This window comes from Phyllobates terribilis, unplaced genomic scaffold, assembly GCF_046119375.1.
Source record: "Phyllobates terribilis strain yellow unplaced genomic scaffold, ASM4611937v1 Scaffold_11__3_contigs__length_659146591, whole genome shotgun sequence".
NCBI classification, from domain to species: domain Eukaryota; kingdom Metazoa; phylum Chordata; class Amphibia; order Anura; family Dendrobatidae; genus Phyllobates; species Phyllobates terribilis.
In genome coordinates, this window is record NW_027362771.1 from 350263922 (window position 1) to 350408100 (window position 144179).

Sequence of the window (144179 nt, forward strand, 5' to 3'; positions counted from 1 at the left end):
CAAATTTTTTTACTGCACCTAGTGAAGTAAAACCTTTTGGCCATTGCATCATTCTATTAGTCCATCTATACTAACCTCCACCAGGTTGCAAATTCAAAATAATTTTTATCTGCATCTAGATCTGAAAAAATATTTGGGCTTCGGCTTGTATCAGTGTGTGGGACTTGTTCTATTAGTCCATCTATACTAACCTCCAGCAGGTTGCAAATTCAAAATAATTTTTATCTGCATCTAGCTCTGAAAAAATATTTGGGCTTTGGCTTGTAGCAGTGTGTGGGACTTGTTTTATTAGTCCATCTATACTAACCTCCAGCAGGTTGCAAATTCAATATAATTTTTTTCTGCATCTAGCTCTGAAAAAATATTTCTGCTTGTAGCAGTGTGTGGGACTTGTTCTATTAGTCCATCTATACTAACCTCCAGCAGGTTGCAAATTCAAAATAATTTTTATCTGCATCTAGCTCTGAAAAAATATTTGGGCTTCGGCTTGTAGCAGTGTGTGGGACTTGTTCTATTAGTCCATCTATACTAACCTCCAGCAGGTTGCAAATTCAAAATAATTTTTATCTGCATCTAGATCTGAAAAAATATTTGGGCTTCGGCTTGTATCAGTGTGTGGGACTTGTTCTATTAGTCCATCTATACTAACCTCCAGCAGGTTGCAAATTCAAAATAATTTTTATCTGCATCTAGCTTTGAAAAAATATTTGGGCTTTGGCTTGTAGCAGTGTGTGGGACTTGTTTTATTAGTCCATCTATACTAACCTCCAGCAGGTTGCAAATTCAATATAATTTTTTTCTGCATCTAGCTCTGAAAAAATATTTCTGCTTGTAGCAGTGTGTGGGACTTGTTCTATTAGTCCATCTATACTAACCTCCAGCAGGTTGCAAATTCAAAATAATTTTTATCTGCATCTAGCTCTGAAAAAATATTTGGGCTTCGGCTTGTAGCAGTGTGTGGGACTTGTTCTATTAGTCCATCTATACTAACCTCCAGCAGGTTGCAAATTCAAAATAATTTTTATCTGCATCTAGCTCTGAAAAAATATTTGGGCTTCGGCTTGTAGCAGTGTGTGGGACTTGTTCTATTAGTCCATCTATACTAACCTCCAGCAGGTTGCAAATTCAATATCATTTTTTTCTGCATCTAGCTCTGAAAAAATATTTCGGCTTGTAGCAGTGTGTGGGACTTGTTCTATTAGTCCATCTATACTAACCTCCAGCAGGTTGCAAATTCAAAATAATTTTTATCTGCATCTAGCTCTGAAATAATATTTGGGCTTCGGCTTGTAGCAGTCTGTGGGACTTGTTCTATTAGTCCATCTATACTAACCTCCAGCAGGTTGCAAATTCAAAATAATTTTTATCTGCATCTAGCTCTGAAAAAATATTTGGGCTTCGGCTTGTAGCAGTGTGTGGGACTTGTTCTATTAGTCCATCTATACTAACCTCCAGCAGGTTGCAAATTCAATATAATTTTTTTCTGTATCTAGCTCTGAAAAAATATTTCGGCTTGTAGCAGTGTGTGGGACTTGTTCTATTAGTCCATCTATATTAACCTCCACCAGGCTGCAAATTCAAAATAATTTTTATCTACATCTAGCTCTGAAAGAATATTTCGGCTTGTAGCAGTGTGTGGGACTTGCTCTATTAGTCCATCTATACTAACCTCCAGCAGGTTGCAAATTCAAAATAATTTTTATCTGCATCTAGCTCTGAAAAAATATTTGGGCTTCGGCTTGTAGCAGTGTGTGGGACTTGTTCTATTAGTCCATCTATACTAACCTCCAGCAGGTTGCAAATTCAATATCATTTTTTTCTGCATCTAGCTCTGAAAAAATATTTCGGCTTGTAGCAGTGTGTGGGACTTGTTCTATTAGTCCATCTATACTAACCTCCAGCAGGTTGCAAATTCAAAATAATTTTTATCTGCATCCAGCTCTGAAAAAATATTTGGGCTTCGGCTTGTAGCAGTCTGTGGGACTTGTTCTATTAGTCCATCTATACTAACCTCCAGCAGGTTGCAAATTCAAAATAATTTTTATCTGCATCTAGCTCTGAAAAAATATTTGGGCTTCGGCTTGTAGCTGTGTGTGGGACTTGTTCTATTAGTCCATCTATACTAACCTCCAGCAGGTTGCAAATTCAATATAATTTTTTTCTGCATCTAGCTCTGAAAAAATATTTCGGCTTGTAGCAGTGTGTGGGACTTGTTCTATTAGTCCATCTATACTAACCTCCACCAGGTTGCAAATTCAAAATAATTTTTATTTGCATCTAGCTCTGAAAAAATATTTGGGCTTCGGCTTGTAGCAGTGTGTGGGACTTGTTCTATTAGTCCATCTATACTAACCTCCAGCAGGTTGCAAATTCAATATAATTTTTATCTGCATCTAGCTCTATAAAAATATTTTGGCTTGTAGCAGTGTGTGGGACTTGTTCTATTAGTCCATCTATACTAACCTCCACCAGGTTGCAAATTCAAAATAATTTTTATCTGCATCTAGCTCTGAAAAAATATTTGGGCTTCGGCTTGTAGCAGTGTGTGAGACTTGTTCTATTAGTCCATCTATACTAACCTCAAGCAGGTTGCAAATTCAAAATAATTTTTATCTGCATCTAGCTCTGAAAAAATATTTGGGCTTCGGCTTGTAGCAGTCTGTGGGACTTGTTCTATTAGTTCATCTATACTAACCTCCAGCAGGTTGCAAATTCCATATAATTTTTTTCTGCATCTAGCTCTGAAAAAATATTTCGGCTTGTAGCAGTGTGTGGGACTTGTTCTATTAGTCCATCTATACTAACCTCCAGCAGGATGCAAATTCAAAATAATTTTTATCTGCACCTAGCTCTGAAAAAATATTTGGGCTTCGGCTTGTAGCAGTCTGTGGGACTTGTTCTATTAGTCCATCTATACTAACCTCCAGCAGGTTGCAAATTCAATATAATTTTTTTCTGCATCTAGCTCTGAAAAAATATTTCGGCTTGTAGCAGTGTGTGGGACTTGTTCTATTAGTCCATCTATACTAACCTCCAGCAGGTTGCAAATTCAATATAATTTTTATCTGCATCTAACCCAGCCAATACTTTTGGGCTAATACCACAGTTTGGCCACTCAGCTCTGTTCGGTTCCCATCCATTGTTTTTTGTGCAAACAACTACAGAGTTGTGAATTAACCACCAAAATGAGTGGAAAAAGGCCTGCTGCTGGTGGAAAGGGGAATAGGCGTGTTGGGAAGGGAAAAAAAGGTTGTGTCCGTGGGGTAGGTGTTAAAGCAACAGTAACATCTGCAGAAGAAAGACCATCTTCCAGCCAAACTAAGATGTCTACTTCTTTTAGCGGACAATGTGATAAGATCCCTTTCTTACGGCCACGCCAATCGCTACAAATTCCAGATGAGGCACAAAAACAGAAGGTGCTTCAACGGATATCAAGTGCTCCTTTAAGTGGGCTCTCCTCCACCTCAACTTCAACATCACAAATACTCCAGTCCTCAGAGGTGTCACCCCAATCGCACTTGCTTCCTCACAGCTCCAAAGTCTCCAGCTGCCCATCTGAGTATGGGGTAGAACAGATGGTTGAGTCTGCAGAACTGTTTACTCATACTATAGCCTGGGAATCGGAGGTCGGCTCCAGAGCTTCTGTGAATCCAGATGAGGAAATGATCTGCACTTATGCCCAGAATCTTTATGAGTCGGATCCAAGACCAGATGCAGAAGGTTCTGACCATAATGTAGACCCTCGTTTCCAAACTGTAACTCCTGTTGGTGGAGGCAATGAGGAAGATGATGATGAGACTCAAATACCTGATTGGCGCGACAACTTTAGTTTTTAGTCAGGGCAGGAAGAGGTTGGCTCTGAGGATGACGGGTGTGATAACACACAGGGTGATGATGACGAGGTTGGAGATCCCACTTACTGTCAACCCACAGTCAGCCAAGAGATGAGGTCAGCAGAGGAGGTGGAGGAGGATGCTAGTGACGACGAGGTCAGGTTGCGCCTTCCTGGACAGAGACGTAGTACTGGAAGCACGTCAACAACTGCATCCTCAAACACAACTCTGCCTCTGACCACAAGTCGTGGTGGCTCTTCAGGTCGCATGGGTGCTAAGCCTTGCATAGCCTGGGCATTTTTTCAGATCGATAAAGATGACCCAACTCGTGTTATCTGTAACATTTGTCAGCAAAATCTAAGTAGAGGCCAAAAAAAACATAGTTTGAGTACTTCATGCATGAACCGGCACATGGATATTAAGCATAAGTTGCAGTGGGAAGCTCACTATGCTACAATGCGGCCTAGCCGGCCGGGCCAACCACCGTCTGCCACATCTTGTGCATCCGCGGCCTCTTCATCCTCTGTGACTGGGGGGACAGCAGTCACACCTGTTTTGGGACGCAGACCTGCCACCTCTTTACCAGCAACAACCAGCGTGATTGGCAGGTCATCATTTTCTTTGGAGGTGGAAACTCCAGCTGGTGTTCAGCGCTCTCCGACATCGATAGCGCGACCTTTGAATAAAGGCAACCTAACATGTCCGCCTGCATCTTCCTCACAGACCAGCAGTTTGCCGGGGACACCCTTCTCAACCCAGTCTAAGCACAACAGCCAGCCCTCGGTCCTTCAGATGTGGACAAGTAAAAGACCATTTCCTCATAGCCATGAGAAAGCTAAGAGGTTGAATTTCACCATCTGCAAGCTCTTGGCTACAGATATGCTTCCTTTCCGCCTGGTGGAAACAGAGGATTTTCGAGACCTTATGTCCGTCGCAGTGCCCCAGTACCAGATGCCCAGTCGGCACTACTTCTCAAAGAAAGGTGTGCCTGCGCTCCACCAGCATGTCGCACACAAGATCACCGCTTCTTTGAGAAACTGTGTGTGACAGGGTGCATTTCACCACAGACACTTGGACGAGTAGGCATGGACAGGGGCGTTACAGGTCGCTGACTGGGCACTGGGTAACTATGGTGACAGCAGGACAAGGGGCTGCTGTCCAAGTCTTGCCGTCCCCACGAGTTGTGCGTCAATCCTCTTTATCTCGATGTTCCTCCACTGCTTCTGCCTCCTCAACCTCCTCTCAGTCCTCCACCTGCACCCAAAGCCTGTCTGGTCATGCCACAAGCTTTCTAACTGCGCAGAAGGGATCCTGCACACCTCCTTTCTATGCTGGCAGCAGGGCTCAACGTCATCAGGCGGTTTTTACTTTGAAATGTCTGGGAAATGTGAGTCACACAGCTGAGGAGTTGTGGTCAGCTCTGGAGAACCAGTTTCATGAATGGTTGTCTCCACTGGACCTGAAACCAGGGAAGGCTGTGTGCGACAATACTGCAAACCTCGGTGCGGCCCTTCGCCGGGGCAATGTCACACACGTGCCTTGTATGGCTCACGTGTTGAGCCTGGTTGTCCAGCAATTTTTTGCCCAGTATCCCGGACTAGATGGCCTTCTGCAGAGGGCATGGTCGCTGTGTGCTCACTTCCGCCGTTCGCATCCCGCAGCTCAGTGACTTACATCTCTACAGAAGTCGTTGGGCCTGCCACTTCACCGGCTAAAATGCGATGTGCCAACACGGTGGAATTCAACTCTGCACATGTTGCAGTGACTGTGGCAGCACCGACAAGCCCTGGTGCAATACGTTCTGACTTATAGCCTGGGCCAACGAGATCCAGAGGTGGGGCAAATCACACTGGAGGAGTGGTCTCAGATCAGGGACCTATGCACCCTTCTGCACAGTTTTGAAATGGCGACGAAGATGTTTAGTGCTGACGATGCCATTATCAGCATGACTATGCCGGTGATTTACATGCTGGAGCACATGTTAAGCAGAATTCGGAGTCAGGTGGTGGCACAAGAGGAGGTGGAGGAAGTAGAGGAGGAGGAGTTGTATGCGGAAGGGCTAACATCTGCAAGGTCCAGACGGTCGGCAGCACCAAGGCGGCAGGCATGTGAGGGTGGGGTAGATGGTTTTACCAGGGCGCATGGTAGCAGCCAAACTAGTGAGGAAGGTGCAGGAGCCCAGGAAGAAGTGGAGGACGAACTGATGGAAGACTCATCAGATGAGGGAGACCTTGATCACATTTCTGTTGTGCGAGGTTGGGGTGAGAGGGCAGAGGAAGGAAGCATGATTGTTACCTCGCCACTAACACAACAGGAACTTGGTGCTCCTGGATGCGCAAGACACATGAGTGCAATCTTGCTGCACTACCTGCAACATGACCCTCGAATTGTGAGAATTAGAAATAATCCTGACTACTGGGTTGCCACACTGTTAGATCCCCGGTACAAAAGTAAATTTGCAGAAATTATTCCTGCCATAGAAAGAGATGCACGCATGCAGGAGTATCAGCAGAGACTGTTGCAGAATCTTACATGTGCTTTTCCCCAAAACACTAGTGGTGCACGTAGTGAATCTCACAGTTCCAACTTGCCAACCGTGGGACTGTCGAGTGTTCAGCACTCAAAACGTAACAGAAACACAGTATCTGCTGGTAACATCAATTTTGCGGAATCATTTCACCACTTTTTGAGCCCATCCTTTGCAAGGCTACAGGAGACAAGAAGTCTGACACATAGTCAACGCCTAGAGACGATGGTACAGGAGTATCTCCAAGTAAACATTGAAGCCATGACTGTGTCACTGGACCCTTGCTCTTTTTGGACTTCCAATCTGGATAAATGGCTGGAGCTCGCCACTTACGCCTTGGAGATCTTGTCATGCCCCGCAGCCAGCGTTCTGTCTGAACGTGTGTTCAGCGCTGCTGGTGGTGTGCTGACAGATAAGCGCATGCGGCTCTCCACTGATAATGTAGACAGACTCACGTTCATAAAGATGAACAAATCATGGATCCGAAACAACTTTTCTACCCCTGTGTCATCCTGGGGAGAGTAAAAGCTTGATGATTTGTTAAAATCACCTCACCAACCATTTTAAGCTTTCAAATTACTAATCATGTTTATCTGTATCTTGGCTGGAAAATAATTTGGGCCTTGTAGCAGTGTGCAGTACTGATTCTATTAGGCCATCTATACTAAACTCCACCAGATTTAAAAGTACTAATCATGTTTATCTGTATCTTGGCTGGAAAATAATTTGGGCTTTGTAGCAGTTTGCAGTACTGATTCTATTAGGCCATCTATACTATGCTCCACCAGCTTTCAAATTAATAATAATTTTTAGCTGCATCTAGCTGGAAAATAATTTTGGGGCTCCTAGATGCGCAAGACACATGAGTGCCTTCTTGCTGCACTACCTGCAACATGACCCTCAGATTGTCAGAATTCGAAATAATCCTGACTACTGGGTTGCCACACTCTTAGATCCCCCACACTCTTCGATCAACCTTTTCATTTTAATAAAGAACAAAAAAATGGTCATTTTTGAAATTATAAGCATTAGCAGGTTATTAGAAACTGAAATCAAACAGTTTTCAACTCAAAACTTTATTCTAGGTGATGTTACATTTGCACATAGGACCCCTTGTTCGAAAGGAGCTTCTGAACTCTCTCGTCCATTGAATTTGTCAGGTTTTGGATGGATTCTGCTTCAATTGTTTTGCATGAGGACAGAATACCCTCCCAGAGCTGTTGCTTAGATGTGAACTGCCTCCCGCCATCATAGACACTCCTTTTGATGATGCTCCAGAGGTTCTGAATGGGGTTGAGGTCAGGGGAGCATGGGGGTCACACCATAAGTTTGTCCCCTTTTATGCCCATATCAGCCAGAGATGCAGATGTGTTATGTGCAGCATGAGACGGTGCATTATCATGCATGAAAATGATCTTGCTGCGGAATACACGGTTCTTCTTCTTGAACCATGGCAGGAAGTGCTGTTTGAGAAACTCCACATACATTATGGAGTTCATCTTTACCCCTTCAGGGATCCTAAAGGGGCCGACAATCTATCTCCCCTTGATTCCAGCCCAAAACATTACTCCACCTCCTCCTTGTTGGCGCCGTAGCCGTGTTTGCATGGGGTGTCCATCATCCAGCCATCCTCCACTCCATCCACCTGGACCATCGATCGTTGCACGGCACTCATCGGTGAAAAAAACAGTTTTGAAGTCAGTCTTCATGTATTGTTTGGCCCACTGGAGCCGTTTCTGCTTGTGCGCAGTGGATAGAGGAGGTCGACAGGATGGCTTACGCACAGCTGCAAACCTCTGAAGGACTCTGCATCTTGTTGTTCGGGGGACATTGGAGGCACCAGCAGCTTCAAAAACTTGTCTGCTGCTATGACAAGGCTTTTTTGCCGCTGCTCTTTTAACCTGACATAATTGCCTGTAGGAAAGAGTCCTCAATTTTCCCTTATCAGCATGCACACGTGTGTACTGTGAATAAGGTACATACTTCTTGATTGTGCGATGATCAGGATGAAGTGTCTTGGCAATTTTGATTGCAGTCATGCCTTGACCTAAACACTCCACAATTTGTTGCTTCTCAGCAGCCGACACATCCTTTTTCTTTCCCATTTTGGCAGAAAATGTAGGCTGCTTAATAATGTGGGACAGCCTTCTTAAGTAGTCTTGCCTTTCATTGGACACACCTGCCAAACTAATTAGCACAGGTGTCTGCAATTGCTTACAGTGATATAAAGAGCCCTGACACACATCACCATTAATGAGTTTAACTGACAAACAAAAAAAATCTTACCTTATCACTCCTAAACACTTTTTGCATAATAATTTGGAACACAGTGTACATGTGCTTTTCCACAAAACACCAGTGGTTCACGTAGTGAATCTTACAGTTCTAACTTGCGAACCGTGGTCTGTATGGAGTTGTTCAATAAAGGGCCCAAAATTAAGATAACATAGATGGGAGAGGTCTCTATGAATATGAATTCCTAAGTATTTGATACCCTGTGAGGGCCAGGCAAAGGGAAAGTTGGACTGGATGGAATCCTGTATGGATTTGGGGAGGGAGACATCGAGGGCCTCAGACTTCGCTGCATTGATTTTAAAATTTGACCATGTAACAAAGTGATCTATTTCAGCCATAACAGCAGGGATGGATATATGTGATTGAGTGATATATACTAGGACATCAATAGGAAATGCAGAGCACTTGTACTCGGTGCCTCCCACCTCAATCCACCTAATATTGGGGTTATGGCGAATTGATGAGAGCAGGTGCTCCATCACTAGGATGTATAAGAGAGGGGACAGAGGACATCCCTGCCTTGTCCCAATGGTGATTATGAAAGGTGATGAAAATGTTCCATTTATCTTCAGCCTAGGTGGCGTATTGCGATACAGGGCCGTGATTTTGGCTATAAAAGGGTTCCCTAGACCCCTACCCCAAGCTTTTTAAGAGAATAATATATGGCATGCCAGGAGACTCTATGGAATGCTTTCTCAGCATCCAATGAGAGTATCTAATTACAAATTTTTAACTGCGTCTAGCCCAGGAAATACTTTGTGCCTAGTAGCAGTGTCTGCTAGTCAGCGGATTATCCCAGCTGTTAAGCAAGCTACACCACCTGTAGTTTGGACACTTAATTTTTTCAAAGGAAATGGTTCGGGCCCCCGGGACACTCAGTGAAGAGCATCGGGGAGGCACCCCAAGGCATAGGGGCTGGGACTGGCGGTAGGACGCCTTGCGGTGGACCGCCGAGCTCGATCCTTATAAAAGCTTTTTAACTGCAGCAGCTTTAGTGGACGCTACTGGAGCTGGAACTACGGGGCTGCTGGCATGAGACTTTCCCTCCGATAGATCCTTGTAAAAGGATTTAAAGTGTACTCATTCAAATTAGAGAGACAATTTAAATTAAAAAGATTAGACCTGCCTCCACCGCAGGGGGGCTCGCTCGACCCACCAGCGGACAGGCACCAGTATTGGGAGAGGGGGGCTGGCCATCAGGGTCCACCGCGGCTCTGGCACAAACCCGACGACACGGAGGTCGCACTGGCAGGAACGGACTGGCCGTGTCAGCTTCGCACTTTTTTGGTTTTAGAAGGGCAAGACATGCCTATATCTGTGTCTCCCCCTCCTTTTACTCCTCCACCTCTTTTCTTTTTGCATGACTATATGTACTTGTCACTTTTCCATGTGTTAGTTGTGTCTTCTGAGCAGTTTGTCAGCTTTTGGACACCTTTGAAGGTGTTTTCTATGTGTTTCTATGTGTTTTTGTTTGCCTGCCATTGGTTTTAACGGTGTTCGAAGGTGTTCGACGAACAGTTCGGCGAACATACGGGTGTTCGACGAACCGAACCGAACTCGAACACTACGGGGGTGGCTCAACAGTAATTAAGACAAGTCAAAATGAGGCTCAGTATTGTGTGTGGCCTCTATGTGCCTGTATGACCTGCCTACAACACCTGGGGATGATCCTAATGAGGTTGCGGATGGTCTCCTGTGGAATCTCCTCCCAGACTTGGACTAAAGCATCCACCAACTCCTGGACAGTCTGTGGTGCAACGTGATGTTGGTGGATGGAGCGAGACATGATGTCCCAGATGTGCTCAATCGGATTTAGGTCTGGGGAATGTGCAGGCCAGTCCATAGCTTCAATGCCTTCATCTTACAGGAACTGCTGACACACTCCAGCCACAGGAGGTCTGGCATTGTCCTGCATTAGGAGGAACCCAAGGCCAACCACACCAGCATATGGTCTCAAAAGGGGTCTGAGGATCTCATCTCGGTTCCTAATGGCAGTCAGGCTACCTCTGGCGAGCACATGGAGGGCTTTACGGCCCTCCAAAGAAATGCCACCCCACACCATTACTGACCCACTGCCAAACCGGTCATGCTGAAGGATGTTGCAGGCAGCAGATCGCTCTCCATGGCATCTCCAGACTCTGTCCCATCTGTCACATGTGCTCAGTGTGAACCTGCTTTCATCTGTGAAGAGCACAGGGCGCCAGTGGCGACTTTGCCAATCCTGATGTTCTGTGGCAAATGCCCAGCATCTTGCACGGTGTTGGGCTGTGAGCACAACCCCCATCTGTGGATGTCAGGCTCTCATACCACCCTCATGGAGTCAGTTTCTAACCATTTGTGCAGACACATGCACATTTGTGGCCTGCTGGAGGTCATTTTGCAGTGCTCCTCCTGTTCCTCCTTGCACAAAGGCAGAGGTAGCGGTCCTGCTGCTGGGTCATTGCCCTCCTACGGCCCCCTCCACATCTCCTGGTGTACTGGCCTGTTTCCTGGTAGCGCCTCCAGCCTCTGGACACTATGCTGACAGACACAGCAAACCTTCTTGTCACAGCTCGCATTGATGTGCTATCCCGGATGAGCTGCACTACCTGAGCAACTTCTGTGGGTTGTAGAGTCCGTCTCATGCTACCACGAGTGTGAAAGCACAACCAACATTCAAAAGTGACCAAAACATCAGCCAGAAAGCATTGGTACTGAGATGTGGTCTGTGGTCCCCACCAGCAGAACCACTCCTTTATTGAGGGTGTCTTGATAATTGCCAATAATCTATTGTCTATTGTCTATTCCATTTGCACAACAGCATGTGAAATTGATTGTCAATCAGTGTTGCTTCCTAAGTGGACAGTTTGATTTCACAGAAGTTTGATTTACTTGGAGTTATATTCTGTTGTTAAAGTGTTCCCTTTATTTTTTGAGCAGTGTATTTCTCCTAAGCATTACAAAGAAAGGAAAGGAAAAGTATGATGTGCGAAAGAGGGTAACTTCACTTCATATGTGTAACACTTTGAATGATCAGATCTAGTATTTTAATGTATAACTAAGAATATAATTAATGTATAACTGATGTATAACTAAAGAGGAATATTTGTATAATAATTCAAAAAGGGATTTTTTCAGTCTTTAGGTTGTAGAAAGGGTTAACACAATCTTCTTAATGAGTTACCTAGATAGCAATGCCCAAATACAAGTTGTAAAAACATGTTTTATTCGATTATTCACTGAAAAGGTGTCCTTCAGGTATATTTAGTAGTTAAAGAAGCACTCTCATCAAAGTTTTTATCCTCTTAATATATTGCATTCATCATATTATATAGCACTGTGTACTTACAATTGCTCATTTTGCCCTTTTACCCAGTTACTTTTTCTCTTTTCCATTAGGTCTATGACATCACATGATTGATTAAAAACTGACTAGCTGAATCCTTCTAAGCTCTATGTAGAGTCAGGAAGTCAATTTTCCCTGCATGAGTCATGAGTCATTGCAAAAGTCTTTGGCAGGGGGGAGTCAGGTGTTGAAGAGGGGAGTGATAAATGCAGGGACAAGAGACTTCCTGTTTCTACTTAGAGCAGAGAAAAGAGAAGAATTAACTGGTTAGAAAGGCAAAATGAGCAATCGTAGGTACACAGTGCTATATAATATGATGATTGCAATATATTAAGAGGATAAAAACTTTAATGGGAGTGCTTCTTTAATATTTGTCAATATGAAATCCCTTTGGATTGAGAGGTTGGAGAAAAGTCTTGCATATAGAAATATTGTGATGCAAAAAAAAAAAAAATCACTACCATGAGAATTAGTTAGTTCAGCGAGGCTGTTCCTAGCAGCATCTCACCCAGCTAATAAATATCCTACACTGTACTCACAATGCCAAGGCCAAACTGAATACAGATTAATGCGTCTGGTTTGGCCGATAACCTGAATTTTAATGTTCTATGTCTTGCTGAACCTCTTTACATTCAGTGAGCCTTATGGACAATCAATTGTTCTACCAGAACTGCTGTGATGATAAATAGCAAGAGGGTAAAACATAACCTTTATTCAGTATTATATTAAAAAAAGGTTCAAAAAGGTACAAAGTGCATGCATAAGTACAAGAAGTACCAAAGTACAATATTAAAAAGACACAATAGGAAACTTAACCTTATCCTGATGGTGTTCCTATATAAGAAATAGGTCACATAAGACCTTTGAAGAAATGATTTCTCAGGTAAATGATGAATACTAACAAAGATAATCTCACTGGTATAGTTCACCAAACAACTGTGTCCTCTCTAGCTATTTCCCATCCATAATTCAGCCAAATAAGATAAGGTATTGATGTAGATACAATACACAGCGTATGGGAAAGGTATATGCTAGTCAGTGTATAAAGCAACTCAGCCAACCATATAGAACAACAACAACAGCAAAAATGTATTCATTATATCCACAACTGAATAAACTATTTTGTGGCATTAAACATTATTATATAATCATAGAGGAAATTTTTCAACTTATCTGATCCTCCTTTAATGATGGGTATGCAGTCTCAACGCAGGCAGGCTCCCGACGCGTTTCCCTTTGATCATCAGGGGAGTAAAATGCCTATAATCATGCCCCCATTCGTTGGATATGCTTTAGTGGCTGGTTAGTAGTACCCATTGCTGCAGTGCCTCTTATACATGTGCTGCATGCTGAAAACAGAGTTTACTTCTGGGTATGACGTCATATCCTGTGCGCAGACCATACAGGACATCAAAAAATTACAACTTCCGGTCTGTGGAACGCATATGGATCGCACTAGAGTCACGCATGCGCAGTAGCGATCTCAAAAATCAATCACAGTAGTGATCTCAAAATCGATCGCAGTAGCGATTTCAAAATCGCTTCCTAGATACAGAATGCTAATAGGGAGCGTGTATCTAACAAACATGCTCACAATGATCTAGTGCCAGATGCTAAATTATAAGCAATATGAAAGCGTCAAAATGTGATCAAATAAGCCCAAATATAAGGAATAAGAGCCACAACAGACCACATACCACAAAGTATGTACAGTACCTAGTCACAGATCTACACAAGCGTCCACAAATGAACGTAGAATTACCAAAGCCAATTGCGATAAAGGAAAAATATGGTAGTATAGAGGTAAACAAAATTGGAAAAAATAGCCAGGGGTCACTGAGCTCACATACCGACACAAACATGTGTATGGCAAGGTGGGAAAAAGGGGGAGAAAGAAGAGGATCTAGCATGTCCCTATGGTAGCTAGACTCAACTAGCACTACCTACCGCGGAGGTTGGCACCCTAAGGGAAACGAGAATAGCGCCCCCACTCGTCGACGGCTGACCCTCTCTAGGATAACCCTGATTGGCCCTCTCACTATAAAAAGGAGTTGAAGGATAGTTGTTCATTTAGACCTGAGGGTTGTGTTGTCCTGAGCCAGAAAATCCACTTGCATTCTTTTTGTAGGATTTTCTGGTCCCAATTACCACCTCTGACTGAGGGTGCAATCCTGTCAATTCCCATAAACTTAATGAAGTTAACATCACCCCCATGATTGACATTAATGTGATTCGATATCGGGGTGTCACGTTTGTTTACAATATCACGGACATGTTCTCTTATCCTTCTTCTAAATTCCCGTCTAGTCTTGCCCACATATTCTATTCCACAACGGCATGTAGCTTTATAAATCACTCCTGTTGTGCGACAGTTGATAAAATGACTTATAACATACTCTTTCCCAGTCACATTTCCTACAAAGGATCTGCCCTTTAACACGGATTTACATGCGCAGCAATTGCCACAACTGTAGCAACCCTTCGTCTGGTTACCCAACCATGATGGATCTGATGTCACTTTGAAAAAACTATAAACCAACCTGTCCTTGAGCGATCTGCCTTTACGAAAGCTAATGTGTGGAAAGGGACCTACCGTTTCTTTGATGTCTGCATCCACAAGTAAGATCGGCCAGTGGCGTTTCAAAATCTCTCTGACTCCCTTGGCCCCACTGGAGAAGGTAGTAATGAACCTTGAGATCCCCTCCTTTTCTTTAATAACTTTTGGGGTCAACAAAGTCTTTCGATCTCTAGATAGTGAGTCATTATAGGCCTCAGCAAGTACGTATTCAGGATAGCCTCTCTCAACAAAACGTCCACGTAAGTCATGGGCTTGTTTCTTAAAAGTACCAAGATCAGAGCAATTCCTGCGTATCCTTAAATATTGTTCTTTCAGAATTCCTCTCTTAAGAGGGCCAGGATGACTACTCTCCCATCTCAAGAGAGTTTGTAGCCATTGGTTTCCTATAGTTACTAGTGCTCAATTCACCAGTGTTATTTCTCTGATCACAGACATCAAGAAACGGTAGTTTGTTATAATTACACTCATGTGTGAATCTTAGACCAATGTTGTTCACATTAAGTTGTTTAACGAAATCACCAAAACGAAGATTCCGATCCCCCCCAGATAACAAAAATGTCGTCAATGTAGCATAGCCAAACAATGACGTTGTCACTCAGAGGGATAGCTGGTTCACAAAAGAACATAGTTTCCTCCCACCAGCTCTTGAAAAGGTTAGCATACGAGGGGGCACAAGGGCTCTCCATCACGGTACCCCTGAGCTGGTGGAAGTACTTCCTGTCAAAAAGAAAAAAATTATTTTGAGACAAAATTCCAGAGCACGCAAGACAAAGGTATTGTGTCTATGAAACTGACGACCTCTAGTGCTCAAATAGTGGTCAACTGCTTGTAATCCCAATGCATGAGGAATGGAGGTATAAAGTGCTTCCACATCAATGCTGCACAACAACATATCAAAGCTATCAAAACTATATCAGAATTGCTGAGAACATAACACGCAGTGCTGTTCATTAACAACAGTAACAAAATAAGGAATATATGCAATTTAAAAATAGAATTAGGCAAGGATACAGATCCCTTGTCTTAATTAATGTGAGGATCTGGCCTTGTTCTAAAGACTATCAGACTTTTTCCAGCACAGAGCACCGGTGCCATCAATCTTCTTGTTGTGTTTTATTAGTGATTTCTAGCGGTGTTTTATTGTTCTACTTGCTAGTCAGTATGTGCACTAATTTCACTTGTAAAGTGTCCAGCATTCCAGTAATCTCATTAGTATCTCAGTAGCCTCTAACCATTGTTCAAACAGCAACTAGGCCCATTGTCTGAGTGTTGAAAGTGGATTCAGTGGAGTGTCACATGCAGACAAAGGTAATGGGTTGGACCTGAAAAAAAATACCTCCACTAATGCACACTTAGCTTTGAGGGGGAGGGGGAGATCAGTTCTGCCCATTCAGGGGTTTGGTTCCAGTGAAGGAGAAAAGAAGCCACATGTTTAGTGAGGAGTTGGTGGAGTGATGTCGAAGGGGTAGATTCTAATTGGAGGACCTGGACCATGGATGGATTGATGGCTTATGGAGTCCTGAAGATCAGTACCGACTGGGCTGGATGAACGTGCTACAGTTGTGGGATATGTCATTGGGATTTAAACTTTCTTAAAGGTTGCTCCTGGATACCTGTGCTTCCATCATTTTATCTGTCATCTGGAGGATCGTGGACTGTCGCTACAGAATATACTGGCTGATAGTCTGTAATATGAAATCTGTGGGCCAACCAAAAGTTGGGAGACTGTGAGTATTGCCTGATACAAAGTCAGTGGAACTATTGATCCCAGGTTGGGAACTTGAGGACTGAGAGAACTGTATTTTGGCAATTTACCTGGCGTTGTTGTATTACCATGGATGTGAGGAATAAAATATTGTGCATCGTTAACCTAACTAGGTGATTATTTACAACTCACAATTAATAATATTATTTTTCATATTTTTTTAAAAACATTATTAATATTATTTATTAGCATTTAATCTTATTATATTTTAAAATAGATTAGAGAAATATATATCTGGGACAATAATTTCCACATAAAATTTGAATCTCTCAGTTGAGAAAAACACAGTATAAATGAGAATGCCACGTTAGTGTTATGTGTGTAATGAATGGCCAGAGCTACTGTAATGTTATCATCAAACAACAGACTGTTCCTTCCAGTTAATACAATAAAAAAGAAACAGAAGTCATTTCAGGACATTTTTTTTCAACCCATACTGAATTTATACAGTTCCTATTAACTTCTAAACACAAATTCCAAGCATGCCAAGACTTCAGACCAAGGGGGGCACTGTTTCACCTAATGAAGACTGCCAAGCAGGCACAAGGAGGCACACCAGCCTGACAATACTCTCTGGTAAAAAGGTATGAAATTTAGCTCTACTCCAAGAGGAAAAAAAAATCTGTCTATTTAAATGCCACTCACTAAAAACGATTAAAGGGAATCTGTCAGCAGGTTTTTGCTACCTAATCTGAGAGCAGCATAATATAGAGACAGAGACCCTGAATCCAACGACGTATCACTTAGATTACTGGGTGCAGCCGTTCTCACACAATCAGAGCTTTTAGATTTAGAGTGATGCAGAACTGAGAAAGCTAACCAACCCACACCAGGCTTGGTATATACAATGTCCATAGACAGGGAGCTGCTTATCACAGCAGGGCTCTTATAACCAGCTATTCAAAGCAATGATAAGCTACTGTTGCTACTGCTAATACAATTATTGTAAGCAAACAAACTTCAGAGATTGATAAGAGAGGCATCACTGAAATCTGTGTTTTAACCCTTACCGCATGCTGTCTTCAGATTACATAGCAAAAAACTGCTGACAGATTCCATTTAATTTAATCAAATAAAAAAATATCACAGAATAAAGCAGCCATACTTACCAACAGCAGGTCACAATGCTAATGCAATACAGGATGCACCCTGAGGCAGCACAGGTACAAAATACTGTTGAAAAAAACACTCACACACTGACCAATTCATGGAGGGATTTTTGCCTAGTATTATAATTCCACACACATACGGCTTGAATAGGGTACCAGCCACACAGAAAAAAACATGTCAGGGGAGAATCAGGAGGCGCCTTATACATATCAGATGGTTATCTGGTTTATTTAACTCACTTCTACAGTGCCATTAATTGCATCATATAATACCATTAATTGATGTCTGCATCTGACATACATCATCACTGTTCCCACAATTTAAATTTCCCATCAGTATGTCTTTGGAGTGTGGGGGGAAACCAAAATACCCGGAGGAAACCCACATAAACAATACAAACTCCTTTCAGATATTGTCCTTGGTGGGATTTGAACCCAGGACCCCAGCACTGCAAAGCTACAGTGCTAACCACTGAGCCAGGTTGAGCTTGTGCTGAATTTAATTTAATGTGCATGGGGTCTTATGTGGCTCCCATGCAATGAGCTGCATTGTCCCAATACCCTGCCATACAGGCTTTGTGCCCATTATACTTCTTTTTTCCTCCAGTAACTGTAGTCACAGGTGTCACCCTAAAGTTCAATGTGGGTTTGTTACAGCAATGAGGTCTTCTGCATAAATGAAAAACCACATTGTGGAGCGAGAAACCATTGTGATTTTTCCCACCGGAGGTACCATATTATTAGTGAACATTAGTGGCACCCCAAAGCCTATAGGTAAAAAAGTAGTCACTTATGGTTGTAGTGACTCCAACTGACATTTGCACAGACGGCCATCAAAGTTCACATGGAAGGACAGCAAACAGAGTTCTTGAAAGCAGTGAGGAGTTAATAGACAAAAAATATTATAACTAACTTTTCATACCATCTCAAAGTTAACCATTATCTAAATGTATGAAAGTTGCTCTTAAATGAAACAGATATTTACAAAATAGTTGCAACAAAATTTTAATAGTTTTTATTTTTTTATTTAAATATTCAGGCTATCGAAATAAAAATATCTTCTTTCAAAGCATTCATTTTCAAAATATACAATACAGCAGCAAATATAATATATGCATTCAATATCTTCAGATTTTTGCAATAAAATAGTCTATGTAGTCCTGTCCCCATGCATGTTCCCAATATGTATAGGCACAATAATATTTGCCCACTTGTGTATAACAGGGATAAATAGAAATATAGACCCAATAACTGAAACAAGAAGAAATGTCCATAAAAACATCCGGTCCAGTACCTGAGCAACAAACTTCCAGTCTTCAACAACCTGCAAAATTAACAAAATCACTTGATGTGTTAAGCCGCTACATTATGAATATTACCAATATAGAACAGGGCAGAATGCTGTTTGAATTTGTAATATGAGTATATACATTTATTGGGATGTTTCCAGTTTGTTCTCTGCCATTTAAAGCTTAAGGCCATGCCCCACTATCAGTATTTGGTCAGTATTCAATCAGTATGTTTTCTTAGAAGTGGGAACCAAAACCAGGAGTGGGTGATAAATACAGAAGAGGTGACATGTTTCTATTATACCTTTTCTCTGATTGTTCCACTCCTGGTTTGGGCTTCCACTCCTGAGAAAGCATACTGACCGAATACTGATAGTGGGGCCGTGGCCTAAAAGGTTTTTTCCATCTCCAAGATCCTATCCCAAAAAGTAGTAGATGTAATAATAACAATAATAGCAAATACATCCAATTAAAAATGTAGTATAGTTCTTCGGATTTGCTATGCCGCTTAACTCATGTGTTGGGCACTGCAGTAACTTAGGTAGCTATTGTTAAGACCACTCATATAGTGACAATTAGTTCATTGTTAGTGGTCGTAACCATGGATACCTAATATTCTGCAATGCCCTGCTCATAGGGTAAGTGACATAGCTAATCAGAAGAACGATACTACATTTCTAATTGGAGGTATTTGTTAATATTGTTACACCTACTACATACTGTGATAGGATCTTGGAGATGGGAATAACCCTTTAAGTCATATATGGGTACATTATTAGCCTACCACAATCTATAAACTGGAATATGCAGCATTACATGTCATGTTACAAGGGTATTCTCCGAATGGCATATACAGTATCTAAGACAGAAGGCAAAACATAAAGGAAATATCCTCACTTTGTTAAAGGGGTTGTCCAGGAATGAGTATTTGAGGATCTATGTGCATTGTAGGTCCAACACCTTCCTCTCCCACCGATCAGCTGTTTTTGTTCCGGTAACAGCCGGATGTAAACACTTTAAATGAAGCTGTTGATCGCAGTTCATTTCAAAGTGTAGCAGTCGCTGCAGCTACTGCAGTACAGTTTCTATTCAAAAGAACAAGAGCTGTGCTGAAGAAGCTGGTAATGACCGGCAGTGGCTGCTACACTTTGAACGGAACTGCGCTCAATAGCTTCATTTAAAGTGTTTACATCTAGTCGTTGCCAGAGGAAAAAACAGCTGATCACTTGGTGCCGAACCCACAACGATCTTCTATTGATAACGTATCCTGTAGATAGGTCATCAGATTCCTATACCCAGACAGCCCATTTAAGTCATGTGAAGTATGCCTATGTGCATCTACGGGGATTATGGAGAGACCCAGCTTAAGTAGGTCAAAACCGCCTTTAACATAGTGGTAAACTGTAACTATTTCTCAACACTCCCTCAGTTAGAAAATATGAGGAGGGGAAACTAGAATAAAAGAAACTTTGATAGACTCCTCAGTCTCAGAAGAAAATGACAAAAGCTTGAGAAAAATGAGAAGAAAGACCAAGCAAAACAAACATAAGATAGGACTTCATAAGGTTGTAGACAAATAGGGAGGTTATAGGGGATATCCAGGACTTCGTGAAAAACAAAAAACATGCCTAAGCTCTAACAGGTAGATAGTTGCTTCCTACCTGCCTGTTATGCCCAACGCCGTTCATTTCCAGCACAGAGCGATCACAGACCGCTCCTGCCGGAAATTCAGCTGCCTCTGCTGACGTCACATCGACAGAATGGCAGATTCTTTTCCGCTCCGCTCTGTTGACCGGCCGGGACTTCAACGTCATTCTGTTTGACAGCCGGATTCCCGCTGCCTAACTGGGGGAGCCGACTGTTTATCAGAATGATGTCGGAAGCCACACTGTGTTGACAGAGCAGGGTGGAAAAGAAGCCGTCGCTCTGTCGAAGTGATGTCAGCACGTCTGACCGCTCTGTTCTGGGGAAGAACGCCGCCGGGCAAAACAGGCAGGCAAGTAACAACCACCTGCCTGTTAGTGCTTAGGCAATTTTATTTATTTTTTTTCACAAAGTTCCAGATATCCCCTTTAAATAAACTGTATGATGAATGTATTATAAGACGTACAAATTCAAGGCTAATCTCTATATGTTTTATTATAGATTTTTCAATTAATATTTGTTTCTCCCTAAGTGAGAATTTGTGTCTATAGATGGCCTTGGGGGAAGGTTGCTTGGTAAACATAAAGGAAAATGTACTGTACATATGAATACCCTGAACTGTAAGTATTCATACTGAGCTTTTATGCATTTATATGACAGTGAGTGATTACAGCTAAGAAGGGACAAGGGGAAATCAGCAGAGGGTATTCTAAAGCCATACATGAGTGCAGGAGGGGTCTGGTCTGTGTCTACGGGCGTCTCACATCATAAGTCAGTACTTCTAAAAGAAATGCACTGCAGAATATTGTATGACATAGTAATGTAATGTATAGATACAGTAACGCGGAGAGATCAGGGAGCTGTTAAGGAGAACAGACAAAGGAAACAAAAATGCACTCTTATATGGTGAAGGAAGGGCCATTGCTTGAGAATCAGACTGTTCACACATTTGTGGTGAATATCTAGACTATATGACATAATAGAGAGGATCTCAGTTTTATAAATTAACCAGAATGCGTTATAATGTATTAAAATGTAAGAAGTGTTTACCTTTTATGTTAAATAAAAAGGTAAGATTTAGTGCGTTTTCTATTTTCCTCTAGTTAATAAGTGGCTTTCATTGTAGCAAGTCTACAGAGTGACCATGTGCTGTATATTGTGCAAAATCTAAATATTCAAAAAACAGAGCAGAAAAAAGGCAGTCATATTTATCAACACAAGTCAGAAAAATAACGCGCTTACAGGATGCAGTAGCCCCAATCATAAAGGCGGGGGCAGCACAGGTGCAAAATACTGATGAAACAACCACTCACAATCTACCAATTCTTAGAGGGGGTGGTCGCCTAGTATTAGAAATTCTCATGGATAAGGCTTGTACAGATTTAGTGCACAGTGTCTTACAGCCTATTAGTGGAGCACATACTATTAGATCAGGTGGCCTGCCCAGCAATATATAAGTGCACCCCTTAGGGACAGGTACCCTAGTTTACAAGGCCAACAATGAAGGGCCTGGCTGCATCATGCATAGAAATGAAAAACGTGCAGTAAAATATATATCGAAATCTTGCTCTCTTTGAATGGCTCCTGTGTTCAGTGTGGTAGTCCTGCTGCTCCCATACTTCTCCTTGTAATAGGTACTCTACAGCATGGTTCCATCAATAAACTATTTTAAAGAGGTTGTCTCTCAATCTCTTCATGACAACCCCTGTAAATACAGTAGGTCCCCTGCTTGGGAGCTCTATGTGGTAGAATGGTGAGCTTACATTTATTTTCAAACATTGTTCCGTGCTAACAGAAATGAAGAGGTGGCCTCTTGTGTCTGGTTCTCTCAATTCATTTGTATGGGAAATACAAAATCTGCTTAGCAAGCACCCTTGAAAAACTTTGGAGCTCCCTTTCGAATGAATGGGAGACAGCCTTACACAAGCTTCCACCTCTACACTTCTAGTTGCATCTTCCAGGCTCCTATGATGTAGATACATGTTAGTTGCAGAGGTAGGTCCAACATCTGTCAGACATTTATGGCATATCTACAAAGTATGCCATATATTGTCCCACATGGGACAAACTGCTTATGAGCAAAATCTAAGGCCCAGAATTTAATTGTTAGCTCAAGATGTAACGTATTTCATTGAAAAGAAAATTTGTTTGGGGTTTTCCTCAAAGATAATGGCTCATCACTGGGTGAAACGGTTCCATTAGGCTCATTCAGGAATGCTATGTTTGCTCACATTTATTCTGGTTTTATTTTTATATTTTCATTTATATTATCTGAACCCATCATCATGGTATAGCAATGTTGAATACATTGTTAACTTGATGTAAACTACTATTCATACCATAAAATCAAGGGAAAGTAGCCATGCCCAGCTATGTGAGAAGCACATCGTTTCGTTAAGGCACATTGTTATGTAACCTTTTCTCCCAGATCGAAATACGCTTGAAATGTAAAGTTTGATGACTTTGTGTATCTACATGTGTAATAATATGCATCTCTTGGTTTGTAGTGTGTACTGCGTGAGATGTATGGAGCAGGGAAGGTTGGAATGAGACGTGGGAATTGTGATTTTCATTTATTACATTGCTCTTATAAATGAAAAAAAGTGTATCTGATTAAAAAGAGGGTTGTCTTCATGAAACATTTCCTTCAACTATTTGTCAATTATAGTCTTCAAAGTACTTGTAAACTACTGACAAAGTTTAACGTAAGCTATATAACTTCATATAATTTTATAGAAAGTATACATACCTCACGCACTTCATGCTCCTTTACCACATGCCGTGTTATATAACGAATAGAATCCAAAGCTGCTTCCAACGTGTTCCTAGACTTTCCTGGTCCATTTACTATACCAGTGTCTTCATTTCGTGTAAAGTACCTGTCCACATGGCTCCTCATACATAGCAGTTTAGGAAGTTTGTGAAGAAAGATTTTTCGGACCCAAGGGGCCATTGCATTATGTGTTGAAGAAGAGCGATTGTGAATGTTTATGGCAAATACTGTTATAACAATAGATAAAGTCACAAATATCATGGTAAACACTAAGTATTCTCCAATTAGTGGGATAACTTTGGAGGATGATGGAATTATTTCTTCAATCACTAAGAGAAAAACAGTCAGAGACACAAGCACAGAGGTGCAAAGAGAGACCTTTTCTCCTCCATTAGAAGGAAGATAAAAAACAAGAATTGTTAAAAAGGAAAGTCCAATGCAAGGAATAATGAGGAAAAGAGTATAAAATAGAGGCAAACGTTTGATAATAAAAGAGTAGGTGATGAAGGGGTACCAACAGCAGCCATCTGTTCGGTTCCCCTTGTTTCCTGTAGCAGTTACTATTTCCCATTCTCCATTATCAAAGAAGTCTCTCTTGTCCACATCAAAGTCTTCAATGATGATATCAACTTGTGATCCATCATAAGTCCAAGAACCAAACTTCATGGAACAGTTTTGAAGGTCAAATGGGAAAAATGTTACATCAATTGTACAAGAACTTTTATAATTTGCAGGTGGGGTCCAGTTGATTGTGCCATCATATCTCACTACAGCTTTTGTCACAGAGCCTTCAAAACGGCCATCAGCACTAAAATAGAAGACAATGATCAACATTTTATTTTTATGCACATCAGTTTTCACTTGTTATTTACTTTACAATTTTAGTTAGTTTTTATCATTTCTTTTGGCTCTGTATGAAGTGTTCTTAAAGGGGTCATCTGGTAGAAAAGCTATTTTAAATTATCCCATTGGGACATTCTGTGATAACAAATTTTGTCTTTTACCTGGGACTCTATGAATCTCGCAATAAATATATATACCTTCCTGTTGTAGTTTTGACATTTTTGTGGCCTAAATTATGAGGAATTTGTTGGCCACACCTGTCCATGCTCTCTCCGGGCTTCGCTCTGTCCACATTTCAAAAAGTTGGTGGAGTGGTCTGGAACTGACAGAATAACCTCCGAAGTCAAAACAATTTTGCGCAACTACCACTTGTGCAAAGGTTTTGTGATTTTTGAAGCAGTTTGCCGAATTCACCATGTTCATAAATGATCGCTGATGCATCCAGCAGTAGGACATTCGCTGATCGGGTAAATTATGGCATACACTTCTAACAAGAATGCAATTGGCATTTATGCATTACTTTATGCCCATTTTCAGGATTTTTTAAGTCACTTTTTTCTTTTTCGACTCGTGGTTTTCTCTGTTTTTTGTGCAACAATTCATCAAAATGGCAGACACAATTAATGAATATTGCGCGGCGCCCAATTTTGTCTCCTTTTTCTGTCTTTTACTGGTTCCACCACCTTCAAGCAGGAAAAGGCAAACGTTTCGCAAAATGTGCCAAAAAATGTGCCAATGTAACTGGTGTCTATAAAATCACTCCTTGGGGGACTGTAGTAGAGTTTAGCCAAATTTTTTTACTTTCTTTCTTGTGTATAATAGGAGGATATTATATTTAACATTTGTATTTGTTTTATTGGTTATAGCAGCTAATATCCTACCTGTGATATGGTAATGCTATCAACAAAACTAAAGAGCTGCCATTGTCATTTTCTTTGTTTAGTGCTGTATTTAGCACTGTATGTTATGCACTTACTTATCATAAAGAACAATATCGGGAATCCAGATAGAATCTGATGGCACACGTATTGAAGTTATCCCAGCAAACTCATTTGGAGCCCATCTTAGTTTGACATCTACCCACTCCTGAAGAGAAAAAAAGGTTTAAATATAGAAATCACTTTTATGATTTTATTGAGACATTTCATATTTTCTGGTTCCCAGTCCCTCCTTCACATGTTACAATTAGGTATATTTGGGCTGCTGTAATCAATTATCACTGTTGCGACTTGTAGCACTGAAGGTTTTTAAAATACCATTCATTCAAAGCTGTACAGTCATGGCCAAAAGTTTTGAGAATGACACCAAAATTATATTTTCACATGATCTGCTGGCCTCTGGTTTTTATTAGGGTTTGTCTGATGTTTATATCACATATAGAAATATAATTGCAATCATATTATGAGTACCAATAGGTTATATTGACAGTTAGAATGAGTTAATGCAGCAAGTCAATATTTGCAGTGTTGCCCCTTCTTCTTCAAGACCTCTGTAATTCTCCCTGGCATGCTCTCAATCAACTTTTGGACCAAATCCTGACTGATAGCAGTCCATTCTTGCATAATCAATGCTTGCAATTTGCCAGAATTTGTTGGTTTTTGTTTGTCCACCCATCTCTTGATGATTGACCACAAGTTCTCAATGGGATTAAGATCTGGGGAGTTTCCAGGCCATGGACCCAAAATCTCTATGTTTTGTTCCATGAGCCATTTAGTTATCACCTTTGCTTTATGGCAAGGTGCTCCATCATGCTGGAAAAGGCATTGTTGGGCGCCAAACTGCTCTTGGACAGTTGGGAGAAGTTGCTCTTGGAGGACATTCTGGTACCATTCTTTATTCATGGCTGTGTTTTTAGGCAAGACTGTGAGTGAGCCGATTCCCTTGGCTGAGAAGCAACCCTACACATGAATGGTTTCAGGATACTTTACAGTTGGCATGAGACAAGACTGGTGGTAGCGCTCACCTCTTCTTCTCCGAATAAGCTGTTTTCCAGATGTCCCAAACAATCGAAAAGGGGATTCATCAGAGAAAATGACTTTGCCCCAGTCCTCAGCAGTCCACTCCCTGTACCTTTTGCAGAATATCAGTCGGTCCCTGATGTTTTTTCTGGAGAGAAGTTGCTTCTTTGCTGCCCTCCTTGAAACCAGCCCTTGCTCAAAGAGTCTCCGCCTCACAGTGCGTGCAGAAGCACTCACACCAGCCTGCTGCCAGTCCTGAGCAAGCTCGGCACTACTGGTAGTCCGATCCCGCAGCTGAAACAGTTTTAAGATACGGTCCTGGCGCTTGCTGGTCTTTCTTGGGCGCCCTGGAGCCTTTTTGACAACAATGGAAGCTCTCTCCTTGAAGTTCTTGATGATGCGATAGATTGTTGACTGAGGTGCAATCTTTGTAGCTGCGATACTCTTCCCTGTTAGGCCATTTTTGTGCAGTGCAATGATGGCTGCACGTGTTTCTTTAGAGATAACCATGGTTAACTGAAGAGAAACAATGATACCAAGAGCCAGCCTCCTTTTAAAGTGTCCAGTGATGTCATTCTTACTTAATCATGACTGATTGATCGCCAGCCCTGTCCTCATCAACACCCACACCTGTGTTAATGGATCAATCACTAAAACGATGTTAGCTGCTCCTTTTAAGGCAGGACTGCAATGATGTTGAAATGTGTTTTGGTGGTTAAAGTTCATTTTCTGGGCAAATATTGACTTTGCAAGTACAGTAATTGCTGTTAAGCTGAGCACTCTTTGACATTCAGGAGTATATGCAAATTGCCATTACAAAAAATGAAGCAGTAAACTTTGGAAAAATTACTATTTGTCTCATTCTCAATACTTTTGGCCATGACTGTAGTATTTTCAGGGAATGAGACTTTTTTGTAAAAACAAAAAACAAAACAAAAACCCAAGCAAAAAAGCAAAAAGCACACACAATAACACACCATACCTTTTTGTTGTGGATTAACCACAGTTTTGCTTATTCACATCAATGAAGAAAACCGCAGCATTAAAGGGAATCTGCCACCACATTTGACCTATCTAAACTATTATTAAGGGCGTATAGATTATAGACTGCTGAAAAAAGTCACCCCTGTATGTCTCATATCAGATGCCTTGTTGTGGATAAATTATCTTTTATTACTTTATGTAAATTACCTCTTCCATGCTATGGGAGGGATGTTGTCTGGAAGATAACTCTGCCTCCAGAGATTATTATACATGAAGGGGGAGTTACCAGTGTGATGTGTGATGGCCGCTCTCTGCTCTCCTGATCTCACTGCAGAGCTGTGTGTGATTATACCTGAAACATCTGCAGGTTCCTCTCAGCTTCAGCTTCCATCTCACAAGCAGACAGGGTTGTAATATTGTTGCAATAAAGCGGAGCTCAAGAGCTGCAAAAAATGTGTTTGCAAGAAGACATATTTTATTTCTCCTGTTCTGTGTTAGTTACTTGTCTCACACTGGTAACTCCTCCTTCATGTAAAATAAGCTGTAGAGGCAGTCTTATCTTCCAGGCAACATCCTTTCCAGAACCTGGAAGAGGTCATTTACACATAAGAAAAACGTGGATTCATCAGGAATAAGACATCAGATCGCAGATATCAATGTATCATTTTTTTCAGCTTCCTATGACCTGTGTGCCAATATTGACGGGTTAGGAGGGTTGATCCTACTGACAGATTCCCTTTAAAAAATGAATGAAACGGTAGAACAAAAATATCTTAGAGTGTTTGTTAAACTGCCTGATCACTGAAAAAAAAAAAAAAGAAAAGAAAATACAGCTTTACATTCTATAAGAACATTAGTGAAGCAATTATTTGTACATGTGTTGTGGAAGCAAAGAGGCAGATAGTCTATGGAAGCTGATATATTTCAGGAGATACGGTACTCCTTGGGTATGCAGATGCATCCTGTAAATGGCAATATAACTGTCTCTGGTAGATATGCACCCTTTGTGACAGCTGTTGCTTTTGCCCAACTTCTTGCCTTTACATAGCTCATGCTGCTCCATCTAAATACCTGTGTATGTTTTATAAAAGTCTTTAGGGACTGAAACCTCATCTTGTACACTATACTCCTATACTTTGGATGATACAAATAAATATTCCCTAAGCATGGCAGATGCATTCTATATAGTCTATGGAGGCTCCTACACATACTTTCTTTCACATTAGAACATTACCCCACATCTCTAGAATACTGACACATTTTTGACACATCTGTTTTGACAGCGTTTCTTATGGATTAATAGTGCTATTTGCTGCATTATTGATCGTCATACAAATTCATTTAAAATCTGTCCAAAACTGTCCAAAGTGATCCCCCGTGCTCTACAATGTGACACGTTGCTATATTTTTCCTTGCTTTACTTTGAGAATAAAGTGAATTTACAAATGGGTTGGACTTCTGGGATACGACTAGCTCAGCTACACACCATTGGTTGGGAGGTAAAAGCATATTGACTATTGTGAAAACTTCCTCTCATCCACATCAGATTTTCTTTTCGTCCTCAAACTAAATGGACTGATTCTTATCAGTGGGCTAGATCCGGTTTTCCTTTGTTTTTGGACTTCGCGTCCATTGCTACCACCCATTTGTCTCATATGAGTAAATTAGCCTGATGAAGGTTTCAAAAAGTTCTTCTAGTAACTGGTGGTGAAGCTGGGGCAGGATGTGGCATGTCCATACCTTCCTGTCCAATTCATTAAAACTGATGGCTTAACAAGAGTAGCATTCTTGTTGCGGCGCACACCACTTATAAGATGTGCCTCTTATATGGTGCGCACCTCTTAATGATTTGGTGCCTTGCACTCCATGCAGACTAGCATAGCGTGACTGTGTGCCATGTCAGTCTTAAACAATTGGCCCCATAGACTACAATGGGTAAATTTTAAAAACGCAAAACTCAGATGTGTGAATGAGGTCTTTGATAAATATAAGAAGACCTAGATTTTTTTTTTGCTAAGGCTTCAGATATGTCTGTAGTGCACTAACATGCTCACTTAGCCCCACACACCACAATAAATGTAACCAGATACATCACATTTCAGTGCCAAGATTACTACATACTTGTTTTAGCCAAACGTTAGTGGTCATCAGTTGATTTTTCTCATCCTGTGAAAGAAAAGAAACATTATATTCATTATCGGAAATTAACATTTTACAAACAATAATGTTTTATTAATACATTAAGTGTTTGTGTATGTGAAAAATAAAAACATTTGGCTATGCAGTGGGGAAAATAAGTACTTGATACACTGACGATTTTGCAAATTTCCCCCCTTTCAAAGAATGGAAAGGTCTGTAAATTTTATCATAGGTACACTTCAACTGTGAGAGACAGAATCTAAAAATAAAACCCAGAAAAATCACCTTGTATGATTTTTACATAATTAAATTGCATTTTAATGCATGAAATATGTATTTGATAACCTACCACCCAGCAAGGATTCTGGCTCTCACAGACCTGTTAGTTTTTCTTTAAGAAGCCCTCCTACTCTGCACTCATTACCTGTATTAATTGCACCTGGTTGAACTCGTTACCTGTATAAAATACACTTGTCCACACACTCAATCACACTCCAACCTCTCCACCATGGTCAATACCAAAGAGCTGTCTATAAATACTTATTTTCCCCACTTTAATTTAGGTACACCAGAAAGTGTTGACTTATTTCTAGACTAATGAATGTAGTCTTGGTATAAATTCACTCAGTAAAATGTCATTTTAACAAAGATAATAAACATCATCAAAGTAAATGGGAGCGATCTATAAATTATTAATGCGGCACGTGAGGCTTTGAAGTGTAAAATACTCCTGTGATAAATTATTTAAACTAAATTACGTGTAAGATCTTTAATACAAAGTCAGTGAAGGTGTCAGCTATATTTTTATATAATCCTCTGTTTCATACCCAGATGATCAAATATTTCAGGTACATAATTGCAATTGATTAAAATATAGAAAAAGAAGAAGAGGGAGATAACCGACATGTAATTTTTCAAAGCAGCAGTAATAAAAAAATATTACTATACATACTACATCCACGAGTTGTGTAATTGCAAGGCCAAACTTTACTTTCACAGTGTCATTTAACTGTTCAACAGGACGGACCCACTTCTGGTAATCTTGCTGTTGAAATAAATATTTGAATAATCTGTCTTCACTTTTTGCTATGAACGATGGCTCGGATATTCCTATAAAAAAAAGAAAAAAAAAAGAATGAAAATATTATATGAAAGTGAGATGATAAGTGTTGAATTGTAGTACTGCTATGGCTGCATGCTTGCATTAGACTCAGGTATACAGCCGTCACAATATTATGGATGACTCTCTGACTGGCACAATGATGGCTGATTATCTGCTGGTATTCTAGCAGTATTGTATGATGTACACTTCTTCGTTGGCATACGTGCAGTAATAGCTGTAATTGTGTAATACTATGGGAGTTTATTGTGCAGTCAGTCTGCTGAGAGCTCTGCAGTTTAGAACAATTCGGGGGCATCATTCATATCATTTGTTCTGGGCACTCAGCCTGAGGATTGTCTCAAGGTTATTACATTGGATGGTTCTGAAGTTGTAAGCGGAATAAAGAGAGGCTGTTCTATGCACTTTTACCTTTCCATGGTTGAGGCTCCCTAGGGCTCTTTCAGATGTCCCTGATCGTCGGTCCGATCTCTGATCGCAATGCACGGACAGGCCACCCATCTCTGGACTTGAGAATGACAGCTTCATATATTGCAATGAGGTTGTCATGCTCAATTCGGGAGACGTGTGGTCAGTCTGTGCATTACAATTCGAGATCAGAAAGATGATCACGGAGATCTGAAAGAGCCCTTACTTCAAGCTAAAGTACTGACATTGCATGACAGCAATATATGTACTAAAATGAGTAGTCAAGTGGCTAATTCTACAAGATCACCAAAACAGATATCAAAATAAGGAAAATTGCAGATGCCTTCTAAAAACTGTTCCTTGAAGAAACCCTTCCCCAGGAGTTTTCTGCTTGGTAAAAGAAGACGGACAGATTTACTATTTCTGTCTAAGGGTATGTTCACACTAGACGTTTTTTCAGCGTTTTTTTATGCATTTTTTATTCAAATTTTCAGCTGTGTTTTACACTACCAGCAAAGTCTATCAGATTTCAGAAATCTCATGCACACACATTGGCTTTTGTATCATCAGTATTTTGTGCTTTGTGTGTTTTTTGGCACAATAGAGCATATCACTTCTTTCAGCATTTTTTTTCAGCGTTTTTCACCCATTGAAAGTAATGGGTGGTGAAAAAACGCTGAAAAAATGCCTACTGTGAACATAGCTATCAGATTTTGCTGCGTTTGTAGTGAAAAAAATCAAGTGCAGCAGTATGTGAAACTCGTTTATTTTTGTGGCTTACCATCTTGTCTTGGTCACCTGAGATGGCAGTTTGGATTAGGAAAGTTTAATTAAATTAGTGATGTGCACAATGTAAACGTTGGCTGAGCTAGGTGTGAGACTGAACCATACCTGTGGCCAACCAAGGTGTGAAATTGAACAATCCCTGAGCAACTCAATGGCACACCACAGTGTGAAAATAGTGTCTTACAAACTCAATGCTCTGCCAATGTCTTATCTTCCCTTCACCTCTAAACTCCTGGAACGCTTGGTCCACTCCCGTCTAATCCGCTATCTCTCAGATAACTCTCTTCTCGACCCTCTACAATCTGGTTTCCGCTCTTTGCACTCCACTGAAACTGGCCTCAATAAAGTCTCTAATGATCTACTAGCAGCTAAATCCAAAGATCACTGCTCCCTGCTGATTCTCCTGGATCTCTCTGCCGCATTTGACACTGTGGATCACCAGCTCTTCCTCACTATGCTCCGCTCTATAGGCCTCAAGGAACCGTTCTCTCCTGGTTCTCCTCCTGCCTCTCTGACCGCTACATCACTGTATCTTTTGCCGGCTCCTGTTCCTATCCTCGTCCCCTTATTATCGGGGTTCCACAGGACTCAGTCCTAGGCCCCCTCCTCTTCTCTCTATACACTGCCCCTATTGGACAAACAATCAGCAGATTTGGGTTTCATTATCATCTCTATGCTGATGACACCTAATTATACACTTCTTCCCCTGACATCACCCCTACCCTAATACAAAATACGGGTGCATCTCACAAAATTAGAATATCATCAAAAAGTTAATTTATTTCAGTTCTTCAATGCAAAAAGTGAAACTCATATATTATATAGAGTCATTACAAACAGAGTGATCTATTTCACGTGTTTATTTCTGTTAATGTTGATTATTATGACTTACAGACAATGAAAACACAAAAGTCATTATCTCAGTAAATTAGAATACTTTATAACAACAGCTTGGAAAATGTTTATAAAATCCGAAATGTTGGCCTACGGAAATGTATGTTCAGTAAATGCACTCAATACTTGGTCAGGGCTCCCTTTGCATCAATTACTGCATCAATATGACGTGGCATGGAGGCGATCAGCCTGTGGCACTGCTGAGGTGTTATGGAAGCCCAGGTTGCTTTGATAGCAGCCTTCAGCTCATCTACATTGTTGGGTCTGGTGTCTCTCATCTTCCTCCGTAGGCCAACATTTCGGATTTTATAAACATTTTCCAAGCTGTTGTTATAAAGTATTCTAATTTACTGAGATAATGACTTTTGTGTTTTCATTGTCTGTAAGTCATAATAATCAACATTAACAGAAATAAACACGTGAAATAGATCACTCTGTTTGTAATGACTCTATATAATATATGACTTTCACTTTTTGTATTGAAGAACTGAAATAAAATTAACTTTTTGATGATATTCTAATTTTGTGAGATGCACCTGTGCAAGGATTGTCTGTCTGCTGTCTCTAACATCATGTCCTCCCTCTATCTTAAACTGAATCTCTCCAAAACTGAACTTCTTGTGTTTCTCCCCTCTACTTACCTAACTCTCGTCTGGACTACTGCAACTCTCCTCTGATCGGTCTCCCTCTTACCAAACTTTCTCCTCTCCAATCCGTTCTGAATGCGGCAGCCAGGGTTGTATTTCTGTCCAGCCTCTTCACCGATGCCTCCACCTTGTGCCAGTCATTACACTAGTAGCCCATTTGCTACAGGGTCCAATATAAACTCATCGCTCTCACCCACAAAGCTCTCCACAGTTCTGCACCGCCTTATATCTCCTCTCTCATCTCTGTCAATCACCCTACATGTGCTCTCCGTTCTACAAATGACCTAAGACTAACATCCCCCATAATCCGAACCTCGCACCTCAGTCTCCAAGACTTCTCTCATGCTGCACCAGTTATCCAGAATGCTCTACCCTAGACGATCCGACTGATGCCTTGCCACCACGTCTTCAAGCGCACTTTAAAAACCCATCTCTTTAAACAAGCCTACCACCTCAACTACTAAGTAAACTAACTTTCCCCTGTTCCCTCCTTCTAAATATTATTATGAATCTGTACCCTACTATTCATTTGTCTCCACACCCTCCATGCACATGATAACTGCACTCGATACTTGAGTATTGCACTTAAACATACGGGCTGATGACCGGATCATTCAACTTTATATGAAAATCCCTATTTATTATAATTGCCAGACCTGAAATAACAGGCACTTTTCACCTATTGTGTGTCCCCCCCTCCCCATTCCCTTGTAGACTGTAAGCTTGCGAGTAGAGATGAGCGTTGTTCTACTCGAACTGTTCGCCAATCTCAAATTCGAGCTGTTTTGGGCGGTGTTCGAGCCGGTCGGCGAACACGAACAATTTGAGAAAAATTCGGCTGTTCGAGGTTATGTTCGATAACTGTTCGTGCACCAAAATCATAACTGGATTTTTTCTCAGTAATGATGAAAATTAATGTTAATACGCAGTTTGAGTGTACAGCGGGGCGGGGGGAGGGGCAGGGGATGGATCTCTGCAGGAACAATGAAGATCTCCATTTTTTTTTCTCTTTCCCGCATTTGCAGTGGGAAGGTGCAATCTGTCAGCCTATCAGCACCGCACACACGGAGCGAAGTGCTTTTTTTCACACAAGCAAGGGCATGTGTGATTGGCAGTGTATGTCACATGTCCTTGCCCTATAAGACCAAGCCATTTTCCCCGTCGCCACCATTTTCTCACTGCTGCAGCTGCGTATTAGACGGCACCGCTGTTGCTGTGTGCGCTATACCTTGTTAATTTCAAGCCAATTTTCGCACAAATATACAGATAGCTTGGGAGTAGGGAATAGTTGTGATTGCAGTCCTTTTAAGGACTAGGTTACAGCATTTCCTACGACTTTTATCAAGCAGGTCTGTGCTCTTAAATAGATAGATTGTGGGAGTAAAGACTAATTGTAATTGGAGTCCTTTTCAGGACTAGGTTACATCAGTTCCTATCAGTTTTTGCCAGGCAGGTCTGTGCCAGTACTGTGCAAGTTTTTTTCACAGCATTTGGCTGAATCTAGCAAAGCTAATCCTTTTTGGCCTATTGCAGAGTGTGTTAGTCAGTGGAGTAGCCTATCTGTGTTGCAAGATATACCACCTGTGTATAGAATACCAATTTTTTTACTGCACCTAGTGAAGTAAAATCTTTTGGGCATAGCATCATTCTATTAGTCCATCTATACTGACCTCCATCAGGTTGCAAATTAAAAATAATTTTTTTCTGCATCTAGCTCTGAAAAAATATTTGGGCTTCTAGCAGTGTGTGGGACTTGGTCTATTAGTCCATCTATACTGACCTCCATCAGGTTGCAAATTGAATAAAAAAATTTTCTGCATCTAGCTCTGAAAAAATATTTGGGCTTCTAGCGGTGTGTGGGACTTGGTCTATTAGTCCATCTATACTGACCTCCATCAGGTTGCAAATTAAAAATAATTTTTTTCTGCATCTAACCCAGCCAATAGTTTTGGCCTAATACCACAGTTTGGCCACTCAGCTCTGCTCGGTTACCATCCATTGTTTTTTTGTGCAAACAACTCCAGAGTTGTGAATTAGTTAACCACCAAAATGAGTGGAAAAAGGCCTGCTGCTGGTGGAAAGGGGAATAGGCGTGTTGGGAAGGGGAAAAAAGGTTGTGTCCGTGGGGTAGGTGCAGAAGAAAGACCATCTTCCAGCCAAACTAAAATGTCTACTTCTTTTAGCGGACAATGTGATAAGATCCCTTTCTTACGGCCACGCCAATCGCTACAAATTCCAGATGAGGCACAAAAACAGCAGGTGCTTCAACGGATATCAAGTGCTCCTTTAAGTGGGCTCTCCTCCACATCAACTTCAACATCACAAATACTCCAGTCCTCAAAGGTGTCACCCAAATCGCACTTGCTTCCTCACAGCTCCCAAATCTCCAGCTGCCCGTCTGAGTATGAGGTAGAACAGATGGTTGAGTCTGCAGAGCTGTTTACTCATACTATAGCCTGGGAATCAGAGGTCGACTCCAGCGCTTCTGTGAATCCAGACGAGGAAATGATCTGCACTGATGCCCAGAATCTTTATGAGTCGGATCCAGGACCAGACGCAGAAGGTTCTGACCATAATGTAGACCCTCATTCCCAAACTGTAACTCCTGTTGGTGGAGACAATGAGGAAGACGATGATAAGACTCAAATACCTGATTGGAGCGACAACTTTAGTTTTTTGTCAGGGCAGGAACAGGTTGGCTCTGAGGACGACGGGTGTGATAACGCACAGGGTGATGATGATGAGGTTGGAGATCCCACTTACTGTCAACCCACAGTCAGCCAAGAGATGAGGTCAGCAGAGGAGGTGGAGGAAGATGCTAGTGACGACGAGGTCAGGTTGCGCCTTCCTGGACAGAGACGTAGTACTGGAAGCACGTCAACAACTGCATCCTCAAACACAACTCTGCCTCTTACCACAAGTCGTGGTGGCTCTTCAGGTCGCATGGGTGCTAAGCCTTGCATAGCCTGGGCATTTTTTCAGATCGATAAAGATGACCCAACTCGTGTTATCTGTAACATTTGTCAGCAAAAGCTAAGTAGAGGCCAAAAAATACATAGTTTGAGTACTTCATGCATGAACCGGCACATGGACATGAAGCATAAGTTGCAGTGGGAAGCTCAGTGTGCTACAATGCGGCCTAGCCGGCCGGGCCAACCACCGTCTGCCATATCTTGTGCATCCGTGGCCTCTTCATCCTCTGTGACTGGGGGGACAGCAGTCACACCTGTTTTGGGGCGCAGACCTGCCACCTCTTTACCCGCAACAGCCAGCGTGATTGGCAGGTCATCATTTTCTTTGGAGGTGGTAACACCAGCTGGTCTTGAGCGCTGTCCGACATCGATAGCACCACCTTTGGATCAAGGCAACCTAACATGTCCGCCTGCATCTTCCTCACAGACCGGCAGTTTGCCGGGGACACCCTTATCAACCCCGTCTAAGCACAATAGCCAGCCCTCGGTCCCTCAGATGTGGACAAGTAAAAGACCATTTCCTCCTAGCCATGAGAAAGCTAAGAGGTTGAATTTCACCATCTGCAAGCTCTTGGCTACAGAAATGCTGCCTTTCCGCCTGGTGGACACAGAGGATTTTCGAGACCCTATGTCCGTCGCAGTGCCCCAGTACCAGATGCCCAGTCGGCACTACTTCTCAAAGAAAGGTGTGCCTGCGCTCCACCAGCATGTCGCACACAACATCACCGCTTCTTTGAGAAACTCTGTGTGTGACAGGGTGCATTTCACCACAGACACTTGGACGAGTAGGCATGGACAGGGGCGTTACATGTCGCTGACTGGGCACTGGGTAACTATGGTGACAGCAGGACAAGGGGCTGCTGTCCAAGTCTTGCCGTGCCCACGAGTTGTGCGTCAATCCTCTTTATGTCAAAGTTCCTCCACTGCTTCTGCCTCCTCAACCTCCTCTCGGTCTTCCACCTGCACCCAAAGCCTGTCTGGTCATGCCACAAGCTTTCTAACTGCGCAGAAGGGATCCTGCACACCTCCTTACTATGCTGGCAGTAGGGCTCAACGTCATCAGGCGGTTTTTACATTGAAATGTCTGGGAAATGTGAGTCACACAGCTGAGGAGTTGTGGTCAGCTCTGGAGAACCAATTTCATGAATGGTTGTCTCCACTGGACCTGAAACCAGGGAAGGCCGTGTGCGACAATGCTGCAAACCTGGGTGCGGCCCTTCGCCGGGGCAATGTCACACACGTGCCTTGTATGGCTCACGTGTTGAACCTGGTTGTCCAGCAATTTTTAGCCCACTATCCCAGACTAGATGGCCTTCTGCAGAGGGCACGGTCGCTGTGTGCTCACTTCCGCCGTTCGCATCCCGCAGCTCAGCGACTTACATCTCTACAGAAGTCGTTGGGCCTGCCACTTCACCGGCTAAAATGCGATGTGCCTACCCGGTGGAATTCAACTCTGCACATGTTGCAGCGACTGTGGCAGCACCGACAAGCCCTGGTGCAATACGTTGTGACGTATAGCCTGGGCCAACGAGATTCAGAGGTGGGGCAAATCACGCTGGAGGAGTGGTCTCAGATCAGGGACCTATGCACCCTTCTGCACAGTTTTAAAATGGCGACGAAGATGTTTAGTGCTGACGATGCCATTATCAGCATGACTATTCCGGTGATTTACATGCTGGAGCACATGTTAAACAGAATTCGGAGTCAGGTGGTGGCACAAGAGGAGGTGGAGGAAGTAGAGGAGGAGGAGGTGTATGCGGAAGGGCTAACATCTGCAAGGTCCAGACGGTCGGCAGCACCAAGGCGGCAGGCATGTGAGGGTGGGGGAGATGATTTTACCAGGGCGCATGGTAGCAGCCAAACTAGTGAGGAAGGTGCAGGAGCCCAGGAAGAAGTGGAGGACGAACTGATGGAAGACTCATCAGATGAGGGAGACCTTGATCACATTTCTGTTGTGCGAGGTTGGGGGGAGAGGACAGAGGAAGGAAGCATGATTGTTACCTCGCCACCAACACAACAGGGACTTGGTGCTCCTGGATGCGCAACACACATGAGTGCCTTCTTGCTGCACTACCTGCAACATGACCCTCGAATTGTGAGAATTAGAAATAATCCTGACTACTGGGTTGCCACACTGTTAGATCCCCAGTACAAAAGTAAATTTGCAGAAATTATTCCTGCCATAGAAAGGGATGCACGCATGCAGGAGTATCAGCAGAGACTGTTGCAGAATCTTACATGTGCTTTTCCACAAAATACCAGTGGTGCACGTAGTGAATCTCACAGTTCCAACTTGCCAACCGTGGGACCGTCAAGTGTTCAGCACTCAAACCGTAACAGAACCACAGTATCTGCTGGTAACATCAATTTTGCGGAATCATTTCACCACTTTTTTAGCCCATCCTTTGCAAGGCCACAGGAGACAAGAAGTCTGACACATAGTCAACGCCTAGAGACGATGGTACAGGAGTATCTCCAAGTAAACATTGAAGCCACGACTGTGTCACTGGACCCTTGCTCTTTTTGGGCTTCCAATCTGGATAAATGGCCGGAGCTAGCCACTTACGCCTTGGAGATCTTGTCATGCCCCGCAGCCAGCGTTCTGTCTGAACGTGTGTTCAGCGCTGCTGGTGGTGTGCTGACAGATAAGCGCACGCGGCTCTCCACTGATAATGTAGACAGACTCACGTTCATAAAGATGAACAAATCATGGATCCGAAACGACTTTTCTACCCCTGTGTCATCCTGGGGAGAGTAAAAGCTTGATGATTGGTTAAAATCACCCTACCAACCGTTTTAAGCTTTCAAATTACTAATCATGTTTATCTGTATCTTGACTGGAAAATAATTTGGGCTTTGTAGCAGTGTGCAGCACTGATCCTATTAGGCCATCTATAATAAGCTTCACCAGATTTAAAATTAAAAATAATTTTTAGCTGCATCTAGCCCGGAAAATAATTTTGGGGCTCCGAGATGCGCAAGACACATAAGTGCCTTCTTGCTGCACTACCTGCAGCATGACCCTCATATTGTCAGAATTCGAAGTAATCATGACTACTGGGTTGCCACACTCTTAGATCCCCCAAACTTTTCGATCAACCTTTTCATTTTAATAAAGACCAAAAAAATGGTCATTTTTGAAATTATAAGCATTAGCAGGTTGTTAGAAACTGAAATCAAACAGTTTTCAACTCAAAACTTTATTCTAGGTGATGTTACATTTTCACATAGGACCCCTTGTTCGAAAGGAGCTTCTGAACTCTCTCGTCCATTGAATTTGTCAGGTTTTGGATGGTTTCTGCTTCAATTGTTTTGCATGAGGACAGAATACCCTCCCAGAGCTGTTGCTTAGATGTGAACTGCCTCCCGCCATCATAGACACTCCTTTTAATGATGCTCCAAAGGTTCTGAATGGGGTAGAGGTCAGGGGAGCATGGGGGTCACACCATAAGTTTGTCCCCTTTTATGCCCATATCAGCCAGAGATGCAGATGTTTTATGTGCAGCATGAGATGGTGCATTATCATGCAGAAAAATGATCTTGCTGTGAAATACACGGTTCTTCTTCTTGAACCATGGCAGGAAGTGCTGTTTGAGAAAATCCACATACATTATGGAGTTCATCTTTAGCGCCTTCAGGGATCCTAAAGGGGCCGACAATCTCTCTCCCCATGATTCCAGCCCAAAACATTACTCCACCTCCTCCTTGTTGGCGCTGTAGCCGTGTTTGCGTGGGGTGTCCATCAACCAGCCATCCTCCACTCCATTCATCTGGACCATCGAGCGCTGCACGGCACTCATCCGTGAACAAAACAGTTTTGAAATCAGTCTTCATGTAATGTTTGGCCCACTGGAGCCATTTCTGCTTGTGTGAAGTGGATAGAGGAGGTCGACAGGATGGCGTATGCACAGCTGCAAACCTCTGAAGGACCCTGCATCTTGTTGTTCGGGGGACGTTGGAGGCACAAGCAGCTTCAAAAACTTGTCTGCTGCTATGACAAGGCTTTTTTGCCGCTGCTCTTTCAACCTGACGTAATTGCCTGTAGGAAAGAGTCCTCAATTTGCCCTTATCAGCACGCACACGTGTGTACTGTGAATCAGCTACATACTTCTTGATTGCCAAGACACTTCATCCTGATCATCGCACAATGTTGATTGTAGTCATGCCTTGACCTAAACACTCCACAATTTGTTGCTTCTCAGCAGCCGACACATCCTTTTTCTTTCCCATTTTGGCAGAAAATGTAGGCTGCTTAATAATGTGAGAGAGCCTTCTTAAGTAGTCTTGCCTTTCATTGGACACACCTGCCAAACTAATTAGCACAGGTGTCTGCAATTGCTTACAGTGATATAAAGAGCCCTGACACACATCACCATCAATGAGTTTAACTGACAAACAAACAAATTCTTCCCTTATCACTCCTAAACACTTTTTGCATAATAATTTGGAACGCGGTGTACATGTGCTTTTCCACAAAACACCAGTGGTTCACGTAGTGAATCTTACAGTTCTAACTTGCCAACCGTGGTCTGTATGGAATTGTTCAATAAAGGGCCCAAAATTAAGATAACATAGATGGGAGAGGTCTCTATGAATAGGAATTCCTAAGTATTTGATACCCTGTGAGGGCCAGGCAAAGGGAAAGTTGGACTGGATGGAATCCTATATGGATTTAGGGAGGGAGACATCGAGGGCCTCAGACTTCGCTGCATTGATTTTAAAATTTTACCATGTAACAAAGTGATCTATTTCAGCCATAACAGCAGGGATGGATATATGTGATTGAGTGATATATACTAGGACATCATCAGCAAATAGAGAGCACTTGTACTCGGTGCCTCCCACCTCAATCCACCTAATATTGGGGTTATGGCGAATTGATGAGAGCAGGTGCTCCGTCACTAGGATGTATAAGAGAGGGGACAGAGGACATCCCTGCCTTGTCCCATTGGTGATTGTGAAAGGTGATGAAAATGTTCTGACGCACCCCCTGGGCCTTGGGACACCCGGAGCCGGACCCTTTTTGGTGGATGCTGGTGGTTGTAGTCTTCGTGGCGGCGATCCGGTTCCGTGGCTCAGGGCGGTCAAACCAGTGGCGGAACTATTTATGTGGTTTTGATGTTTAAATGTCCGACTACGCCACCCGTGGATTGCGGTCAGAGTGAACCGCCGCTACAGGGCAGACCGCTAAGGCTGGTGTTGTGGGTGCAGCAGAGCGTAGCATAACTCCCCACGGGAGTATAGCCTCAGGGCAGTGTATGCGGAGGATGGGGGTGATGGTGCAGGGCAGCAGCAGTAACGACACGGAGTCAGTGATGCAGTTCAGGGCCTTTACTCACAGTTCTTATTATCCAGACCACGTCTGCAGGTAACGGCTGCCCACGTCGTACTGTGCTCACCAGGTGAGGGGCTCAGACAACTCCCAGATAACTTTGGAGCGCTTCACAGGACCCCCTTTGTGTGTCCTTTATCTGGCCCTTCTTACCAACACTTCTGTCCGGCTGCCTCGGGCCTCCTCTTGGTAAACTTGGCGCCAGTTTCCCTGACCCTATGTGGTGCCTTCCTAGCGGGTGGAGCAAGGGGCTGCGCCACATAAAATGTCAGAGCCTCCGGTTTCTAGCTGAGGGTCGTTTCCTGCCTCCACTAGTTCGGGGACCGGTCTCCCCCTTTGGCCTGACCCCTCCACGCAGGTGGATTCGGGCGTGCGGTGGCGACTCGCCCGTCCGCACCCCTGGGATCCCTTCATTCCTCGTTCCTGGAGCCTTCTCCGCTCCTCTTCCTTCCTTCTCCCTCTTGCAGGCCTGGGCCTCTGTTACTAGGCCCACCTCCGGAGCAGAGCTCATGCAGAGCCCCTGCTCCCTGCCACTTCTGCTCAGACTTCTCTGCACTGAACTAAGATGGTGCCCACCTTTTATACTCCCTTCTCAATGCACCCAGGAACTGCTTCCTCCCTGCTCCTGCACTACAGGGTTCCCCTTCCTCAGTGTTCCCTCCCCCCACTCCAGCCAGGGACAGGGACTGTCGTGCCCATCTCAGGGGCATATTGGTCGCCCTGCCCCACGGCAATGTGGTGTAATGCATGCAGGTGTCGGGTCCTGATCCACACTCCATCCTTACCTGAGAGTGAGATATCACACCTCTGGGTGAGGTGCAATACGTCTGTAGCAACCGAGCCCTCAGGGTGCTACAGTTCCATTTATCTTCAGCCTAGGTGACGTATTGCGATACAGGGCCGTGATTTTGGCTATAAAAGGGTCCCCTAGACCCCTACCCCAAGCTCTTTAAGAGAATCATATATGGCGTGCCAGGAGACTCTATGGAATGCTTTCTCAGCATCCAACGAGAGTATCTAATTACAAATTTTTAACTGCATCTAGCCCAGGAAATACTTTGTGCCTAGTAGCAGTGCCTGCTAGTCAGCGGATTATCCCGGCTGTTAAGCAAGCTACACCACCTGTAGTTTAGACACTTAACTTTTTCAAAGGAAATGCTTCGGGACCATGGGATACTTAGTGAAGAGCATCAGGAGGCACCCCAAGGCATAGGGGCTGGGACTGGCAGTAGGATGCCTTGCGGTGGACAGCCGAGCTCGATCCTTATAAAAGCTTTTTAACTGCAGCAGCTTTAGTGGACGCTACTGGAGCTGGAATTACCGCGGCTGCTGGCATGAGACTTGCCCTCCAATAGATCCTTGTAAATGGATTTAAAGTGTATTCATTCAAATTAGAGAGACAATTTAAATTAAAAAGCTTAGAGCTGCCTCCACCACAGGGGGGCTCGCTCGACCCACCAGCGGACAGGCACCAGTATTGGGAGAGGGGGGCTGGCCGTCAGGGTTCACCGCGGCTCTGGCACAAACCCGGCGACACGGAGGTGGCACGGGCAGGAGCGGACTGGCCGTGTCGGCTTCTCACTTTTTGGATTTTAGAAGGGCATGACATGCCTATATCTGTGTCTCCCCCTCCTTTTACTCCTCCACCTCTTTTATTTTCGCATGACTATATGTACTTGTCACTTTTCCATGTGTTAGTTATGTCTTCTGAGCAGTTTGTCAGCTTTTGGACACCTTTGAAGGTGTTTTCTATGTGTTTCTATGTGTTTTTGTTTGCCTGCCATTGGTTTTAACGGTGTTCGAAGGTGTTCGACGAACAGTTCGACGAACAGTTCGGCGAACACACGGGTGTTCGACGAACCGAACCGAACTCGAACACTACGGGGGTGGCTCAACACTACTTGCGAGCAGGGACCTCACTCCTAATGTAACTGTTTAAACTGTCTTAAATTGTATTGAATTTATTGTCTGTACATGTCCCCGCTTAATTGTAAAGTGCTACGGAATATGTTGGCAATATATAAATAAAAATTATTATTATTATTATTATTATTAGGTAAACTATTCCTGAACAATTCACCTCTCTCCACCGTTACATTTGTAATTCTGGTTAATATGGTTTCACATATGTCTTGCATTGGTGACCTGTGTTCATGCTTCTGTGGTGGAAGCAAAGCTGAACTTTGGGATCCTGAAAAACGCACCAAAAAACGCACCATACCTGCATTTTTTACGCTGCTTCTTACCTGCCAAGAGATCACGTTTTGCTGCACAAAAAAACACTGAAAAATCGCCTAGTGTGAACGTACCCTTATAGAGATTAGATAATCGATCCGATGCAAGTTTTTAGGAACTCGCTAAACCCAGCAACCCTAAACAATTTGCAATTTGATTCACACAAATCGCCAAAAATGGCTGCTGCCATTTTACACATTGCAGAGGATTGCATAAGCCAGAGAAGGCTGACATACACTTTTGTGTGGGCTTCCGATATTGCATTTAGGTAATTACTTTACATGGTATAGCACAGCCCATCAGGAGGGACTATCACAGCCTGTATAAAAGCAGATGCAGGGAATGCAGTACTCATTTTTATGTGAATCTATATAGTGAAAGGACATTACAGCTCACAGCTTAACCAGAGAGAAAGTTATAAAACAGTGAATAAAACATTACAGATAGTGTCTGACAGCATAGCAATGAAGAACGGTTACCTTCTGTGTACCCACAGCCAATATGTTGAGGTCACTTTTACAATACAAAGATTATTCTTCTGTTAAATAGCTTGAAAGGGGTTGGATGCAGTCCTAGTAGACCTCAAGATGTTGCACGCATCTTTTTTTAAGGGCAATTGGAATACTTGTGATTTGCATCAAATGGGTGCACTGTGAATCACATTTTGGGGAAAAACACACGAAGATTCACTCATCTTTACTGTCTAACATTCAGTCAAGCTAAACATAGTATGATAAATTTGGCGAATCCTTGACCTACATTAAACTCAATTTCCAATTTTATACCAGCTCTTGGGTGTATCTTTTGCCTAAAGCCTGGTGCATGTCAGTAAGAAACCTGGTATATCTTACAGCTTGAAAAAAATGTGGCCTTGATACTAGACACTTTTACAAAGTGAATGGAGCTGTGATGTATTTCTCTGCAGAGTTTCCAGAGTGTTGCTGCAGGGCCTGGTCTGCGCCCGGCAGGGAGAAAGAAATTGTGTAGGAAGAGAACTGCACAAGCGTCTTTCTCCATACTTGACACTGATCAGTGCAGCAGAGGTAGCTGAACTAATTAGCTGTAGGACCTTCCATGATATCCCTGTTCTCTGTGTGTATACAGTATGCGTGTGTGTGTGTATATATATGCAGCAGAGATGTGTGAGTGGCAATGCTGAATAAGTGTATGTATGTATGCAGAAGAGTTGTGTGTGTATATGTACTGTCGGGGCAGGATATCTGTATGAGTGAATAAGTTTATAGATGTATGCAGGTGAGGTTTGTGTGTGTGTGTATGTGTGTGTGAGTGCCATAGATGAATTATAATGAGGACATTCTGGGCAACCACCCGGGGGACCAAAGCTCCGGAAGAGCACATGTCCAAATTTCCCTCATTATAATGTTTTGTGCACCACCATCAGTGGCGCATATCTCCAGAAAGGCTAAGTGCCCACGATGCAGAAATGCTCCAGATCTTTCCTGAGCGTTTCTGCATCTCCCTGGCAGAAAAAACACATGCGGATTTTACATGCATTTTTCCTGCCAGGGACAAGCGTAAGTGAAGCGTTTTGATCATGCGATGTCGCATGCGGGTTGTCAAGCGCTTTCCAAGCGATTTTAGCATCACTTGGAAAGTGCTTGACAACTTGGTCACACTATATAAATCCATGCAAGCAGCATTGATTTATATAGTGTGACCGTAAAAGAATGGTAAAAAATAAATATTATACTTACCTTCTGATAGCCCCCGGTCTCCTTCTCCTGTGCGTCCGGTCTTCCCGGTGTCTCGCGGTTGTGTAAAAGGACCTGCCATAACGTCATTTAGTCATGTGACGGGTCACGTGACCGCCGACGTCATGGCAAGTCCTTTTAGACCATCGCGAGCTGCCGGGAAGCCAGGACGCATCGCTATGGAGACCGGGGGCCATCAGAAGGTAAGTATAATGTTTATTTTTTATTTTAATTCTTTTTTTTACAGGTACTATGGTACCCGGGTCTGGAGGAGAGTCTCCTCTTCTCCAGACCCGGCTACCATCCACACATTGAATCGCTTAATATCCGCATGTGCACATGTAGTCATGCGGATATTATGCGATTCAATGCAAGTCAATGGCGGCGAAAACGCCGCGATTACGCAAAATAATTGGTAGTGCTGCGGATTTTTCCGCAATGATAATCCGCAGCAGAAATTTCCGCAGCATGTGCAAAGCACATGCGGATTATCATTGGGGAACATAGCAGACCTTCTACCAAGCATTTTTTATGCGTTTCTGCAGCGGAATTGCAGCTGCGGAAACACTTAAAAAATGCATAGTGAGCACACAGCCAAAGAGAGCTTTCCTGAAGCCCCACTAGAGCAGCTCCAAGAGAGCTCCTGTCACCTTTTCTGTGATGTGCCTCAGCCATTGCTGGCACGAGCATGTACTTGCCGCCCACAGGAAGAAGTGGAACCACAAGAGATTGTATGGAGAGGTAAGTATTAAAAACTTATTTTTTCAATAAAATGAATGAAATCGGGGTGAGAGAGAGGAAATTTTAATTAATAAAGGGTGGGGGGGTGGGAGACAGGAAATTATAAAAAATTGAGGGTGAGGGGTGGGAGAGAGGACATGACATAATGAATTGGGAGGAGGGAGGCATTTAAATAATGAATCGAGAGAGCCGGATATGCACAATGTTGGGGCGTTGAGGACACAGGAGAGTGACTGATAATGAATTGGGGCAAAGAGTACAATTGCTAATTAATTTATATATTTATAGGGTGGGGAAAGTGGCTAAGTGTAGTTACTGGGGGGCACAGTGGTGAATTATCAATTTACATTTGGAATGGTGGGTTGCATAACAGCTAATTATATTTTAATGGTGTGTGCATGTCTGTATTCAGCAGAGCAGGGTGGTTGGTAGATTTCTTATTCAGTTAACAAATGTGTACATATATGTGACCTTTTTTTTATTTTCAGGGGCGCGGTGATTAGTGCGGCAAACTCTGCAGTTACCGCGTCACGGCGTTGGAACATCGGCATTAAGGTTTAACAAGAAGAGAAAAAGGCTGCAATCAGACAAGACGTCAGTGGTAAGTTACTGGATGTAAATATTTATTCTGTATAGGCGTTACTGTAAAGGAGTAAGTTTACAAGGACTGACCAGTGGCACTAAACAACCACTAATCGGTAAGCCATTACTGATCGGCAGTCGTTTACTGCAATCTGGATAGGATATTAAATGTTGCGTATTGAGCGATCCATCTCATATGATATAGCATATATCATATGATATATTATATAGTGTCCTCTTGTTATATATAGCATATATAGCACTACTTCGAATGACATGGTATCCTCTATTATTATTATTGTGTGTACATGTGAACAAACCCTAAGGCTATGTGTCCACGATGCGGAAATGCTCCGGATTTTTTCCTGAGCGTTTCTGCATCTCCCTGGCAGAAAAAACGCATGCGGATTATACATGCATTTTTCCTGCCAGGGACAAGCGGAAGTGAAGCGTTCTTCACATGCATTTCCGCATGCGGGTTGACAAGCGCTTTCCAAGCGATTTTAGCATCACTTGGAAAGTGCTTGTCAACTTGGTCACACTATATAAATCCATGCAAACGGCATGGATTTATATAGTGTGACCGTAAAGAATGGTAAAAAATAAAAACTAAATATCATACTTACCTTCTCATGGCCCCCTGTGTCTTTATTCGATGCGTCTCGTCTTGCCGGCAGCTCGCAGTACACTGAAGGACCTGCCGACGTCAGCGGTCGCATGACCCGTCACATGACTAAATGACGTCATGGCAGGTCCTTCAGTCCATCGCGATCTGCCAGCAAGCCAAGACAAGCACACCGGGGGCCATCAGAAGGTAAGTATAATATTTATTTTTGATTTTATTCTTTTTTTAAAGTTTCTATGGTACCCTGGTCCCCAAAATAATTGGTAGTGCTGCATTTTTTTCCGCAATGATAATCCGCAGCAGAAATTTCCGCAGCATGTGCACAGCACATGCAGATTATCATTGGGGAACATGGCAGACTTTCTAACAAGCATTTTTTAAGCGTTTCTGCAGTGGAATTGCCGCTGCGGAAATGCTTAAAAAATGCATCGTGGCAGCCTTAGGGTGAGTTAACACGCTGCATTTATCTTGTTTCAGATGAATGGGACAGTTGCGGAACTTTCTACAAAAGAGTAAATTCACTGTAAGATATGCTCACATGTTGTGTATTTGTTGTGGATTTTGTCGCAGATAATTCTGCCACTGTCCCATTCATTTAAAAGAATCCTATTCAGATGAACTGAACCGAATTTCATTTATATAAATTTCTACAACAAAATCTACAGCATATATTAAATAACATATACAGTGAGTACGGAAAGTATTCAGACCCCTTTAAATTTTTCACTTTCTTTCATTGCAGCCATTTGGTAAAATCTAAAAAGTTAATTTTTTTTCTCATTAATGTACACTCTGCACCCCATCTTGATAGAAAAAAACATAAATGTAGAAATTTTTACAAATGTATTAAAAAAGAAAAACTGAAATATCACATGGTCATAAGTATTCAGACCCTTTTCCTTAGTATTGAACGTTGCTGGACAGACATTTTCAGGTCTCTCCAGAGATGCTCAATTGGGTTTAGGTCAGGGCTCTGGCTGGGCCAGTCAAGAATGGTCACAGAGTTGCTCTGAAGCTACTCCTTTGTTATTTTAGCTGTGTGCTTCGGGTCATTGTCTTGTTGGAAGGTGAACCTTCGGCCAAGTCTGAGGTCCAGAGCACTCTGGAAGAGGTTTTCATCCAGGATATCTTTGTACTTGGCCGTATTCATGTTTCCATCAATTGCAACCAGTCGTCCTGTCCCTGCAGCTGAAAAACAGCCCCATAGCATGATGCTGCCACCACCATGTTTCACTGTTGGGATTGTATTGGGCAGGAGATGAGCAGTGCCTGGTTTTCTCCACACATACTGCTTAGAATTATCACCAAAAAGTTCTATCTTTGTCTCATCAGACCAGAGAATCTTATTTCTCATAGTCTGGAAGTCCTTCATGTGTTTTTGAGCAAACTATATGCGGGCTTTCATATGTCTTGCACTGAGGAGAGGCTTCCGTCGGGCCACTCTGCCCTAGAGGCCCGACTGGTGGAGGGCAGCAGTGACAGTTGACTTTGTGGAACTTTCTCCCATCTCTCTACTGCATCTCTGGAGCTCAGCCACAGTGATCTTGGGGTTCTTCTTTACCTCTCTCACCAAGGCTCTTCTTCCACGATTGCTCAGTTAGGCTGGACGGCCAGGTCTAGGAAGACTTCTGGTGGTCCCAAACCTCTTCTATTTAAGAATTATGGAGGCCACTGTGCTCTTAGGAATCTTGAGTAATGCAGAAATTCTTTTATAACCTTGGCCAGATCTGTGCCTTGCCACAATTCTGTCTCTGAGCTCCTTGGGCAGTTCCTTTGAGCTCATGATTCTTATTTGGTCTGACATGCACTGTGAGCTGTGAGGTCTTATATAGACAGGTGTATGCCTTTCCAAATCAAGTCTTATCAGTTTAATTAAACACAGCTGGACTCCAATGAAGGAGTAGAACACTGTCAAGGAGGATCACAGGGAAATGGACAGCATGTGACTTAAATATGAGTGTCCGAGCACAGGGTCTGAATACTTATGACCATGTGATATTTCAGTTTTTCTTTTTTAATAAATTTGAAAAAAATTCTACATTTATGTTTTTTTTCAGTCAAGATGGGGTGCAGAGTGTACTTTAATGAGAAAAAAAATGAACTTTTTAGAATTTACCAAATGGCTGCAATGAAACAAAGAGTGAAAAATTTAAAGGGTTCTGAATACTTTCTGTACCCACTGTATGTACATGTTTTTATAAAATGGTGCTACTACTACTCATCCCATAAAAAAACCTTCATATAGGTATGTCATATGAGAAATAAAGAAGGTATCGTATTTGGAATACAATGATGAAAAATGAAAGAAAATCACTGTTCTTGAATGGAACCTGTCAGCAAGTTTTTGCTATGTAATCTGAGGACAACATTGAGTAGAGCCTGAGAAACTGATTTCAGGGATGTGTCACTTATCAGGCTGTGTGCTGTTGTTTCAATACAATGAGTGTTTTATCAGCAGGAGAATATCACTACATGACTATCTGCCTGCACGCATCCTGGTCCAATTCCGCCCCCAGTACTGATTAGCAGGTTAATGTCAATATACAATGTACATAGAGAGCCTATTGTGGGTGGGGATAGCTTTCTGAGCTCTGCCACAAGCTACATCTAAGGCCATGGCCCCACTATCAGTATTTGGTCAGTGTTCGGTCAGTATTTTTTTTCAGGAGTGGGAGCCGAAACCAGGTGAGGAACAATCAGAGAAAAGGTATAATAGAAACAAGTGCACCAATTCTGCATTTATCACCAACTGCTTGTTTTGGCTCCCACTCCTGAGAAAAAATACTGACCAAATACTGATAGTGGGGCCGTGGCCTTAGATTTAGCATGTGGCCTAAAAACTCTGATTGTGTTACAACTGCTGCACCAAGTAAACTAAGTGACACATCATTGGAATCAAGGCCTCTTTTCCTACTGAGCGCTTCCCCTCGCCGCCAGCATCTAGAACAGCTGATAGGCGGGGGTGCCGAGTTTCGCACCCCCACCAATAAGACATTAATGACCTATCTTAGGGATAGGTCATTAATGTTAAAGTAGTAGACAATATTTAAAGTAGTGGACCACCTCTTTAAGCAGTTATGGCAACAAATTAAAATATGTAGTGTTTCAGTAGTCTGACCTATTGCCTCAGCTACAGGGGCTTTTAATAAGAGGAAGTGTGGCAAGCAAGGCTCAGGTTCTCATTGGATTGAGATCTGGGGAGTTTCCTGGCCATGGACCCAACATTTCAAAGCTTTGTTTAGCGAGCCACTTAATTATCACTTTTGCCTTGTGACATGGTTTTCCATCATGTTGGAAAAAGAATTGTTCATCATCAAATTGCTTCTCTGTTGTTGGAAGATGATGCTCTCAGATGATGTTTAGATATAATTCTTTATTTATAACCATGTTCTTAGGCAAATTGTGAATGAGCCCACTCCTTTGGATGAAAGGCAACCCCACACATGAATGGTCTCAGGATGCTTTACTGTTCGCATGACACCGGAATCATGGTAGTGGTCATTTGTTCTTCTCCGGACAATCATTTTTCCAAATGTCCCAGTCTGATTGGAACAGTCTGTCCCAATCAGAGAAATAACTTTACCCCAGTCCTATGAAGTCCAATCTCTATACTTTCCGTAGAATGTCAGTGTGTTCTTGATGTTTTTCATGAAGAGAAATGGCTTATTTGTTGCCATTCTTGACACCAGGCCAGATTCCAAAAGCTTTCACCTCATTGTGCATGCTGATGAACTAACACCTGCCTGCTGCCATTCCTGAGCAAGGTCTGAACTGGCGTTGAACAGATCCTGTAGATGAATCATGTTTAGGAGATGCTCTTGGAACTTGCTGGACTTTATTGGGCACCCTGAAGCGTTATTCACAGCACCTCTCTCTTTACAGTTCTCGATAATCCAATAAATGATTCATTTAGGGGCAATTTTACTAGTGGCAATGTCCATGCCTGTTAAGCCCTTTTGATGCACTGCCAATAATTACTGCATGTGTTTCCTTAGAGATAACCTTGGTTAACAGAAGTAGACAAATATTTCAAGCACCAGCCCCCTTTTAAAGCAGCTTTTACGCAATCAGTTGTGTAAAACAGTAGACTGTTATGCAATCATCAGGACATAATGGTATCTGTAGCCATGTCCTCATTAACACTTGCTACTGAAAAGATCACTGATATCATGTAAGCAGGTGATTTTGTGGCAGGACTGAAACTCAGTTTAAATGTTTATTTAGTGGTTAAGATTATTGCTATGGCAAACAATGATTTGATGAGATGAATTGCATAAAACTGCACTCTTCATAACAATCTAGAGTTAATGCAAATTGCCACTATAAAAAGCGAAGCAGCAAACTTTGTGAAAAACAAAATTTGTGTCACTCTCAAAACTTTTCGCTACGACTATACACTTCACTCCCTTCCAACTGGGGAAGTTAGACAAGGGCTTTCTAATAACAGGAGGCTCAGGATGCTGGCATTCAAGTGCTAGCTGAGGAAGTTTGCCCTGATTTGGTTGCCAGAATACTGATATGGATGCCAGATCAGGGTCCTGCTATTGTTTTTTTCTCAATTCTACTGTCATCCTCTATGCCTCATAGTAGTATAACTGCTAGGCTCTGTAATCCATTGCTGATCTTTACCTGTCAATCTTGTAGGTTGCTCCTGCTGCGCCATGACCGTCCCTTACAAATTGTGCCCCTATATTACTGTGTATGCATCCATTAAACTCTTTCCCCTATGAGAGACTATAATGGTATGTGCACACGATGCAGAAATGAAGCAGAAAATTTCTGCATCATTTCTGCATCTCCCTGGCAGAAAAAACGCATGCAGATTGTGCATGCGTTTTTCCTGCAGAATACATGCGGATCCACATGCGGATTCACATGCGTTTCCGCATGCAGATTGACAAGCGCTTTCCAGGCGATTTTAGCATCACCTGGAAAGTGCTTGACAACTAGGTCACACTATATAAATCCATGCAAACAGCATGGATTTATATAGTGTGACCCGAGAGAGTGTATATACTTACCCTCTGATGGCCCGCGCTGTCCTGCTCTATCCGTTCTCCCGGCTGCCGGCAACTTTGAATTGAAAGACCTGCCGACGTCAGCGTCACGTGAACCGTCACATGACTCTGACGTCAGCGCAGGTCCTACAACTCACTGCAAAGTGCCGGGAACCAAGCGGGAGCGCTGTGCGGGCCGACAGAAGGTAAGTATACATTTATTTTTTATTTTATTCTTGTTTTACAGCTTTTTTAATGGTACCTGGGTGTGGATGAGACTCTCCTCTCCTCCACACCCGGGTACCATCCGCATATTAGAACGCGCCAATAACGCAAGTACAAATGCAGTCTTGCGGAATTGGCGCGTTCTAATGCAAGTCAATGGCGGCGAAAACGCTGCGTTTCCGCAAAATTAATTGACATGCTGCGGATTTTTGAGCGCAGCGTTTACGCTGCGGAAAAATCCGCATCATGGGCACAGCACATGCGGATTTCAATTGGGGAACATTGCTGCCCTTCTACCATGCGTTTTTAATGCGTCTCCGCGGCGTTTACGCAGCTGCAAAAACGCCGCGGAAACGCATTAAATACGCATTGTGTGAACTCAGCCTTACCGCTATGCTTGCCTGCTTAAGCATACATATCTCCAAACCAAAGATATATTTTAAAGGCCACTTCTATATTTTATATAAATATTACTGATCAGAGCAGTCAGTTAGGAAGCAAACTGGTAATAGCATTCTCATTCTTCAACTCAATTAAGCTGCATTTATGCCTGGCTTAGTCAACAGCACGAGAAATTGAATTAAGATATGAAGCCTTAGGCTGCAGATGGATTTTAATAGACCAATTCTGAAATGTAATTTCAGTGTCTAGAATCAAACAATTCTGAGACTTAGGCCAGTGGCAGATGAGAATATGAAAAATCGTCTGAGTTTCATCCAGAAAATGCAGATTATTTTTAACCCATTTTCATCCGTATGTCTGTTTTTTACGTCTGTGTGGCATCCGTGTGCAATCTGTTTTCATACATCTACAGTAAAAAATGAACACAATCAAATACAGCTTCCTAAATTAATAATAGAAATGTATCTCTAAAAATCAGATGCCCCACAAATGTTCTGTGTGGGATCCATTTTTTTTACGCACCCATGGACTTTAATGGGTGAGTCTCATCCAAGCCTTGGAAAAGAATAGTATATGCTGCAATTTTTTTCTGCAGGACCGAGAGAAAAATGGTTCATTTGAACAGCACTATTGAATAACATAGGTCAGTGTATCATCCGTGTACTATCCAATCAAAAATTGGATAGCACACATCCAAATTATACGCTCATTTGTATGAGCCCTAAATCATAGTGTTACCAATAGCTGATATAGGAATAGAAACTATTTTTCTCTCATTTTGCAATGATATCCAGCTAAATGATTCCTAAAAGTTATTAACCTAACAGGCACATTGCTAATTCTGTTTCAGTACAAATGTAGTTTAAGTCATCCACACAAGACCTTTTTTACATTTGCCTGTTGGATCACCAGGTATACTAGCTATTTCTCTACTTTAATCATTGCTGTTCCACGGTGGGAAAATAATGTAAGTTAGAGCAAATCAGTACAACAAAACCAGAAAATGCTATAGAAGACCAATACAAAAAGATATTACTCAAAAAATTAACTTTAATGATATTAATTACCTTCACATGTAAAAACATACCACACAAAAGACATTTTTAAAAAAACAGGAGAGAGACAGGCAATAACATAAGTCATACAGGAAAATGCAAACAATGTCAATAATAGAACTCAGGGCAGTAATACATTAAAAAAGGTAAATATATATGTATGTTTATGTGTAAATGTATATATCAACTAAGGCAATAAAGCTAAAATGGAAGAACTTCTTAAAGTGCCAAATTAAAAAAATAAAAGAACCAGTACACAGTTCTGTACAAAAGTTTAAAGAAACACTCCTCCCATCAAAATGTTAATCCTCCTAATATATAGCAATCATCACATTATATAGCACTGTGTACTTACAATTGCTCATTTCGCACTTCTACCCAGTTAATTCTTCTCTTTTCCATTAGGTCTATGACATTACGTCATTAAAAACTGACTGGCTGAATCCTTCTAAGCTCTATGTAGAAACAGGAGGTCAATTTTCCCTGTGTGAGTCATAAGTCACTGCAAAAGTCCCTAGCAGGCGTAGGAGCGGAACAGCTAGGTCAGGAGTTGAAGATTGGAATGATAAACGCAGGGACAAGATATCTTGTTTTTACATAGAGCAGAGAAGAATTGGCTCAGCAGAAGTGCAAAATGAGCAATTGTAAGTACACAGGGCTATATAATGTGATGATTGTAACATATTAAAAGGATAAAAACCTTGAGGGAAGTGCTTCTTAAAGGAAGGTGTGGAAAAATGCTGCCAAGCAATAATGCTTTAAAAAATAGGTGTTAATATATTTTTTTTTTATCAATTAACAAAATGCAAAGTGAATGAACAAAAGAGAAATTCAAATAAAATCAATACTTGGTGTGATCACCATTTACCTTCAAAACAGCATAGATTTTTGAAGGTAAACTTATACGCAGATTTTGAAGGAACTCAGCAGGGAGGTTGTTCCAAACATATTGGAGAACTAACCACAGACTCGATTATGTTAAAATGGAGGCTTTTTGGAGGCCATATCATCACTTTCAGGACTTAATCTTCTTTATGCTGAAGATAGTTCTTAATGACATAGCCTAAATGATCAGTGGGTCATTGTACTGCTGCAGAATAAATATGGAGTCAATCAGGTGCCTTACTAATGGTACTGCATGATGGATAAATATCTGCCTGTATTTCTCAACATTGAGGACACCAAAATATGGGCAACGTTAAAGACCGTAGTCACAGTGGTCAGCCAAGAGAACTTAGTGCAGCAGATAAAAGACATCATGCTTACTTAGTTTCAAAATCAGAAGATGTCCAGTAGTGCCATCTGCTCAAAACTGGCAGTAACCAGTGGGACACAGGTACACCCATCTACTGTTCGAAAAAGTCTGTTCAGAAATAGTCTTCATGAAAGAATTACAGCCAAAAATTATACCTTCAACATGGAAACAAATGAAAGCAACTAAAGTATGCACAAAAAAATAGGAACTGGCTGCACAAAAATAGCAGTAAGTCCTCTGGATTGATGGGTCTAAATTTGAAATATTTAGCTGTAACAGAAGGCAATTTGTTCACTGAGAGCCTGGAGATTGTACAATAATGAGTGTCTGCAGGCAGCAATGAAGCATGGTGGAGGTTACTTGCAAATTTGGGGCAGCATTTCATTTCAGGGAACAGAGATGGAGATTTGGTCAGGATTAATGGTATTCTCAATGCTGAGAAATATAGGCAAATACTTATCATACAATACTATCAAGGAAGCATCTAATGGGCTCCAAATTTATTCAGTAGCAAGACAATGATCACAAATATGCGGCCAATGTCATTAAAAATTGCCTTCAGCATAAAGAAGAGCAAGGAATCCTGGAAGGGATGATGTGATCACCTCAGAGCACTTATCTTAACATAATATAGCATCTCTGGTACTACATAAAAAGACAGAAGGATTTGCGCAAGCCTATATCCACAGAAGATCTGTAGTTCTCCAAGATGTTTGAAACAATCTTATAGATTGTAAGCTTGAGAGCAGGGCCCTCACTCCTCTTGATATCAGTTGAATTATGTGTTCACTCTGCTAAGTCTTTACTGTCTGTACAAGCCCCCTCTGTAATGTAAAGTGCTGCGGAATATGTTGGCGGTAGAGAAATAACAATTATTATAAAAATTGTTATTATTAATACTCCCATCAAAATTTTTATCCTATTACTATATTGCAGTCATCCTATTATATGGCACTGTGTACTTACAATTGCTCATTTGGCTCTTCTACACAGTTAATTCTTCTGTTTTACATTAGGTCTATGACATCACATGATTAAAAGCTGACTAGCCGAATTCTTCTAAGCTCTATGTAGAAACAGGAGACCAATCTTCTCTGCACAAGTCATGAGTCACTGCAAAAGTCTATGGCAGGGGGGAGGAGTGGAGCAGCTGGGTCAGGAGTTGAACAGTGGGATGATTTATGCAGGAACAAGAGCCTTCCTGTTTCTACATGGAGCAGAGAAAAGAGAAGAATTAGCTGGGTAGAAAGTCAAAATGAGCAATTGTAAGTACACATTGCTATATAATATGATGACTGAAATATATTAAAAGGATAAAAACTTTGATGGGAGTACTTAGATGAATCGATGTTTTGATGCTATTTTCTAGGTAATGCGTGGTCACACTAAATATTAATTTGATTTAGATTTCTCTTTTGTTCATTCATTTTGCATTTTGTTAATTTGATAAAAATAAAATTAGCAATACTATAATTAACTATTAACAATTCTACAACTCCAATTCCCAAAAAGTTGGGAAGCTGTGCAAAATGTAAAGAAAACAAGAAAGCATTGATTTGGAAATCTCGTATAACCATATTTTATTAGGCAGAACATGGAACAAAAATCAGAAGTTGAAAGCTAGATATTTTTCCATTTTTTCATGGCAGCGAATCACCTCAAAAAAGCTGGGACAGGGTTAACAAAAGGCTGGAAAATGAAGTGGTACATATGATAAACAGCTTGAGGGTCAATTTTCAACTTACTTCACTGTATGAAAAGAACATGTTAGGAAGACAAAGTCTATCAGAAGTAAAGATGGTCAGAAATTTAACAACTGCATTTAGAAATTGAGGAGCAAATTCAGAAAAATGTTCCACAGTGTAAAATTGCAAAGACTTTGAATGGCCCACCATCTACAGTACATAATGCCATCAAAAGATTGACAGATTTTGGAGAAATCCATATGCATAAGGGACATGGCCGATGGTCAATATAGGATGCCCGTGATCTACGGCCCTCAGGCGGCACTGCATTAAAAACAGACATTATTTAGTCATGCAAATCACTGCATGGACTTAGGAATACTTCCAGAATCATTGTCTGTGAACACAATTCAGTATACAATGCATGGATGCAAGTTAAACCCTTAATGACCAGGCCAAATAATAGAAATCTGACAAGTCACTTTATGTGGTTATAACTTTGTAACGCTTCAATGTACCCCAGTGATTCTGAGATTGATTTTCGTGACATATTGTACTTCATGACAGTAGTAAAATTTGCTCGATATGACTTGTGTTTATTGGTGAAAATATTGAAATTTTGGTGAACATTTGAAAAAAAAAATCCCAATTTTCAAACTTTCAATCTTTATATCCTTAAACCAGTTAGTCAAAATAATTAATAAATAACATTTCCCGTATATCTACTTTACATCTGCATAATTTTTCAAACATCATTTTATTTTTTTAGGATGTTTGTGGGGTTAAAAGTTTAGTAGCAATTTCTCATTTTTTAAGGGGTAACGTTGTGGAGAGTGACATACCGGCTCTGGCATGTCAAGGTAAGGAGGCTTATTCACAGTGTAATGCTCCTCTGGGAAATTTAATATGCAAATTGCGTCTGCAGAGAAAAAGAGGACTTGAACTCTATAGCGCCACCTATTGGAAGCAGCAATCCTTGATTGATTGTGACTTGTAGGATTGCTGCTTCCAATAGGTGGCGCTATAGAGTTCAAGTCCTCTTTTTCTCTGTAGAGGCAATTTGCATATCATTTTTTCAACAAACTTACAAAATCTATTTCTTTAGGGACCTATTCAGATTTCAATGGACCTTGAAGGGCCTACATATTTGAAAGTCCCCAAAAGTGATACCACGTTAAAAACCTCAAGCACTCCAAAACTGTTGTCAGGATTTTTTTTTAACTCTTCACGTGCTACACAGGAGTTAATGCAAAGTGGAATGAAAAAAAATAATACATTTTATCTCTAAAATTTTACTTTAGCCCCAATTAAGATTTAAAAAGAGAAAACACAGTAGTTTGACAATAAATGGCTTCACCCAACCAATAACCATGAGTGGAGAAAAAGGTTTTTTATCATTCATATTCTCTGAAACAAGGCCAAGAAAGGAAAAATTCTGCCGGGGTATGTAAACTTTTGAGCACAACTGTAAGGTTAACCCTAACCATAAGAACAACCCTAATGGCAAAGAATGAAAGAAATTAAAATGATAAAATAAAAAATCTGACTGAGGGGATGACACAGGGGAGGATGATTTACTAATTATTGAGCTTTTGACCACTGTCATAAGGTCTATCACAGTGATCAAAAGTCAGGAACCAATAAAAAAAAAAAATCCTGCTGTTGCCTTTGCCAGCCGGCAGATCTGAGCGGGCTCACTGAGCATGCACCCACTATTTTTCTTCATGGAGAGGAGGCGGAGGGCCAGGGGATAGAGCAAGAAGTATGGGGGATGGCAGAGGTACCGATGAGGGCTTGAGGACATCATTTCGCTCTCCTCTGACATGTTATATATCATGTCAGAAGAGAGAAAAATTATTTTAATTGCGGATCACACTTTTTTTTATGTGATCGGGGACCGGAAAAACAGGCTCTGATCATGTTCTTCAGGGTCTCAGCTACTCTGGGGGCGCTATTACATTATTCCAAATCTTTGTTTTAAAACAGCGATGAGGGAATAAGACCTCTTAATGGCAGCCGTTTTAATGCGTATTGGTGGTCGTTAAGGTGTTAAAGCTCTGTCATGCAAAGAAAAAGCCATATATCAACACAATTCAGAAGCGTTTCTCAAGCTCATTTAACTGGGCTGAGGCAAAATGGAAAACCATTCTGTAATCAAATTAATCAAAATTTATGGAACCACGAACACCTTGTCTTGCAGACTCAAGTGGAGTGAGACTATCCAGTTTGTTATCAGCCCACAGTTCAAAAGCCTGCATCTCTGATGGTATGGGGTTACATTAGTGCCTATAGCGTGGGATGTTTACACATCTGGTAGGGCACTATCAATGATGAGCATTATATAGAGGTTTTAGAACCACATATGCTCCCATCCAGACAATGTTAAACCAAATACTGCATCCATCACAACAGCATGGCTTCACAGAAGAAGAAAGAAGCACTCTGCAACGTTAAGTATGTGAACATGAAATATATGAAATTTGAATTGCATTACTGCTCTAGAAAATAGAAATAATTGAGAAATTTTAACTAGTGATGGGCAAGCACTAAAATGCTCGGGTGCTCGTTGCTTGGGTAAAGCACATTAGAATACTCGGGTGCTCGACCCAAGCAACAAGTCCAATGTAAGTCTATGGGAAACTCTAGCATTTTTCAGGTGGCTCCCCTGGCGGTCTGCAGAGGGCCTAAAAATTGGCCAAATCGATGGGAACAGTGCTCAAATGGCATGGGAACAGCATGGGGAAGACCCCTGAAGACCCCCATTTCTCACTTCCAGGTCACTGCTGTCAACAATGTTGTCCGAGGTATTACGCCACTTTTACGGACTCACAATAAAACATACAAAAACTAAACCAAAATGGATTTTCATGGGAAATATGTTAAGGAACATCGTTTCCAGGGTAATGACTTGTATATAAGGCAAAATAAATAACCAAAAACAAAAATACTCCTCTACACCATAGACTATGTTCACACGTAGCGTTTTTGATGCGTTTTTGCACTTTTGTATAGCTTTCAACCGTGACAAATGCATTCACCGGGAAATGTCATTTTAACATTTTACAACCTTATCTGGCCATGTGGTATGTAAGACATGATCAGACACATCCTGTTTCATTCATGAAGGAGGGACTCTGAAAGTCACAAAGCCTATTTTTATAGGGCCATCAGGCGGCCTTTACTATTCTTAAAGGGCCAGCAGTCGGCCCTCACTATTCTTAGAGAGCCATCAGCCGGCTATGCTTTGTTATTCCCATTAATAAAGAGTTGGTCTCCTATACTGTTATTGCATATGCAGTGAGTGGCAGGGCTGCCCAAAATTTGGACGCACCCCAATACCCCTTTGAAGAGATTTAGAGGAGGGCCTTCTGAAAACAATGTTCCCATTATTAGGAAGTGGGTCTCCCATATTGTTTGCCTATGCAGTGAATGCAAAGGCTGCCAAAAATTTGGACCTACTCCAATGCCCTTTGGAAGAGATGTAGAGGAGGGCCTTCTGAAAACAATGTTCCCATTATTAGGAAGTGGGTCTCCCATTGTATTCGCCTATGCAGTGAATGCAAGGGTTAACAAAAATCTGGAGGCACTCCAATGCCCCTTGGAAGAGACGTAGAGGGCCTCATGAAAAAATGTTCCCATTATTAGGAAGTGGGTCTCCCATAGTGTTGGCATATGCAGTGAATGCAAGGGCTAACAAAAATTAGGAGGCACTCCAATGCCCTTGGAAGAGATGTGGAGGAGGGCCTAATAAAAAAATGTTCCCATTAGAAAGGAGTGGGTCTCCTACACTTGTAATGCCCATGCGCTAAGTGTATGGGCTGACAAACATTTACCCCTGGGGGGTATACATAAACATACTGTATAAAAAAAATTTTTTATGGGCATCATAAACACCCTTTATGTGAGTGTTGCATCACGGACCATGGTCACCCTGGTGATATGGTGGTGGAGGATAAGGATAAGGAGGACAAGAGCAAATAGACAAAATCAGGAAGCGTATACCCATGTGTGGGTGTGAAAAGGTGCATGGGAATACACCTTCCAAAAAAAGACACTGGATTTGAGTTTATGTTACGCTGCTATCATTCGGTGTTGTTGAGAAGTCTGGCCCAATACAGCCCTTGTTCATTTTTATAAGAGTCAGCCTGTCAGCATTATTAGTTGACAGGCGGATGCGCTTATCAGTTATAATTCCACCAGCGGCACTAAAAACCCGCTCTGATAAAACGCAAGTGGCAGGGCAGGCCAGGACCTCCAAGGCGTTGAGAGACAGTTCATTCCACGTATCCAGCTTGGATACCCAATAATTATAAGGCACAGAGGAATCACAGAGGACATTGGTACGGTCGGTAAGGTACTCCCTCAGCATCTTCCCAAACGTTGCACTCCTTGTGAGTGTACCCTGCGCCTCAGGGCCTGTGCGATGGGAGGGGCTAAGAAAATTCTCCCAGAACTTTGACAGTGTTCCCCTGCCTCTGCTGGATTGGAATGGTGTCTCTCTCGCCTGTAGTCCTTGGTTGGCTAACGAACTGTGACCTCTGCCGCCAGTGTTTTCATATGGGAATTTTTTTAATAGTTCCGCAACAAGGGCCTTCTGATAGTGCCCCATTTTTGTAGACCTATCCACCTCAGGAATAAGAGATATAAAGTTCTCCTTGTAGCGTGGGTCTAGAAGTGTCACTAACCAGTAATGACTGTCACCCAAAATTTTGAGAACGCGAGGGTCATGGGAAAGGCAGTGTAACATAAACTCAACCTTGCGTGCCAGACTGCTAACATGCAAGACTTCCGTGTCCTCACCAAGAGGATGACTGACCATGCTCTCCTCCTCCTCTCTGTCCTCATGCCATCCATGAACAGACGGTATGACAGTTGTACAGTTAGCACCGTCTGTAGCACATGAAACTAGCTCCTGTTCTTCTTCCTCCTCATTGTCACCCAATCCACGTTGGGATGAAATGAGGTTGGGCTGTGTGTAATCACCCTGTATGGTTCCTTGCTCCATCTCATCGTCCTCCGCCTGCAATGCATCCTCTTTGATTGAGAGCAGAGAGCGTTTCAGAAGACAGAGAAGCAGGATGGTGACGCTAATTATGGCGTCATCGCCGCTCACCATCTTGGTGGAGTCCTCAAAGTTTTGGAGGATGGTACATATGTCTGACATCCATGTCCACTCCTGAGGTCTTATGTGTGGAGTCTGAACTGAATACCGACGGCCTTGTTGATGCTGGTACTCAACACCTGCCCTCTTCTGCTCACAAATCCTTCCCAACATCTGCAGTGCAGAGTTCCAACGCGTGGGGACATCACACACCAGTCTGTGAGCCAGAAGCTGCAAACGCTGCTGAAACACGGCAAGGGTGGCGGAAGCTGTAGGTGACTTTCTAAAATGTGCACACAGGCGGAATACTTTAACAAGCAGATCCGGCAGCTCCGGGTAGGATTTGAGAAACTGCTAAACCACGAGGTTAAGCACATGGGCCAGGCATGGTACATATGTGAGCTCACCTCGCTTCAGAGCCGCCACCAGGTTCTGGCCATTGTCACACATGACCATGCCTGGCTGTAGGTTCAGCAATGTGAGCCACAGATCTGCCTGCTCTTTCAGAGCTGTCCACAACACTTTAGCGTTGTGCAGTTTGTCACCTAAGCATATTAGCTTCAGCACAACCTGTTGCCGCTTGGCCGAGGCAGGGCTGCAGTGCTTCCAGCTTGTGACTGATGGGGTCATTTCGGAGATGGAGGCTGAAGAGGAGGAGGTTGAGGAGGATGAGGTGCCAGAGCTGTAGACTGTGGGGGAAACCCTGATTGACCTAGGGCCCGCAATCCTTGGCGTCGGGAGGACGTTTTCCGTCCCAATGTCCGACTGAGTCCTGGCTTCCACTATGTTAACCCAGTGTGCTGTCAGCAAGATTTACCGTCCCTGCCCACAAGCACTTGTCCACGTGTCCTTGGTTAGGTGGACTTTCCCGGTAACTGTGTTGTTGAGGGCACAGCTAATGTTTTTGGACACGTGCTTGTGTAATGCGGGGACAGCACACAGGAGGAAATAGTGGCGGCTGGGGACCGAGTACCGAGGGACGGCCGCCACCATCAGGTTGCGGAATGCTTCCATCTCCACGAGCCAAAAAGGCAACATTTCGAACGCAAGCAGTCGCGAAATGTGGGAATTTAATAGTGTGGTTTGTGGGGCGTTGGCTTGCGTTCCAAGGGCTGGGGTATGGACAACTGAACGCTGCGCTGGACTAGGACGTGGACGTGCTTCCTGATGCTGCTACTTGATAGTGTGTAACGATAGGTGCAGGGCAGGAGGCATCTTCGCATGCACCATGGACAGGGGATTGGCTTGCATGCACAACAGCGGAAGAAGCAGTGGTGCCACCCGTAGACACTGTTCCTGGACCCTGGGGTTCAGCCCATAAAGTCGGGTGCTTTGCTGCCATGTGCCTGATTATGCTGGTGGTGGTCAGGCTGGTCGTTTTGCCACCCCTGCTAATGCTGGCCTGGCAGGTGGTGCAAATGGCCTTTTTGGGGTTATGGGCAGAGTCTTTAAAAAACAACCAGATTCGGGAAGACCTAACAGTTATACTGGCAACTTCCTTCGTGTTGGTGTTACGGGGAACGGTTGCCTGCCTTCTGTCTGCGGCCACCACCACAGTTTTAAATACCTGGCCTGTAGGTAACTATTTTGAACAGCAAACCGGTGTCAAAAATTTCGCTGACATACTGAAACAAATTTTTAATGGAGGCCAGAAATGGCAGTATTTTCTGAAAATGCATACGTGATCCATGTGATGGAGAAAACACAGTTTTAAATAGCTAGATTTTTAGCACTGTAATATGGAAAGGATCAGGCTGTATTCTGCACTGCCAACAAGCAAATGGCGCAGAAACGGTGTTCTCTGGATTGTTTTTTAAGCAAACAATGAGGATTAAGATCCAAAAAAAAATTATTCCTGGCCACTGAGACCTGGGCCTATGTCTAGAAATGTCTAACAGCAGCAGCAGCAGCAGACAGAACTGGAATGGAGCCTCTTGTGCTATGTGCACTGCAGTCTGCTATATACACTGCCTGCCTAATAATTCTGCAGATGGATTAGTCCTCAGAAGGACTGTTTGTTGAGATGGATATGTGTAATATGCTTCTGTTTTACCTACACGACCTAATAAACAAGCAAATCTCTCCCTAGCTCAGCAGCAGCTCTCCCTACACTGTCTGATTGTGGAGTAGACTGACGAGCATGGCGGCGCCAGGTCTGATATAGACCTGATGATGCTGTGCGGCCAGCCAATCACTGTAATGCCACAACCAACATGGCTGTGGCATTACAGTGAGTGGCAGGCAATCCCTGCATGTTTATTGGCTCTGTAAAGAGCGCCAAACATGCAGGGAGGGGACCCGAGCATTCGTCCGAGCATCTCGCAAGTAGTCGGTGAGCTCCGAGCATCTCGAGTACTGAGATGCTCGGGCGAATGCCGAGTACTTTCGAGTATGCTCGCTCATCACTAATCTTAACGCATAAATTGGCCAATTCATGTGTATTCTCGTTACCAGGAGTGCTCAGTCAGAAAGCCTATTTATGCTCTAAGATTTCTCAGTTATTTCTATTTTCTAGAGCAGTAATGCAATTCAAATTTCATATATTTCATGTGTGCATACTTAGCGTTGCAGAGTGCTACTTTGTTAGTTGTATATGGAGATGACTGCTTCTATTAAGCACCTGTACACACCTATTTCTTGTTTTGGAAGTGACGGTCAGTCTTTTTCGTTTATATGTATAGACTCTCTGACTAAGCACTCCGCCTCTAAGCCACAGGCTGTTTTAATTACAGCAGGATCCTACCTTCCAATACACATGCAGACTTTCTTCTCTAAGACAGGTTTCACATTGTTAGGTTCCTGGTACCAAGAAGCGCCTTCCTATGGCTACGAGGTACACATGAATTGGCCAATTTATGCGCTAATATTTCTCAATTATTTCTATTTTCTAAAGCAGTAATGCAATTCAAATTGCAGATATTTCATGTTCGCATACCTAGCATTGCAGAGTGCTACTTTATTTGTTAGTTGTATAAGGAGATGGCTGCTCCTAGTAAGCACCTGTACACACCTATTACTTGTTTTGGAAGAGACGGTCAATCTTTTTTGTTTTTTTGTTCACAGAAGAAGAGTTTGGGTTATGAATTGGTCACCTGCAGTGCCGACCTTTCACCATAGAAAAAATTTGGCACGTTCTGAAATGAAAGATCTGGCAAAAAAGAACCCAGGACTATTGAGCAGATAGAATCCTACATCAGACATGAATGGGACAACATTCCTCTCCAAAAACTCTATCAATTGGTCTCCTCATTTCCTGTCTGGATTCCTGTTGTCCTTCTAGTTTGACCACTAGTGGCTGCTATTGTTCACCTTAATAATTGTGCGGCAATCCCACTCCTTACCATTGGAGGATGCTACTGTGTTAGGCAATTGCCCTTTACTAAGATGGCAGATTCTGAACCTGTGGAATCGATCTTGTTTCCTGTTTGGTCCTACTTAAAGCCGCATGGATCTCTCACTCATTGCTTGAGTATTGTGTCTAGCTGTTTAGTCTAGTTCCAGTCACCAGCTTCTAGATTGTCTTACCCAGACTGCTCTCACTTATCTACGAATTGTTTCCTACAACTCCTTTGATAACTCCAATAACTTCTACTAACGCTTGCTGTTCCTGCTTGTACTCCTTCGGCCACTGGATTCCAGCAGTGCTACGCCAGTATCGTAACACTTCCCAGACATTTACAAACTGTTGTAAAAAGAAAAGGGGATGCTACACCATGGTAGACATGGCCCTGTCCAACTTTTTTTAGATGTTTTGCTACCATCAATTTAAATTTGTTTTCTTTCTTTTTTTTTATTAAATGGAATAATGTGTAAGTTTAAACTTCTGATCTGTGTTTTATGTTCTGTTGTGAATGAAATATGATTATAAGGGATTTCTAAACCATTGTATTCTTGTTTACATTTTACAAAGTGTACCAACCTTTTTGGAATTGGGGGTTGTAATATTTTAACGCATTCTTACTTTGCAGCATTTTTTTTCTACACCTGCCTATAATTTTTGCACAGTACTCTGTATATTTATTAAATATGTCCACTACTATATAAAATGTCCCAATGTATTTAAACTGTGGAGAGAAGTGTTTTTGTAAATACCTTGCTAATTCTTTATTGTGGGCTGTGGGCGGGGTTTCCCCACGCGTCACAGCCCAGCATCCACCGCGCGCTTTCCCAATGAATGCAGGAGAGGGAAAGCATGCGGTGGATGCTAGACTGTGACCCCACCCACAGCCCATCCATCAGCGGGGAGGGCGTCACTGTGTCACGCCCGGCTGCAGCCGGGGGTCACATGATGTCTGTGAGCAGTCAGCAATAGCGCCGCTCACAGGCAATAAAGAACAAGCAAGTTATTTACAAAAACACTTCTATCCACAGTTTAAACACATTGGGACATTTTATATAGTAGTGGACAACTTCTTTAATTTGATTTATGGGGATAAAGAGTTAAGAACATCATTATCACAGGATTCAACCAATAATCATAGAATCATAGAATGGTAGAGTTGGAAGGGACCTCCTGGGTCATCTGGTCCAACCCCCTGCTCAAAGCAGGATTCACTAGATCATCTCAGACAGATGTCTGTCCAGCCTCTGTTTGAAGACGTCCATTGAAGGGGAACTCACTACCTCTCGTGGCAGCCTGTTCCACTCATTAATCACCCTAACTGTCAAAATGTTTTTTCTAATATCTAATCTGTGTCTCCTCCCATTTAGTTTCATCCCATTGCTTCTAGTCTTTCCTTGTGCAAATGAGAATAAAGATGATCCTTCTACAATGTGACAGCCCTTGACATATTTGTAGACAGCTATTAAGTCTCCTCTCAGTCTTCTTTTTTGCAAGCTAAACATTCCCAAATCCTGCAACCGTTCCTCATAGGACATGGTTTGCAGACCAGTCACCATTCTGGTCGCTCTTCTCTGAACTTGCTCCAGTTTGTCTATGTCTTTTTTAAAATGTGGTGCCCAAAACTGTACACAGTATTCCAGATGAGGTCTGACCAAAGAGGAGTAAAGACCGATAATGACTTCACGTGATCTAGACTGTATGCTTCTGTTAATACATCCCAGAATTGTATTTGCCTTTTTTGCTGCTGCATCACACTGTTGACTCATGTTCAGTCTATGATCTATTAGTATACCTAAGTCTTTTTCACATGTACTGTTGCTTAGCTCTATTCCTCCCATTCTGTAGGTGCTTTTTTCATTTTTATTGCCCAGATGTAGTACTTTGCATTTTTCCCTGTTAAAAACCATTCTGTTGGTTGCTGCCCACTGCTCCAGTTTATTTAGGTCTTTTTGAATCCTCTCTCTCTCTTCTCTAGTATTAGCTATCCCTCCTAGCTTTGTGTCATCAGCAAATTTAATCAGCTTACCCTCAATTCCTTCATCTAAATCATTGATAAAGATGTTGAACAATACAGGTCCCAGGACGGAGCCCTGTGGTACCCCACTTGAGACATTCATCCAGCTGGATGTGAAGCCATTTACAACCACCCTTTGAGTCCGATCACTAAGCCAGTTATGAATCCACCTAACAGTTGCCTGGTCCGTTGCATACTTGGTCATTTTTTCAATAAGGATGGTGTGAGATACTTTGTCAAATGCTTTGCTGAAGTCAAGATATACTATATCTACAGCATTTCCCTGATCCACCCAGTCAGTGATTCTGTCATAGAAGGAAATTAAGTTAGTCTGACATGACTTGTTAGTTACAAACCCATGCTGACTCTGGTTAATCACTTCATTCTTATCCATGTACTTACATACATGTTGTTTAATAATTTGTTCAAAGATCTTTCCTGGTATAGAAGTCAGACTCACCGGCCTATAGTTCCCTGGGTCCACCTTCTTCCCCTTTTTGAAGATAGGAACAACATTTGCTCTTCTCCAGTCTTCTGGGACTTCTCCTGTTCTCCAAGAATTTTCAAAGATTATGGAGAGTGGTTCTAAAATTTCTTCTACGATCTCCTTCAGTACTCTGGGGTGTAATTCATCTGGACCTGGAGACTTGAACTCATTTATGTTAGCTAAATATTCCCTCACAATCTTTCTGTTTACAGATAACTTGGATTCCTCTATTCCTTTAAAAGGACAGTGAAGATCAGCTGATGTTACATTTTCTTTCTGAGAGAAAACAGATGCAAAATAGGAATTAAAAAGTTCGGCCTTCTCAACATCCTCTCTTACCATTTCTCCATTTTCATCCTGTAAAAATCCTATAGCATCTTTGACTTTTCTTTTACTTTTGACATACCCCCCAAATCCTTTTTTATTGCTTTTGACATCTCTTGCAAGCCTTAATTCATTGTCAGCTTTAGCTAACCTGATACGTGCCCTACAGGATCTGCAGACTGCATTATAATCTTCTTTAGATATGCCTCCCTCTTTCCATTTAATAAACATTTCTTTCTTTCTTTTTAGCATGTGTTTAAGTTATGTGTTCATCCATCCTGGTTTCCTTAAATGCTTCCCATTCTTCCTACTTTTCGGGATTGTTAATGATTGTGCTTTGAGAATCTCATTTTTAAAAATTTCCCATCCTTCCTGGACATTTTTGTCCTTAAGGACATCCAGCCATTGGATCCCTCCTATTCTCTTTCTGAGTCTCTTAAAATCTGCCTTTCTAAAATCTAACCTTGAAGTTTGAGTCTTCACATGTCTTCCTCCTCTAGTTATCCAAAATTCTATAATAGCATGATCGCTGCCTCCTAGGGTCCCAGCCACCTTTACCTCCTCAACCATTTCCTCCCTGTTTATAATGATTAGATCCAAAGTAGCAGATCCCCTTGTTTTCTCCCCTACCTTTTGGAAGATAAAGTTGTCAGCAAGAGAGGATAAGAATTTGCTTGACCTGTTAGTTTTACTTGAGAGAGATTCCCAACAAATGTCTGGATAGTTGAAATCTCCCATGACCACTACGTCATATTTTTTGGAGAACTTGGTCATTTGATACATAAAGAGTTCATCCATATCTTCAGCTTGCCCAGGTGGCCTGTAGTAAATGCCTACAATGGTGTCCTTTCCGTTGTTCTCTCCTTGTATTCTTACCCAAACAGTTTCCACAGAACTCCCAGTCTCTGAAGCTTCAGTCTCTGTGCAGATATACGCTTTTCTAAAATACAATGCGACACCTCCTCCTCTTTTATCAAGTCTGTTTCTGGCAAATAAGTTGTATCCTTTTAGCCTTTTATTCCAATCATGTGTATCGTCCCACCAAGTTTCAGTGATTCAATGACATCATATTCCCTTTCCTGCATTAGTAGTTCCAATTCTCCTTGTTTGTTGCCCATGCTTTGTGCATTTGTATAAAAACATTTTAGTTTGTGATTGGTTTCTCTTCCTCCCATATTTTTATTATTTAAATTGTTTTGTCTTTGTTCTTCTTTTCCACTTCCAGTAGCAGAGATCTCAATAGTATTTGTCAGCTGTATGGCTTTTTCTGGCCTTTTGCCTCCCTTCCCACATTGTTCTAGTTTAAAGCTCTTCTGATGAGTGTAGCAAGGCGACTTCCAAATACATGTTTTCCAGTCTTCGTATGGTGCACCCCATCTCTAGCAAGTAGTCCATCGTATAGGTAATTCATTCCGTGATCCAGAAATCCAAATCCTTGTTGACGGCACCATCAACGTAGCCAGTTGTTCACCTGTAGAATCTTATTCCACCTCATTGTTCCATGGCCATCCACTAGGAGGATGGATGAGGATGGATGAGAAGACCACCTGCGCTCCCAATTCTTTCACTTTCTTGCCTAAGTCTTCAAAGTCACTGCAGATGGTTTCCAGGTCCTTTCTTGCGGTGTCATTTGTCCCCACATGTATTAGCAGGAATGGGTAGTGATCTGTAGGTCTGAAGAGTCTTGATATCCTGTCAGACACATCTTTAATTTTTGCTCCTGGAAGACAGCACATTTCTCTTGAGGTTATGTCTGGTCTGCAGATAGCGGCCTCTGTTCCTCTTAACAGGGAATCCCCCATAACCACCACTCTCCGTTTTTTCGTCACAACATTCTTCTTTCTCCATCCAGGAGGATTCTGAGGGCTTACAAGGTTATTCATTGCTGGCAAAGTCTTATTTTGCTGTATTTCTTCATGGTTCTCCTGCGTGAGAGCCTGGTACTGGTTCCTGAGCAGTATGGGTGCTGACTGCCTCTCGATCCTCCTGCTTCTGTGGGTCATTCCTCGGTTTCGTCAGGTGCAGTTCGAATTTCTTCTCTTTCTGAATAATGAAGAGATAATTCTGCTCTGTCTAAGAACTCTTCACCTTCCTTAATGATTTTCAAGGTAGTTAACCTCTCTTCTAGATTTCGCAACTTTTCCTCCAACAGGGACACAAGCTTGCATTTCTGGCATGTGAAGTTTGGCTTTTCCACTGGCAAGTCTGTGAACATGTAGCAGGATATGCAGCTCACCAAATGGCTCCTGGACTCTTCCATGTTCTGAAAACAGTGAAAAAAGCTTAAAAAAAAAGCTTCAAAATGCGGCGCGCGGTTTACCGATGTCCTCTTTTCAGCTCCAACAGCCAAAATCCAGTGTTCTTTGAGCTCGCGGAGACTCTTCCCGCGACCCAATTATATAGATGAAGAAAAGCTTATCCCCTCTTATCCTACTTTGCCATATGAACTAAGTACCAGCTCCAAAAGTTGAAGTCAGTAAAAACACACTGCAGAGATAAATATGGACATGTACCATAGGACAGAAGGTATGGATTACCTTAAAGGGGTTTTTTAAATTAAAGAGGCTGTCCACTACATTATCATTGATGACCTATCCCTGGGATAGGTCATTAATGTCTGATTGATCAGGGTCCGACATCTGGTACCCCCACTGATGAGCTGTTATCGGTGTCAGCGGCGGCCGTTGGCTGGAAATACTCATTTGCAAAGATGCGCCATCTTCTGATAGTGGCTGAGGCAGAGTACTGCAAATCCGCCTCCTATTCAAATCAGTGGGGGGCAGCTGTATAGTACCCTGGCCAGGCCCAATCAGAAGACGGCCAGTTCTGCAAGTGAGTATTTCCGCCTGGCGGCCAGTTGATTGGCAGCGGTGCCGGGTGTCAGACGCCGACCGATCAGACATTGATGACCTATCCTAAGGAAAGCTCATCAATGCTAAAGTAGTGGACAACCTCTTTAAGCAAAATATACCACAAATGCTTGCAGCCATGTAAAATAATAAAGGTAGATAGTATTCACCCTCCCACAATCCAGTGCTCCTGCTTTGGTCTCTGTGTATTGGCTGTAGAGGTGCAAAATCGACAGCGTGCATCATCACTTTAGCCAGTCACTGAGGTTAGTAGCTCATGTGATTGGCTGCAGTGGTGATGCGCAATGTTGATGTGATATCAACGCTGCAGCCTAAACACAGATCGTAGCAGATGTTGAGAGCCGCTGCTGGAGCAGCGATGGGGAGTACCATCTACCTTTGTGATTTAACATGCATGCAAGTGTTATGGGCCATCTTACTGAACGTGTAGAACCCCTTAGAGAAAGAAATTAAATAAAGACCAACTAAAGTAACAAATTTTAACTACTAAATTCAGCTTAAGTACAAACAATGCGTTACAGTACAGACACAACATGTAGAATGGCCGTTTTGTTCAAGTGAGGAATTATTCTTAAATTCTGCAGAACCTAAAATAGAACAAAATATACAAAATAGAAAATATAGAAATCATTTAATTCAGGTCTCATTCATGTCTGCTGGTCTTTAATTTATTGAATAAAAACACAAACCTAGTGTTATTGCTCCAGTTGTTAATAAAAAGAGCCACTAATAACTTCCTTACAGCAAGAAGAAATAAGAACAAATTAATTTCCATGTTACAACATAATGAATTCAACGCTTACACACTATACATAGATTAGATGAGATCTAGATGCCACACACAAACTTGAAACACATTCTGATTTTTATGTTTTCCTTAAATTCCTTGGACAGTGCAAAGATCAATACAGAGTAATTGGATTGTCAAATCAATAGTAAATTACACAATGCATTATCGTTGTTTTCTAAAGCCGCCATTTATCCCAGGAACTTAAACATTCATTGTGCCTGCAAGAGCAGAAGTTATTAACGTCTCTGCAGTGGGTAACTATCTACGTATGCAAAATACGAAACTCGCCTCTTTTCAACAAGGAGTATTTATTCTTCAACCAGAAGCCAGTTTCACATGGGCAACAATTTAGTGACCAGGTTCAGCCAATCATAATAATCATAAAACCTACTGGTGATCTAAGCTTGATTCAGTAGGGTCCAGATGTAGGCACCAAAATACAGACCCTAAAATGCCACTGAATTGTGGAAAATGCGCCTAAAAATGTATTTTTCTAAAAAAAAATCAGCATAATGTATACATTTTGAAAATAAATCATGATGGGTTAAGGAACACAAAGGTGTCAGTGGTAGGAAATATCAGAATCTGGTGTTTAGAAATGGTGCGTGTATAGTACTTATGCATCAATCATTGTGTGACATGTGTAAAATGGAAACATTTCAAACACTTTCAACTCCAAAAAAAGTACAATGTGTGACATTTCTATGCATAAATCACGTGGTTGAGACAAACGCGGAGACATCCAAGAAAAATGTAATTGTGTTTTTTTTCATCCAATCTAAGGTTAATAACAACTGTAGAATGTTTTTTTTCTACATAAACTATTAATAGCAATAAGTATAATTTGTTTTACTATATAGCAGTCTGAATATAATAACAATATAATATGTATAATATAATACCAATACCATATGTATAACATAATACCAATATAATATGCATAATATAATACCAGTATACTATGTATAATATCATAACAATATAATATGCAGTTTGAATATAACAATACAACTGTTACTAATAAATAACAATAATAATAACCTTAATGAATAAAAATTTCTGTTAAATATTTATTAGTGCTGAAAATTTTCTGTAGCTAAACATGAGAATAAATACAGTGACAACAAAGCAATAGTAAGAAAGTATTACATGGTATACAAACCGCACCATTTCTATTGATTACTACATACAGAAGCAATTCTTGCACATGCTACACAGCTGTACATCACATCTAACATACTACTATATCCCTCTTATTATTATATGGTTCATTTTCCCATATAGGAAATTTAGAAGAATGGCCTCTAGTAGGCATTGGCAGATGTCATGTTGTATGAGCCATAGGTAATTTATGTAAATGACCGCTAATGAAAACACAAAGGATAAAACTGACTTACCAAAAGCTTTTTTCAGATCCCAAATGCTGAGGCACAGCCAAATAAGGCACTTTCCCCACCCAATCATCTTCAGACATGAAAGAGTCCTTTTGTAGCACAGAGGAATAGGGCTGACTGTAGGTTCGCCTCTTGCTACTAAGTACCGGTGATGTTCACACACGTAATATTCGCACTAAGACCTCGGCATCCATCCTGCGGCACTAGGAAACACCGAATTCTGATTTGCTATTATGGATAACAAGTGTAAAATAATTCTCCCTGCCATGCATGAGCTACTGAAACCAGCTGTGACTGCCTTCTGCTAAATTCATTATGTGTCAATAAATGCAGAAGGATAAGGGGGATGGGATTAGATGTTCTTAGCCTCCGCTATGGTAGCTCAGGAGGCACATTTTTTTCTCTCAAGCTTTAAATCTTTGAAGAGGCAGAGAGCAGAGAATAGGACCATACATATTACAAGACGGGCATGCTATAAATTTCAAGGCTGTGGAATGGAGCCTGGTTTTACAACCTGATTCATTTTTAATGAAATGTGTGCTTCATTCCTTTTCATTCACTACCTACTAGAACTGAAATACGTGTTAACGAATCTTAGCTCAGAACAGGATTGAGCTTTGCATAGAAAATACACTGTGCAATAGGGCTTTGTTTCCAGGGGCTTTACACAATATTAATTATCTTATGAGCAGATGCTTAATAAAAGCGTCCCTCCTAATGTACTCAGTCATCTCTATTGTATCCAGCTATAACAATCAACATTATCTAAAAGAAATGCTTCTCAAAGGAGATGTCCAAGACTAATAAATTAATGACCTAGCCATAGGATATTTCATCATTATGAGACTGGTGGGGTCCTACGTCTGGTACTTCCATCGATTAGGTGAAATCTGCTCTGGGAGTTCTGACAGTTATTTAGTGTCTGGTACTAATACTGACCCTTATCTACTATTCACTTTAGTGTATGCCGCTGGGGACTGCACTTTATCTACTATTCACTACAATAGATGATAAAGTTGCAGTACTTACTAAATAATGTACAGGGCTGCTATGGTCTGCCCTATGCGCTTCTTATATCCGGCCACTGGTAGAGCATACTTCATTTGATCAGTGGGAGTGCCAGGCGTTAAACCCCTATCAATCTCATATTGATGAACATGTCCTGACCTGCCATCTGCCCAATCGGGCAGATTCCTGGTGGGCCACGCTGCCTGAACCCATTCCCACCTCTTCTGGTGGGTTTATATGCCACAGACTGCTCCTGTAGTGCGCACAAAGCCCTGGTTTGGAGCTTGTCAAAAGCTGTCAGGACATTGTGTAGAAAGCTCCATGTCTCCTCTCTGCTTGGAGCCTCGACCATCATTAGTGCAGTTAAAGCCTTTGACTGTGCTTAATACTACTAGGCAGCTTCTGTAGTCTGTGCAGCAGCTTGGTGGCCCAGAGGAGAGAAGATGGTATAGGGCCCTTTAAAAAGGCATTTTAAGAAGAAACAGCTTAGAATCCAATGAAATGGGAGCATTGCTTAGCGCCGTTAGTGGGTTGGGCTTAACAATCAGAGCAAAGCTTTCAATATTTGGGATTGAGCATTGTAGAGATGAACAATGGATGTCGTAAGTGTTCAGAACATTTGATTGAGACTTTAATGATATGTCTATAATGTGATTTCTGCAGAAAAATATGTGTTTCTGTTACATGTGTACTGTTCTTAAATGATGCGTGCTCTTATATCATGCGTTTTTTAATGTAAATTTTCAGCTGCGATTTACAACACCAGCAAAGTTTATGAGATTCCAGAAACCTCATGCATACACCTTGGTTTTTGTTTCACCAGTATTTTGTGCTTTGCATGGTTGCATGCACAATAGAGCATGTCACTTCTTTCAGCGTTTTTTCAGCATTTTGTGTTTTTCACCCATTGGAAGTAATGGGTGGTGAAAAAATGCTGAAAAAACACCCCAAAATATGCAGGTATCAGGTTTTGCAGTGTTTTTTGTGCCAAAACCTGATGAAATAGAATAATTTTTTTTTTTCACTTAACTTTATGTACATGCATAACAAGACAAAAGAACAGTGAAATAACGCAGCAAAACTGCAGCAAAAAACAAGCAAAATCCTTAACAAACCTTCCTGGCAAGAGATTAGGTTTGTGCTGCAGAAAAAAAACGCTGAAAAAACACCTAGTGTGAACATAGCCCAACAGCACGGGACTTAAAGAAAAACACTTTTCTGTAGGTAGGCAGAGGCATCTAGGAGGATATAAAGGGACTATAGGAAACCTGTTTACATGCTTTTAAAGGAGATGGGCAGGGTTTATAAGGTAAAAAATGGTGACAGGTTCCCTTTATTCCTAGGAACCCTCTGTCATATTTGGCCATTGTAAATGGACTATAACTGAAGAAGGTCTGTCATCCTCAAAACTCAATTGAAACTATTTAAACAGCCATAGAAGGATGTAGTCCCATATAAATAACATCCAACCTGTAGTGTAGTTCACTTCTTCTATTTCATATGCAAATGAGGCCTCCTCAGTGTACTGTTGGTGTGGCCAAGGGCTCACACACAAGGTTCTACGCTCTCAATCAGCATGTCTCATACCTCCTCTTATCTTGATTGACAGCACGCGTCTGCGCAGAGCGAGCGCTACTGGAGTTGAATCCTTTCCCCTCCATGTCTGCAATGACACTGCAAGAGCCCAGCTTGTGCGGACACCATGTTAGTGCGGGTGGGCTTTCATCCCCCTCTCCCGTCTGCAGTTCCCATTCACTGCACTCAAGAATCACATAGTAGCGGGTGGTTGATGAAGAGAGAAGAGAGGGATGAGCGTGCACCTGCACTGACCCTGTGTTCACAGGGCCAGAGATTAAATTCAGACAGCACTCGCTCTGGGCAAGTGAGCTTTGTCAATCGACCTAAGAAGAGGTGTGCAGCAAGGTGTTGAGGGGTGGAATAGTGCACTGAGCCATAGGCCATGCCAAGGGTGCACCGAGGAGCCCTCATTTACATTAAAAAAAAACCCTAAAAAGTGAAATCTATACAGCGGGTTTTATAGGGGCTATGTACCCTGTAGGAATTGTAAGGCAGCACTAGTCATCATAATGGGGAATACTCGCTGCACCGGGTAAATTAAGCACACGTGCAATGTCCTTCCGGTATTTCACAATACAGCCATTTATTATTATCATAAACCGCAGTTCACACAGTCCAACTTAGTTTATCACTGGCATGTTTACACACTTAACATCCGGGAGTCTCTCAAGTAGCAGACAGGCCCAATTGGCCCAAGTTACAGCCTTTAGCAAGGTACTAACTTAAATGTCCACAATAAGCAGTGTCTTTACCTTTGACGGGTTACAGCTGCTTCAGTCCCTTTGGATTTTGCCACCACTATGGCTTTGCGGCTTCCCAGATGGGGGTCTCTAGCCGTCGTCCCTCGAAGGCTACTGGTATGTCTTTCACACTCACAACATCCAGCCTGCGCCTTTCAGGAATCTTCAGCAAGGCCACTATCATCCATTCACAGGATCCAGTCTCGACCTTTCAGGCTGCCAGGCTTCACTTGGCCTCACAAGAACGTTGTCCCACACACACAGGGAACAGGCCTCACGCCTCTCACCCACCTGTCTCAAATTAACAGGGTTTTTATATCCTGTAGCACACACACACAGACAGGACCTTAGCTGATGTCACAGTCAAGTGTTCAGACCTTCGGTGTGCAGAAGGACCTGTGTGATGTCACAGTCATGTGACCAGTCAGCTGAGGGGGAGGTACATGGTCAGTGAAAACACATCCTGAACCATTACCGTAATGCAAGCAAGTCGCTGCATTACAGAATGTATAAGTAGCTTAAATTCTGTTTTGGGGGTGGTAGATTTCCTTTAAGCAGGGTATATATATATTTTTAAGCGTAGTAAAGCATGGTACGCTGTGCTTTTCTACACTTACAAAATGTATTAAAAATAATACATGTACTCAGTGTAAAGGTGGTGAATGTAAGTATAGGAAAAAAATAATTTGAGACTATTAATTTACAGCTTAAGAAGAGATCTATGATAATGAAAAACTTTTCATTAACTGTGACTTAATAGTCTCTGATTTTTTATTTCCTATACATTAATGAAATGCAGAGGACTCCTGTGAAGTGAAAACCATTTCCGGTGACTACCACATCCAGTACACATGATCACTGGAGGACACAGACCGAAAAGGGTCCCTGTGCAGGAGCAATATATGGGCCCTTTACAGTCCAGTAGCTCATCATAATGCATAATTCCACATATATTGGAGGTGGAATTGGGCCCCCTTACCTCTTGGGCCCCTGTGTGAATGCACAGGTTGCACCAATGGTATGTCCGCCCCTGCACAGGATAATATGTGACTGGTATATGATACACAGTGATACAGACATCAGATGAATACATATTGTCATCTATATGTGTGTGTACATATAACAATATGTATACTGTATTACATCTGATGTCCGTAGTCACAGTATCTCGTCTACCAGCACTTTATGTACTGTGCTGTGCACTGACATTAGATGGTATAATGGTTTATGCACTGGACTGATCCTGCACCAGTTACAGGATGTTATAATAGCTGGCTGTGTATATATAATCTATGAGTCCTGTAGCCGCAGGTCCAGTCCTGTGCAGGGTCTGTATACTTATGTCTGCAATGGCTGTATTATTTGGGGCAGTTTGAACCTTCATAAAGATCTGAACCGGTGATCGCATACTGACAGCCCGACACCTGACCTGCATGAAGGCGCAAACTGCTATAATGGCTCAGTGGGCAGCACGGTGGCTCAGTGGTTCGCACTGTTGCTTTGCTGCGCTGGGGTCCTGGGTTCTAAATCCACCAAGGACGACATCTGCAAGGAGTTTGTATGTTCTTCCTGTGTTTGCGTGAGTTTTCTCTGGTTTCCTCCCACACTCCAAAGACATACTGATAGGGAATTTAAATTGTGAGCCCCAATGGGGACAGTGATAATAAGGTATGTAAAGCGCTGTGGAATATGTTAGCGCTATATAAAAATAAAGATTTAAAATAAAGATCCTCCCTCAGCAGGGCAGTCACAAAGTTCAGGATGCGGACCTGAACTTGTGAGGGGTTATAAGGGCACAGCCCCCTTCTCTCTGTACAAACTGTGTAAATCTCTTCCCTCCATCACTTCACGGCTCCACACTTACCAAGATCAAGTGATGTCTGACCTCCCACACAGTGATCACAGGAAGGTCAGTGTGAGGTGAGCAGTCTGCTCTGTGCTGCAGCCGCCCGGCCGGCACATGTACACATTAAGATACATTGCAGGCTGCAGCATCTAAATCAGCAGATGGCTGTGTGGCCCTGAACAACTGCTTTGCGACCGGCCTGGGGGGCATGTGCCCCCCTGCTTCAATTGCCAGTCCGCCCCTGCTACTCGTGTGGTTTGCTTGTATGACATGTTGATAGGGCTTGTCTGACGTGTGTGTTATGCTTGCGTGACATGTATATAGTGCTTGTGTGATGTGTGTGATGTGCTTGTGTGGAATATACATAGTGCTTGTGTGATGTGGGCAATGTGTATGTGTTATGCACGCTGTGCTTGTGTTATGTGTGTGACAAGCTTGTGTGATGTGTGTTGTGTACGCTGTGCTTGTGTGATGTGTGTTGTGTACGCTGTGCTTGTGTGATGTGTGCTGTGCTTGTGTGATGTGTGCTGTGCTTGTGTGACATGTAGTTAGAACTTGCACGATGGGTGTGCTGCGATTTTCTGACGATGTACTGACTCCCTTTATCTCCAAAAATAGTTGCAATCTGTAAATAAATACTGTTTTAAATATTTGTGGCAGTCTAGAGGTGCGGCAGCAAGGAGAAAATAACATAATATTCTCTGTGCAGTTCTTCCTTCGGTGCAATTATTGATTGAAATCATTTTGTGAAAGTTGTTGCCTTATTGCTGTTTTTAACCAATATAATTACTATCACTGAGTCCTTGATTCATTGCTGATGGCCCTGCACCAAAATGTGCCACCAATGCAAACATTTACAGTTCTGCAGTTAATAATAACTTTTCACTGATGGTTGTTTGTGCTTTGAATACATATTTTGTTAACAAAATAACTTTTAAAGGGGTATTTTTTTTAATAAAATGATAACACAGAGATAGTTAAGCTCTGCATCCCTATCACTGTTTTGCTCTGCATAACATCGCCAAGACCATCCACTGTGCAGGGAAATGCAGAACAAAATGAGTTTGGCTGTAGTTCTCTGCACAGCTAGATGGCTGATAATGCCATTGTGTGGGAAACACTTAGAGATTACAGTGCTATGTGATGGTGTAGCCTCTTCTTTTTCAGGTTGATAGCGGATCTTTCACTCAGTGGATCACTGTTGAAGTCACAAACAATAATAGATGGTTGGAAAATTGTGTTGACAGTAGTTATAATATTTATAGTTGCACAATTGTTAATGATCAACAATATATGACAGTCATCATAATGATAATCAGGCAGGTTGGAATTTCCTCTCCCCAACTGGCTGTGCTATACTGTACTTTTCTATCAGCAGATCTTCTGTATGTTGTGCAAAATTACATTTTTAAAAAATTCACTTTTAGTGTTTCTTCTAATCATCCAAGTTTAATGCAACATTAACCCCTTTACCCCCGAGGGTGGATTGCACTTTAATGACCAGGCCAATTTTTACAATTCTGACCACTGTCACTTTATGAGGTAATACCTCTGGAACGCTTCAACGGATCCCGCTGATTCTGAGATTGTTTTTTCGTGACATATTGTACTTCATGATAGTGGTAAAATTTCTTCGATATCACTTGCGTTTATTTGTGAAAAAAATGGAAATTTTTAATAAATAACATATCCCACATGTCTACTTTACATCAGTACTATTTTGGAACCAACATTTGTTTTTGGTAGGGAGCTATAAGGGTTAAAAGTTGACCAGCGATTTCTCATTTTTACAACAAAATTTACAACACCATTTTTTTTTAGGGACCACATCACACTTGAAGTCACTTTGAGGGGCCTTTGTGACAGAAAATGCCCAAAAGTGACACCATTCTAAAAACTGCACCCCTCTAGGTACTCAAAACCACATTCAAGAAGTTTATTAACCCTTCACATACTTCACACCAATTAATTGAACATGAAGGGAAAAAATGAGCATTTAACTTTTTTTCACAAAAATTTTATTTTAGACCCCAATTTTTTATTTTCACGAGGGTACTAGGAGAAATTGGACCCCAAAAGTTGTTGTGCAATTTCTCTTGAGTACGCTGATTCCTCATATGTGGGGGAAAGCCATTGTTTGGGCGCACGGCAAGGCTCGGAAGGGAAGGAGCGCCATTTGACGTTTTCAATGCAAAACTCGCTGGAATTCACAGCGGACCCCATGTCGCGTTTGGAGAGCCCCTGATGTGCCTAAACAGTGGAAACCCCCCACAAGTGACCCCATTTTGGAAACTAGACACCTTAAGGAATTTATTTAGATGTGTGGTGAGCACTTTCAACCCCCAAGTGTTTTGCAAAGGTTTATGACGTAGAGCCGTGAAAAAAAAATCTTTTTTTTTCCACAAAAACGATCTTTTAGCCGCAATATTTTTATTTTCACAAGGGTACTAGGAGAAATTGGACCCCAAAAGTTGTTGTTCAATTTCTCCTGAGTGCGCTGATACCCCATGTGTTGGAGGAAACTACTGTTTGGGCGCATGTCAGGGCTCGGAAGGGAAGGAGTGACGCTTTGGAATGCAGACTTTGATGGAATGGTCTGCGGGTGTCATGTCATGTTCTCAGAGCCCCTGATGTGCCTAAACAGTGGAAATGCCCAATAAGTGCCCCCTTTTTGGAAACTAGACCCCCAATGAATTTATCTAGATGTGTGGTGACCCCATTGAACCCCCAGGTGCTTCACAGAAAATTGTAATGTTGACTTGTGAAAATAAAAAAAAAAAACATTTTTTCCACAAAAATGCTAAAAAAAAATATTTTCACAAGGGTACCAGGAGAAATTGTACCCCATAAGTTGTTGTGCAATTTCTCCTGAGTACGCTGATACCCCATGTGTTGGAGAAAACTACTGTTTGGGCGCATGTCAGGGCTCGGAAGGGAAGGAGTGATTCTTTGGAATGCAGACTTTGATGGAATGGTCTGTGGGCATCATGTCACATTTTCAGAGCCCCTGATGTGCCTAAACAGTGGAAATGCCCAACAAGTGCCCCCTTTTTGGAACTGATACCTGATTTGTCAATTTTATAATGTAGTGTTATACGTCAGTTGTGTAGGACAACCTGACAAACACTACACAACTGACGTATGACAACCTGACGAACACTACGTCTGCTGTGTAGTGTTCGTCAGGTTGTCATACGTCAGAAATTAATTTAATAGTCCATGGAAGTATGGTACCTTTTGAATCAGTCTTTCATGCACAGGCCAGGTTTGTCGGGGCAGGTGTCACATTGGTAAATGGTGTCCTTGCGTATTCCCCTTTGGTAACACACTCGGCACTTCTTTTGTGACTTACCTTTTTTTCCGCTGTGAGGGATCTGCCCTGGGAAATGCTGGCCCGGTACAATTCGAGGTCCTTCAGTTCCAGAAGTAGTTGGGCCCGCTCCGACACCACTGCCAAATATCAGGGCCTTGATAACTGTCTCCTGAAAGTGAAGATATGACGCAGAAGTCTGGCCTGCACATTGTGACAGAAGGAAAGCGTTGTGCATTGCCATCTGTACAATGTGCACCGCCAGCTTCTTATACCATACCTTGGCCTTTCTCAAAGCACTGTACGGCTGGAGGACTTGATCAGAGAGATCAACTCCCCCCATGTACTTGTTGTACCCCACTACACAGTCTGGTTTGGCGACCTGTGTAGTGGAACCTCGTACAGTGCTGAGGGTGCTGCCATCACCATGTATGGTGGTCAAGAGAAGGACATCCCTCTTGTCCTTGTACTTGACCACCAACAGGTGGTCGCTACATTGGGCTCTGCTCTCACCCCTTCTGAGCAGCTGCCCAATTAGTGTCTTTGGGAGGCCTCTCTGATTTTTGTAGACAGTACCGCAAGCTGCGGTACGTCGCGCAGAGAGCGACTTTAAGAGCGGGATACTTGTATAAAAGTTATCCACATACAGGTGATAACATTTATCCAGCAGTGGGTGCACCAAGTCCCACACAATTTTCCCACTCACTCCCAGAACAGGGGGGCATTCAGGGGGTTCAATCCAGGAGTCCTTCCCTTCATAAACTCTAAACTTGTGAGTGTACCCTGAGGTACTCTCACAAAGTTTATACAGCTTGATCCCGTACCTGGACCTCTTACTGGGCAAGTACTGCCAGAATCCAAGCCGCCCCTTAAAATGGATTAAGGACTCATCCACGCAGATGTCCCTTTGGGGCACATACACTTCAGCAAACTTGTTGTTGAAGTGCTCGATGACCAGCCGAACTTTGAAAAGATGATCATCGCGTGCATTATCTTCATAATGCAAGAACTTGTGGATGGCCTCAAAGCGTCTCCGGGTCATGACCATTCGGAACACTGGAGTGTTATACAAAACGTCAACACTCCAGTATTGCCGAACCTCTGGTTTCTTCAGGATCCCCATATGAATGACCAGGCCCCAAAACTTCATCATTTCTTCAGCGTCTACAGGAGACCAGTTAGAAAATGATGAAGATGGGTTTTGTTCCAAAAATTGATGAGCGTATAAATTAGTTTGGCCCACCATGAGGTTTATAAAATCCTCAGAGAAAAAGACTTTGAAAAAGTCTATTTCTGTGAGGCCGGTGGTGTCAAACTTGATTCCTGATTCCGCCACGAAATCAGGAATCAGTGGCTCATAATTTTCGGGGGGGCGAGGTCCATATGGGGTCAGTAGTGGGGGGCGCTGGATCATCTTCTCTCCTGCGACGACTGCTGGGTGGTCCAGCAGCACCTGAGGAGGAAGAGGAGGAGGAGGAAGAAGAGGAGGAAGACGAGGACGATGAGGCGTCGGAAAAGTAAAGAAATGTGGGATCCTCGCCCTCGCTGTCAGTCTCAGTGTCGGAGGCAAGAATATCGTATGCCTCCTCCACTGAATAGCGAGTTTGGGATGAGCGGGACATTTTTTTTTCTTCTGTATGTGGTGCGTGTGTGTCAGTACTTTATTTAGAGTGTGTGTGTGTCAGTGTGCTTGGTGTGAACTTTTTTTTTCTGAAAAAAAAAGAGAAAAAAAGGAGCTACTGTAGGTGGTGCAAACAGCGAGCATGAGTGCGGATCGGTGAACTATGTCACCAATCAACTCTCGGCAGCTGCTGGGTGTGTGCGCGGATGTGGTGCAAAGGTGGGGGAGAGTGTAAAACAGCGAGCACAAGTGTGGATCAGTGATCTGTGGTCACTAATCAGCGCTCAGCCGCTGCAGAAAGCAAGGAAAAAAAAATGGATAAAAGTCAAGCGATCAAGTACTGATCAAGTAATGATCAGCACTTGATGGGAGAAAGGGGGATGGGAAGGGGGGAAGGAGGAGCGGGGAGAGAGGGGTATTGGGGTGGATGAGGACAGATCAAAAAATCCTACTTACAGTTGTCGTCTTTCAGATGTCGTCTTTCAGATGTCTTCTGTAAGGTGTCTTCTGTACGATGTCTTCTGGAGCAGGAGCGGTGATTGTGGTGTCACAGGCTTCTGTGGTACCGCAAGGCCCAGCACAATGCACAATCAGACAACGCGACCGCCCTCTAGAAAAGAAAAGAGGTTAGTTGAAAAAAAGGGTAAAGTAGCGAGCACGATTTGTGTCACCAATCAACTCTCGGCGGCTGCTCGATGCACGCACGGAGGTGGTGCAAAGTGGGGGGGGGAGAGAATTGACAGGGACAAAAAAAAGTCCTGAAAAGCAGCGAGCACGAACGTTGATCAGTGACGTAATCACTGGTCAGCGCTCGGCCGCTGCAGGACGCACGAAAAAAAAAAAACTGGGGGGAGGAGGATTGGGGGTAAAAGGAGGGGGGAGAGGAGGAGGGGGCGAGAGGGGGAGAGGGGTGGATGAGGGGAGAACAGAGATGGACTTACCAAAGTCTTCTCTGTTCTTTCAGCAGCAGGATCAGAAGCAGGTTCTGGAAGAGGCTCTGGAGCAGGATCCGCAGCAGCAGGATAAGGAGCTGGAGACCCAGGACCCTGGAGACAGCAGCAGGACGCTGGAGCTGGAGACCCAGGACCCTGGAGACAGCAGCAGGACGCCGGAGCTGGAGACCCAGGACCTTGGAGACAGCAGCAGGATGCCGGAGCAGGAGATCCAGGACCCTGGAGACTGCAGCAGGATGCCGGAGCAGCAGCAGCGACTGGAGCAGGTAGGAGAAAGGTCTTGTAGTGTCACAGAAGATTCTGTGTCACTACAAGGCCCAGCACGGAGAGATCAGTAGTGAGACCGCTCTGTAGAAATCCTCATCAAGTGTGAGGATCTGCAGGGCGGTCACAGGGGGTTGATAGGGTGGTGAACAGCAGGTCCCAGGCCGGTCACCACTAGAGATGAGCGTTGTTCTACTCGAACTGTTCGCCAATCTCAAATTCGAGCTGTTTTGGGCGGTGTTCGAGCCGGTCGGCGAACACGAACAATTTGAGAAAAATTCGGCTGTTCGAGGTTATGTTCGATAACTGTTCGTGCACCAAAATCATAACTGGATTTTTTCTCAGTAATGATGAAAATTAATGTTAATACGCAGTTTGAGTGTACAGCGGGGCGGGGGGAGGGGCAGGGGATGGATCTCTGCAGGAACAATGAAGATCTCCATTTTTTTTTCTCTTTCCCGCATTTGCAGTGGGGAGGTGCAATCTGTCAGCCTATCAGCAGCGCACACACGGAGCGAAGTGCTTTTTTTCACACAAGCAAGGGCATGTGTGATTGGCAGTGTATGTCACATGTCCTTGCCCTATAAGACCAAGCCATTTTCCCCGTCGCCACCATTTTCTCACTGCTGCAGCTGCGTGTTAGACGGCACCGCTGTTGCTGTGTGCGCTATACCTTGTTAATTTCAAGCCAATTTTCGCACAAATATACAGATAGCTTGGGAGTAGGGAATAGTTGTGATTGCAGTCCTTTTAAGGACTAGGTTACAGCATTTCCTACGACTTTTATCAGGCAGGTCTGTGCTCTTAAATAGATAGATTGTGGGAGTAAAGACTAATTGTAATTGGAGTCCTTTTCAGGACTAGGTTACATCAGTTCCTATCAGTTTTTGCCAGGCAGGTCTGTGCCAGTGCTGTGCAAGTTTTTTTCACAGCATTTGGCTGAATCTAGCAAAGCTAATCCTTTTTGGCCTATTGCAGAGTGTGTTAGTCAGTGGAGTAGCCTATCTGTGTTGCAAGATATACCACCTGTGTATAGAATACCAATTTTTTTACTGCACCTAGTGAAGTAAAATCTTTTGGGCATAGCATCATTCTATTAGTCCATCTATACTGACCTCCATCAGGTTGCAAACTGAATATAATTTTTTTCTGCATCTAGCTCTGAAAAAATATTTGGGCTTCTAGCAGTGTGTGGGACTTGGTCTATTAGTCCATCTATACTGACCTCCATCAGGTTGCAAATTAAAAATAATTTTTTTCTTAATTTAGCTCTGAAAAAATATTTGGGCTTCTAGCAGTGTGTGGGACTTGTTCTATTAGTCCTTCTATACTGACCTCCAGCAGGTTGCAAATTGAATATAATTTTTTTCTGCATCTAGCTCTGAAAAAATATTTGGGCTTCTAGCGGTGTGTGGGACTTGGTCTATTAGTCCATCTATACTGACCTCCATCAGGTTGCAAATTAAAAATAATTTATTTCTGCATCTAGCTCTGAAAAAATATTTGGGCTTCTAGCAGTGTGTGGGACTTGGTCTATTAGTCCATCTATACTGACCTCCATCAGGTTGCAAATTAAAAATATTTTTTTTCTGCATCTAGCTCTGAAAAAATATTTGGGCTTCTAGCAGTGTGTGGGACTTGGTCTATTAGTCTATCTATACTGACCTCCATCAGGTTGCAAATTAAAAATAATTTTTTTCTTCATTTAGCTCTGAAAAAATATTTGGGCTTCTAGCAGTGTGTGGGACTTGTTCTATTAGTCCTTCTATACTGACCTCCAGCAGGTTGCAAATTGAATATAATTTTTTTCTGCATCTAGCTCTGAAAAAATATTTGGGCTTCTAGCGGTGTGTGGGACTTGGTCTATTAGTCCATCTATACTGACCTCCATCAGGTTGCAAATTAAAAATAATTTTTTTCTGCATCTAGCTCTGAAAAAATATTTGGGCTTCTAGCGGTGTGTGGGACTTGGTCTATTAGTCCATCTATACTGACCTCCATCAGGTTGCAAATTAAAAATAATTTTTTTCTGCATCTAGCTCTGAAAAAATATTTGGGCTTCTAGCAGTGTGTGGGACTTGGTCTATTAGTCCATCTATACTGACCTCCATCAGGTTGCAAATTGAATAAAAAAATTTTCTGCATCTAGCTCTGAAAAAATATTTGGGCTTCTAGCGGTGTGTGGGACTTGGTCTATTAGTCCATCTATACTGACCTCCATCAGGTTGCAAATTAAAAATAATTTTTTTCTGCATCTAACCCAGCCAATAGTTTTGGCCTAATACCACAGTTTGGCCACTCAGCTCTGCTCGGTTACCATCCATTGTTTTTTTGTGCAAACAACTCCAGAGTTGTGAATTAGTTAACCACCAAAATGAGTGGAAAAAGGCCTGCTGGTGGAAAGGGGAATAGGCGTGTTGGGAAGGGGAAAAAAGGTTGTGTCCGTGGGGTAGGTGCAGAAGAAAGACCATCTTCCAGCCAAACTAAAATGTCTACTTCTTTTAGCGGACAATGTGATAAGATCCCTTTCTTACGGCCACGCCAATCGCTACAAATTCCAGATGAGGCACAAAAACAGCAGGTGCTTCAACGGATATCAAGTGCTCCTTTAAGTGGGCTCTCCTCCACATCAACTTCAACATCACAAATACTCCAGTCCTCAAAGGTGTCACCCAAATCGCACTTGCTTCCTCACAGCTCCCAAATCTCCAGCTGCCCGTCTGAGTATGAGGTAGAACAGATGGTTGAGTCTGCAGAGCTGTTTACTCATACTATAGCCTGGGAATCAGAGGTCGACTCCAGCGCTTCTGTGAATCCAGACGAGGAAATGATCTGCACTGATGCCCAGAATCTTTATGAGTCGGATCCAGGACCAGACGCAGAAGGTTCTGACCATAATGTAGACCCTCATTCCCAAACTGTAACTCCTGTTGGTGGAGACAATGAGGAAGACGATGATAAGACTCAAATACCTGATTGGAGCGACAACTTTAGTTTTTTGTCAGGGCAGGAACAGGTTGGCTCTGAGGACGACGGGTGTGATAACGCACAGGGTGATAATGATGAGGTCGGAGATCCCACTTACTGTCAACCCACAGTCAGCCAAGAGATGAGGTCAGCAGAGGAGGTGGAGGAAGATGCTAGTGACGACGAGGTCAGGTTGCGCCTTCCTGGACAGAGACGTAGTACTGGAAGCACGTCAACAACTGCATCCTCAAACACAACTCTGCCTCTCACCACAAGTCGTGGTGGCTCTTCAGGTCGCATGGGTGCTAAGCCTTGCATAGCCTGGGCATTTTTTCAGATCGATAAAGATGACCCAACTCGTGTTATCTGTAACATTTGTCAGCAAAAGCTAAGTAGAGGCCAAAAAATACATAGTTTGAGTACTTCATGCATGAACCGGCACATGGACATGAAGCATAAGTTGCAGTGGGAAGCTCAGTGTGCTACAATGCGGTCTAGCCGGCCGGGCCAACCACCGTCTGCCATATCTTGTGCATCCGCGGCCTCTTCATCCTCTGTGACTGGGGGGACAGCAGTCACACCTGTTTTGGGGCGCAGACCTGCCACCTCTTTACCCGCAACAGCCAGCGTGATTGGCAGGTCATCATTTTCTTTGGAGGTGGTAACACCAGCTGGTCTTGAGCGCTGTCCGACATCGATAGCACCACCTTTGGATCAAGGCAACCTAACATGTCCGCCTGCATCTTCCTCACAGACCGGCAGTTTGCCGGGGACACCCTTATCAACCCCGTCTAAGCACAATAGCCAGCCCTCGGTCCCTCAGATGTGGACAAGTAAAAGACCATTTCCTCCTAGCCATGAGAAAGCTAAGAGGTTGAATTTCACCATCTGCAAGCTCTTGGCTACAGAAATGCTGCCTTTCCGCCTGGTGGACACAGAGGATTTTCGAGACCTTATGTCCGTCGCAGTGCCCCAGTACCAGATGCCCAGTCGGCACTACTTCTCAAAGAAAGGTGTGCCTGCGCTCCACCAGCTTGTCGCACACAACATCACCGCTTCTTTGAGAAACTCTGTGTGTGACAGGGTGCATTTCACCACAGACACTTGGACGAGTAGGCATGGACAGGGGCGTTACATGTCGCTGACTGGGCACTGGGTAACTATGGTGACAGCAGGACAAGGGGCTGCTGTCCAAGTCTTGCCGTCCCCACGAGTTGTGCGTCAATCCTCTTTATGTCATTTTTCCTCCACTGCTTCTGCCTCCTCAACCTCCTCTCGGTCTTCCACCTGCACCCAAAGCCTGTCTGGTCATGCCACAAGCTTTCTAACTGCGCAGAAGGGATCCTGCACACCTCCTTACTATGCTGGCAGTAGGGCTCAACGTCATCAGGCGGTTTTTACATTGAAATGTCTGGGAAATGTGAGTCACACAGCTGAGGAGTTGTGGTCAGCTCTGGAGAACCAATTTCATGAATGGTTGTCTCCACTGGACCTGAACCAGGGAAGGCCGTGTGCGACAATGCTGCAAACCTGGGTGCGGCCCTTCGCCGGGGCAATGTCACACACGTGCCTTGTATGGCTCACGTGTTGAACCTGGTTGTCCAGCAATTTTTAGCCCACTATCCCAGACTAGATGGCCTTCTGCAGAGGGCACGGTCGCTGTGTGCTCACTTCCGCCGTTCGCATCCCGCAGCTCAGCGACTTACATCTCTACAGAAGTCGTTGGGCCTGCCACTTCACCGGCTAAAATGCGATGTGCCTACCCGGTGGAATTCAACTCTGCACATGTTGCAGCGACTGTGGCAGCACCGACAAGCCCTGGTGCAATACGTTCTGACGTGTAGCCTGGGCCAACGAGATTCAGAGGTGGGGCAAATCACGCTGGAGGAGTGGTCTCAGATCAGGGACCTATGCACCCTTCTGCACAGTTTTGAAATGGCGACGAAGATGTTTAGTGCTGACGATGCCATTATCAGCATGACTATTCCGGTGATTTACATGCTGGAGCACATGTTAAACAGAATTCGGAGTCAGGTGGTGGCACAAGAGGAGGTGGAGGAAGTAGAGGAGGAGGAGTTGTATGCGGAAGGGCTAACATCTGCAAGGTCCAGACGGTCGGCAGCACCAAGGCGGCAGGCATGTGAGGGTGGGGGAGATGGTTTTACCAGGGCGCATGGTAGCAGCCAAACTAGTGAGGAAGGTGCAGGAGCCCAGGAAGAAGTGGAGGACGAACTGATGGAAGACTCATCAGATGAGGGAGACCTTGATCACATTTCTGTTGTGCGAGGTTGGGGGGAGAGGACAGAGGAAGGAAGCATGATTGTTACCTCGCCACCAACACAACAGGGACTTGGTGCTCCTGGATGCGCAACACACATGAGTGCCTTCTTGCTGCACTACCTGCAACATGACCCTCGAATTGTGAGAATTAGAAATAATCCTGACTACTGGGTTGCCACACTGTTAGATCCCCGGTACAAAAGTAAATTTGCAGAAATTATTCCTGCCATAGAAAGGGATGCACGCATGCAGGAGTATCAGCAGAGACTGTTGCAGAATCTTACATGTGCTTTTCCACAAAATACCAGTGGTGCACGTAGTGAATCTCACAGTTCCAACTTGCCAACCGTGGGACCGTCAAGTGTTCAGCACTCAAACCGTAACAGAACCACAGTATCTACTGGTAACATCAATTTTGCGGAATCATTTCACCACATTTTTAGCCCATCCTTTGCAAGGCCACAGGAGACAAGAAGTCTGACACATAGTCAACGCCTAGAGACGATGGTACAGGAGTATCTCCAAGTAAACATTGAAGCCACGACTGTGTCACTGGACCCTTGCTCTTTTTGGGCTTCCAATCTGGATAAATGGCCGGAGCTAGCCACTTACGCCTTGGAGATCTTGTCATGCCCCGCAGCCAGCGTTCTGTCTGAACGTGTGTTCAGCGCTGCTGGTGGTGTGCTGACAGATAAGCGCATGCGGCTCTCCACTGATAATGTAGACAGACTCACGTTCATAAAGATGAACAAATCATGGATCCGAAACGACTTTTCTACCCCTGTGTCATCCTGGGGAGAGTAAAAGCTTGATGATTGGTTAAAATCACCCTACCAACCGTTTTAAGCTTTCAAATTACTAATCATGTTTATCTGTATCTTGACTGGAAAATAATTTGGGCTTTGTAGCAGTGTGCAGCACTGATCCTATTAGGCCATCTATAATAAGCTTCACCAGATTTAAAATTAAAAATAATTTTTAGCTGCATCTAGCCCGGAAAATAATTTTGGGGCTCCGAGATGCGCAAGACACATAAGTGCCTTCTTGCTGCACTACCTGCAGCATGACCCTCATATTGTCAGAATTCGAAGTAATCATGACTACTGGGTTGCCACACTCTTAGATCCCCCAAACTTTTCGATCAACCTTTTCATTTTAATAAAGACCAAAAAAATGGTCATTTTTGAAATTATAAGCATTAGCAGGTTGTTAGAAACTGAAATCAAACAGTTTTCAACTCAAAACTTTATTCTAGGTGATGTTACATTTTCACATAGGACCCCTTGTTCGAAAGGAGCTTCTGAACTCTCTCGTCCATTGAATTTGTCAGGTTTTGGATGGTTTCTGCTTCAATTGTTTTGCATGAGGACAGAATACCCTCCCAGAGCTGTTGCTTAGATGTGAACTGCCTCCCGCCATCATAGACACTCCTTTTAATGATGCTCCAAAGGTACTGAATGGGGTAGAGGTCAGGGGAGCATGGGGGTCACACCATAAGTTTGTCCCCTTTTATGCCCATATCAGCCAGAGATGCAGATGTTTTATGTGCAGCATGAGATGGTGCATTATCATGCAGAAAAATGATCTTGCTGTGAAATACACGGTTCTTCTTCTTGAACCATGGCAGGAAGTGCTGTTTGAGAAAATCCACATACATTATGGAGTTCATCTTTAGCGCCTTCAGGGATCCTAAAGGGGCCGACAATCTCTCTCCCCATGATTCCAGCCCAAAACATTACTCCACCTCCTCCTTGTTGGCGCTGTAGCCGTGTTTGTGTGGGGTGTCCATCAACCAGCCATCCTCCACTCCATTCATCTGGACCATCGAGCGCTGCACGGCACTCATCCGTGAACAAAACAGTTTTGAAATCAGTCATGTAATGTTTGGCCCACTGGAGCCGTTTCTGCTTGTGTGAAGTGGATAGAGGAGGTCGACAGGATGGCGTATGCACAGCTGCAAACCTCTGAAGGACCCTGCATCTTGTTGTTCGGGGGACGTTGGAGGCACAAGCAGCTTCAAAAACTTGTCTGCTGCTATGACAAGGCTTTTTTGCCGCTGCTCTTTCAACCTGACGTAATTGCCTGTAGGAAAGAGTCCTCAATTTGCCCTTATCAGCACGCACACGTGTGTACTGTGAATCAGCTACATACTTCTTGATTGCCAAGACACTTCATCCTGATCATCGCACAATGTTGATTGTAGTCATGCCTTGACCTAAACACTCCACAATTTGTTGCTTCTCAGCAGCCGACACATCCTTTTTCTTTCCCATTTTGGCAGAAAATGTAGGCTGCTTAATAATGTGAGAGAGCCTTCTTAAGTAGTCTTGCCTTTCATTGGACACACCTGCCAAACTAATTAGCACAGGTGTCTGCAATTGCTTACAGTGATATAAAGAGCCCTGACACACATCACCATCAATGAGTTTAACTGACAAACAAACAAATTCTTCCCTTATCACTCCTAAACACTTTTTGCATAATAATTTGGAACGCGGTGTACATGTGCTTTTCCACAAAACACCAGTGGTTCACGTAGTGAATCTTACAGTTCTAACTTGCCAACCGTGGTCTGTATGGAATTGTTCAATAAAGGGCCCAAAATTAAGATAACATAGATGGGAGAGGTCTCTATGAATAGGAATTCCTAAGTATTTGATACCCTGTGAGGGCCAGGCAAAGGGAAAGTTGGACTGGATGGAATCCTATATGGATTTAGGGAGGGAGACATCGAGGGCCTCAGACTTCGCTGCATTGATTTTAAAATTTTACCATGTAACAAAGTGATCTATTTCAGCCATAACAGCAGGGATGGATATATGTGATTGAGTGATATATACTAGGACATCATCAGCAAATAGAGAGCACTTGTACTCGGTGCCTCCCACCTCAATCCACCTAATATTGGGGTTATGGCGAATTGATGAGAGCAGGTGCTCCGTCACTAGGATGTATAAGAGAGGGGACAGAGGACATCCCTGCCTTGTCCCATTGGTGATTGTGAAAGGTGATGAAAATGTTCTGACGCACCCCCTGGGCCTTGGGACACCCGGAGCCGGACCCTTTTTGGTGGATGCTGGTGGTTGTAGTCTTCGTGGCGGCGATCCGGTTCCGTGGCTCAGGGCGGTCAAACCAGTGGCGGAACTATTTATGTGGTTTTGATGTTTAAATGTCCGACTACGCCACCCGTGGATTGCGGTCAGAGTGAACCGCCGCTACAGGGCAGACCGCCAAGGCTGGTGTTGTGGGTGCAGCAGAGCGTAGCATAACTCCCCACGGGAGGAGTATAGCCTCAGGGCAGTGTATGCGGAGGATGGGGGTGATGGTGCAGGGCAGCAGCAGTAACGACACGGAGTCAGTGATGCAGTTCAGGGCCTTTACTCACAGTTCTTATTATCCAGACCACGTCTGCAGGTAACGGCTGCCCACGTCGTACTGTGCTCACCAGGTGAGGGGCTCAGACAACTCCCAGATAACTTTGGAGCGCTTCACAGGACCCCCTTTGTGTGTCCTTTGTCTGGCCTTTCTTACCAACACTTCTGTCCGGCTGCCTCGGGCCTCCTCTTGGTAAACTTGGCGCCAGTTTCCCTGACCCTATGTGGTGCCTTCCTAGCGGGTGGAGCAAGGGGCTGCGCCACATAAAATGTCAGAGCCTCCGGTTTCTAGCTGAGGGTCGTTTCCTGCCTCCACTAGTTCGGGGACCGGTCTCCCCCTTTGGCCTGACCCCTCCACGCAGGTGGATTCGGGCGTGCGGTGGCGACTCGCCCGTCCGCACCCCTGGGATCCCTTCATTCCTCGTTCCTGGAGCCTTCTCCGCTCCTCTTCCTTCCTTCTCCCTCTTGCAGGCCTGGGCCTCTGTTACTAGGCCCACCTCCGGAGCAGAGCTCATGCAGAGCCCCTGCTCCCTGCCACTTTTGCTCAGACTTCTCTGCACTGAACTAAGATGGTGCCCACCTTTTATACTCCCTTCTCAATGCACCCAGGAACTGCTTCCTCCCTGCTCCTGCACTGCAGGGTTCCCCTTCCTCAGTGTTCCCTCCCCCCACTCCAGCCAGGGACAGGGACTGTCGTGCCCATCTCAGGGGCATATTGGTCGCCCTGCCCCACGGCAATGTGGTGTAATGCATGCAGGTGTCGGGTCCTGATCCACACTCCATCCTTATCTGAGAGTGAGATATCACACCTCTGGGTGAGGTGCAATACGTCTGTAGCAACCGAGCCCTCGGTGCTACAGTTCCATTTATCTTCAGCCTAGGTGACGTATTGTGATACAGGGCCGTGATTTTGGCTATAAAAGGGTCCCCTAGACCCCTACCCCAAGCTTTTTAAGAGAATCATATATGGCGTGCCAGGAGACTCTATGGAATGCTTTCTCAGCATCCAACGAGAGTATCTACTTACAAATTTTTAACTGCATCTAGCCCAGGAAATACTTTGTGCCTAGTAGCAGTGTCTGCTAGTCAGCGGATTATCCCGGCTGTTAAGCAAGCTACACCACCTGTAGTTTGGACACTTAATTTTTTCAAAGGAAATGCTTCGGGACCACGGGATACTTAGTGAAGAGCATCAGGAGGCACCCCAAGGCATAGGGGCTGGGACTGGCACTAGGATGCCTTGCGGTGGACAGCCGAGCTCGATCCTTATAAAAGCTTTTTAACTGCAGCAGCTTTAGTGGACGCTACTGGAGCTGGAATTACGCGGCTGCTGGCATGAGACTTGCCCTCCAATAGATCCTTGTAAATGGATTTAAAGTGTATTCATTCAAATTAGAGGGACAATTTAAATTAAAAAGCTTAGAGCTGCCTCCACCACAGGGGGGCTCTCTCGACCCACCAGCGGACAGGCACCAGTATTGGGAGAGGGGGGCTGGCCGTCAGGGTTCACCGCGGCTCTGGCACAAACCCGGCGACACGGAGGTGGCACGGGCAGGAGCGGACTGGCCGTCTCGGCTTCTCACATTTTGGATTTTAGAAGGGCATGACATGCCTGTATCTGTGTCTCCCCCTCCTTTTACTCCTCCACCTCTTTTCTTTTCGCATGACTATATGTACTTGTCACTTTTCCATGTGTTAGTTGTGTCTTCTGAGCAGTTTGTCAGCTTTTGGACACCTTTGAAGGTGTTTTCTATGTGTTTCTATGTGTTTTTGTTTGCCTGCCATTGGTTTTAACGGTGTTCGAAGGTGTTCAACGAACAGTTCGACGAACAGTTCGGCGAACACACGGGTGTTCGACGAACCGAACCGAACTCGAACACTACGGGGGTGGCTCAACACTAGTCACCACCCGGTCACCTCCCTGTCAGGTACCCTGATTGGTGCGATCGATGATGACATCGATCGCACCAATCAGAGATGGCTAAGGCCTGGGCACGCACCACAGGGGGTCACAGGGAGGTGACAGGCAGATCACAAGCCGGTCACCGCCCTGTGACCGCCCTGTCATCTGTGTTCAGGTACTCTGATTGAAGCGATCGATGTCATCATTGATCGCTCCTATCAGAGCTGGCTGAGGTCTGGCAGGGGACTTCTATGACATCACAGGGGGTCATGGGACGGTGACAGACAGGTCACAAGCCCTGTTACCGCGCGGTCCCGCAATGATCGGTGCGATCGATATGATCGGCGATCGCACCGATCATAGCAGTTTGAGGAGAGGGCTGGGGTTACTAGGCAACAGCCTAGGATCAGTGCTCTTAGGAACCACCATGTTACCCTCAGTCGTCGATCACCAGCTCAAGGGCACCAAAAGCTCCCAGGGTAAAACCCCGTCCAGGCCCAAAACCAAATGCCAGATCCCGCTCCAATTAACAAACTGCCTGTAATTTTACCAAATTCGTCCACCGACACTTCTTTGCCAACTCCAAGAACCCCATCCCCGCCAAGCCACTGCGACAAACCCCCCTTCTTTTTTTTTAATATAGACATATATCTATTTTACTTTCTCTTATGACTCCCCTGCCAGACTGGCTATTTTCCTGCACTTTCCTTAATATACCCCCCCTTTTCACAATGCCCGCCCCCCTCCACGCTTAGACCCAATCCCAATCCCTTGGTTTTAAAAATTGCACCCTCCTGACCAATCCCGGTCATGTGGGGCTTTCTTCTAGCTGCACTTGCCTCCAGCCCCCTTCTTGACCGTGTACGGCCAACCCAGGTTCCACCCTTTAAAATGCCCCTCCCATCTTCCAGCACTCAGCTTTTCCCACCAAATAAAAACACTGCATCTGTATTTCTTTGGATAAATTTGGCCACAGCGGCCATTTTATTAACAAACAACATTAACATATTAACAGTGTTATAAAATAAATAAAAAGGGAGGGTTCTTGGAGTTAAAAATAGATCTGGCATAAATTAAACTAAACTCGAACCGCCATGTTACCTTCAGCCATCCATCACCAGCTCAAGGGCACCAAAAGCTCCCAGGGTAAAACCCCGTCCAGAGCCCAAAACCAAATGCCAGATCCCGCTCCAATTAACAAACTGCCTGTAATTTTACCAAATTCTTTCCTCCGACACTTCTGTGCCAACTCCAAGAACCCCACCCCCCGCTAAACACGAACAGCCCTGACCACCTCAGGCTCATGAGTGCCCCAACACCGCCAAAGCCCTCTCAATCCCTTCCTGTATAGCCAATGCCCACAAATCGATACCAATGTCATTCAAGTGCACGCCATCCTGTAACCAAAAATTTCCAACCCCCGCCTCGAGTTCAAAGTGTCGAACGCTCACTTCCCCGTTCCTGGACGCAAAAGCTGATATGGCTCTATTCAACTTCACTCGCGCCCTATTAATCCCCTTCAATGATCTAGCCTCCCTCCATTTTTGCCTTGGCACAATGTCAGACCAAACCGTCAACACCTCAGGAACGGAAGTCCAAAACCTTAAAAAATCAAAACGAATGTCCCTAATCAATTCCCTAACCGGGCGAGCCCCCAGATCGTTCCCTCCCGTATGCACCACCAAAATATCCGGCGTACGGTCCAAACGGGCTGCCTTATGAAATTCAGGAAGCACTCTTCTCCATACCATCCCTCTAAAGCCCAGCCACCGAACCACCACTTGCTCTCTACTAAAACCCAATTGCCTACCGTCTGGCCTCACGTCCGCCCGCAGCGTCCCTCAGTGGATGAAGGAGTGTCCCAGAATCCATGCTAACAATGGAACACCACCTGCAACAAACAGGCACAAGGCATTTAACACTTATCGAGATAAAACAACATCAGCCCTCCGTAACTAATGCCGAACATAAGACAAATAACGATCAGAATTCCACCTCCCTATAAGTTTTATCACGTCCTTGCCTAAACCCAAACCGTCCGCTTCTGAAGGAATGTGACCCATAGACCTTAGGTGAGAGGCCCAACTCCTGAACTCCTTTCTTAAATACTGCTATAAATTGAAAACATGACAAAAACTCCCCATTTTCATGGCCCAATAAGGGACCCACTCGCCCAAACCAAACCTGCTAGTATGCCGTTAAACATTTTCTTGGGCACATAAAAGCCCGATTTACCTCACCCAATTCTACCCACCTGCCTCTGCCCAATTGATCTGTCTTCCCACGCCTGATCCAAAGTTCAATGCCCCTAGCCAAACAGCTCAAGTCCTCTGCAAACAAACCCCCAACCCTATTCCTGTTCGGTGCCACCAATTCTCCTAATCTCAGCGCACCAAAAAACGGCAATGAAAAAGCCAACCTAAGCAGTGTAGCTTCAAAAACTGAACAACATATCCTATCCATCACTAAACCCAACCTTTCCAAGATGCTAAAAGACACCGGTCTTCCTTTATCTAAAACCAACCTAAACAGTAGTGTTGAGCCACCCCCGTAGTGTTCGAGTTCGGTTCGGTTCGTCGAACACCAGTATGTTCGCCGAACTGTTCATCGAACACCTTCGAACACTGTTAAAACCAATGGCAGGCAAACAAAAACACATAGAAACACATAGAAAACACATAGAAAACACTTCAAAGGTGTCCAAAAGCTGAAAAACTGTTCAGAAGACACAACTAACACATGGAAAAGTGACAAGTACATATAGTCATGCGAAAAGAAAAGAGGTGGAGGAGTAAAAGGAGGGGGAGACACAGATATAGGCATGTCATGCCCTTCTAAAATCAAGAAAGGCTGGAGTAAAAATCTAAAATCAGCCTACCAACACCCAGACGTCGTGACAAGAAAATTAAAAAAAGAAATATCTTTAGGTAGAATGGCGGTTCCATTCAGAACACTTTCCTTACAAGACGTAGTGGTATCCCCGTTGTGAGTTGTGCCAAAAACGGAACCCAATACATTCGGACTAATACACCATTTGTCATATCCAAGGGGCAGGTCAGTAAACGACAACATCGACGCGGAACCAAGTACAGTAGTATATACTGTACATCCTTTGACAAGGCAATCAAGCGGATCAAGAAGTTGGGAAGGGTCATCCTAATGGCCAAAACAGACATTGATGCGGCGTTCCGTTTACTTACTACCTGTGCCTCTGAATAGTGTCCACCTATTGGGCTGCTTCTGGGAAGGAGCATACTATATAGATCGCTGTTTGCCCATGGGGTGGTCCAGATCCTGCTCACTATTTGAGGCGTTTAGTTGCTTCCTCGAATGGGTTGTAATGCACGTTTTCTAAGGGGGCACATATTATCCATTACCTCGACAACTTCTTATGCCTGGGCCCAAAAGATTCGCCACAGTGTGAATACACGTGGTAGTCCACCTGTGAGAAGGAGAGAGCTGGAGGGAGAGCGGACACCACAGAGCCGTGGAAGATTCCATCAATGCACTCTTCTAGGATCTGTGATACCAAGCGCAGCTGGGCGTCACAGATGCTATTGACGACGAGGTTAGGTTGTGCCTTCCTGGACAGAGACGGAGTACTGGAAGCACGTCAACAACTGCATCCTCAACCACAACTCTGCCTCTGACCACAAGTCATAGTGGCTCTTCAGGTCGCATGGGCTCTAAGCCTTGCATAGCCTGGGCATTTTTTCAGATCGATAAGGATGACCCAACTCGTGTTATCTGTAATATTTGTCACCAAAAGCTAAGTAGAGGCCAAAAAATCCAGAGTTTGAGTACTTCATGCATGAACCGTCACATGGATATGAAGCATAAGTTGCAGTGGGAAGCTCACTGTGCTACAATGCGGCCTAGCGGGCCGTGCCAACCACCGTCTGCCCCAGCTTGTGCATCCGCGGCCTCTTTGTCCTCTGTGACTGGGGGGACAGCAGTCACACATGGTTTTTGGACGCAGACCTGCTACCTCTTTACCCGCAACAGCCAGTGTGATTGGCAGGTCATCATTTCATTTGGAAGTGGAAACACCAGCTGGTGTTGAGCGCTCTCCGACATCGAGAGCACCACCTTTGGATCAAGGCAACCTAACTTTTCCGCCTGCATCTTCCTCACAGACCGGCAGTTTGCCGGGGACACCCTACTCAACCCCATCTAAGCACAACAGCCAGCCCTCGGTCCCTCAGATGTGGACAAGTAAAAGACCATTTCCTCCTAGCCATGACAAAGCTGAGGTTGAATTTCACCATCTGCAAGCTGTTGGCTACAGAAATGCTGCCTTTCCGTCTGGTGGACACAGAGGATTTTCGAGACCTTATGTCCGTCGCAGTGCCCCAGTACCAGATGCCCAGTCTGCACTACTTCTCAAAGAAAGGTGTGCCTGCGCTACACCAGCATGTCGCACACAACATCACTGCTTCTTTGAGAAACTCTGTGTGTGACAGGGTGCATTTCACCACAGACACTTGGACGAGTAGGCATGGACAGGGGCATTACATGTCGCTGACTTGGCACTGGGTAACTATGGTGACAGCAGGACAAGGGGCTGCTGTCCAAGTCTTGCCGTCCCCACGAGTTGTACGTCAATCCTCTTTATCTAGAAGTTCCTCCACTGCTTCTGCCTCCTCAACCTCCTCTCGGTCCTCCACCTGCACCCAAAGCCTGTCTGGTAATGCCACCTGCTTTCTAACTGTGCAGAAGGAATCTTGCACACCACCTTACTATGCTGGCAGCAGGGCTCAACGGCATCAGGCGGTGTTTACTTTGAAATGTCTTGGAAATGTGAGTCACACAGCTGAGGAGTTGTGGTCAGTTCTGGAGACCCAGTTTCATGAATGTTTGTCTCCACTAGACCTGAAACCAGGGAAGGCCGTGTGCGACAATGCTGCAAACCTGGGTGCAGCCCTTCACCGGGGCAATGTCACACACGTGCCTTGTATGGCTCACGTGTTGAACCTGATTGTCCAGCAATTTTTAGCCCGCTATCCCGGACTAGATGGCCTTCTGCAGAGGGCACGGTCGCTGTGTGCTCACTTCCGCCGTTCGCATCCCGCAGCTCAACGACTTACATCTCTACAGAAGTTGTTGGGCCTGCCAGTTCACCGGCTGAAATGCGATGTGCCGACACGGTGGAATTCAACTCTGCACATGTTGCAGCGACTGTGGCAGCACCGACAAGCCCTGGTGCAATACGTTCTGACGTATAGCCTGGGCGAACGAGATGCAGAGGTGGGGCAAATCAAGCTGCAAGAGTGGTCTCAGATCAGGGACCTATGAAGTTGACGCGCCCTCTGGGCCGTGGGGTACCCGGAGCCAGGCCGGTAGACACTGGGGGTTGTAGTCACTGTGGCGGTCAATCCAAGGGTAATTTGTATATATGGGCTTTATAATGTCCGACTACGCCACCTATGGAGTGCGGCCAAAGGGGCCGCTGCTGTGGAACAGTCCTCTGAAGCTGGTGGTTTTGCAGCAATGGTATTATTACTGATGGTGGTTTTAGTGCAGGGAGTCAGTAATGAACACTGAGTCTGTGTGATGCAGTCCCAAGATCTTTACTCACAGTTGTTGCAGTCCAGATTACAGGTACCAGAACAATCTCCCCTGTCGTGCAGTGTGTACTCAGTGAGGGGCTCAGTCCACCCCCAGATAGCTCCGGAGTACTTAGCAGGACCCCCTTCTGTGTGTCCTTTCTCTGGCCTTCTCCCTGCACCTCACACCCAGTGACTCTTCTATCCGGTATCCTCGGATGTTCCGTCCCCTGGGTCCTATGTGGCTACCTTCTTAGTGAGGCTGGTGTGGACTTTGGCCTGCCGTACATGAAATGCTGCAGCCTCCGGTTTCTAGTTGAGCCTTGCTGTTTCTCCGCTAGTTGAGGGACCGGTTCCCCTTATCTGGCCTGACCCCTCTAACTCCTGGTAGCAGCGGGCGTACGGGTGGCCTTCTGCACGGCCCGTACCCCTAAGGTCACTTCGGTTCCTGGAGCCTTCCTGCTCCCACTCCTCTCTCCTCTCCTTCAGTCCTGGGCCTCCCAGGCTAGGCCCGCCTCCGGAGCAGAGCTCATTCAGAGCCTCTGCTCCTGTCACTTCTCCTCCTCTGACTGGCTTGCTCTTTCTAAGATGGCTTCCTATTTATACTCTCCCTGTCATGTGCTCCCCTAAGCTTCTTTCTCCACCCACTAGGGACCTGGGACTGTGCTCTCCCTTAGGAGCAATCTCGCCCTACCCCAACTGCGGGTATGTGTTGGATGCAGGTGTTAGGGTCCCGAGCCATACTCCTTCCTTACCTGAGGGTGAGATACCACACCTCTGGGTGAGATGCAGTACCTCTGTGGCGACTGAACCCTCAGGGGCACCACACACCCTTCTGCACAGTTTTGAAATGGCGACGAAGATGTTTAGTGCTGACGATGCCATTATCAGCATGAATATTCCGGTGATTTACATGCTGGAGCACACGTTAAACAGAATTCAGAGTCAGGTGGTGGGACAAAAGGAGGTGGAGGAAGTAGAGGAGGAGTCGTATGCGGAAGGGATAACATCTCCAAGGTCCAGACGGTCGGCAGCACCAAGGCGGCAGACATGGGAGGGTGGGGGAGAGGGATTAACCAGGGCGCATGGTAGCAGCCAAACTGTTGAGGAAGGTGCAGGAGCTGAGGAAGAAGTGGAGGGCGAACTGGCGATGGGCATGTAAGACTCATCAAATGAGGGAGACCTTGATCACATTTCTGTTGTGCGAGGTTGGGGGGAGAGGGCAGAGGAAGGAAGCATGATTGTTACCTCGCTACCAACACAACAAGGACTTGGTCCTCCTGGATGCGCAAGACACATGAGTGCCTTCTTGCTGCACTACCTGAAACATGACCCTTGGATTGTCAGAATTCAAAGTAATCCCGACTACTGGGTTGCCACACTCTTAGATCCCCGGTACAAAAGTAAATTTGCCGAAATAATTCCTGCCATAGAAAGGGATTCACGCATGCAGGAGTATCAGCAGAGGCTGTTGCAGAATCTTACATGTGCTTTTCCACAAAACACCAGTGGTGCACGTAGTGAATCTCACAGTTCTAACTTGCAAACCGTGGGACTGTCGAGTCTTCATCACTCAAACCGTAACAGTAACACAGTATCTGCTGGTAACAGCAATTTTGTGGAATCGTTTCACCACTTTTTTAGACCATCCTTTGCAAGGCCACAGGAGACAAGAAGTCTGACACATAGTCAATGCCTAGAGAGGATGGTACAGGAGTATCTCCAAGTGAACATCGAAGCCATGACTGTGTCACTGGACCCTTGCTCATTTTGGGATTCCAATCTGGAAAAATGTCCGGAGCTCGCCACTCATGCCTTGGAGATCTTGTCATGCCCTGCAGCCAGCGTTCTCTCTAAAAGTGTGTTCAGCGCTGCTGGTGGTGTGCTGACAGATAAGCGCACGCGGCTGTCCACTGAGAATGTAGACAGACTCACGTTCAAAAAGATGAACAAATCATGGATCCGCAAGGACTTTTCTACCCCTGTGTCATCCTGGGGAGACTAAAAGCTTGAGGATTTGGTAAAATCACCTCACCAACCATTTTAAGCAACTCTGGGGCAATTGATGCCACTTAAGTGGTGTCTGTGCCACAATTTTTGGAAAAAATGGAGACTTTTTTTGGAGTCCTCTTGCTGTGTTTTACGTGACATTGGCATCGTCAATTCCAGGTGGGTGGGGTCATCCCGCCTTTTAACTGTAAGAAACTACATACACTATGGCTTGGGGTAACACAGATGGTTGAGTCTGAAGAGCTGTTTACTCAGATGTCTGCTCCAAAGCTTCAGTGTCTGCTAGTCAGCGTAGAATTTTTAACTGCATCTAGCCTAGGCAATACTTTGGGCGTAGTAGCCCAGCTGCAAAGCAAGCTGCACCGCCTGTGTATCTAATAAGAATTTTTAAATGCATCTAGCCTAGGCAGACTGTGAGGCCCTCCAACCAAACCCAGACGCTCAGCCCCCCTACCGCCCCCCTTTCCTTGACAATACAATAATGTAACTCTTACAACTGGATCGGTCACAGCTTTATTAACTCTTTATACTCATTCCATTAGAAAGGCATTTTATTTCTAAAATAATTCAGCTTGTTGCAGCATGCCCTGGGTCTCCACACCGGCAAGTTGGCCAACAAGTGTAACTCTCCAACATGTCCTTTCTATTTCCAGGCCGCGGAGGATCCTGCGTACTCGTATGCAGGACTCTGACCCCCATCCATCACTCTTAATGCTTGTTTCACTCCGTCCTGGAGTCCTGACAGGAATATGTCCAGTCCAATATCCATTAAGTGAACACCGTCGTGCCGTATGAGGCCTGCTTTATCTCCTTCCAGTTGTCGGTGTTGTATCACTACACCGCCTTTGTCTTTTCTAAATTTTTCCATCCGAATATTTATTACCTGCCTTGTCCGTTCGATGGCCGTGATGTCTCCCGCACCTTGCCATACGGCTATCGGCACAATCTCTGACCATACTATAGTTAGTTTGGTGAAAAATTCTCTGAAGCGCTCAGTGTCTAGTTTCATTATTGCCATTAGTTATGCGCTCTTGTGATGACCTAGGTCACTTCCCCCGGCCTGTATAACTAAGATGACCGGACCTCTTTCCTCTCTCCCTACCTTGATTACCTCCATTAGTACCTGTGGCCATAGCAGGCCTCTAATACCTCTCCAGTTGAAATATGTGTTAAGAAACTCTAATTTCCTCCCACCTGGGCAGACTTTCGCCCTTTTTTCTGCCCAATATATATACGAGTGGCCTATCACCCACACTGTTGGCTTAGTGTCACCTGTAAAAGAAACAAACCACGTTAGGATAACAAGTCCTTATGTATCTTGCCAAACATGTGGATCGCCATCTCCCTATCCTCTGAACTTCCATTTCTGACAGTCCTGCTCTTGCTGCTTCCGTGGCCACGCCTATGTGGAATGAGTGTGTCCCGTAATCTTTGGGGTGGTTCCCTGCCGATGTTATGCATTTATTAAATATAGCTTGGAACTGGTATCTTGATAATGGCATTCCATCAATGTGTGATAGGAAGAAATTACTTTGTGATCTGATGGTTATGTTACTGTAAAAGTCAGAAGGCCGGTAAAACCTAGGATTTACCGGTCAATCTGGACATTTACCGAGGCCGTCGGTAAAAGCTCAAAATGAAAAGTAAAATTGGACTTTTACCTGTAAAGTCTTGGTAAATCTTAACATTTACCGTCGAGCGTGGTAAAAGTCAGAAATATCAGGTGTGAAGATGGAACATCTGACTTTAACCAAGCGCAGTCGGTAAATGTGCACATTTACCACGGCTTCTTGGTAAATGTAGCTGAGAAGGGTGTAAGCGCAGTTGGTAAATGTGCACATTAAAATGTAGCTGAGAAGGGTGTAAGCGCAGTTGGTAAATGTGCACTTTTCCCACGTTCTTGGTAAATGTAGCTGAGAAAGGTGTAATAAAAAGTGTAAGCCACTGCGGGAAAGGTGTCTGATTAGGCAGATACGGCGAGGAAATGGAGGACACAGTGGGAAAGGTGTCTGATTAGGTAGATACGGCGAGGAAATGGAGGACACAGTGTTCAAAGTTTTTATAAATGTAATAAGAGTAAATGGGGAAAATATGGTAATAACAATGAACAAAATCTGCTACCCTGTAAGGTATCTGCTACCCTGTAACGTATGTACGTTCTATATATACAGATGTCAATCCTGACTATCCTTAACGTATGTACGTTCTATATATACAGATGTCAATCCTGACTATCCTATGATTATTGCAGCAGGAACTCCCCGCCCACTAGGGTCATCCCGCCCTCTGGCCGGACCCCACTTCTCCGCCACTTAAAGATCACTACTTACCGGAGGCTACCAGATGCTTCCCAGGTCTCGTCGGCCGGCCGCATCCTCCTTCTTCCGGGTCATATGACTGCATACGTCACCACGAAAGTGACAGGTGCATAAGTCATGTGACACGAGTTGTGTCACATGACTTACGCATGCGTCACTTGCGTGGTGACGTATGCAGTCATGTGACCCAGAAGGAGAACGCGGACAACGAGACCTGGGAAACCTCCGGTAAGTAGCAATTTAGCTTTATACCTGTCTGCCCTGCACACTCGCACCATCCATGCCTTCCGATGATGCATGAAACATGCATTATCGGAAGGCACAGATATATCCGACAGATATCGGGATGATCCGTATCCATACAGCCCGTTATCCGCTCGGATAACGGGTCTGGACGGATCTATCCGCTTATCCCTAGTCACAATTACAGAATTACATAGTTTTGAAGTTGCGTTATTCTTGTATTTGCGTTAATTTGACATTTTGGAGAAGTATTTTCCTACATAAATGTTTCCTATTTGAATTCAGAATTACATAGTTTTGAAGTTGCGTTATTCTTGTATTTGCGGTAATTTGTCATTTTTGAGAAGTATTTTCCTACATAAATGTTTTCTATTTGCACTTTCCTATTTGCATTCAGAATTACATAGTTTTGAAGTTGCGTTATTCTTGTATTTGCGGTAATTTGTCATTTTTGAGAAGTATTTTCCTACATAAATGTTTTCTATTTGCATTTTCCTATTTGTATTTGTTCATTTGCATTTGCATTTTGAAGAATAAAAATATTTCTAACGATTAAGGCCTTCATCAGAGTCGGAAATTGCGTTTAGTAACTTTTACCACCATCATCCGCTGGTAAGAGTCAGAATTCTGTGACTCAAAGTTACTTTTACCAACACATGCTGGTAGTTACTTTTACCAACACATTCTGGTAAATGTAAAGATTTACTAATTCGCCCAGGTAAAAGTCCAAAATCGTTCGTTTATATGGAATACATCTGACTTTTACCAACGCTGTTGAGAAATGTTAAGATTTACCAAGACTTCACCGGTAAAAGTCCAATTTTACTTTTCATTTTGAGCTTTTACCGACGGCCTCGGTAAATGTCCAGATTGACCGGTAAATCCTAGGTTTTACCGGCCTTCTGACTTTTACAGTAGCAGTTATATATGTTTTTACTATTGTTACCCGACTCAGTGTACCGTTTGTGGGTTGTAGAAGTACCCAAGTGCCCCTGCCCGCTGGAACCTTTTTCGATTGGCGTATGCGTAGACGTATTGCATTATTGGCTATAACTACGTCCTGGTGTAATAAGCCTCCACTGGTGGTAATTTTGGATTGAGGGACTAATTCGCTTATGCATAGCGCCCCGAAGAAGGCGATCGCAAATGCAGTAGACAGTAGTGTTGCTTCAAATTGTGAGTGTCATGTTAATGGTGTTAGGGATATGATGTGAGAAATCAGTTTTAGTGACACGGGACGGGACGACTACACTCCTGACTTGGCTGACCCCTTTTCCACCCTTTTATGGATTGTCTGATGATGAATCTCTTTGTCACATCTCCCCAATTCAGTAGTTGGAAGTGAAATGCTACTCCGGTCAGACACCGCTGCGCTGACGCCCCTGATATGCCTTTCATCATTAGCTGGTGGAGAAATTCTATGGTGACTTGTAATCTGGCTTGTTCACATTGGTCAACCCATCTGCCTGCTACTAGTCGTGTCCACTCTTCCCATGCCTTACCGTATGCTTGCCACGTCGACGGGGCAACTGACGCTCTGATTAATGGCATCAACTATTCGCCACTAGATCCCATAGGGAGGGTGGGCAACTGTTGCCCGATGGGTGGGCGTTGGGGAGGAGCTCTGTGAAAATCTGCCAATTGAATTGTGATAAAGCGTTAGCAGCAGCTTTAGACCCCTCAGCATCGTGGCTAGCGCGGACCCATACATTGTGTTTTAGGCACAGGAATGCTAGCCGGCGTAATAGGCCTAGCACTGGGAGAGACGATGATGCCATCTTATTAATGCAGTGCGCTAGGCTGGTGTTTTTTGTTATGAAGAGTATATTTTTGTTAGCCAGGCGCGCGCCCTATATTTCTATTGCTACCACTATTGGGAAGAAAAATTATTTTCCGGGCTAGATGCAGCTAAAATTATTATTAATTTCAAAGCTGGTGGAGCTTGGTATAGATGGCCTAATACAATGAGTACCACACACTACTACTATGCCCAAAATTATTTTCCAGGCAAGATGCAGCTAAAAATTATTATTAATTTCAAAACTGGTAGAGCTTGGTATAGATGGCTTAATACAATGAGTACCACACACTGCTACTATGCCCAAAATTATTTTCCAGGCAAGATGCAGCTAAAAATTATTGTTAATTTGAAAGCTGGGGGAGCTTAGTATAGATGGCCTAATAGAATGAGTACCACACACTGCTAATATGCCCAAAATTATTTTACAGGCAAGATGCAGCTAAAAATTATTATTAATTTCAAAGCTGGTGGAGCTTGGTATAGATGGCCTAACACAATGAGTACCACACACTGCTACTATGCCCAAAATTATTATCCAGGCTAGATGCAGCTAAAAATTATTATTAATTTCTAAGCTGGTGGAGCTTGGTATAGATGGCCTAATACAATGAGTACCACACACTACTACTATGCCCAAAATTATTTTCCAGGCAAGATGCAGCTAAAAATTATTATTAATTTCAAAACTGGTAGAGCTTGGTATAGATGGCTTAATACAATGAGTACCACACACTGCTACTATGCCCAAAATTATTTTCCAGGCAAGATGCAGCTAAAAATTATTGTTAATTTGAAAGCTGGTGGAGCTTAGTATAGATGGCCTAATAGAATGAGTACCACACACTGCTAAAATGCCCAAAATTATTTTACAGGCAAGATGCAGCTAAAAATTATTATTAATTTCAAAGCTGGTGGAGCTTAGTATAGATGGCCTAGCACAATGAGTACCACACACTGCTACTATGCCCAAAATTATTTTCCGGGCTAGATGCAGCTAGAAATTATTATTAATTTCAAAGCTGGTGGAGTTTGGTATAGATGGCCTAATACAATGAGTACCACACACTACTACTATGCCCAAAATTATTTTCCAGGCAAGATGCAGCTAAAAATTATTATTAATTTCAAAACTGGTAGAGCTTGGTATAGATGGCGTAATACAATGAGTACCACACACTGCTACTATGCCCAAAATTATTTTCCAAGCAAGATGCAGCTAAAAATTATTATTAATTTGAAAGCTGGTGGAGCTTAGTATAGATGGCCTAATGGAATGAGTACCACACATTTTTAATATGCCCAAAATTATTTTCCAGGCAAGATGCAGCTAAAAATTATTATTAATTTCAAAGCTGGTGGAGCTTGGTATAGATGACCTAGTACAATGAGTACCACACACTGCTACTATGCCCAAAATTATTTTCCAGGCAAGATGCAGCTAAAAATTATTATTAATTTCAAAACTGGTAGAGCTTGGTATAGATGGCTTAATACAATGAGTACCACACACTGCTACTATGCCCAAAATTATTTTCCAGGCAAGATGCAGCTAAAAATTATTATTAATTTGAAAGCTGGTGGAGCTTAGTATAGATGGCCTAATAGAATGAGTACCACACACTGTTAATATGCCCAAAATTATTTTACAGACAAGATGCAGCTAACAATTATTATTAATTTCAAAGCTGGTGGAGCTTGGTATAGATGGCCTAATACAATGAGTACCGCACACTGCTACTATGCCCAAAATTATTTTCCAGGCAAGATGCAGCTAAAAATTATTATTAATTTCAAACCTGGTGGAGCTTGGTATAGATGGCCTAATACAATGAGTACCACACACTGCTACTATGCCCAAAATTATTTTCCAGGCAAGATGCAGCTAAAAATTATTATTAATTTCAAACCTGGTGGAGCTTGGTATAGATGGCCTAATACAATGAGTACCACACACTGCTACTATGCCCAAAATTATTTTCCAGGCAAGATGCAGCTAAAAATTATTAGTAATTTGAAAGCTGGTGGAGCTTAGTATAGATGGCCTAATAGAATGAGTACCACACACTGCTAATATGCCCAAAATTATTTTACAGGCAAGATGCAGCTAAAAATTATTAGTAATTTGAAAGCTGGTGGTGCTTAGTATAGATGGCCTAATAGAATGAGTACCACACACTGCTAAAATGCCCAAAATTATTTTACAGGCAAGATGCAGCTAAAAATTATTATTAATTTCAAAGCTGGTGGAGCTTAGTATAGATGGCCTAGCACAATGAGTACCACACACTGCTACTATGCCCAAAATTATTTTCCGGGCTAGATGCAGCTAGAAATTATTATTAATTTCAAAGCTGGTGGAGCTTGGTATAGATGGCCTAATACAATGAGTACCACACACTACTACTATGCCCAAAATTATTTTCCAGGCAAGATGCAGCTAAAAATTATTATTAATTTCAAAACTGGTAGAGCTTGGTATAGATGGCGTAATACAATGAGTACCACACACTGCTACTATGCCCAAAATTATTTTCCAAGCAAGATGCAGCTAAAAATTATTATTAATTTGAAAGCTGGTGGAGCTTAGTATAGATGGCCTAATGGAATGAGTACCACACATTTTTAATATGCCCAAAATTATTTTACAGGCAAGATGCAGCTAAAAATTATTATTAATTTCAAAGCTGGTGGAGCTTGGTATAGATGACCTAATACAATGAGTACCACACACTGCTACTATGCCCAAAATTATTTTCCTGGCAAGATGCAGCTAAAAATTATTATTAATTTCAAACCTGGTGGAGCTTGGTATAGATGGCCTAATACAATGAGTACCACACACTGCTACTATGCCCAAAATTATTTTCCAGGCGAGATGCAGCTAAAAATTATTATTAATTTCAAACCTGGTGGAGCTTGGTATAGATGGCCTAATACAATGAGTACCACACACTGCTACTATGCCCAAAATTATTTTCCAGGCAAGATGCAGCTAAAAATTATTAGTAATTTGAAAGCTGGTGGAGCTTAGTATAGATGGCCTAATAGAATGAGTACCACACACTGCTAATATGCCCAAAATTATTTTCCAGGCAAGATGCAGCTAAAAATTATTAGTAATTTGAAAGCTGGTGGAGCTTAGTATAGATGGCCTAATAGAATGAGTACCACACACTGCTAATATGCCCAAAATTATTTTACAGGGAAGATGCAGCTAAAAATTATTATTAATTTCAAAGCTGGTGGAGCATGGTATAGATGGCCTAATACAATGAGTACCACACACTGCTACTATGCCCAAAATTATTTTCCAGGCAAGATGCAGCTAAAAATTATTATTAATTTCAAAGCTGGTGGAGCTTGGTATAGATGGCCTAATACAATGAGTACCACACACTACTACTATGCCAAAAAAATTTTCCGAGCTAGATGCAGATAAAAATTATTTGTAATTTGCAAGCTGGAGGAGCTTAGTATAGATGGACTAAAAATAAATCCCACACACTGCTACAAGCCCAAAATTATTTTCCAAGCTAGATGCAGATAAAAATTATTACTAATTTGCAAGCTGGTGGAGCTTAGTATAGATGGCCTAATAGAATGATGCTATGCCCAAAAGGTTTTACTTGGCTAGGTGCAGTGAAAAAAATTGTATTCTATACACAGGTGGTGTAGCTTGCAACACAGATACGCTACTCCACTAACTAACACACACTGCAAGAGGCCAAAAAGGATTTGCTTAGCTAGATTTAGTCAAATGCTGTGAAAAACACTTGCACAGCACTGGCACAGACCTGCCTGGCAAAAAGTCCTAGGAAATGCTGTAAAATAGTCCTCAAAAGGACTGCAATTACAATTAGTCCCTACCCCCAACCTATCTATTTCAGAGCACAGACCTGCCTGCTAAAAGTCGTAGGAAATGCTGAAACCTAGTCCTCAAAAGGACTGCAATCACAACTATTCCCTACTCCCAAGCTATCTGTGTATTTCAGAGAAAATTGGCTTGAAATTAACACTGAAAGTATAGCACACACAGCAACAGCGGTGCCGTCTAACACGCAGCTGCAGCAGTGAGAAAATGGTGGCGACGGGGAAAATGGCTGGGTCTTATAGGGCAAGGACATGTGACATACACAGCCAATGACACTTGCCCTTGCTTGTGTGAAAAAAAGCAGTTCGCTCCGTGTGTGCGCTGCTGATAGGCTGACAGATTGCACCTCCCCACTGTAAATGCGGGAAAGAGAAAAAAAATGGAGATCTTCATTATTTCTGCAGAGATCCATCCTCTGCCCCTCCCCCCGCCCCGCTGTACACTCAAACTGCGTATTAACATTGATTATCAGCATTACTGTGAAAAAATCCAGTTATGATTTTGGTATAACCTCGAACAACCGGATTTTTTTCAAATCGTTCGTGTTCGCTGAACGGCTCGAACACCGCTCCAAACAGCTCGAATTTGAGATTGGGGAACAGTTCGAGTCGAGCAACGCTCATCTCTACTAAACAGTGTAGCTTCAAAAACTGAACAACATATCCTATCCAACACTAAACCCAACCTTTCCAAGATGCTAAAAGACACCGGTCTTCTTTTATCTAAAACCTTACCTCCTCTCTTAAAGCCCCTACGTGCTTGCTTCACTAAAAAGGACTTTGTAACATCTTTTACCTGTTGCAATTTAAATCCAAACGCAAGTCGTGCAACGAATTTGCCAACTTTCGACACAGACCACCCGATCTCCTCTGCCCTACCTACAATAAACAACACCGCCATCTCTCTATCGCTGTCATTCTCGACCAAGCGCCACTGCAGTATCCAACTTTGCCATACTTGCCACAATGCCTTGTATGATGACCAGGTCTGCCTTGTAATGGACTCCTGAATTAACCGTCCTGCTCTTCCATAACCAGCTGCCACAGATGCGAAGGACATTCCTGTCCCATGTCCTCTGCCTCTGGTGCTAGCGCTTGGAAACGATCCCACTGGAAACGAGACAAGGCATCTGCGATGGAATTTTGCACACCTGGAACATGGACTGCCATAATCCAAGCGTTCAAATTAAGACAACAGACAACTAGTTCCCTTAGCAGCCTAATCACAGGCAGAGACGAAGCCGACAAGCTGTTAATTACAGACACCACTCCCATATTATCGCAATGAAACAGTATTCTCCTGTTCACAAAACACTCCCCCCAAATTGAAACCGCAACAACAATAGGAAACAATTCCAAAAACGCCAAGTTCCTCATAAAACCCTTCTCCTTCCACAAACTCGGCCATACTCCAACACTCCAACACCCCTTCCAGTAGGCCCCATAAACAGCACCTCCCCCAGCATCTGTAAAAATCTCACAATCAAAACTGCTCAAAAACTCGTGATGAATTAACGACCTACCGTTATAATTTTTCAAAAACAACTTCCAAACCTTCAAATCCTCCTTGTGGTCCTTATTTAAACGAATGAAATGATGCGGCGCACGCACTCCTGCTGTCGCTCCTGACAACCTGCGACAAAATATTCTGCCCATTGGCATAATCCTGCATGCGAAATTCAAACGACCTAACAGTGATTGCAACTCCTTCAGCGTCACCTTATGCCACCTCCTGACTCTATCCACTTCTTGCTTGAGCAAACTCAATTTATCGTCAGGCAACCGACACTCCATCCTCTCTGAATCAATTAATACACTGTGTGCAGAATTATTAGGCAAGTTGTATTTTAGAGGATTATTTTTATTATTGATCAACAACTATGTTCTCAATCAGCCCAAAAGACTCATAAATATCCAAGGTTAATATTTTTGGAAGTTAGAGTGTTTTTTTTTTTAGATTTGGCTATCTTAGGAGGATATCTGTTTGTGCAGGTAACTATTACTGTGCCGAATTATTAGGCAACTTAATAAAAACCAAATATAATCCCATCTCACTTGTTTATTTTCACCAGGCAAACCAATATCAGTGCACAAAATTTAGAAATAAACATTTCTGACATGCAAAAACCAAAACCAAAAAAATTAGTGATCCATATAGCCACCTTTCTTTATGATGAAGCCTTCCATCCATAGATTCTGTCAGTTGCTTGATCTGTTTTCCAACATCATTGCGTGCATTGCGTGCAGCAGCCACCACAGCCTCCCAGACACTGTTCTGAGAGGTGTATTGTTTTCCCTCCCTGTAGATCTCACATTTTATGATGGACCACAGGTTCTCTATGGGGTTCAGATCAGGTGAACAAGGGGGCCATGTCATTATTTTTTCTTCTTTTAGACCTTTACTGGCCAGCCATGCTGTGGAGTAGTTGGATGCATGTGATGGAGCATTGTCCTGCATGAAAATCATGTTTTTCTTGAACGATACCGACTTTTTCCTGTACCACTGCTTGAAGAAGTTGTCTTCCAGAAACTGGCAGTAGGTCTGGGAGTTGAGCTTCACTCCATCCTCAACCCGAAAAGGTCTCACAAGTTCATCTTTGATGATACCAGCCCATACCAGTACCCCACCTCCACCTTGCTGGCGTCTGAGTCGGAGTGGAGCTCTCTGCCCTTTACTGATCCAGCCTCTGGCCCATCCATCTGGCCCATCAAGAGTCACTCTCATTTCATCAGTCCATAAAACCTTTGAAAAATCAGTCTTAAGATATTTCTTGGCCTATTCTTGACGTTTTATCTTATGTTTCTTGTTCAAAGGTGGTCGTTTTTCAGCCTTCCTTACCTTGGCCATGTCCCTGAGTATCGCACACCTTGTGCATTTTGATACTCCAGTAACGTTGCAGCTCTGAAATATGGTAAACCTGGTGGCGATTCGCATCTTGGCAGCTTCACGCTTGATTTTCCTCAATTCATAGGCAGTTATTTTGCGCCTTTTTTGGCCAACACGCTTCTTGCGACCCTGTTGGCTGTTTGCCATGAAACGCTTGATTGTTCGGTGATTACGCTTCAAAAGTTTGGACAATTCAAGACTGCTGCATCCCTCTGCAAGACATCTCAGAATTTTGGACCTTTCAGAGCCAGTCAAATCTCTCTTCTGACCCATTTTGCCAAAGGAAAGGAAGTTGCTTAATAATTAAGCACACCTTATATAGGGTTTTGATGTCATTAGTCAACACCCCTCCTCATTACAGAGATGCACATCACCAGATTTACTTAATTGGGAGTTGGCTCTCAAGCCTATGCAGCTTGGAGTAGGACAACATGTATAAAAAGTATCATGTGATCAAAATACTAATTTGCCTAATAATTCTGCACACAGTGTATGCCCAAAAAACTTAAAATGGTGCAAGGTCCTTCTGTTTTTTCTTCCGATAATGGTACACCAAAATTTTTCGCAACCCACACCATAGTACCTAACGAATTCCTACACAACAATGATTGCGGATGACCGATAAACAAAAAGTCATCCAAATAATGAATGACCGACTGAACTGATGCTAAGTCCCTCACCACCCATTCCAAAAAGGTACTAAACGTTTCAAACAAGGAACATGAAATTGCACAACCCATTGGCAAACACCTATCCACGTAATATTTCCTTTTCCAAAAACAACCTAACAACGGGATGCTATCCGGGTGAACTGGCAGCAACCAAAAAGCAGACTTGATATCAGTCTTAGCTAGCAACGATCCGGGCCCGTATCTCCGAACCCATTGCACCGCTGCATCGAATGATTTATACTCAACCGAACACAATTCTTGCGCAATGCCATCATTCACAGAAAGCCCCTTTGGGTACGACAAATGCAGAATCAAGAGCATTCAGCTCTTTCTTGGGCACAATCCCCAATGGTGAAATAATCACCTCGCTACTCTGTAAATTCTGAAACGGTCCGGCCATCCTACCCAACTCAACCTCTTTCGCCAACTTCACACTAACCACTTTCGGATGAAGGGAAGCCGACATCAAAGTCTTAACAGAAAAGGGAACCTCGTGACCAGGAGGAGGAATTCTAAAACCCTCCAAAAAACCATTTGAAATCACCTTAGCCTTCAACTGATCCGGATATCTACTTAGAAAGGGCGCCATCTCGTGAAGCCTCACCGGAGTCACCCCCTTGACTGGTAACCACTGGCAGCTTCCCCTTACCCTTCTTAAAGCATTTAGATGTTCCGTGTGAACTTCCGTTACAATGGGAGCACACATGTTTGAATTTGCAGGAGTTCCCGTACTTACATTGGCCATCATTAAATTGCCAACAAGTTCCCATTTACTTCTTATTGCTTTGTGCCCCCTGGCTACTTCCCCCGTGTCCTGCTGATTGGTTTCCACCACTGCTGCTCCCGTGAAAGGACTGCCCATACCTCACCGGAGCCATAACCTTCAGCCACAGCCCAATGTCCTTTTGATCCCATCTAATCACCGGGCGGACTGCCTTTCTGCCAAAATTGCTCATCATATCGTAACCATGTCTGGCCCCCATAAGTACGATAAGCCTCCCCAATAGCATCTAGGTAACAAAATAAACCTGAGCAATTATCCGGAGCTTTCTCTCCAATGACGCTAGCCATTATTGCAAAAGCTTGCAACCAATTGACAAACGTCTGAGGAATCAACCTCCACCTACGCTTCTCTTCCTCCTCTTTTTTACTGTCGTCCTTTTTTCCCTTGTCCAAATTAAACTTTTCCAGAGGAAGAAGGGAAAACATTTCAACATATTCATCCCGCCAGATTTTTCCTTTAACCTCTTTCTTCAAGTATGCCCCCAACGGTCCCTCCCCTTTTGCCCTATCATCCAGTTTTACTGCATCCGCTTTATCCTTTTCTGTCTGCACGGAAACCGATACTCCCGAAGGTGCCCCCGCTACACACACAGTTGACCTTGCCGATTCAGTCCCCACCTGCGGCACTACAGGTTCACCAGGTAACCAAGCCCATGTGGCGCCCCTGAGGGTTCGACTGCCACAGGGATGCTGCACTTCTCTAATGGAGTGTAGTGTTCCTCCTCTGAGGTAAGAACAGTGTGATGGTTGGGACCCAACCTTTGCATCCAACACCACATTTCTCCACCAGAGGGGGCTAGTATGCACTAGGTGCTGCTCCCCTGGTTACAGGGAGACTGGGGAACCAAGAGTTAGGGGAACCAGTTAGTGGGTGAGGGTGGAGGACCTACAAGTTAGTTACACTTTAAATTTCATATTTAATAAAAAGCCATCTTTGGTCTTGGTTCTTTGTGCTGTCAAATACTGTGTGTAAGTGTGACCTCCCTCCCGGAGCGCAGATCCTGTGTGGGCCTGCAATGGATGGAGACACAGCCCTCGTACCCTGGCCTTGGTACAAGGGGCAGGTTGCAGACCAGGAATGTCTCAACCCGGCCAAAGACCAGGACCAAGAAGGCCCGGAGCTTAAGAGTGTGGCTCCACAGCAAATGGATCCCAGGCAGGATGCAGACGGAGCGGTGTACGCCACCTGTCCTCGCCATGCTGATATATTCAGAGGGAGTCCGGCTGCAAGAGGGGTACCGGCCCCCGACACCCGACCTTGTTACTTCATGTCCTGGTCGGGAATGCCCGGTAGGCCCAGAGGATCCCACCGGGTACCGGACGGAGTGGAACTGCCACCCATGCCCTTGTTCTGAGAGGAGCTCAGAGGGAGACCCGGCCTATTTGCACACACACAGACAGGAAAGAATTCGGTCTGTAGTTCAGGAACACTCTGGTGTAGGGTCACGATTGAATGCTGGACTTGCTCGGAGGTTGTCGGACCCCCGTCCCTGGTGACCGCAGGACTCCGCGGGGAGCAGGGAGTTGCCTTCATTCTGCCATCTCTAAAGTGAGTAAAGCCTTGGAAGTTCACCCCTATGGCCTCCGGACTGTTTATTCTGTGCTACACCGCAAGACGCGGCTCCCGTCTTCCTCTACTACTACCCCCTCCATCCTGTCCCTCTGCCCTGAGGCCTTGCTCTGCCTGTGGGGAGTAGTAATAACTTTGGCCGCCGTAACACCATGCCTCAGCGGACTGCAGCGGCGCTGGTGGCCTTCACCAGGTGCCACAGGTGGCGTAGTCGTAGATCAGCCACTCAACCCGGACAAGCCCACACCATCCTTTTTAATGTGACGGCCCTGAGAACGAATCGGGTCCGGGCCACGGCTGCACCCCAGCTCTCCATCACAGGACCCGACTCAGAGTCCCCCATCTCCCAGGGTAAAATAAAGGGCTTCCGAGAAGAGGCGTCACACCCACACTGGAGATAAGCCTGCCTCCCTGGCTCCACTGCCGTCTATTTTTGCCAGAAATTGCAACATGCTTGCCAAAATATCCCTGAGCCCCACGACATCTGACCCATGCCTCCCCCTAACATTTACCCCGCTGGGCCCTGCCAACTGCCTATCCCCTGCTCCTTCCGCCAATGACCCCAAGGGCGACAAACCATACATAGACGCATACTCACCGAGCTGCGCAGGTGCTGTGTCCCCGCCAGCCATACGTCCCGAATCCTGTTGATTCCTTGAGTCATCCCAATCCTCTTCGTATTCCGATCCTCCAGACTCTTACTGCTGCTCAAGGCCCGCACCCCTGGCCTCCTCGTCACCAGGGGGGACCTGAGCACGTGCCAATGCCACCGCAGATCGTCCTCCGCCAGTCACTGCGCCAGTCCTCCCTGCCGTCCGTGGCCCTGCACGACCTCTGGACCCGATCCGTGCTGATCCGTGAGTGACTGCCAGGCAACTCCATGCTGCTGCCCGCCACTCCACTACCCTGAATTAGATGACTTGGGCCAGGCAGCAGATCCTCAAACTGCTGCTGCCTGCCCGTATACTCACCGTGCTGTCTTCCCCTGCTGCTCGATCTAACAGGCACCCCGACTGGTACATCGCTGGCTCTTATTGCGAGGGACAAATATCTATGCGCACTGCCTCCTTCCTGTGCGGCCCTGTCGCATATAGCCGGCGCAGGCGACGACGCAGGCTGCACTTCTGGGGCGGCCCCGCCCCCCCGGCTGATGACGCGGCTGTAGCGCGGGCCTTGCTTTTGGTGCAGCCTGGGCTCTGTTACTGCAGCGCACCGCCGGGGCAGGCCGCACTTCCGGTGGGGGAGTCACTTTGGTCGCGGACTGCAACACGCTGGCGGCAGCGCATGCAGGCCGGCTGAGAGGATTCCTGCCATGGCGGGTGTGACGGTGGGGGATTCCGCCGCCATGCTCATCAGACGCAGGGTCCCCTGAGGGGACATCTTCGGTGAAAGCCTCTCGGGGGGCCCGCGTTCTCCTGGACCTCCTTCCTTACCCCAATGGCAGTTCTTCAGCCCTGGCATTCCCTAGCAATTCAGACAGCTGGGACTCTAACCACCCTCCACGCCTGGATCGCGCTGTGTCTCACAGCCTGGTGATCAGGGAGTCAACCGTCTCCATAGCGCCCGGTCAGCATCCACTATCAATTTGTGAGCTGGAAATTTTTTTACCTTGTGTGCACTTTCACTACTTTCTCTTACGACTCCCCTGCCGGACTGGCTATTTTCCCGCGCTTTCCTTAATATACCCCCCTTTTCACAATGCCCACCCCTCCACGCTTAGACCCAATCCTGATCCCTTGCTTTTAAAAATTGCACCCTCCTGGCCAATCCCGGTCATGTGGGGCTTTCCACTTGCCTCCAGCCCCCTTCTTTCTTCAAAGTGTGTACCTGGATTCTCTGCAATAACAAAAATAATAACAACAATCTCAATATGCAAGCATGTGCACCTATGAGTATTATGGAAATAACAATTTAAATATATGAAGGGTAGGGCAGGAATTGAGTCTGCTATCGGATCAGTGATGTGTTATTTTATGTCTCAAGGAGATTTGGTGTTCACTGACCAGCCATCAATCAATCAAGTTAGTTTATGTCTTGTGCAGCCACCTATGAAGCAATTTAAATGCTGACAGTCAGGCTGCCTCTGTCATTTATTTAACAATCTCGACTGACAGGGTGATAGACGATGATTATATTCACTAGGGGTCAAACCAGCTGATTTTAAATGTAAATTGAGTGGTGTATAGGGTACCTTGATCATAATGTCAGGCTCCCTCAGCTCCTTGGTCAACTGCAGTGGAAAATTAAAATATATGATCTATGACAAAATATTTGAACAGACATTGTCAGAAATTGACCCAAAATTTAATATAATGGCATTGGGGTTGAGGAGTCAGAAGGGGGCATCAGTTTTAAACGCCAGCATCGTAATAGGGAGAACAATAAATGTTTGCAGTTATAAAACTCTTTATAATTTTGAAGCACATAAGAAACCCAAATGTAAATACAGACCCTAATTAACGGACAATTTATTTTGCAGTATCTACACAATACAAATACCAAAATTGCATATTCACCTTTAGAGCTCTATGACTTACATATCCGTTATGAGTACTTTACTCAGTGATCCATGATGTATATGTACATCCAGGGCCGGCTCCAGGTTTTTCTGGGCCCCGGGCGAAAGAGTCTCAGTGGGCCCCTTTAACACATACCACGATTCATGATGCAGAGATACAGCGGAGAAATATATATATATATATATAGTACAATGCAAAGATTTCACTTCTTACATTACATGAGTGATATGTATTGTAAATTCCACAATAGCTCAGAAACCGGTGAATCGCTCCACACAGAATAGTGGCCCCCATATAACGCCCATACGGAATACTGGCCCCCATATAACGCTTCATACGGAATACTGGCCCCCATGTAAGACCCCATACGGAATACTGGCCCCCATATAAGGCCCCATAAGGAATACTGGCCCCCATATAAGGCCCCATACGGAATACTGACCCCCATATAAGGCTCCATGTGGAATACTGACCCCCATATAAGGCTCCATGCGGAATACTGACCCCCATATAAGGCTCCATGCGGAATTCTGGCCCCCATATAAGGCTCCATACGGAATACTGGCCCCCATATGGAATACTGGCCCCCCATATAAGGCTCCATACGGAATACTGGCTTCCATATAAGGCTCCATACGGAATACTGGCCCCCATATAAGGCTCCATACAGAGTACTGGCCCCCATATAACGCTCCATACAGGATACTGGTCCCCTTATAAAGCTCCATACAGGATACTGGCCCCCATATAATGCTCCATACAGGATACCGGTCCCCTTATAACGCTCCATACAGGATACTGGCCCCCATATAATGCTCCATACAGGATACCGGTCCCCTTATAACGCTCCATACAGGATACTGGCCCCCATATAATGCTGCATGCAGGCTGTTACCCCCCACATAATGCCCCATACAGGCTGTCCCCCCCTTATAATGCTCCATGCAGGCTGTTACCCCCCACATAATGCCCCATACAGGTCCCCCCCCTTTTAATGCTCCATGCAGGCTGTTACCCCCCACATAATGCCCCATACAGGCTGCCCCCCCCTTATAATGCCCCATGCAGGCTGTTCCCCACCTTATAATGCCCCATGCAGGCTGTCACCCCTCCTCATTATAATGCCCCATGCAGGAATCCCCCCCCTCTTTATAATGCCCCATGCAGGCTGTTCCCCACCTTATAATGCCCCATGCAGGATGTCCCCCTCTCTCTTTATAATGCCCCATGCAGGATGTCCCCCCCCTCTCTTTATAATGCCCCATGCAGGATGTCCCCCCCCTCTCTTTATAATGCCCCATGCAGGATGTCCCCCCCCTCTCTTTATAATGCCCCATGCAGGATGTCCCCCCCTCTCTTTATAATGCCCCATGCAGGATGTCCCCCCTCTCTTTATAATACCCCCATGCCTCCATACATAAAAAAAAAAAAATCAAATACTCACCTCCCTTCTCCTCACCTGCTGCCCGCTGCTCGGGTCCGAACTCCAGCGTTGTCGGTGTCTTCCCGCTCAGCGCTCCCTGTGACGGCCAGGGGAGGGCGCGGTGAAAAGACGTCACCGCGCCCTCTGACCTGAGACGTCACAGGGAGCGCAGAGCAGGAAGACAGCTGATCTGCGGAGGCACGGGGAGAGGTAAGTATCCGCCTGCCGGGGCCCTGAGCAAGCGGGGTGAAGGGCGGGCGCTGACACCGCTCCCCTCTCCTCCGCCCATAGCCCAGCGGGGTGCGCGACCGCCAGTGGGCCCCTCTGCCTGCTCAGGGCCCCGGCATTTGCCCGGGTGCGCCGGGTGCTGACGCCGGCCCTGTGTACATCATGCTGATCACATACAGCTTTTATACCAGTGCAATCAGCTGCAGGATGCCGACTGATATACACAACCAAGATCCTCATTTAAACTGCTACGACTGGCGTTATCAATGATCCTAGCACTTGAATCCCTCATATAATGCTGTCAGTAGTAACTCTAGCACTTGAGGAGTTTGACACAGAGAGAGTCCTTCCTTTGTCAGCCAGTAGCGTAGCCGATACAGTTAGGTTCTGCGGCAAAGCAGGGACATATGGTCTCCCTGCCCTATCGCACTCCATTTTATAAGCCACGGGTTGAGGTTGCTTTAGGCCTATGGCCTGAACAACAGAAAGGTGTTTCACTGTATAAGTCTTTGGCGGAGCGACATGATGATGTAATCGCGCCAGGACTCTGACATTCTGAGCGGGTCACGTGCAATGACATCACCAAGTTGCTCTGGCCCACACCTTAAAGCTGTCTGCCAGAGGACAAGCCAGAATCCAGAGTTAGGTGAGTATATGATGTTAATTTTTTTGGGGGGATTTTAATAGTACTTGTAGGGGCACCGTAGTGTCAGTGTGGGGACCATCATATACTGTGAAGGTAATCATACAATTTGGGGGCCTCATAGAGTGGGAGTGGGAGTGGTTGGGATATCTTACTGTATATATGACCTCTTGGACTTCATACTGTGTATAAGGCAGCTGTAGGCTCATCATACTGTGTATAGGAGAGCTGTGAAAGAATCATACTGGATATGGTGAGCTGTGGGGACATCATACTGTATATAGGTAGCATTATACTTTGCATGCGGGAGCTGTGGGGGCATCATGGCTTGTATAGAGTCATCAAACTGCATAGGGGAACAGTAACATAGTAACATAGTAACATAGTTTTTAAGGTTGAAGGAAGACTAAGTCCATCTAGTTCTACCCATAGCCTAACATGTTGATCCAGAGGAAGGCAAAAAAAAACCCACGTGGCAAACACTAAGCTCCACATTGGGGAAAAAATTTCCTTCCCGACTCCATACGACAATCAGACTAGTTCCCTGGATCAACGCCCTATCAAGGAATCTAGTATATATAACCTGTAATATTATACTTTTCAAGAAAGGCATCCATGCCCTTCTTAAATTTTAATAGTGAATCACTCATTACAACATCATGCGGCAGAGAGTTCCATAGTCTCACTGCTCTTACAGTAAAGAATCCCCGTCTGTGATTATGATTAAACCTTCTTTCCTCCAGACGAAGAAGATGCCCCCTTGTTCCCGTCTCTGGCCTCAGAGTAAAAAGATCAGTAGACAGGTCTTTGTACTGTCCCCTCATATACTTGTACATAGTAATAAGATCACCCCTAGGCCTTCTTTTTTCCACAGTAAATAACCCCAAGTGTAATAACCTGTCTTGGTATTGCAGACCCCCCAGTCCTCTAATAACCTTGGTCGCTCTTCTCTGCACCCTCTCTAGTGCAGCTACGTCTTTCTCATACACCGGAGCTTGGTATAGATGGCCTAACACAATGAGTACCACACACTGCTACTATGCCCAAAATTATTTTCCAGGCTAGATGCAGCTAAAAATTATTATTAATTTCTAAGCTGGTGGAGCTTGGTATAGATGGCCTAATACAATGAGTACCACACACTACTACTATGCCCAAAATTATTTTCCAGGCAAGATGCAGCTAAAAATTATTATTAATTTCAAAACTGGTAGAGCTTGGTATAGATGGCTTAATACAATGAGTACCACACACTGCTACTATTCCTAAAATTATTTTCCAGGGAAGATGCAGCTAAAAATTATTATTAATTTGAAAGCTGGTGGAGCTTAGTATAGATGGCCTAATAGAATGAGTACCACACACTGTTAATATGCCCAAAATTATTTTACAGACAAGATGCAGCTAACAATTATTATTAATTTCAAAGCTGGTGGAGCTTGGTATAGATGGCCTAATACAATGAGTACCGCACACTGCTACTATGCCCAAAATTATTTTCCAGGCAAGATGCAGCTAAAAATTATTATTAATTTCAAACCTGGTGGAGCTTGGTATAGATGGCCTAATACAATGAGTACCACACACTGCTACTATGCCCAAAATTATTTTCCAGGCAAGATGCAGCTAAAAATTATTATTAATTTCAAACTGGTGGAGCTTGGTATAGATGGCCTAATACAATGAGTACCACACACTGCTACTATGCCCAAAATTATTTTCCAGGCAAGATGCAGCTAAAAATTATTAGTAATTTGAAAGCTGGTGGAGCTTAGTATAGATGGCCTAATAGAATGAGTACCACACACTGCTAATATGCCCAAAATTATTTTACAGGCAAGATGCAGCTAAAAATTATTAGTAATTTGAAAGCTGGTGGTGCTTAGTATAGATGGCCTAATAGAATGAGTACCACACACTGCTAAAATGCCCAAAATTATTTTACAGGCAAGATGCAGCTAAAAATTATTATTAATTTCAAAGCTGGTGGAGCTTAGTATAGATGGCCTAGCACAATGAGTACCACACACTGCTACTATGCCCAAAATTATTTTCCGGGCTAGATGCAGCTAGAAATTATTATTAATTTCAAAGCTGGTGGAGCTTGGTATAGATGGCCTAATACAATGAGTACCACACACTACTACTATGCCCAAAATTATTTTCCAGGCAAGATGCAGCTAAAAATTATTATTAATTTCAAAACTGGTAGAGCTTGGTATAGATGGCGTAATACAATGAGTACCACACACTGCTACTATGCCCAAAATTATTTTCCAAGCAAGATGCAGCTAAAAATTATTATTAATTTGAAAGCTGGTGGAGCTTAGTATAGATGGCCTAATGGAATGAGTACCACACATTTTTAATATGCCCAAAATTATTTTCCAGGCAAGATGCAGCTAAAAATTATTATTAATGTCAAAGCTGGTGGAGCTTGGTATAGATGACCTAATACAATGAGTACCACACACTGCTACTATGCCCAAAATTATTTTCCAGGCAAGATGCAGCTAAAAATTATTATTAATTTCAAAACTGGTTGAGCTTGGTATAGATGGCTTAATACAATGAGTACCACACACTGCTACTATGCCCAAAATTATTTTCCAGGCAAGATGCAGCTAAAAATTATTATTAATTTGAAAGCTGGTGGAGCTTAGTATAGATGGCCTAATAGAATGAGTACCACACACTGTTAATATGCCCAAAATTATTTTACAGACAAGATGCAGCTAACAATTATTATTAATTTCAAAGCTGGTGGAGCTTGGTATAGATGGCCTAATACAATGAGTACCGCACACTGCTACTATGCCCAAAATTATTTTCCAGGCAAGATGCAGCTAAAAATTATTATTAATTTCAAACCTGGTGGAGCTTGGTATAGATGGCCTAATACAATGAGTACCACACACTGCTACTATGCCCAAAATTATTTTCCAGGAAAGATGCAGCTAAAAATTATTATTAATTTCAAACCTGGTGGAGCTTGGTATAGATGGCCTAATACAATGAGTACCACACACTGCTACTATGCCCAAAATTATTTTCCAGGCAAGATGCAGCTAAAAATTATTAGTAATTTGAAAGCTGGTGGAGCTTAGTATAGATGGCCTAATAGAATGAGTACCACACACTGCTAATATGCCCAAAATTATTTTACAGGCAAGTTGCAGCTAAAAATTATTAGTAATTTGAAAGCTGGTGGTGCTTAGTATAGATGGCCTAATAGAATGAGTACCACACACTGCTAAAATGCCCAAAATTATTTTACAGGCAAGATGCAGCTAAAAATTATTATTAATTTCAAAGCTGGTGGAGCTTAGTATAGATGGCCTAGCACAATGAGTACCACACACTGCTACTATGCCCAAAATTATTTTCCGGGCTAGATGCAGCTAGAAATTATTATTAATTTCAAAGCTGGTGGAGCTTGGTATAGATGGCCTAATACAATGAGTACCACACACTACTACTATGCCCAAAATTATTTTCCAGGCAAGATGCAGCTAAAAATTATTATTAATTTCAAAACTGGTAGAGCTTGGTATAGATGGCGTAATACAATGAGTACCACACACTGCTACTATGCCCAAAATTATTTTCCAAGCAAGATGCAGCTAAAAATTATTATTAATTTGAAAGCTGGTGGAGCTTAGTATAGATGGCCTAATAGAATGAGTACCACACACTGCTAATATGCCCAAAATTATTTTACAGGGAAGATGCAGCTAAAAATTATTATTAATTTCAAAGCTGGTGGAGCGTGGTATAGATGGCCTAATACAATGAGTACCACACACTGCTACTATGCCCAAAATTATTTTCCAGGCAAGATGCAGCTAAAAATTATTATTAATTTCAAAGCTGGTGGAGCTTGGTATAGATGGCCTAATACAATGAGTACCACACACTACTACTATGCCAAAAAAATTTTCCGAGCTAGATGCAGATAAAAATTATTTGTAATTTGCAAGCTGGAGGAGCTTAGTATAGATGGACTAAGAATAAATCCCACACACTGCTACAAGCCCAAAATTATTTTCCAAGCTAGATGCAGATAAAAATTATTACTAATTTGCAAGCTGGTGGAGCTTAGTATAGATGGCCTAATAGAATGATGCTATGCCCAAAAGGTTTTACTTGGCTAGGTGCAGTGAAAAAAATTGTATTCTATACACAGGTGGTGTAGCTTGCAACACAGATACGCTACTCCACTAACTAACACACACTGCAAGAGGCCAAAAAGGATTTGCTTAGCTAGATTTAGTCAAATGCTGTGAAAAACACTTGCACAGCACTGGCACAGACCTGCCTGGCAAAAAGTCCTAGGAAATGCTGTAAAATAGTCCTCAAAAGGACTGCAATTACAATTAGTCCCTACCCACAACCTATCTATTTCAGAGCACAGACCTGCCTGCTAAAAGTCGTAGGAAATGCTGTAACCTAGTCCTCAAAAGGACTGCAATCACAACTATTCCCTACTCCCAAGCTATCTGTGTATTTCAGAGAAAATTGGCTTGAAATTAACACTGAAAGTATAGCGCACACAGCAACAGTGGTGCCGTCTAACACGCAGCTACAGCAGTGAGAAAATGGTGGCGACGGGGAAAATGGCTGGGTCTTATAGGGCAAGGACATGTGACATACACAGCCAATGACACTTGCCCTTGCTTGTGTGAAAAAAAGCAGTTCGCTCCGTGTGTGCGCTGCTGATAGGCTGACAGATTGCACCTCCCCACTGTAAATGCGGGAAAGAGAAAAAAAATGGAGATCTTCATTATTTCTGCAGAGATCCATCCTCTGCCCCTCCCCCCGCCCCGCTGTACACTCAAACTGCGTATTAACATTGATTATCAGCATTACTGTGAAAAAATCCAGTTATGATTTTGGTATAACCTCGAACAACCGGATTTTTTTCAAATCGTTCGTGTTCGCTGAACGGCTCGAACACCGCTCCAAACAGCTCGAATTTGAGATTGGGGAACAGTTCGAGTCGAGCAACGCTCATCTCTACTAAACAGTGTAGCTTCAAAAACTGAACAACATATCCTATCCAACACTAAACCCAACCTTTCCAAGATGCTAAAAGACACCGGTCTTCTTTTATCTAAAACCTTACCTCCTCTCTTAAAGCCCCTACGTGCTTGCTTCACTAAAAAGGACTTTGTAACATCTTTTACCTGTTGCAATTTAAATCCAAACGCAAGTCCTGCAACGAATTTGCCAACTTTCGACACAGACCACCCGATCTCCTCTGCCCTACCTACAATAAACAACACCGCCATCTCTCTATCGCTGTCATTCTCGGCCACTGCAGTATCCAACTTTGCCATACTTGCCACAATGCCTTGTATGATGACCAGGTCTGCCTTGTAATGGACTCCTGAATTAACCGTCCTGCTCTTCCATAACCAGCTGCCACAGATGCGAAGGACATTCCTGTCCCATGTCCTCTGCCTCTGGTGCTAGCGCTTGGAAACGATCCCACTGGAAACGAGACAAGGCATCTGCGATGGAATTTTGCACACCTGGAACATGGACTGCCATAATCCAAGCGTTCAAATTAAGACAACAGACAACTAGTTCCCTTAGCAGCCTAATCACAGGCAGAGACGAAGCCGACAAGCTGTTAATTACAGACACCACTCCCATATTATCGCAATGAAACAGTATTCTCCTGTTCACAAAACACTCCCCCCAAATTGAAACCGCAACAACAATAGGAAACAATTCCAAAAACGCCAAGTTCCTCATAAAACCCTTCTCCTTCCACAAACTCGGCCATACTCCAACACTCCAACACCCCTTCCAGTAGGCCCCATAAACAGCACCTCCCCCAGCATCTGTAAAAATCTCACAATCAAAACTGCTCAAAAACTCGTGATGAATTAACGACCTACCGTTATAATTTTTCAAAAACAACTTCCAAACCTTCAAATCCTCCTTGTGGTCCTTATTTAAACGAATGAAATGATGCGGCGCACGCACTCCTGCTGTCGCTCCTGACAACCTGCGACAAAATATTCTGCCCATTGGCATAATCCTGCATGCGAAATTCAAACGACCTAACAGTGATTGTAACTCCTTCAGCGTCACCTTATGCCACCTCCTGACTCTATCCACTTCTTGCTTGAGCAAACTCAATTTATCGTCAGGCAACCGACACTCCATCCTCTCTGAATCAATTAATACACTGTGTGCAGAATTATTAGGCAAGTTGTATTTTAGAGGATTATTTTTATTATTGATCAACAACTATGTTCTCAATCAACCCAAAAGACTCATAAATATCCAAGGTTAATATTTTTGGAAGTTAGAGTGTTTTTTTTTTTTAGATTTGGCTATCTTAGGAGGATATCTGTTTGTGCAGGTAACTATTACTGTGCCGAATTATTAGGCAACTTAATAAAAACCAAATATAATCCCATCTCACTTGTTTATTTTCACCAGGCAAACCAATATCAGTGCACAAAATTTAGAAATAAACATTTCTGACATGCAAAAACCAAAACCAAAAAAATTAGTGATCCATATAGCCACCTTTCTTTATGATGAAGCCTTCCATCCATAGATTCTGTCAGTTGCTTGATCTGTTTTCCAACATCATTGCGTGCATTGCGTGCAGCAGCCACCACAGCCTCCCAGACACTGTTCTGAGAGGTGTATTGTTTTCCCTCCCTGTAGATCTCACATTTTATGATGGACCACAGGTTCTCTATGGGGTTCAGATCAGGTGAACAAGGGGGCCATGTCATTATTTTTTCTTCTTTTAGACCTTTACTGGCCAGCCATGCTGTGGAGTAGTTGGATGCATGTGATGGAGCATTGTCCTGCATGAAAATCATGTTTTTCTTGAACGATACCGACTTTTTCCTGTACCACTGCTTGAAGAAGTTGTCTTCCAGAAACTGGCAGTAGGTCTGGGAGTTGAGCTTCACTCCATCCTCAACCCAAAAAGGTCTCACAAGTTCATCTTTGATGATACCAGCCCATACCAGTACCCCACCTCCACCTTGCTGGCGTCTGAGTCGGAGTGGAGCTCTCTGCCCTTTACTGATCCAGCCTCTGGCCCATCCATCTGGCCCATCAAGAGTCACTCTCATTTCATCAGTCCATAAAACCTTTGAAAAATCAGTCTTAAGATATTTCTTGGCCTATTCTTGACGTTTTATCTTATGTTTCTTGTTCAAAGGTGGTCGTTTTTCAGCCTTCCTTACCTTGGCCATGTCCCTGAGTATCGCACACCTTGTGCTTTTTGATACTCCAGTAACGTTGCAGCTCTGAAATATGGTAAACCTGGTGGCGATTCGCATCTTGGCAGCTTCACGCTTGATTTTCCTCAATTCATAGGCAGTTATTTTGCGCCTTTTTTGGCCAACACGCTTCTTGCGACCCTGTTGGCTGTTTGCCATGAAACGCTTGATTGTTCGGTGATTACGCTTCAAAAGTTTGGACAATTCAAGACTGCTGCATCCCTCTGCAAGACATCTCAGAATTTTGGACCTTTCAGAGCCAGTCAAATCTCTCTTCTGACCCATTTTGCCAAAGGAAAGGAAGTTGCTTAATAATTAAGCACACCTTATATAGGGTTTTGATGTCATTAGTCAACACCCCTCCTCATTACAGAGATGCACATCACCAGATTTACTTAATTGGGAGTTGGCTCTCAAGCCTATGCAGCTTGGAGTAGGACAACATGTATAAAAAGTATCATGTGATCAAAATACTCATTTGCCTAATAATTCTGCACACAGTGTATGCCCAAAAACTTAAAATGGTGCAAGGTCCTTCTGTTTTTTCTTCCGATAATGGTACACCAAAATTTTTCGCAACCCACACCATAGTACCTAACAAATTCCTACACAACAATGATTGCGGATGACCGATAAACAAAAAGTCATCCAAATAATGAATGACCGACTGAACTGATGCTAAGTCCCTCACCACCCATTCCAAAAAGGTACTAAACGTTTCAAACAAGGAACACGAAATTGCACAACCCATTGGCAAACACCTATCCACGTAATATTTCCTTTTCCAAAAACAACCTAACAACGGGATGCTATCCGGGTGAACTGGCAGCAACCAAAAAGCAGACTTGATATCAGTCTTAGCTAGCAACGATCCGGGCCCGTATCTCCGAACCCATTGCACCGCTGCATCGAATGATGTATACTCAACCGAACACAATTCTTGCGCAATGCCATCATTCACAGAAAGCCCCTTTGGGTATGACAAATGCAGAATCAAGAGCATTCAGCTCTTTCTTGGGCACAATCCCCAACGGTGAAATAATCACCTCGCTACTCTGTAAATTCTGAAACGGTCCGGCCATCCTACCCAACTCAACCTCTTTCACCAACTTCACACTAACCACTTTCGGATGAAGGGAAGCCGACATCAAAGTCTTAACAGAAAAGGGAACCTCGTGACCAGGAGGAGGAATTCTAAAACCCTCCAAAAAACCATTTGAAATCACCTTAGCCTTCAACTGATCCGGATATCTACTTAGAAAGGGCGCCATCTCGTGAAGCCTCACCGGAGTCACCCCCTTGACTGGTAACCACTGGCAGCTTCCCCTTACCCTTCTTAAAGCATTTAGATGTTCCGTGTGAACTTCCGTTACAATGGGAGCACACATGTTTGAATTTGCAGGAGTTCCCGTACTTACATTGGCCATCATTAAATTGCCAACAAGTTCCCATTTACTTCTTATTGCTTTGTGCCCCCTGGCTACTTCCCCCGTGTCCTGCTGATTGGTTTTCACCACTGCTGCTCCCGTGAAAGGACTGCCCATACCTCACCGGAGCCATAACCTTCAGCCACAGCCCAATGTCCTTTTGATCCCATCTAATCACCGGGCGGACTGCCTTTCTGCCAAAATTGCTCATCATATCGTAACCATGTCTGGCCCCCATAAGTACGATAAGCCTCCCCAATAGCATCTAGGTAACAAAATAAACCTGAGCAATTATCCGGAGCTTTCTCTCCAATGACGCTAGCCATTATTGCAAAAGCTTGCAACCAATTGACAAACGTCTGAGGAATCAACCTCCACCTACGCTTCTCTTCCTCCTCTTTTTTACTGTCGTCCTTTTTTCCCTTGTCCAAATTAAACTTTTCCAGAGGAAGAAGGGAAAACATTTCAACATATTCATCCCGCCAGATTTTTCCTTTAACCTCTTTCTTGAAGTGTGCCCCCAACGGTCCCTCCCCTTTTGCCCTATCATCCAGTTTTACTGCATCCGCTTTATCCTTTTCTGTCTGCACGGAAACCGATACTCCCGAAGGTGCCCCCGCTACACACACAGTTGACCTTGCCGATTCAGTCCCCACCTGCGGCACTACAGGTTCACCAGGTAACCAAGCCCATGTGGCGCCCCTGAGGGTTCGACTGCCACAGGGATGCTGCACTTCTCTAATGGAGTGTAGTGTTCCTCCTCTGAGGTAAGAACAGTGTGATGGTTGGGACCCAACCTTTGCATCCAACACCACATTTCTCCACCAGAGGGGGCTAGTATGCACTAGGTGCTGCTCCCCTGGTTACAGGGAGACTGGGGAACCAAGAGTTAGGGGAACCAGTTAGTGGGTGAGGGTGGAGGACCTACAAGTTAGTTACACTTTAAATTTCATATTTAATAAAAAGCCATCTTTGGTCTTGGTTCTTTGTGCTGTCAAATACTGTGTGTAAGTGTGACCTCCCTCCCGGAGCGCAGATCCTGTGTGGGCCTGCAATGGATGGAGACACAGCCCTCGTACCCTGGCCTTGGTACAAGGGGCAGGTTGCAGACCAGGAATGTCTCAACCCGGCCAAAGACCAGGACCAAGAAGGCCCGGAGCTTAAGAGTGTGGCTCCACAGCAAATGGATCCCAGGCAGGATGCAGACGGAGCGGTGTACGCCACCTGTCCTCGCCATGCTGATATATTCAGAGGGAGTCCGGCTGCAAGAGGGGTACCGGCCCCCGACACCCGACCTTGTTACTTCATGTCCTGGTCGGGAATGCCCGGTAGGCCCAGAGGATCCCACCGGGTACCGGACGGAGTGGAACTGCCACCCATGCCCTTGTTCTGAGAGGAGCTCAGAGGGAGACCCGGCCTATTTGCACACACACAGACAGGAAAGAATTCGGTCTGTAGTTCAGGAACACTCTGGTGTAGGGTCACGATTGAATCCTGGACTTGCTCGGAGGTTGTCGGACCCCCGTCCCTGGTGACCGCAGGACTCCGCGGGGAGCAGGGAGTTGCCTTCATTCTGCCATCTCTAAAGTGAGTAAAGCCTTGGAAGTTCACCCCTATGGCCTCCGGACTGTTTATTCTGTGCTACACCGCAAGACGCGGCTCCCGTCTTCCTCTACTACTACCCCCTCCATCCTGTCCCTCTGCCCTGAGGCCTTGCTCTGCCTGTGGGGAGTAGTAATAACTTTGGCCGCCGTAACACCATGCCTCAGCGGACTGCAGCGGCGCTGGTGGCCTTCACCAGGTGCCACAGGTGGCGTAGTCGTAGATAAGCCACTCAACCCGGACAAGCCCACACCATCCTTTTTAATGTGACGGCCCTGAGAACGAATCGGGTCCGGGCCACGGCTGCACCCCAGCTCTCCATCACAGGACCCGACTCCGAGTCCCCCATCTCCCAGGGTAAAATAAAGGGCTTCCGAGAAGAGGCGTCACACCCACACTGGAGATAAGCCTGCCTCCCTGGCTCCACTGCCGTCTATTCTTGCCAGAAATTGCGACATGATTGCCAAAATATCCCTGAGCCCCACGACGTCTGACCCATGCCTCCCCCTAACATTTACCCTGCTGGGCCCTGCCAACTGCCTATCCCCTGCTCCTTCCGCCAATGACCCCAAGGGCGACAAACCATACATAGACGCATACTCACCGAGCTGCGCAGGTGCTGTGTCCCCGCCAGCCATACGTCCCGAATCCTGTTGATTCCTTGAGTCATCCCAATCCTCTTCGTATTCCGATCCTCCAGACTCTTACTGCTGCTCAAGGCCCGCACCCCTGGCCTCCTCGTCACCAGGGGGGACCTGAGCACGTGCCAATGCCACCGCAGATCGTCCTCCGCCAGTCACTGCGCCAGTCCTCCCTGCCGTCCGTGGCCCTGCACGACCTCTGGACCCGATCCGTGCTGATCCGTGAGTGACTGCCAGGCAACTCCATGCTGCTGCCCGCCACTCCACTACCCTGAATTAGATGACTTGGGCCAGGCAGCAGATCCTCAAACTGCTGCTGCCTGCCCGTATACTCACCGTGCTGTCTTCCCCTGCTGCTCGATCTAACAGGCACCCCGACTGGTACATCGCTGGCTCTTATTGCGAGGGACAAATATCTATGCGCACTGCCTCCTTCCTGTGCGGCCCTGTCGCATATAGCTGGCGCAGGCGACGACGCAGGCTGCACTTCTGGGGCGGCCCCGCCCCCCCGGCTGATGACGCGGCTGTAGCGCGGGCCTTGCTTTTGGTGCAGCCTGGGCTCTGTTACTGCAGCGCACCGCCGGGGCAGGCCGCACTTCCGGTGGGGGAGTCACTTCGGTCGCGGACTGCAACACGCTGGCGGCAGCGCATGCAGGCCGGCTGAGAGGATTCCTGCCATGGCGGGTGTGACGGTGGGGGATTCCGCCGCCATGCTCATCAGACGCAGGGTCCCCTGAGGGGACATCTTCGGTGAAAGCCTCTCGGGGGGCCCGCGTTCTCCTGGACCTCCTTCCTTACCCCGATGGCAGTTCTTCAGCCCTGGCATTCCCTAGCAATTCAGACAGCTGGGACTCTAACCACCCTCCACGCCTGGATCGCGCTGTGTCTCACAGCCTGGTGATCAGGGAGTCAACCGTCTCCATAGCGCCCGGTCAGCATCCACTATCAATTTGTGAGCTGGAAATTTTTCTACCTTGTGTGCACTTTCACTACTTTCTCTTACGACTCCCCTGCCGGACTGGCTATTTTCCCGCGCTTTCCTTAATATACCCCCCTTTTCACAATGCCCACCCCTCCACACTTAGACTCAATCCTGATCCCTTGCTTTTAAAAATTGCACCCTCCTGGCCAATCCCGGTCATGTGGGGCTTTCCACTTGCCTCCAGCCCCCTTCTTTCTTCAAAGTGTGTACCTGGATTCTCTGCAATAACAAAAATAATAACAACAATCTCAATATGCAAGCATGTGCACCTATGAGTATTATGGAAATAACAATTTAAATATATGAAGGGTAGGGCAGGAATTGAGTCTGCTATCGGATCAGTGATGTGTTATTTTATGTCTCAAGGAGATTTGGTGTTCACTGACCAGCCATCAATCAATCAAGTTAGTTTATATCTTGTGCAGCCACCTATGAAGCAATTTAAATGCTGACAGTCAGGCTGCCTCTGTCATTTATTTAACAATCTCGACTGACAGGGTGATAGACGATGATTATATTCACTAGGGGTCAAACCAGCTGATTTTAAATGTAAATTGAGTGGTGTATAGGGTACCTTGATCATAATGTCAGGCTCCCTCAGCTCCTTGGTCAACTGCAGTGGAAAATTAAAATATATGATCTATGACAAAATATTTGAACAGACATTGTCAGAAATTGACCCAAAATTTAATATAATGGCATTGGGGTTGAGGAGTCAGAAGGCGGCATCAGTTTTAAACGCCAGCATCGTAATAGGGAGAACAATAAATGTTTGCAGTTATAAAACTCTTTATAATTTTGAAGCACATAAGAAACCCAAATGTAAATACAGACCCTAATTAACGGACAATTTATTTTGCAGTATCTACACAATACAAATACCAAAATTGCATATTCACCTTTAGAGCTCTATGACTTACATATCCGTTATGAGTACATTACTCAGTGATCCATGATGTATATGTACATCCAGGGCCGGCTCCAGGTTTTTCTGGGCCCCGGGCGAAAGAGTCTCAGTGGGCCCCTTTAACACATACCACGATTCATGATGCAGAGATACGGCGGAGAAATATATATATATATATAGCACAATGCAAAGATTTCACTTCTTACATTACATGAGTGATATGTATTGTAAATTCCACAATAGCTCAGAAACCGGTGAATCGCTCCACACAGAATAGTGGCCCCCATATAACGCCCATACGGAATACTGGCCCCCATATAACGCTTCATACGGAATACTGGCCCCCATGTAAGACCCCATACGGAATACTGGCCCCCATATAAGGCCCCATAAGGAATACTGGCCCCCATATAAGGCCCCATACGGAATACTGACCCCCATATAAGGCTTCATGTGGAATACTGACCCCCATATAAGGCTCCATGCGGAATACTGACCCCCATATAAGGCTCCATGCGGAATTCTGGCCCCCATATAAGGCTCCATACGGAATACTGGCCCCCATATGGAATACTGGCCCCCCATATAAGGCTCCATACGGAATACTGGCTTCCATATAAGGCTCCATACGGAATACTGGCCCCCATATAAGGCTCCATACAGAGTACTGGCCCCCATATAACGCTCCATACAGGATACTGGTCCCCTTATAAAGCTCCATACAGGATACTGGCCCCCATATAATGCTCCATACAGGATACCGGTCCCCTTATAACGCTCCATACAGGATACTGGCCCCCATATAATGCTCCATACAGGATACCGGTCCCCTTATAACGCTCCATACAGGATACTGGCCCCCATATAATGCTGCATGCAGGCTGTTACCCCCCACATAATGCCCCATACAGGCTGTCCCCCCCTTATAATGCTCCATGCAGGCTGTTACCCCCCACATAATGCCCCATACAGGTCCCCCCCTTTTAATGCTCCATGCAGGCTGTTACCCCCCACATAATGCCCCATACAGGCTGCCCCCCCTTATAATGCTCCATGCAGGCTGTTCCCCCCCACATAATGCCCCATACAGGCCCCCCCTTTTAATGCTCCATGCAGGCTGTTACCCCCCACATAATGCCACATGCAGGCTGTCCCCCCCTTTATAATGCCCCATGCAGGCTGTCACCCCTCCTCTTTATAATGCCCCATGCAGGATGCCCCCCCCTCTTTATAATGCCCCATGCAGGCTGTTCCCCACCTTATAATGCCCCATGCAGGCTGTTCCCCACCTTATAATGCCCCATGCAGGCTGTCACCCCTCCTCATTATAATGCCCCATGCAGGAATCCCCCCCCTCTTTATAATGCCCCATGCAGGCTGTTCCCCACCTTATAATGCCCCATGCAGGATGTCCCCCCTCTCTTTATAATGCCCCATGCAGGATGCCCCCCCCCTCTCTTTATAATGCCCCATGCAGGATGTCCCCCCCCTCTCTTTATAATGCCCCATGCAGGATGTCCCCCCCCTCTCTTTATAATGCCCCATGCAGGATGTCCCCCCCTCTCTTTATAATGCCCCATGCAGGATGTCCCCCCTCTCTTTATAATACCCCCATGCCTCCATACATAAAAAAAAAAAATCAAATACTCACCTCCCTTCTCCTCACCTGCTGCCCGCTGCTCGGGTCCGAACTCCAGCGTTGTCGGTGTCTTCCCGCTCAGCGCTCCCTGTGACGGCCAGGGGAGGGCGCGGTGAAAAGACGTCACCGCGCCCTCTGACCTGAGACGTGACAGGGAGCGCAGAGCAGGAAGACAGCTGATCTGCGGAGGCACGGGGAGAGGTAAGTATCCACCTGCCGGGGCCCTGAGCAAGCGGGGTGAAGGGCGGGCGCTGACACCGCTCCCCTCTCCTCCGCCCATAGCCCAGCGGGGTGCGCGACCGCCAGTGGGCCCCTCTGCCTGCTCAGGGCCCCGGCATTTGCCCGGGTGCGCCGGGTGCTGACGCCGGCCCTGTGTACATCATGCTGATCACATACAGCTTTTATACCAGTGCAATCAGCTGCAGGATGCCGACTGATATACACAACCAAGATCCTCATTTAAACTGCTACGACTGGCGTTATCAATGATCCTAGCACTTGAATCCCTCATATAATGCTGTCAGTAGTAACTCTAGCACTTGAGGAGTTTGACACAGAGAGAGTCCTTCCTTTGTCAGCCAGTAGCGTAGCCGATACAGTTAGGTTCTGCGGCAAGGCAGGGACATATGGTCTCCCTGCCCTATCGCACTCCATTTTATAAGCCACGGGTTGAGGTTGCTTTAGGCCTATGGCCTGAACAACAGAAAGGTGTTTCACTGTATAAGTCTTTGGCGGAGCGACATGATGATGTAATCGCGCCAGGACTCTGACATTCTGAGCGGGTCACGTGCAATGACATCACCAAGTTGCTCTGGCCCTCACCTTAAAGCTGTCTGCCAGAGGACAAGCCAGAATCCAGAGTTAGGTGAGTATATGATGTTAATTTTTTTTGGGGGATTTTAATAGTACTTGTAGGGGCACCGTAGCGTCAGTGTGGGGACCATCATATACTGTGAAGGTAATCATACAATTTGGGGGCCTCATAGAGTGGGAGTGGGAGTGGTTGGGATATCTTACTGTATATATGACCACTTGGACTTCATACTGTGTATAAGGCAGCTGTAGGCTCATCATACTGTGTATAGGAGAGCTGTGAAAGAATCATACTGGATATGGTGAGCTGTGGGGACATCATACTGTATATAGGTAGCATTATACTTTGCATGCGGGAGCTGTGGGGGCATCATGGCTTGTATAGAGTCATCAAACTGCATAGGGGAACAGTAACATAGTAACATAGTTTTTAAGGTTGAAGGAAGACTAAGTCCATCTAGTTCTACCCATAGCCTAACATGTTGATCCAGAGGAAGGCAAAAAAAAACCCATGTGGCAAACACTAAGCTCCACATTGGGGAAAAAATTTCCTTCCCGACTCCATACGACAATCAGACTAGTTCCCTGGATCAACGCCCTATCAAGGAATCTAGTATATATAACCTGTAATATTATACTTTTCAAGAAAGGCATCCATGCCCTTCTTAAATTTTAATAGTGAATCACTCATTACAACATCATGCGGCAGAGAGTTCCATAGTCTCACTGCTCTTACAGTAAAGAATCCCCGTCTGTGATTATGATTAAACCTTCTTTCCTCCAGACGAAGAAGATGCCCCCTTGTTCCCGTCTCTGGCCTCAGAGTAAAAAGATCAGTAGACAGGTCTTTGTACTGTCCGCTCATATACTTGTACATAGTAATAAGATCACCCCTAGGCCTTCTTTTTTCCACAGTAAATAACCCCAAGTGTAATAACCTGTCTTGGTATTGCAGACCCCCCAGTCCTCTAATAACCTTGGTCGCTCTTCTCTGCACCCTCTCTAGTGCAGCTACGTCTTTCTTATACACCGGAGCTTGGTATAGATGGCCTAACACAATGAGTACCACACACTGCTACTATGCCCAAAATTATTTTCCAGGCTAGATGCAGCTAAAAATTATTATTAATTTCTAAGCTGGTGGAGCTTGGTATAGATGGCCTAATACAATGAGTACCACACACTACTACTATGCCCAAAATTATTTTCCAGGCAAGATGCAGCTAAAAATTATTATTAATTTCAAAACTGGTAGAGCTTGGTATAGATGGCTTAATACAATGAGTACCACACACTGCTACTATGCCTAAAATTATTTTCCAGGCAAGATGCAGCTAAAATTTATTCTTAATTTGAAAGCTGGTGGAGCTTAGTATAGATGGCCTAATAGAATGAGTACCACACACTGTTAATATGCCCAAAATTATTTTACAGACAAGATGCAGCTAACAATTATTATTAATTTCAAAGCTGGTGGAGCTTGGTATAGATGGCCTAATACAATGAGTACCGCACACTGCTACTATGCCCAAAATTATTTTCCAGGCAAGATGCAGCTAAAAATTATTATTAATTTCAAACCTGGTGGAGCTTGGTATAGATGGCCTAATACAATGAGTACCACACACTGCTACTATGCCCAAAATTATTTTCCAGGCAAGATGCAGCTAAAAATTATTATTAATTTCAAACCTGGTGGAGCTTGGTATAGATGGCCTAATACAATGAGTACAACACACTGCTACTATGCCCAAAATTATTTTCCAGGCAAGATGCAGCTAAAAATTATTAGTAATTTGAAAGCTGGTGGAGCTTAGTATAGATGGCCTAATAGAATGAGTACCACACACTGCTAATATGCCCAAAATTATTTTACAGGCAAGATGCAGCTAAAAATTATTAGTAATTTGAAAGCTGGTGGTGCTTAGTATAGATGGCCTAATAGAATGAGTACCACACACTGCTAAAATGCCCAAAATTATTTTACAGGCAAGATGCAGCTAAAAATTATTATTAATTTCAAAGCTGGTGGAGCTTAGTATAGATGGCCTAGCACAATGAGTACCACACACTGCTACTATGCCCAAAATTATTTTCCGGGCTAGATGCAGCTAGAAATTATTATTAATTTCAAAGCTGGTGGAGCTTGGTATAGATGGCCTAATACAATGAGTACCACACACTACTACTATGCCCAAAATTATTTTCCAGGCAAGATGCAGCTAAAAATTATTATTAATTTCAAAACTGGTAGAGCTTGGTATAGATGGCGTAATACAATGAGTACCACACACTGCTACTATGCCCAAAATTATTTTCCAAGCAAGATGCAGCTAAAAATTATTATTAATTTGAAAGCTGGTGGAGCTTAGTATAGATGGCCTAATGGAATGAGTACCACACATTTTTAATATGCCCAAAATTATTGTACAGGCAAGATGCAGCTATAAATTATTATTAATTTCAAAGCTGGTGGAGCTTGGTATAGATGACCTAATACAATGAGTACCACACACTGCTACTATGCCCAAAATTATTTTCCAGGCAAGATGCAGCTAAAAATTATTATTAATTTCAAAACTGGTAGAGCTTGGTATAGATGGCTTAATACAATGAGTACCACACACTGCTACTATGCCCAAAATTATTTTCCAGGCAAGATGCAGCTAAAAATTATTATTAATTTGAAAGCTGGTGGAGCTTAGTATAGATGGCCTAATAGAATGAGTACCACACACTGTTAATATGCCCAAAATTATTTTACAGACAAGATGCAGCTAACAATTATTATTAATTTCAAAGCTGGTGGAGCTTGGTATAGATGGCCTAATACAATGAGTACCACACACTGCTACTATGCCCAAAATTATTTTCCAGGCAAGATGCAGCTAAAAATTATTATTAATTTCAAACCTGGTGGAGCTTGGTATAGATGGCCTAATACAATGAGTACCACACACTGCTACTATGCCCAAAATTATTTTCCAGGCAAGATGCAGCTAAAAATTATTATTAATTTCAAACCTGGTGGAGCTTGGTATAGATGGCCTAATACAATGAGTACCACACACTGCTACTATGCCCAAAATTATTTTCCAGGCAAGATGCAGCTAAAAATTATTAGTAATTTGAAAGCTGGTGGAGCTTAGTATAGATGGCCTAATAGAATGAGTACCACACACTGCTAATATGCCCAAAATTATTTTACAGGCAAGATGCAGCTAAAAATTATTAGTAATTTGAAAGCTGGTGGTGCTTAGTATAGATGGCCTAATAGAATGAGTACCACACACTGCTAAAATGCCCAAAATTATTTTACAGGCAAGATGCAGCTAAAAATTATTATTAATTTCAAAGCTGGTGGAGCTTAGTATAGATGGCCTAGCACAATGAGTACCACACACTGCTACTATGCCCAAAATTATTTTCCGGGCTAGATGCAGCTAGAAATTATTATTAATTTCAAAGCTGGTGGAGCTTGGTATAGATGGCCTAATACAATGAGTACCACACACTACTACTATGCCCAAAATTATTTTCCAGGCAAGATGCAGCTAAAAATTATTATTAATTTCAAAACTGGTAGAGCTTGGTATAGATGGCGTAATACAATGAGTACCACACACTGCTACTATGCCCAAAATTATTTTCCAAGCAAGATGCAGCTAAAAATTATTATTAATTTGAAAGTTGGTGGAGCTTAGTATAGATGGCCTAATGGAATGAGTACCACACATTTTTAATATGCCCAAAATTATTTTACAGGCAAGATGCAGCTAAAAATTATTATTAATTTCAAAGCTGGTGGAGCTTGGTATAGATTACCTAATACAATGAGTACCACACACTGCTACTATGCCCAAAATTATTTTCCAGCTAAGATGCAGCTAAAAATTATTATTAATTTCAAACCTGGTGGAGCTTGGTATAGATGGCCTAATACAATGAGTACCACACACTGCTACTATGCCCAAAATTATTTTCCAGGCGAGATGCAGCTAAAAATTATTATTAATTTCAAACCTGGTGGAGCTTGGTATAGATGGCCTAATACAATGAGTACCACACACTGCTACTATGCCCAAAATTATTTTCCAGGCAAGATGCAGCTAAAAATTATTAGTAATTTGAAAGCTGGTGGAGCTTAGTATAGATGGCCTAATAGAATGAGTACCACACACTGCTAATATGCCCAAAATTATTTTCCAGGCAAGATGCAGCTAAAAATTATTAGTAATTTGAAAGCTGGTGGAGCTTAGTATAGATGGCCTAATAGAATGAGTACCACACACTGCTAATATGCCCAAAATTATTTTACAGGGAAGATGCAGCTAAAAATTATTATTAATTTCAAAGCTGGTGGAGCGTGGTATAGATGGCCTAATACAATGAGTACCACACACTGCTACTATGCCCAAAATTATTTTCCAGGCAAGATGCAGCTAAAAATTATTATTAATTTCAAAGCTGGTGGAGCTTGGTATAGATGGCCTAATACAATGAGTACCACACACTACTACTATGCCAAAAAATTTTTCCGAGCTAGATGCAGATAAAAATTATTTGTAATTTGCAAGCTGGAGGAGCTTAGTATAGATGGACTAAGAATAAATCCCACACACTGCTACAAGCCCAATATTATTTTCCAAGCTAGATGCAGATAAAAATTATTACTAATTTGCAAGCTGGTGGAGCTTAGTATAGATGGCCTAATAGAATGATGCTATGCCCAAAAGGTTTTACTTGGCTAGGTGCAGTGAAAAAAATTGTATTCTATACACAGGTGGTGTAGCTTGCAACACAGATACGCTACTCCACTAACTAACACACACTGCAAGAGGCCAAAAAGGATTTGCTTAGCTAGATTTAGTCAAATGCTGTGAAAAACACTTGCACAGCACTGGCACAGACCTGCCTGGCAAAAAGTCCTAGGAAATGCTGTAAAATAGTCCTCAAAAGGACTGCAATTACAATTAGTCCCTACCCCCAACCTATCTATTTCAGAGCACAGACCTGCCTGCTAAAAGTCGTAGGAAATGCTGTAACCTAGTCCTCAAAAGGACTGCAATCACAACTATTCCCTACTCCCAAGCTATCTGTGTATTTCAGAGAAAATTGGCTTGAAATTAACACTGAAAGTATAGCGCACATAGCAACAGCGGTGCCGTCTAACACGCAGCTGCAGCAGTGAGAAAATGGTGGCGACGGGGAAAATGGCTGGGTCTTATAGGGCAAGGACATGTGACATACACAGCCAATGACACTTGCCCTTGCTTGTGTGAAAAAAAGCAGTTCGCTCCGTGTGTGCGCTGCTGATAGGCTGACAGATTGCACCTCCCCACTGTAAATGCGGGAAAGAGAAAAAAAATGGAGATCTTCATTATTTCTGCAGAGATCCATCCTCTGCCCCTCCCCCCGCCCCGCTGTACACTCAAACTGCGTATTAACATTGATTATCAGCATTACTGTGAAAAAATCCAGTTATGATTTTGGTATAACCTCGAACAACCGGATTTTTTTCAAATCGTTCGTGTTCGCTGAACGGCTCGAACACCGCTCCAAACAGCTCGAATTTGAGATTGGGGAACAGTTCGAGTCGAGCAACGCTCATCTCTACTAAACAGTGTAGCTTCAAAAACTGAACAACATATCCTATCCAACACTAAACCCAACCTTTCCAAGATGCTAAAAGACACCGGTCTTCTTTTATCTAAAACCTTACCTCCTCTCTTAAAGCCCCTACGTGCTTGCTTCACTAAAAAGGACTTTGTAACATCTTTTACCTGTTGCAATTTAAATCCAAACGCAAGTCCTGCAACGAATTTGCCAACTTTCGACACAGACCACCCGATCTCCTCTGCCCTACCTACAATAAACAACACCGCCATCTCTCTATCGCTGTCATTCTCGACCAAGCGCCACTGCAGTATCCAACTTTGCCATACTTGCCACAATGCCTTGTATGATGACCAGGTCTGCCTTGTAATGGACTCCTGAATTAACCGTCCTGCTCTTCCATAACCAGCTGCCACAGATGCGAAGGACATTCCTGTCCCATGTCCTCTGCCTCTGGTGCTAGCGCTTGGAAACGATCCCACTGGAAACGAGACAAGGCATCTGCGATGGAATTTTGCACACCTGGAACATGGACTGCCATAATCCAAGCGTTCAAATTAAGACAACAGACAACTAGTTCCCTTAGCAGCCTAATCACAGGCAGAGACGAAGCCGACAAGCTGTTAATTACAGACACCACTCCCATATTATCGCAATGAAACAGTATTCTCCTGTTCACAAAACACTCCCCCCAAATTGAAACCGCAACAACAATAGGAAACAATTCCAAAAACGCCAAGTTCCTCATAAAACCCTTCTCCTTCCACAAACTCGGCCATACTCCAACACTCCAACACCCCTTCTAGTAGGCCCCATAAACAGCACCTCCCCCAGCATCTGTAAAAATCTCACAATCAAAACTGCTCAAAAACTCGTGATGAATTAACGACCTACCGTTATAATTTTTCAAAAACAACTTCCAAACCTTCAAATCCTCCTTGTGGTCCTTATTTAAACGAATGAAATGATGCGGCGCACGCACTCCTGCTGTCGCTCCTGACAACCTGCGACAAAATATTCTGCCCATTGGCATAATCCTGCATGCGAAATTCAAACGACCTAACAGTGATTGTAACTCCTTCAGCGTCACCTTATGCCACCTCCTGACTCTATCCACTTCTTGCTTGAGCAAACTCAATTTATCGTCAGGCAACCGACACTCCATCCTCTCTGAATCAATTAATACACTGTGTGCAGAATTATTAGGCAAGTTGTATTTTAGAGGATTATTTTTATTATTGATCAACAACTATGTTCTCAATCAACCCAAAAGACTCATAAATATCCAAGGTTAATATTTTTGGAAGTTAGAGTGTTTTTTTTTTTTAGATTTGGCTATCTTAGGAGGATATCTGTTTGTGCAGGTAACTATTACTGTGCCGAATTATTAGGCAACTTAATAAAAACCAAATATAATCCCATCTCACTTGTTTATTTTCACCAGGCAAACCAATATCAGTGCACAAAATTTAGAAATAAACATTTCTGACATGCAAAAACCAAAACCAAAAAAATTAGTGATCCATATAGCCACCTTTCTTTATGATGAAGCCTTCCATCCATAGATTCTGTCAGTTGCTTGATCTGTTTTCCAACATCATTGCGTGCATTGCGTGCAGCAGCCACCACAGCCTCCCAGACACTGTTCTGAGAGGTGTATTGTTTTCCCTCCCTGTAGATCTCACATTTTATGATGGACCACAGGTTCTCTATGGGGTTCAGATCAGGTGAACAAGGGGGCCATGTCATTATTTTTTCTTCTTTTAGACCTTTACTGGCCAGCCATGCTGTGGAGTAGTTGGATGCATGTGATGGAGCATTGTCCTGCATGAAAATCATGTTTTTCTTGAACGATACCGACTTTTTCCTGTACCACTGC

General features: G+C 43.8%; 1 protein-coding gene across 1 annotated transcript; it reads right to left on the minus strand.

Moving 5' to 3' along the window:
- Nucleotides 1-18456: 18456 nt before the first annotated feature.
- On the minus strand, nucleotides 18457-73455 carry LOC141165167 (neuronal acetylcholine receptor subunit alpha-5-like). Its single transcript, XM_073650805.1, has 6 exons — nucleotides 73062-73455; nucleotides 30015-30172; nucleotides 29045-29089; nucleotides 24958-25067; nucleotides 23115-23946; nucleotides 18457-18756 (listed from the first exon to the last, which is right to left on the minus strand). The coding sequence occupies exons 1-6, from the start codon at nucleotides 73126-73128 to the stop codon at nucleotides 18583-18585; spliced, it is 1386 nt and encodes a 461-aa protein (XP_073506906.1). The 5' UTR covers nucleotides 73129-73455; the 3' UTR covers nucleotides 18457-18582.
- Nucleotides 73456-144179: the final 70724 nt, after the last annotated feature.

Coding starts and splice junctions, on each gene's coding strand:
- LOC141165167 (XM_073650805.1), bottom strand. CDS start 73,128: ATGATTGGGTGGGGAAAGTGCCTTATTTGGCTGTGCCTCAGCATTTGG. Junction 29,090..30,014: donor TTACACAACTCGTGGATGTA/GTATGTATAGTA, acceptor TTTCTTTCACAG/GATGAGAAAAATCAACTGAT. Junction 23,947..24,957: donor GATATTGTTCTTTATGATAA/GTAAGTGCATAA, acceptor CTTCTATTTTAG/TGCTGATGGCCGTTTTGAAG.